General features: G+C 30.1%; 18 protein-coding genes across 36 annotated transcripts; 11 read left to right on the top strand and 7 right to left on the bottom strand.

Annotated features, from left to right (window-relative positions):
* The first annotated feature begins 1394 nt into the window (after positions 1–1394).
* LOC113852208 lies at positions 1395–1967 on the top strand. Its single transcript, XM_027482448.1, has one exon. The coding sequence runs from the start codon at positions 1395–1397 to the stop codon at positions 1965–1967; it is 573 nt and encodes a 190-aa protein (XP_027338249.1).
* Positions 1968–8805: 6838 nt separating this feature from the next.
* Positions 8806–9447, bottom strand: LOC113853284 (pectinesterase inhibitor-like). The gene has a single exon (XM_027483839.1). It carries the CDS (start codon positions 9445–9447, stop codon positions 8806–8808), a length of 642 nt encoding a protein of 213 aa, XP_027339640.1.
* Positions 9448–11758: 2311 nt separating this feature from the next.
* On the bottom strand, positions 11759–13507 carry LOC113853237 (tyrosine/DOPA decarboxylase 2-like). The gene has a single exon (XM_027483753.1). It carries the CDS (start codon positions 13492–13494, stop codon positions 11989–11991), a length of 1506 nt encoding a protein of 501 aa, XP_027339554.1. The 5' UTR covers positions 13495–13507; the 3' UTR covers positions 11759–11988.
* A 3566-nt stretch (positions 13508–17073) lies between these two features.
* On the top strand, positions 17074–18165 carry LOC113864019 (photosystem I reaction center subunit III, chloroplastic). The gene is made up of 2 exons (XM_027497800.1): positions 17074–17893; positions 17983–18165. The coding sequence occupies exon 1, from the start codon at positions 17218–17220 to the stop codon at positions 17884–17886; it is 669 nt and encodes a 222-aa protein (XP_027353601.1). The 5' UTR covers positions 17074–17217; the 3' UTR covers positions 17887–17893; positions 17983–18165.
* A 2396-nt stretch (positions 18166–20561) lies between these two features.
* On the bottom strand, positions 20562–21590 carry LOC113852207 (metalloendoproteinase 1-MMP-like). The gene has a single exon (XM_027482447.1). The coding sequence runs from the start codon at positions 21588–21590 to the stop codon at positions 20562–20564; it is 1029 nt and encodes a 342-aa protein (XP_027338248.1).
* A 2222-nt stretch (positions 21591–23812) lies between these two features.
* LOC113852733 (LOB domain-containing protein 4) lies at positions 23813–27282 on the bottom strand. The gene is made up of 2 exons (XM_027483090.1): positions 27103–27282; positions 23813–24148 (listed from the first exon to the last, which is right to left on the bottom strand). The coding sequence occupies exons 1-2, from the start codon at positions 27280–27282 to the stop codon at positions 23813–23815; spliced, it is 516 nt and encodes a 171-aa protein (XP_027338891.1).
* Positions 27283–41695: 14413 nt separating this feature from the next.
* LOC113871298 (CBBY-like protein) lies at positions 41696–49752 on the top strand. 5 transcript variants are annotated; one of them, XR_003505794.1, is made up of 13 exons: positions 41696–42014; positions 42109–42158; positions 42238–42301; positions 42505–42553; positions 42680–42748; positions 43711–43772; positions 45680–45760; positions 46451–46605; positions 46709–46793; positions 48712–48855; positions 49026–49146; positions 49235–49307; positions 49449–49746. XR_003505794.1 is itself a non-coding variant. In XM_027508330.1 (12 exons), exons 1-11 carry the CDS (start codon positions 41773–41775, stop codon positions 49141–49143), a joined length of 1119 nt encoding a protein of 372 aa, XP_027364131.1. In that variant the 5' UTR covers positions 41726–41772; the 3' UTR covers positions 49144–49146; positions 49235–49693. The 5 variants fall into 5 exon arrangements, 2 of the variants coding, with proteins under 2 accessions (XP_027364146.1, XP_027364131.1); XR_003505790.1 differs by having other exon boundaries at positions 41727–42014; positions 49230–49332; positions 49449–49585; XM_027508330.1 differs by having other exon boundaries at positions 41726–42014; positions 49235–49693.
* Positions 49753–50106: 354 nt separating this feature from the next.
* On the bottom strand, positions 50107–62983 carry LOC113852894 (protein ROOT HAIR DEFECTIVE 3 homolog 2). 2 transcript variants are annotated; one of them, XM_027483292.1, is made up of 23 exons: positions 62609–62759; positions 62107–62173; positions 61872–61974; positions 60764–60834; positions 60130–60193; positions 59978–60043; positions 59846–59893; positions 59701–59763; positions 59552–59608; positions 59163–59321; positions 59017–59085; positions 58845–58936; positions 57797–57875; positions 56323–56488; positions 54832–54956; positions 54472–54734; positions 53465–53561; positions 53185–53358; positions 52999–53103; positions 51350–51444; positions 51135–51231; positions 50641–50742; positions 50223–50607 (listed from the first exon to the last, which is right to left on the bottom strand). In XM_027483292.1, exons 1-23 carry the CDS (start codon positions 62757–62759, stop codon positions 50428–50430), a joined length of 2493 nt encoding a protein of 830 aa, XP_027339093.1. In that variant the 3' UTR covers positions 50223–50427. The 2 variants fall into 2 exon arrangements, with proteins under 2 accessions (XP_027339092.1, XP_027339093.1); XM_027483291.1 differs by having other exon boundaries at positions 50107–50742; positions 62609–62983.
* A 4847-nt stretch (positions 62984–67830) lies between these two features.
* LOC113870560 (tubulin-folding cofactor E) lies at positions 67831–77204 on the top strand. Of its 8 annotated transcripts, none has more exons than XM_027507092.1 (16): positions 67831–67936; positions 68580–68917; positions 69620–69790; positions 70116–70162; positions 70665–70811; positions 70904–70978; positions 71514–71623; positions 72071–72195; positions 72301–72362; positions 73485–73592; positions 73683–73717; positions 75342–75404; positions 75979–76070; positions 76159–76235; positions 76321–76398; positions 76744–77168. In XM_027507092.1, exons 2-16 carry the CDS (start codon positions 68608–68610, stop codon positions 76843–76845), a joined length of 1602 nt encoding a protein of 533 aa, XP_027362893.1. In that variant the 5' UTR covers positions 67831–67936; positions 68580–68607; the 3' UTR covers positions 76846–77168. The 8 variants fall into 8 exon arrangements, 6 of the variants coding, with proteins under 6 accessions (XP_027362893.1, XP_027362892.1, XP_027362894.1 ...); XM_027507091.1 differs by having other exon boundaries at positions 67835–67936; positions 68426–68917; positions 76744–77204; XM_027507093.1 differs by having other exon boundaries at positions 67841–67936; positions 68608–68917; positions 76744–77165.
* A 1540-nt stretch (positions 77205–78744) lies between these two features.
* Positions 78745–80458, top strand: LOC113849971 (xylulose 5-phosphate/phosphate translocator, chloroplastic). Its single transcript, XM_027480259.1, has 2 exons — positions 78745–79047; positions 79093–80458. Exons 1-2 carry the CDS (start codon positions 78937–78939, stop codon positions 80227–80229), a joined length of 1248 nt encoding a protein of 415 aa, XP_027336060.1. The 5' UTR covers positions 78745–78936; the 3' UTR covers positions 80230–80458.
* A 2075-nt stretch (positions 80459–82533) lies between these two features.
* On the bottom strand, positions 82534–87026 carry LOC113846856 (polygalacturonase-like). Its single transcript, XM_027475563.1, has 4 exons — positions 86481–87026; positions 84356–84645; positions 83595–83823; positions 82534–82859 (listed from the first exon to the last, which is right to left on the bottom strand). The coding sequence occupies exons 1-4, from the start codon at positions 86916–86918 to the stop codon at positions 82629–82631; spliced, it is 1188 nt and encodes a 395-aa protein (XP_027331364.1). The 5' UTR covers positions 86919–87026; the 3' UTR covers positions 82534–82628.
* A 7767-nt stretch (positions 87027–94793) lies between these two features.
* LOC113865793 (cysteine desulfurase 1, chloroplastic) lies at positions 94794–103287 on the bottom strand. Of its 3 annotated transcripts, none has more exons than XM_027500554.1 (11): positions 103199–103274; positions 102706–102929; positions 101532–101665; positions 101193–101352; positions 100727–100913; positions 98551–98696; positions 98406–98478; positions 98178–98241; positions 97284–97383; positions 95444–95602; positions 94794–95274 (listed from the first exon to the last, which is right to left on the bottom strand). In XM_027500554.1, the coding sequence occupies exons 2-11, from the start codon at positions 102925–102927 to the stop codon at positions 95104–95106; spliced, it is 1416 nt and encodes a 471-aa protein (XP_027356355.1). In that variant the 5' UTR covers positions 102928–102929; positions 103199–103274; the 3' UTR covers positions 94794–95103. The 3 variants fall into 3 exon arrangements, with proteins under 3 accessions (XP_027356355.1, XP_027356346.1, XP_027356364.1); XM_027500563.1 differs by having other exon boundaries at positions 94885–95274; positions 95444–95598; positions 102706–102951; positions 103204–103287; XM_027500545.1 differs by having other exon boundaries at positions 94819–95274; positions 102706–103275.
* Positions 103288–105069: 1782 nt separating this feature from the next.
* On the top strand, positions 105070–109925 carry LOC113873359 (BRISC and BRCA1-A complex member 2). Its single transcript, XM_027511457.1, has 13 exons — positions 105070–105235; positions 105338–105428; positions 105512–105698; positions 105795–105885; positions 106762–106797; positions 106885–106986; positions 107070–107200; positions 107310–107358; positions 107459–107548; positions 107627–107680; positions 108177–108242; positions 109321–109418; positions 109521–109925. Exons 1-13 carry the CDS (start codon positions 105152–105154, stop codon positions 109585–109587), a joined length of 1146 nt encoding a protein of 381 aa, XP_027367258.1. The 5' UTR covers positions 105070–105151; the 3' UTR covers positions 109588–109925.
* A 974-nt stretch (positions 109926–110899) lies between these two features.
* On the top strand, positions 110900–115373 carry LOC113849714 (uncharacterized protein At4g37920). The gene is made up of 6 exons (XM_027479817.1): positions 110900–111157; positions 111238–111512; positions 112201–112369; positions 113300–113544; positions 114248–114435; positions 114515–115373. Exons 1-6 carry the CDS (start codon positions 111001–111003, stop codon positions 114672–114674), a joined length of 1194 nt encoding a protein of 397 aa, XP_027335618.1. The 5' UTR covers positions 110900–111000; the 3' UTR covers positions 114675–115373.
* Positions 115374–116380: 1007 nt separating this feature from the next.
* On the top strand, positions 116381–117006 carry LOC113853151. Of its 2 annotated transcripts, none has more exons than XM_027483629.1 (3): positions 116381–116544; positions 116670–116739; positions 116841–117006. In XM_027483629.1, exons 1-3 carry the CDS (start codon positions 116422–116424, stop codon positions 116891–116893), a joined length of 246 nt encoding a protein of 81 aa, XP_027339430.1. In that variant the 5' UTR covers positions 116381–116421; the 3' UTR covers positions 116894–117006. The 2 variants fall into 2 exon arrangements, with proteins under 2 accessions (XP_027339430.1, XP_027339429.1); XM_027483628.1 differs by having other exon boundaries at positions 116898–116964.
* A 4815-nt stretch (positions 117007–121821) lies between these two features.
* LOC113866187 (regulatory protein NPR3) lies at positions 121822–128768 on the top strand. The gene is made up of 4 exons (XM_027501073.1): positions 121822–124001; positions 124997–125750; positions 126884–127081; positions 128114–128768. The coding sequence occupies exons 1-4, from the start codon at positions 123453–123455 to the stop codon at positions 128374–128376; spliced, it is 1764 nt and encodes a 587-aa protein (XP_027356874.1). The 5' UTR covers positions 121822–123452; the 3' UTR covers positions 128377–128768.
* A 5028-nt stretch (positions 128769–133796) lies between these two features.
* On the top strand, positions 133797–134838 carry LOC113853189 (DNA-directed RNA polymerases II and IV subunit 5A-like). The gene is made up of 3 exons (XM_027483686.1): positions 133797–134177; positions 134449–134562; positions 134713–134838. Exons 1-3 carry the CDS (start codon positions 133797–133799, stop codon positions 134836–134838), a joined length of 621 nt encoding a protein of 206 aa, XP_027339487.1.
* Positions 134839–136945: 2107 nt separating this feature from the next.
* LOC113864941 (putative E3 ubiquitin-protein ligase LIN) lies at positions 136946–141335 on the top strand. Of its 4 annotated transcripts, none has more exons than XM_027499211.1 (7): positions 136946–138170; positions 138265–138403; positions 138501–139450; positions 139550–139697; positions 139878–140132; positions 140280–140586; positions 140820–141335. In XM_027499211.1, exons 1-7 carry the CDS (start codon positions 137116–137118, stop codon positions 140948–140950), a joined length of 2985 nt encoding a protein of 994 aa, XP_027355012.1. In that variant the 5' UTR covers positions 136946–137115; the 3' UTR covers positions 140951–141335. The 4 variants fall into 4 exon arrangements, 3 of the variants coding, with proteins under 3 accessions (XP_027355012.1, XP_027355021.1, XP_027355003.1); XR_003504937.1 differs by having other exon boundaries at positions 137057–138170; positions 140371–140586; positions 140820–141250; XM_027499220.1 differs by having other exon boundaries at positions 137057–138170; positions 140289–140586; positions 140817–141250.
* The last annotated feature ends 364 nt before the right edge of the window (positions 141336–141699 follow it).

Genomic DNA, 141699 nt, shown 5'->3' with positions numbered 1-141699 from the left:
TTCATGTAATTGTGGGACAGAAAGCTCTAAGTAGTCTATTTAGTTCAGTAGCCACAGAATTTGGATAAATTCTAAAATCGTTATGTAAAAGTAATTTGAAGGTCACGTAGAACAATTTAGAACCTGTTTGTATAAGATACTTCCCGAGGCATGTTTTACGAACAAAAGTCCGTTGTTGCTTTCGGCAAATGCACAATTAATAGCAATGGAAAGGATTTAACACAAACAAAGCATTAGTCATGTTACGTTTTTCATTACATTGTTCGAATTTACTGTTTGAACTAAAATTAAAAGTTAAATGAAAAATTATATAACTTTCTTTACAGCATCTAACTTTTTTAGTTCATGTACTTAAAATAAAATATTTTCTATCTCATGAAATAATCTAAACAAACCCACTCAACAAAAGAAAAAGAGAAAACACAATAGTTTCAGGTCATGGTAAACATTGCACGGTGATATAGTAATAAGAAAGTTACGTGACCAAACAGTTAAGATATAGATAGATAAGAGCATATACATGCAGACATATCGATACACATTATCCAAGCACGCCGTAAAATAATTTTAGAAAAAACGATTCTATATTAAACAAAATTTTAGTCACTAAAATAATTAATTAGAATTTAAATTATCATTACATTAATATTTGTAAACTTTTGTCAATAAATTTTTTTAGAACAATTTAGTTTTTCATTAATTTAAATATTTTAAATATCATTATATTAAGGATTAAAGAGATAAATGCTTTCTAAATTTCTAACTAATCAATAAATTAAATCTTAAAAAAAATTAAAACATATGTTATTGGCTTTGTAAAATATTAAAGTAATAACAAATTTTTTTGACGAAATTAATGACAGAGTCTTTGAAAAAAAATAAAAAATAACGATAAAAAAAACTTAAAAAATCAAATTAAGTAATAACATAATTAATAATTTTCTCAATATTTAACGAGTAACAATAAGCTGAAATAAAATGTATATCTAGTCACACGCTAAAAGGGTAATTTCATGGGATGAAAATAAAATAACTAAAAAAGGGTTCTTTAATTAGATAACAACTTGTCATTTCCATCTTGGTACTTGAAGTTAATTAAGACAGTTTGGTAAATTTCAATTCTTGTAACTATTCTTAGTTATTGGTGCTATTTTTGTCTTATGGGTTAAACAATACCTAAATTAATGAAAAAAAAATTAACGGGTGTAAAAGTCAAATTAAGATCCTTATATAACTAGAAACGGTTCTAAAATTACTGAACCCGATTTGCATGCAAAACCTTTGGAATCACTTCAAATATCCTCAAACACTCTTGTTGCAATAAGGCACTCTCTCTTCCTTCTCCTAATTCTCTCTCCACCCTCTCCATTAGGAGAAGGAACCAAACAAAAACAATGGCTTTCAACAAAACCCTAATCCTCTTCGTGTCCATCTCATGCCTCCTCCTCCACACCCACGCGGCCGGCATGCGCTCCCCCCAAGCCCGCGTTTGGACCATATGCAAACCCACGAGCGTTCCTCTCCTTTGCTACAAAACCATTTTGCCCAAAGTCCAATCCCTTCTCCGCTTCAACATGTACAAAGCCCTCGAAGCCGAGGTCCTCTTGACGCAGCAACAGGCTCAGAAAGCCCTTTCTCTCATAAACACATTGCTCGCCAAACCTGGCAACCCCAAAGGCCTCACCGATTCCCTCCAAATATGCCAAGACCAGTACGGCAACATACTCGACGCTGTTGCCGAAACCATCAAGCTCGTGGAAAAGCGCGATGTGTCGGAATCGCGTTTCAAGTTCAGCGCTGTGATCTCTTATTACTCTTCTTGTAACGACGATTTCAATAATATTCCTGCGGAGTTTGTCGCCGAGTCGAAGACGGTGTTCGATCTTGGAAGTAACTGTTTGGACATTATGAAAGCCATTGATGATAGAGAGATGGCCCGTAGAGCCCGCACAAGCCCACAAGCTTAGGTTGATCCAGTCACGGGCTGCATTCCCTCTATTGGAATTTTTTAGGCCCAATTCTTCAGGCCTTACTGTGGGAGTGGGGTGAAATGTGTGGGCTTTACTATATTGTGTGTCATACTAAGAAACAAGAAAAAAGAAACCAATGTTTTCTTACTTTTTAATGTGACTTTTCTTGTTCTTCTGTTCCATCGTTTTTTAATTACACACAATAAAATATATTCTTTTATTTTATTTCATTATACAATTGAAGTATACATTTATGTTGAGAGCCACAGCCACTTCATAACTTAAGAATAATTCAGAATTAATAAATTATAATTTTGGGCCCTCTTAATTTCTCCCCACAATGTGAATTGGATTTTTCGTTAAGTAATGAACTGTTTAAATGAACTTTATGTTATCATTTCACATTAGACTGTAGTTTATTAAATTGTGTGTTTGGATATCTAGTTTAATTAAAAATTTATTTGATAATTTTTTTTTATTTTTTTAAAAATTTAAATAATTTCAAAATTCTAGAACTGAATCAAAACTTTACATAGTTTGATTTTAAATTTGCAACCATTTAAGAATATCAATAAGGTGGCTCACTTGTACAGCAAACACTATAAAGTTAAAAAAAATAGCTCTCACTTGTACAACAAACACTGCACTTCAAAAGAAGTTTAAAAAAAGAAAATTCTAAGGTCCTCTCAATCGTTGCAAAAGAAATAGAATTGTAAAAATAAAGCTATTGCATAAGTAAATTTCAAACATTTCAAACAATTAAGACCATTGATTAGAATGTGTATTAAATTGATGGTTAAAATTGAAACAAAAAAAAAGTAAAAAACTATATTAATAACCTGAATTTGTTGTTAGTCATGAAGGGTAAAAAAGTAAATACGAAGCTTATATACATCTAGATCGTTGATTGGCATTATCCAAACTGATCTAAAATTACGACTTATGATTGTCATGAAGGTATTTACATCTGCCGCTTCATCAGACCGATGTAAATGTATGAAAAATCTTAAAATAAAACTATTCACATATGGCATCATTCGAACCGATCTAAAACCACGACTTATCATAGTCATGGAGATATTTACATATGGCGCATCATCTGGCCGATATAATTGAATTGTTATCATGAAATAAAACCATTCATATATCTAAATTGATATAAAACTATGATTTATTATCAAATGGAAGTATTTACATCTCCGAACTAATTTAAAAGCAGAAAGTTATCATGCAATGATGGAAGGTAACATCCATTACCCATGGGACGTGGACTTCCTACGCTCTTTCCCATTACATATTTACTATTAGTCAATTAATTTTTTTAAATATATAGTATAGTGACAGGGTACATCCATTTCTACTTGTGAAATTCAAATATATTAAATTTAGTGGTTATCGCTATTATGCAAAACTGTGATCATGGTAGACATATATATTCACGTCAAAAATGTGTAATTGTGTAATTATATAATTTTCATACAAGTTCACACCTATGTCTGCATGGATAATAGTCTAAAATATTGAAATTAGACGTTATGTTATATCTGACTAAATGCATATTACAATAACATCCATTAAATTCACGAGGAATTTGTATTTACCAGCACATCAACAACCTTTAAGTACACGGGTAACATTACCTACCAAAAATATTAACAATATTGCAACAAAGATGTCATAATTACATAATTTAATTTGACCAAAATGCAAAATGACTAGAAAGTGGATGGTTGTGGGCAATTTCTTTTTTGAAGTGCATGTTAGCTTATATACCATGCATATTTTAAACATAAAACAAATAAATTCACTATAGCAATTTTGTATGATTGATTTGTAAAATCCAATCTTCCATATATAATTGTTTAATAATAATCATAGTAATGCATAGGCGGCCTAAGAAACAAGTTGGTGTACACTACGAAACGGTCCTTTTACATTTGGTTATGAACATTAACATGGGACCTGTCCTCAAGCTGATGTTAATACACAGAAGATGTTAAAATTAGAAGGAGACTTCATCTACATCGGGTGGTTAGATGTCGACCGATGTCCCAATTAACGCCATGAGTAACGTAATAATAGATTGAAATAAATCACATTGGCTCTTTTGGTGCACTGATGTGGACATCAAATTCATGCGTATATCTTTATGAAATGAATCGTCAAACACATGCCCTGTTCTGTTGACCACTCATGGCTGGGAGCTCATAGAGGAAAGGTCGGCCTTCGACCAAACTTTCACATATTATAGTTCGAAGTAACGCTGAAGAAAGGATTCTAATACAATTTGACGTTTCAACAGGCAATCCATTGGGACTGAATGCAGCGCAATTCAAGAGTTATGTTACACTTCTTGCTCGTACTAAAGTCAATATACTTACTAAGGACTAGGAAGGAGTAGACATGCGTTTCAAGGATCAAATTTGGCAAACTATTCTAGTACATAAAACTTTGATTTTGCTCTAATATCATGTTGTTACTGTGCTTGTAATTATGTGGTTAACCATTGAATGCATAAACTGATGTGTTGTAGCTCACTTATGACCGCTGGAGTGTACAGTACAAACTCAACAAATAGATATAAAATATAAAACAACAAAATGTAGAACTCAAAATAGTACAAATACAAATGTCTACATTAAATTACCAATTTCTTTTTTTATAGTGTAACTTGTATGATCGGTTATCTCTCTTTTATTTTGGACCATTGGATTTTTATCAACGATTAACAATGTTTTAATGCTTTTCAAAAGTCATATTACCCTTATTTTTTGCAATGAATAGGAAGACTTTAGAATCACCCTAAATCTTGAGTAGTTTTCTCTCTTCTTTGAGTTTTGGGTTCTTGAACTCATTTAATAATATAAAAAAGCATATATATGATATATGTGATTTTTGTTATATAAGCATTTTTATTATTATTGGTTGTTAATTTAAAAATCAAATAAATGTCAGTTAACATATTGGCTTGATCAGTGAACGATACTATAGATTAAGCTAGGTGAAAAGAAAATTTCGTTTTAAATTTTTTGGTAAAAAAAAGTTCATAATTATGCTCAAATGTTTATTAGTTAGATCCATTTTAATGTTTATACTCGAGATTATGTGTTTGAGCTGGCTTAGACAATTATAATTTTGCTCAGAAATTATGGAACCCAAATTTAATTTATTTAATAATACTATGCTTTTTGTTCAATATACTGTGTCATTACTGCTGCATTTATGGATTTTTGTTTTGTTTTTGATACTGTTTGCCTTTCATAAGAGTAAAAATAAAAACTAAATAAAAAATTTTGTTTGAGTAAACAAGAGATTATGACATATAAGTAAATACCAGGTTTTCTCCCTTTCACTTTCTCAGTGAATTTAACTAAGAAAGAATGGGATGAGCTTCCAATGGGAATGAAAATGGACATGCAAACTTTATCTTGACCCAACAACAGGAAAAATAACTAAATGATTCACTAAATTTGTGAAAAATTCTCATAACTTTATTAAAAGAAAAATAAAAACAAAGGAAGAATAATAAAGGAAGGATAGCATAAAAGCTCCAAATGTAACCTTGCTACAAATTATAATAAGGTATACAAAAAAATATAAGTAACAAAAAATTGTTAACTAACATTTTTTTTTTCTAATATAATTCATTAGTTATTTTTGTCACATATTATTTATTTATTATTTTTATGTATTATAATTTTAGAAGTACTAATAACGTGTTTTTCTTGCTTTAATTTTATAAATTTTAATAAAAATTAAAAAATCAGGGAAAATTATAAATAAAATTAAGAAATTAAAGTACTAATTTTGTTATTTTGATAAAAGAATGTTAAATTAAATTATTATAGCTAATTTCAAATAATTGAAAATAATAAAATTTTATTAAAAAATTTATTACATTTTTATATTTTAATATAATAAATATATTTTTAAATTAAAATTTATTATTTTTGAATGATTAAACTCAATCTTAAAAGTATAGACTAATAAATTTTTTTAAATATATATCAATATAAAGTATATTATGTGTGCACATGCTTCTTGACCTTCTCTATTACAATATAGAATTTGAAAGTCATGTCCTTCCATCACTTGGTATTTTACCTAAACCAACACACTTATCCATGTTTCTAATTATACAGTAGCTTGTAAAGTTGTCAAAAAAAAAAAGAAAGATAAAAGAGTAAAAAATATAATATCATGTTTCTAATTATACAGTAGCTTGTAAGTAAAGTTGTAAAAAAAAAAAAGATAAAAGAGTAAAAAATATAATATCAAGTATTATCCTAGCACTCAGATCTCTGAAAATCATGTCTTTATATCATTTGGTATTATCAAAAGGCATTGTACCTACACACTGCTACTTGGATCCAATTTAGTTCTTATAAAGCCGTCACAAAACAAAGATAAAATAGTAAAAAAACACAATAGCGTGTAAAGTTGTAAAAAAAGATAAAATAGTAAAAAATAAAATATCAAGTGTTATCCTAACACTATAGAGTTAGATCTGACTATATTGTCAATTATCAACACCAAGCACACTTTTAAAAAATTATTATATTTTTTTAAAATCTTCAAATGTAGCCTAAAATTACAATTAGATCACCCATTCACATGATTTATATATAAACAAATACCACTAATATAAAAAATATTAAAAAATAGAAAAAAATACTTATAATACAAAATTGAGTACCTCGCCACTCTCCTTTCTATTTGTACCTCTAAATCCATAGTAACTGTGCATGGCTCAATTCTGTACATTTAGCTATCAAGATGTCTTTGGTCGACAACTTAGTATTCATTTACTTACTCATCTTGCAATAGACATAACAAGCGGCAAAAGAATGAAGAAGACACTCCTTCTTCATCCTTTCTTCTCTCTTGCCTATCCCAAAACCTTCCTCTCTCTTTCCAAAGTGATAGATCCGTAATTTCAAAAACAAAGCTTTCCCTATCTCTGCTGAAAGTTTTGTAAAAAAAAAATGATTTATCAACGTATTAAAGTAATCGTGATGTAGAAATCAGTACAAAGATGACAAAATGACTCTTAGATCAGTCCCATCCAGTTCTGAGAGGAGGGCCTTTTTGGTTAACTTTCATGCTTTTTGTTTAACGCCGACGGGCAGGCCGAACAAAGACCCGACTAGAAAACAAATTTGAGCAAGGAGCCATTTTTTTTTTCTTGACTTGTATTTTATAATTATCATATAAGATAAGAAGTGAATCCTCTTATTGTCTGAATTCTTTCTGAAAAAGAAATTGGTTGGGGGTTGATTTTTTACCCAATCCTAATAGAATATATATATATATATATGAAAATTGAAATTAGATTTTGAATCCAAAATGCATTCATTCGCTGCAAATTCAGGAGGTTAATCATGAATATGAATGTAGTTTTGCGATCAAAACAGATACTGATATATCGTGTAACGGAATATCAAAGAATATGTTATTTGTTCTGGTCCTTCGTCCTGCTTTTAATTTCATTCGTGTTGTTTTTGGTTGGAATAACCAGTTATCTTGGTAGAGATTTTATAGTGTCAAAAAAAATATCGTTACATTCAAAAAACAATAGTGCCAAAACAAACTGCACTCAATTAATAACTCATTAAAACTGTAAAATCAACACACAACTATATATCCAATTAATAATGAATAAATATTTTTAGTAAAATTTTATTATTATTCATTATTTATCTTGAATTTTAATAAAAAAATATAAAAAATAGACACTAATTTTATTAAAATTATAATATATATTTTATAATAAAAATTTACTATTTTTATTTATTTATCTATCATCTTGAAGGTTAAAGTTAAAAAATAAAAAAAATAAAAAAAATAAAATTCATTTTAGTTGTTAATAATATGCTCTTATTTAATAATAGATAATATATTATCACAAAAATTATTTATTTTTAATAATTAGTTTGAAATTTATATTTAATTAATTGATAATATAAAAATATATTAGTAATATATTTAAATTCATTTATACTGTAAAAGAATGTTAAATTCCATTAAAGTGTTGATTTTGTTATTTTAATAAAAAGAATGTTAAATTTAATTATTAAAACTAATTTCAAAGAATTGAAAATAGTAAAATTTTATTAAAAAATTACTACCTTTTTATATTTTAATATAATAAATATATTTTAAAATTTATTATTTTTGAATAATTAAACTCAATCTTGAAAATAGAGACCAATAATTTTTTTTAAAATAAATGTCAATATAAAGTATATTATGCGTGCATGCACTCTTTTGAGCTCTGCTACTACAATATAGAATTTGAAAGTCATATCCTTTCATCATTTGGTATTATTAAGATATTGTATTTGAACCAACACATTCATTTATAGTTCCAATTTAGTTATTGTAAAGCTGTCACAAGAAAAAGATAGAATAATAAAAAAAAACACAATATCTTGTAAAGTTATTATAACAAAAAAAAGGATAGAATAGTAAAAAAATAAAATAATAAATATTACCCTAACACTCACAACATCATAAAGTTATACTATGATAACAGGATCAATAGAATTGATCAAATATGCTATCAATTATTAACACCAACCACACTTTTAAGAAATTATAATATTTTCTTAAAATCTCTTTAGAAGCTTTAAATGTAACCTAAAGTTACTATTAAATCATCAAACTCAAACATTCACATGGTTTATATACAGATAAATACTACTATGCAATTGCACAAATTACACAATTGCATGCACGTACCAATTCCAGTATGCATGGTCGGCTGCAGAGCATTGAAAACCCAACAAATCAATAAACAGACCCTTTCATCAGTTTCTTCAAATCTTTTAATCTTTTATGACACGGTTCCAATGATGTTGTTGGTTGGGGTATTTTGTGGTGGTGGCAAATTCTTAGGTTCCTGACCCTTTTTCAAATCAGCAATGATGTCTAAGCAGTTTCCTCCCAATTCGAAGACGGCTTCAGAATCATCATTTAGTGGGAACGCATCACCTTCGAATTGGTCTTTGCATGTTTGTTGGTATGAAATCACGGCACTGAACTTGAAACTTGCGTCGATCATATCGAATCTAGCCATACAGTCTTTTGTTTCTTTGATAGCGTCCAATATCATATGGTATTGGTCCTTGCATGCGTCAAGGGAATCCTTCAATGATTTAGTGGTGTCGGGTTTGGCAAGTAGGGTTTGGATGAGATTTAGGGTTTTAGTGGTTTGGCTGTGGGTGGCTTCTACTTCCACTTCGAGGGCCTTGAAGGGATCAAGGTCACCATGGAGGAAGTGTGGTTCAATGGTTTGGGCGCAAAGGTTTGGGTTTGAGGTTTTTTGGCAAAACTCCTTGATGTGATTGAGGTTAAGGGATCGACTCACAGCGTGAATGTTGTTGCGTGATGAGGAAGCGCCATTGGCGAGGAGGATGAGGGAAGAGATTGATAGGATGAGGAGAGAGGATTTGATCGTGAAATCATGATGATCCATTGTCTCTTCTCTACAAAAAGTATTTAAAACTTGGAGATGAGACGAATGGAAATGAAAGTGATCATCATTAGATTGTGTGGAATGAGAGGAAGATTGAGGGGATTTTAAAAGGCTTGTTATTGTCCATGTAATTAGGATTTCCATTCAAAATATTGGACCAACTTAGAAACTGTCTTGTTATTGGCTTTTTGATGTTTGATGATAGGCTATTTGTGTATTCCTTTTTGAACCGTTGGTGTTCCTCAAGTTGGAGTTTGCTACACATGCCATGGTATAAGGACAAGCATTTCTTAATTAAGAAATAAAGGAAATAGCTTGACAATGAATGAAATGTTAATAACTAAGAATAACTGAGATAATGATGTGGTTGATTATTACTCGAGACCTGGTATATAGGGTGTGTGTGTGTGTTTCTAGAACATTGAACAAATTGATAAAAATAAATTTGTGAGGATAATAGAATGAGGGAGAAGTTAAGATATTGAAAGTTCTCTGAAGAATTGGAAACCACGTCATGACAAGTGAGGCGAATTAAATGTTGTCTTAAAACCAATATTAATAATCAATTTGGTTTATGATATTATGAAAAAGTAAATTTAGTCGACAGCCTTGTAGTAAATTCATATGGTCTCCAAAATTAAAATTTCGATCAATTTAATTTCTAATATTAAAAAAATAATCTCTAATTTTTTATTTTGTTAATCATTTGGTCTGTGATACGCATGCACTAATATTAATAATTAAATTAATCGATGCACATTAATATTATGAACTATTATGGCTCAACCGAAAAAATAAATTAATGTGATTATTATAGCTCAACTAAAAACAGCAATAAAAAAATAAAAGTAAAATAAAGATAATATAACAATATGTAACAAAATAACAAAAATATAAAAAATAGAGGAAAATTAAGCTCGACTCAGCTTGCTTAGTAACAAGTTATTAATATTTTTTAAACAAAATTTTTAATTCAAACCTCACTCTCACACACGTTCACCTCACCATTCCCACAGCATGCACACACTGCATATTCAGTGCTTGATGTCAATTAACAGAATAAAAGTGAGAGCATAATACATAAATAAAAGATAGAGAAAAACAAAGGAGAGGAAAAGGAGCACTGTTAGAGCTAGAGCCGGCAAAAACATGCTAACGTATTTGGATGAGCCATGGCTCAAAACGAGTAATTTTAGTGGGTTGGACTGAAAAAAATTTAATGTAATTTAAGCTAATAGTGTTTAAAACAAGTAAAATTTACTATTTTATGAGTGTTTGTGAATTTAATCTACATCAAACTTAATCAAATTAACTTAAAAAAAAATAGATTCATTCTTCCTTTAATTATTTTGGGTTCATTTTGTTGACTAAATTAATATTCTTGTAAGGGAAGGCTTGAACTTGAAAAGGTTAAATTTTAATTGTATTATAATTTTGTAGAATTATATCTTAAATTTATTATTCTAATTTTAAAATGACTTTCATGATTAAAATATAATTCCAAACTTTAATTTGTGTATCAAATAAACACTTTAACAAGGTCCTAAAAGAAGGGGGAAAGTTTATTGATGGTATTCTACAATTTTGGAATGAAATTCAAATCGTGCGGGCAGAGAGTGGAAATGAATATATACCATTTAATGGTTACCAACCCACGAGAAACGTAAGAATGTTTTTATTTTTCTAAAATTATTATTAAATATAGTTTATATCTTTAAAATAATAAATAATTTTTTATTAATATTTACTTTATAAAGTATAATGTAAGAGAATTTTTTGGAAGATAAGTAAAATGAAATAGCAAATCTCTCTTTATTAGTCTATTTTATAAAAGTCAGATTACATGTCTTATAAATTAACCACTTTTTAAAAAACTTTTTATTTTAAAAATTAACTAATTATAAAAAAAATCTATAAATTAAAAAATATATTAAAAATTGCATTTAAAAAGTAGTATATCATTACATTCCTCTTACCAAGCAATGACAAATTGCCAAAGCTGCGAGGGTCACTGGCACTCTTCATGAGAGTTATCTGGAAGCAATAATATCGTAAGTGATTGGTTGGTAGTTGAGAAAATGAGAAGGGGTGCTCACTTCCTTCAAAACTTTTTATGTCACTCAAATTTTGTTTACTTAAAGATACTGTACCAATGTATAGAATCATTATCCATGAAAATATTTGGAATAATCTCATTTCAAATGATCAGATAACAGTGATGGGAATGGGATACATCGATTGAAGCAACGTTCAGCTTGTGTCCAATAGCAGATCGATAAATATAATAAATGTGCTTTGACTTTGTAAAAAAGATAAAAATATATATATTTATAATGAATTTGACATGTAGTTAGAAACTTGGACATGAAGGATAACAATAAACAAGTTCAATTTGCAAGATAAAACCAAAATACAGAATACTTATGCTCAACTAATGAGGAATATACTTCAAAGACGAATTCTATTTTGCAACCACTTTAACTAATGGAGTTTCTGAACAATTGAACTTCACTTTAAAAAAAAACTCTTTTTTTTTGCTATCTAATTTAATTTGATTCCGTAGTTTAGAATGGCATTTGCATGTTCCTGCACCACCTTCCAAGCCATGAAGACGTGTGTTTTCTCTGTTAAAGTTGCTCCTATAGCACACCTTATCACAAAAGCACCTCCAACAACGGCATGAGTCATGTATACAGTGCCTGAACCATTGATTGAATCCAACAATCTACGATTGATTTCATTTGCAACATCCTCAATTTTGAGGTCTCCATTTTGGACGTTGCCATTGCCAATATTTGCAACTTTTGATGGTGAAAGCCTAAAACAAACTACAGCAAGCATTCTAGGCACAAAAATCTCAAACCTTTTGTCTTGCTTCACTAAACCTTCAAAAGTTTTGGCCATTTCAACATGGTTTCTAAGGAAATTTCTAAGATTTGCCACACCATAGCTTCGAAGAACAAGCCACACTTTGAGTGCACGAAATCTTCTGCTTAAAGTTACCTGCCAGTCTTTGTAATCCACCACTTGCTTTGAATCAGAAGCGCTATTCTCCAAGTACACTGAATGTGTTGATAGAGACTTTATCAAAGAAGCTGGATCCTTCACCCAAAGACAGCAACAATCTATATTAGTTAAAAACCATTTGTGAGCATTAAGGCTAAAAGAGTTTGCATCCTCAACTCCATCAATCAAGTGTCTAAACTCTGGACAAATGCACGCACTACCAGCATAAGCAGCATCAACATGGACCCACATGCCATATTCTTTTGACACCTTGCATAGGGGTCCTAATGGATCAATTGCAGTGGTTGAAGTTGTCCCCACAGTGACACAAAGATAACAAGGAACCAATCCATCTCTCACATCTGTTTGAATGGTTGATAACAGTGATTGTGGCAACAAAGTGAATGAAGTTGACCTCATAGACTTAATAACCCTGAAATTTTTGGGGTGAATTCCTATTATATGAGCAGCTTTCTGAACTGCACAATGTGTTTGATCAGACCCATAAACAACTAGTTTCCCTATATTCTCTCTACCAATTTGTTGAAGCATTTTGTCTCTAGCAGCAACAAGTGTGACCAAAATGGCCTCACAAGTTGTCCCTAACAACACACCTCCACCACTACCTGAAAAGAGAAAAGCCTTGGGAAGCTTCAGCACTTGTCCAAGCCAATCCATTACAGTGCTTTCAAGTTCAGTGGCAGCTGGTGATGACACCCAATTGAAACCAACCACGTTGAGTCCAGTGCTTAGCATCTCTCCTACAAACCCTGCAGTGCTACCACTGCAGGGAAAGTAAGCAAAGTATTTAGGACTTTGCCAGTGAGTTATGCCAGGAATTATGTGTTGGTGCATGTCTTGAAGGATGGTTTCAATAGGTTCAGGATTGAGAGGGGCAAAAGTTGGCAAGAGTTTTGTAAGATAACCAGGTTCTACTTGACTTAGAACTGGATAGTTGCCAACATTCTCGTAATAATCAGCAAGGAAGTCAATCATCATGTGCCCTTGCCTTCTAAATTCTTTTGGATCTAAGGGGTTCATGATGAGTGTATGATTGGTTAACTTGAAGAAACTATATACATAAATATATATAGAACATAGACACAACCAGAGTGCTCTGTCTTTTCAACCTTTTAAATTTTGGTTTCAGATTGAAGTACTTCTGTTTATACATCCTTCGTTTATAAAGAAATATCTTATATGGACCGGATTAGTCTCTAAATGTTTGAGATATTATATAAAAAATTTATTAATCTAGTTCGTGACTTTTATAAATTTTGTTTAATTTTTTGAATAAATTTAGTAATATAAGTATTAAAGAAATTTGTTATTTTAAAAATTTATGTTAAAACAAAATTTTTGTATTTTTTTAGAAATATTTTAGCTTCATTTTCAATTAATTAAAATTAGAATTTTATTTTAATAATGTATGACGACTTTAAATACTAATTTTTTTTATATAAGCTTTAACTGAAAATTAAATAGTACTAACATTATTTAGAAACTACACTTAAATTTTATATGCCTGAAGCATCATATTTGTGCTCCTCTGGTCATATTGATATCAATATGCAATTTGTTTTAGGTGCTAATCTAATTATGCAAACGAGGAATGTTAAATGTCATACTCTCTTTCAGACTTTTTATTATAAAAAAAAAAAAAGAGATAAAGTGTATTGAAAAAATGTGTTAATTTAATAGAAAATATAATACAAATTCATTGATTGTGAGGTCACAGTCATAGACCTGCTCAAGTTAGCTCTCATAACGCGTGGAGGAAAATATGCTAATCTTCTAGTAGAGTCCATGTCATTGATTTTGCCAACCAATTCGATCACTTTCGAGCCCCCATTAAAATCACTTTGTTAGGTTTATGAATTAAATGATGCCATTGCCATTGCATAGGTCAGGTCACAACTTGTAATGTTATAGAAATAAGAAAAAGAAGAAAATACCTTCCTTTAATTGAATGTTATGGCAAAAAGAAGGGCGAAATTTTATATCCTAGGTTCACTATGAAAAAAAAAGCTTTAATTTTCTCTCTGTTTTACTCGTTTAAATACAAAAGGTATCATTTTCTTCCTTCTTAATTTAACAAATTTAAATATTAAATATTTTTTACTCTATTTTTCATATTCTTGCTTTTTTTCCCATTTGATTTCATTTCCAAATGAAGGAGAAAAAGTATCCTGTAATATCAACAGAAAATTTACGCGTGTTTTATTGTAATACACACATATCTTATCGTATCAATTTTACGTCGAATCTCATTCCTTTCCACTGCACGAAAAAATCACCGTTACTATATTATTTTTATATAATAGACAAGTTTGAATCCGTTGACCTGAATGGTCAAATTTATAATTTTATATTGAATTATTTTATTTTGACCGATAATATGTTATATATAATATATAACTAAGACTCTGTTAATCTGTTGTAGAGAGTATTATTCTTTTGAAGGAAAAGAAATTTGTAAATGGTCTCATCTCATCCCCTCTTCAACGTTAAACCTTAGGAAGAACGATCAGTAAAAGGTTTTAAATGTCGTGATAGTTGGTTTTTGTTGTCCACAAATTAATGCAAACTTTGATGCATTAATCAAATTGCAGCATGATATGGTTGCAGTGATTCCAAAGGAAACCTAAGAACTATTAGACTGAAAACAAATTAAAGTTTTATATTTAGACAATTTTAATTGGTATTTATTAGCTACTCATAGCAGTACTACCTGCCTCAAATAGAATTACTCTAATCAAAGATATATGTAATTTAAAACAAAGCTAGTATTCATTAACTGAATGTTTTCTTTTAATTCTCCACAAATTATTTTTGTTTTAACTATTAGTATTGCTTTTAAAAAATGTTAATTAGTGTTAAATTATATTTTTAAAATTCAACAGATTCGAAATATAATAATAAGAAATAAAATCCATATTGTTTGACCTTTTAAACTTGAAAAAATGGAATTCTTTCAAACATAACAAAAAAAATAAAATCCATACAAAGTTTGACGATGATAATTGAACAGTGAATATTGTTTTTTAGTATCATTTTCATTCTCGTGATTTATTGAGTAATATATATATTGCTTAAGCATATGCAATAGCAAATTTGATTTCTTTGTGTTGAAAAAATAGTACAATTTAGCATACAAAATCAATTTATTTTATTAATTATTTCACAAATTTAATCAAATTAAAAATATATATTTATGCAGCTAATAATATTAACTTAACAGGAATGTCATTCAATGTCTTTTATTTATCAGGGATTAAGGAACATCTTATATTTTTTAAGTTTAGATGTAATATTATTAAATTGATGGTTGATTAAATTCATTACATCTATTAAAGGAAGAAGGGAGGTAAAAAAAAATTAGCTTCTTCAATAAATAATATATATATATATATATAATTTTTTATATGAATATTTATTTATATTTTCAAAATATAGTATTTATTAAAATAAAGTAATATAAGGAAGTATTTAATATTTTTATTTTTATTTAAAATTTTATAATATTAATTTGATCAATACAAATCTTTAAATAATTAGATTAATCAAATTTGTATTCTATAAAAAAAATTATTAAATTATAAGTATATAAATTTGACATTTAGTATGAACGATTAATTTATATATATTAATCATACTAACAATTTTGTTAATTTTAATCTTGTGAAAAAAATTAATTTTTTATTTCAAAATAAAATTATTTCAAAATATTTGTACAAAAATAAATTTTAGCATCTACAAATATTATAAAAAAAACATGATTTTGAGTTCTTATCACATAAGAAAATGTAATTTATCAACGTTTAAGTCAAAATTAAAAAATTAAACAAACATATAAAGTAAATGAATGGAAATAAAAGATATACAACGATATACTAAAGACGTCATCACTCTCTTTCTTCCTCTCTATCTCGTGGTCTTCTAGCATTCACATCTGACTGTCTACATGCTCTCTCATTATTGTTTCTTTTGTCTCTCTTTAGATCTCAAATACCATTTTTTTTTACCTTTGATTATGATTCCCTGAATCTACCATATGACATTACAAACATTGTGTTCTATCTACTATTTTGGTTGCAATGAAAATTAGTTCAAACTACAAAACAACTACTCATATCAATTCATCTCAATGATCATCTGGACCGATTATCTAACTGATTTTCCATTTATTAGTCAAACACTCAAACCTCTCCCCCAAAGAAAGAGAAACCATATTTCATTCACACGAAAATACACATCGCTGATAATTATTATTCTTTCCAAAAAATAAAAGAAATAACACTATTAATTAACAAATATTTTTGTCTATTTATAATTATCGTATTTATTTGATTATAAGCTGACTTCAATAAGTTGATCCTTTTTTCTTTTTATAACAATAATAAATTTGAATTAATAAGAAATAGTGTCAGATAAGCTGAAAAGGGGGGGACACGTACCGTGTCAAATATCAGGGGTGAGGAGGCACGAGGCATGCACGTGAGGCCCTTATCCAACCCGAAGGGGGATAACAAAGGAGAAGGTGTGAGAAAGGCAGAACCAATACGAAGGATCCATGTCAGCGTCCTTCCATATCTCACCTTATCCACAATCACCATAGTTACCCACCACCAATCTCTCCCTCTCACTCACAGAATCTAAAAACCTTTTTTTCTCTTCTCTCCAATCCCACACACCTTCAATCCTCTTTTCATTCCTCTCCCTCCACACTCCCTCACACTCACACTCACACTCACAGACACAACCATGTCTCTCACCATTCCCACTAACCTCTCCAAACCCACGCCCCTCAGGCCCAAACTCAGCCCAAAACACAGGCCCTCACCAACCACCATCCTCTGCTCCACCTCCAACCCTGACAAGACCAACGCGTCCTCCGATCTAAAGGCCTTCTCCGCCGCACTCGCCCTCTCCTCCATCCTCCTCTCCGCGCCGCTCCCCGCCGTCGCCGACATCTCCGGCCTTACTCCCTGCAAGGAATCGAAGCAATTCGCGAAGCGCGAGAAGCAGTCGATAAAGAAGCTGGAATCGTCGCTTAAGCTGTACGCGCCGGACAGCGCCCCCGCGCTGGCTATAAAGGCGTCGGTGGAGAAGACGAAGAGAAGGTTCGATAACTACGCGAAACAGGGGCTGCTATGTGGCGCGGACGGGTTGCCGCATCTGATCGTGAACGGTGACCAGAGACACTGGGGCGAGTTCATTACTCCTGGTTTTCTGTTCCTGTACATCGCGGGTTGGATCGGGTGGGTGGGTCGGAGCTACTTGATTGCTATTCGTGACGAGAAGAAACCGACCATGAAAGAGATCATCATCGATGTTCCTCTCGCTTCTAGCTTGATCTTTAGGGGATTCAGTTGGCCCGTTGCTGCTTACAGAGAATTGGTGAATGGTGATCTCATTGCCAAGGACGTCTAATTTTAAGGTGTTTTTTTTCTTCTTTTATTTTATAATCTTATTATTATTCTTTAATGTTAATGATTTTCATTATCTTTTTTGATTTATTATTGTCAGATTAGAGACGATGGTTATGTGAATGTAACGATGGATGGAGGAAGCCAGGGGAAAGAAGAGGAGATTTTAATTGTGGGGGGGATATTTATGTGCTCATTTTGTAAATTTTTTTAATATGGTACATGATGTAATCTGCATGTGAACCACAATCAACCAGATCTTAGCTTTTGGGTTCTTTTCTCACTCTAGTCTCAGTTATCGATATATTTAAATACCGATGTTATACCAAAACAAAGTAAATTAAAAAAAGAAAAATCCCAAATTCCATTGACGGATTAACATATTGTTTTTAAGTATCACATTATTAAGAGATTGATAACATAGAAACGCTAATCCTGTGATTCTAGTTTTGATGTGAATTTCAAGATGTAGATAATACAATTCCATTTATTCCAAAGGACTCCGAGGGCGTGTGGACGACACGCCTCTTACAATATATGGTGCAGACACGAGCAAGAAAAAAAATAATTTAAATAATATTAATATACAAATATATATTAAATAACGTATAAACTCTACCGGATCCCGATTCTGTGTTGCCGCGGAAACTAGTTTAAGCAAAAATAACTTATTTAAATATTTTAAAAGTAAAATTAATTTAAATATTTTTTTATTTATACAAAATTTGAGTCTACTCAACTTTTTACTCTTCTTTCTCTTCTCCTCAGAGCTTTAACACTTATTTTCTAACTTTCATATTTAATATTTTTTCTCCTCTTAAATTCAATTTTTCTCTTTCTTTTAAATTCTTTTTATTTTTTATTTTTTTTCTCATATCTAACTATTCTCTTTCTTCAAATTCTTTTTTTCTTTACCTTTAGTTCATATCTAACTTTTTTTTTTCTTTCCATTGTCACTTTACTATATACTCACTTTTTCTTCTTTTTTCTATATCTAACTTTTTTACTCTTTTTTTTTTCTTTCACTCCACTCCTACCAATTTTTTTCATTTTTAGTCTTTTTTTCCTTTCACACTCAACTTTTCTCTTATCCTTATAATGAGAAGTATGCAAAATTAGTTTAAATAAAAAATATTTATTTAAGTAAATTTTGTTTAAAAGTAATTTTTAATTTTTTTTAGTGAGTATTTTTGCTTAAACCAAAATAAAATTAGACGTTCAATTCATGGTATAGCAGGAAAAAAATTGAATATATTTCTATTGTTAGTTATATACATCAACTTAAAAATTCTTTCCTTTCGGTGGTTTTGAGTTTATTATTATATAGATTTTATAATTTAATTAATAATTTTTTAAAAAAATTTATAAATTCTATTACCAAACACGTAAATTAATCGGTAATTTGAATCTACAGGTTTATAAAATTAAATTTTATAACTTAAACAATAAGAATTTTTTTATCGATTTTTTATTTTTAAAATAAAAATTCGATAAAAATGTCATGCATGAATGATTAGGTTACGGGATCAAATATATTCCTTAAAATAATGAGCAGTTAATTATTCTCATTTTTTAAAAACAAGATAATTCAAATATTATGTAGGAGTATGTTTGTATAACTTTTTAGTTTTGTTTAAAATTTATGTATTTTACTTTATGGCTATTTATAAAATACTAATGAGCTTTCAATGCACTGTACAGATATTTTTAAATTAAAAGTACATTGCAGAATTATTTTTCAATTTGATAAATTATTTAAATTTAAAAATAATAAATATTCTACTTATTAATAATTAAAAATTTATTGTATTAAATAAAAATAAATTGAAGAGAAAATATTTTAATTTTAAAAAATAAATTGATATTAAATTGAAAAAAACATCTTTGCCAACATAGTGTGTCAAAAATTAAAATTAATTAATATTATAACATATCTACGTTTATATATAAATTCTGAGTCTCATTTTCAATCATAAGTATTTTTATGTGTTGGTTCTCTTTCTCTTATTCCACATGATTTTTTTATGCATTGAGCATTTAATTTTTTTTAATCTTAAAATTTTAAAATTATATATCTTTGATTTAATACCATTTAATTTAATCTTATTTAGTAATTTTGTATTAGGCTTCTAATTTTTAAGACGTTGATTTTTATTTGTTTTTTTAAATGTAATCTTACCTTTAGTCATATACTTTGACCTTTAATTCTCTTTACATGTGCAATGGCACAGGTCAGACTAATATAGAAAATTATCTTTTGAAAAATCTAAAAAGTCACCATGATTGAGATAAAAACGCTATCATTCAAAGAATATACATCAAACAATTAACATTTTTTAATTTATTTTTACTTCAATAACATAACTAGCTAGCTTTGTCACTTTTTTTTTTTACACAGTCCTTTAGATTAGTTGAAATTTCTTAATAACATAATGTTAAAACTTTTAAATTGATCCAGCGATTAAAATGATTTGAAGTTCTAACCGTTGTTAAAAATAAATAATATTATGAAGTACTTCTTATTTGTCAACATAATCAAAGCTTAAATATTATTTTTCATCCCATAAATCTAATAAAAGAGCATAAGTATTAATTTTATCAGCAGTGTTCAAAGAATGAAAAGAAATGCTTAGATATAAAATGGATAAAAAAAGAAATACAAATAATTGTAAAAAAGAACTAAAAATATTTACAAAACAAGAAGACAAGAAGCGAGTAATACCAGAAGGTAAACATGGCACTAAACAATAATCGCACCGCAGGACACTGAGAGTAATTGCCAAAACCCGACGAAGAGTACAAGCGATTTATTTTGGCAATATCATCATCACTAAGCTTCCTCCTATTTTCACCAATATTCACATAAGCATACATAACAGCATTGTCATGGGAACTATGATCAAGCCCAAGAAGGTGTCCTATTTCATGCATAGCTACCCACACCAAATCATAGTACCCACTTTCAATTGGGTCGCTAGTGCTCCATGGTTTATCCGCATTAACATGCAACCTTCCATCCATTGGTGCAAAAGCATGAGCCAAACTAGGTCCATATTTGTCAAATGGAAAACCATCACCATGGTCTCCGCTATAGAAACCAACTATGAGGTCCGAATCCGTTCCATTATTTGAAACTTCTTCGAATGTGAATGTAGACACACGTGACCATTGTTTGAATGCTAGGTTAAAGATACTCCTTAAAACATCTATTGGTGCAATCTTAACACCCAATGGATCAAAAGTGTAGGTAAGGTGTGTCTTAAGCCATTTGGGTTTCCAATCAGATAATGCAAATTTTGAAGGAACTATAGTGCCAACGTCAGCAACTCCGCATCGTGGATTTGACATTAGCTTCATGGTTTCTGAATCGAGTTTTCCAGACACTTTTAGATTATAGAATTCTTGAAACTTTTTTATTGGTGCTTCCAAGTTTTCATAGAACATTTCATCGAACATTTCATCGTTGGTTTTCATATCACGCGTGTCGTTGAAATCAACCTTATCTGATTCTAGGTACCCAAATGCTTTTAGATATTTCCTAGCCTTGGCAACTGAAACAAGTTCTGATGTCTCATCACCCTTTTGAATATTGCTCTCGTGATTTTGATGAATGAAGTGTGCGTTAGTGGATCTCAGTATTCTGGGGTGAACAACCAAAGGTTGTGCCACCAGAAAGAGAAGGAAAATACTCAACAATGGTTTCAACATGCTTTCCAAGAAAAGCAACGCAAGGTGAAATTTTAGATGGAGTGAATAATGCTATTCACATAACAAGCCTTTTATAGTTATTTTTCACACGCTTATTCTTATCTCTATCTATTACTCTCTATCTATTACAATACCAAAAACAATACCGGAATTTTGAATTGAGTGAAATTATTCGAATAACAAATCTCTATGATAATGTTTCCACAATTTGATTTTTTTAAGCTGAAAGATCATTTAGTCAAATCGTACAAATAAAATAGTTATTTATTTTTATTTTAAAAAAATTTAAATCTGAATAGATCCACTCTATTTTTTTAAAGTTTAGATTGGGTAAATAATTTTACTTTTTACAGCGTACATATTTTTTTCATCAACATAAAATTTTACTAAACAGGAAGAGTATAGTTTTATTTAAAAGACAATCCATATCAAATAATTTTTTTAATGCATAATACATATTTTAAAAAACTTTTTCAAAGTATTAAATCCCTTTATAAATTAAAAGCTAGAATAATCTCAATTTTTAAAAAAAAATATAAATACATGTTCATAATTAGATATCACTCGCGTGTGTGTTACAATAAAATTAAATTAAAATAATAAATTATGCTAAAATTGTATTTAAATTTAATATAAAATATAAGATATAAATATATTTAAAATGAAAAATAATACATTTACAAGTAAACAAAAATTATTAAGATGGAATATAACAATATAACACTTCCCATTCATGAATTTTTAATGCAATTACACAAACCATATCATATTTCTAATATTTGTTGAAGCTAACATAATAAGTACGTGGGGATTTGGTTTAAAAATATATAAGATAAGATAACAATATGTATTTAAATTATTATTTTTTTATTTATCAAATGTAAACTGATATATGGATAAAAAGAAATATAAAATAAGATAAGACTTTATTATGCTTTATTTAACTCTTTTTTTTTTTATCATATCATGTCTACTAAATAGGCCTTAAATATATATAGATGATGGAATTTTTTTATTGAATATATATATATGTATATAATGTGCGTATATGCTTTTTAAATTAATAAGGTCATTATCTATCAAATTAATCATCTTAAAAATAATTTTTAACTTGTCTATATATTTAAGTATATATTTTGAGAGAAAATAAAATTATATTTACATACATATTATTTTTTTATGTATTTTCTTTCAAAGTCAAGAAAATTTAGATGAAGTTTATGATGAAAAAAATAGATAATTAGATAATGTACATACTATGAATTGAGAAGTCATTGATATCCTCAAATTAACCTTTTCTTTGGTTTTTCATCTCATAAACATTAAATGAATTTATATAAAAACATTAACATTAGTAACCCGACGGAATAGAATTTTTAGATGGGCTTAATAAACGAACATCAAAAGAAGTTTAAAGGTCAACAAGCCTTTAACAGCACAGATGATTTTATTTTTTTCATATTAAGACATAAACCTTTTGATAAATTGTTTATTCTTCCCTTTCCTTTGTTTTGTTTAACATTAAGGTTTTACACAAAAAAATTTAAAAATGATAATTTATTCCATTCACTTTCTGTTCAATATTACTCTAATACATATATAATATTTCATTCGCACACAAATTATAAATCAAACCGCAGACAAAAAAATGGTCATAATTAAAAACCAGCTAAAAAGGAGAGACATAAAAGAGAGAACATAGCCATAATAGTAATTAAAAAGGTAATGAAAAAGGTAATGTTCTGCAATACTGAATACTCTAACATTAGAAGAAGCAGCCATGTCTATCAAAATCCATGTATATGCCACATGGTGCATCCGTCATGTTGCAGAAGGCCAAGTCACAACACCCCTAAAATCATATACATCCTTCATGTATATGATTTTTCTCTCGTGTAATCATATTAATAATAATGATATTTTAGACAAAACTCGCTGAAATAAAAGTGATAACAAAATATGCAAGTAACAATAAACACTCCTACAAATAACCATATTTACACCTTATAATGTCAATGAAAAATCATTTTTTAAAATAAAGATTAAAATAAGCGGGCGAACGGCCTCCACCACAGCTCCTCCACCACGGTGGTAGCCCGACCACAGCCGGCACCACTACTCCAACACTCACCAAGTGAAAGCCATTTTGTGTTTGCTTTTGTTTCTCCCCATGGTCCACTAAATAGACACTAATTAGAATATAATCATTGTAATAAAATAAGTTATGACCACATTGAACCACCATATTCGGCTTGATCCACCACCATGTCCATGTCAAAAATAGGCTTAGCATGTGAGTCCATGATCTTGGATGAAGGGGACCCACTATTGGTTGGGCTAGTGGGCCCGGGCCCAGGATTGGAAAAGCACCTATTTTGTCTGACCCGAAGGTGTACCACTTCAGCTTGGGCCAGGGCCAATTGGGTCTGTAACACATCAATCTGTTGTTGAAGCGAAGAGATGGCTCCAACGCACCCATAAACAGGATCTCGGACTCTGGCGTTGGCTTCATACACCATGCTACTCACTGCATCCCCTCTCTGATGCATTGGTAGGTCCTGAAAAATTGACGGTTGTCATGCTTTTAATTATAATATTATTCACATATTAATGTTTAATTAAAAACAAATCTTTCAAGAGACAGGTTCACGTGGTGCAGAACCAAAACTTTTTAAAATATAATTTTATTGACTGTGGAAAGTGAAGGTCTTGTTGTGTAACGGCTACGCAATTGTCCTATTCTCAAATGTGTTTCACAAATGAACGTTGCTTGTTATGTATGTTGTGTTGACTGTGCTTGACCGTGACTTTGGGCGCCAAAATCACGTTTATAAGCTCCTATTGGCTCCCCCCATGTAGCCGAATGTACGATTATGAAAGCTCCCTTTGTTTAATTTTTTTAAATAATTAAACATGTTTTCCTTCTTTAACTAATTTTATTCTGTGTTTAATTTGGCATCAACTTTACTTCAAGTAAATTTATGTTAATATTATAAGTTTTCATTTTCATGTTAAAATGCAATTTACTGTAATTTTAACAATTTTTATATATACATTTAGCTTTTAAAAAGAACAAAAGAAAGAAAAATTAGAAGAAAGCAAGTGTACTCTAGCAAATAAATTCAACTAATAATAAAAATAATAACAACAACAGTGCTAATAATTATAATTCATTTATTAAATTTGTTTTCAAACATTAACTTGGACCAAATATTAATATATAAATATACTTTACATTATTGTTGTTATTTTTGAAAATTTTGCAACACATACATTATGTGCCCTATGTGAATATGTTAGATTTATTTATACTTAAATTTTAATGAACCTTGAGCAGCGCATCATTATCTCATTTAAAATACGAAAATATACTAAAGCAAAATCAAAGAGATGATGATGAAAGATGAAGAAATTGAATAAAATCTTCTCAGTCTTTGTTAAATTTTCAAGGGTGACTAAAGAAAAGGAAAAGAAGTGAAAAAAAGTTACTAAAGAAAAGCCACATTGGTTGTGATTATTATTATTATTATTATTTATTTTTCATTATTTTTTAGATAAATTACACTTGATTTATTTGATTATTAATTATTTAAATTATATATTTTTATTTATTTTAGAAAATTATACTTTTTTTAGAAAAATAAACATACCGCTTTAATTATTTTAACTTAAACAAATCTCTTAATAATTATTATAAAGAGATCTTTTAATAAATTTTTTTGCCATTCTTCAAAATTAACTGTGAATAATACTTAGGGTCACACACACACAAAAAATCTAATATTAAGACATATATAACACATATTAATCTTTTAAAAGAATTTTTTAAAAACAATAAATAAAAATGATATAATTTAAAAAATGTTAAGATTAAAGTTTAAATTGCCTTTTTTTTAATCATATAAACCATATGATTCAAAATTAATTGCACTCATTTTCATTTTTAATTGATGAGAAAATACATATCTTTCTTAAACATTTATTTTAGAAAAGAAATCTAAGTCGAAAACTAGTTAAAAAAAGTAAATCAATTATTTTTGGATGGTGTTTAAATTTGAATAATTTGAAGATTTCCTTTATCATGCCCCCCAAGATTTGAGTAGATGCCAGGGTCACCTTTCAATAATGCTTTAGAAAAAAAGGAATGACCATACTTACGCCAAATAGATAAATTAAATAGAGTCAAGATGCTTGACACTCTAACCGAAAGATATATTAGAAACTTTTAATACTATAGAACAAATATTTTTAGAAAACAATTGAAAATTTATTTTTCTTACATTTTGCAATGTAAAATAGTTATTAAATTTGTATAATGAAGTTTTAAAATTAAATCCTTTTGAATTAATAGAATAATGATTCAATCTTTTTCAGACATTTTTTTGCTATAAATTTTTAGACATATTCAAATGTAAATGAGATTTTGTTAATTTCATTTTTAATTTCTTTCAATTGAAGTCAAAACAACAAGGATAATTAATAATATACTTTGAAAAATAATTTATCATTTTTATAAAATTTAACATTTCAAGTGGGTTTTTTAAATTTCTACGTGTACGTTATCTTTTAAAATTAAAATTTATAATTTTCTATGCACTTATATGTGTAGCTCCCATAAAATAGAGCCTTAGGCATAGGTCTTAGTGGTCAATGCCTTGATTTAGCCCGACAAAAGGGGCAGAAGATTGAAAAACTAATTATAAATGATTTAATATATTAAAGTAGATTAATTGTAATATGAGAGACAGAAAATTAAAAAAAAAATAAAAAGTTTAATTCGGAAACATCTTTTTAACTGTAGGAAGGAACAGGTATAAGCCCAAACATTTTTTTTTTACTTTTTGTTTACGTATATACCAAACATACATATCAGAAATTAATTAAGAAAATTCTATAACTATCTTGATGTTTGTACGCACATCTAGAAAACACTATTAGTAAGTGTGAAAAATCTAATAACTTACAAAATAAGATAAATTATGGTTGTAGAAAAGGTTTATATCGATATAATTTTAACAAAGATTAAGACTAAAAAAATTAGTTACCTACCTTGAAAATTTTTAATTATTTTTTAACATCCAAATAAAAAAGCAAACAAGGTCTAGTTGCATTGTTATAAAAATTTCAACAAAATTTTAAGCAATAGAAAATATTATATAAAATATTTATTCTCTTAAAATTTTTTCATATAATGTTGTGTCTAACATATATATATATATATATATATATATATATATATATATATATATATATATATATATATATATATATATATTACTGAGATATGTGTATTCCTTTTTCAAGACATCTGAGGATAACACTAGGATATAGATAAGGAAATGTGTATGTATTCCCAGGGAATGAAAAGCAAAGTCCCATGTAGAAAAACATTTTACAAACATTAACAATCAAAAGTTGCCTAAGTAAGACATGTGGGGTAGTGATCAATATAGACTCTAGAGTGACATTTGGGAAGAATAAAAGAAGGAATTTGGGATAAAAAAAAGTGAACCTGAAGCATCTTGTTGACATTGCTGGCACCAAACACCTTGTGAACGTTTGCAAACTTCTGGGGTTCATCGGCTGGGAAATATGGAGCAAAAACACAATCTTGTGCACACCTTCTTCTAAGAAGCTTGCATGCAGCACAAGGTGATGCTGTACCTTGCTTCCTACCACCCCCTTCCTTCATCAATTTTGCTTGGAATCTAGCTGTGTGTTACTCTAATTTCTTTTTCTTTTCCCTTTTCCCCCCTTAAAACCAAAGGGAGGGAAAAAGAATGTTAGTGTAGAAGAATGACTAATAAGACATAACAAAAGTGCCCAGCAAGTGAGGCAACGATCTATGCTGAATGGAAGAAGAAAAATACTTGGAAAGTGAACAAAAGTGGGAGATTAAAAAACGAGTGGGGCATGTGGGGGAGAGAAGGAGTGGCCAGCATTATATAATAATTATTATTATTATAAGGTAAGGCCAAAATTCCAAAGGGCAAAAGTGATGGGTACCACTACGTCACGAATTAAAGAGTAATGATTTTTAATCAATAAAAATATTATATTGTTTTTAAACAGTTTTTTTTAATCATAACACACATTTCACGGTTAGCAATATCAATTGCTATATGTATCATTTAAAAGATGTATGTGAGTTGTCTCACTTCAAAATGCCATAAGATAACATGAAAATATAAGTAGTGAATTCCTCAATTTACACATCTTTTCCTACCCTTACGTGGGTCATAAATTCCGAGTTGTTACAATATGAAACGTTAATCACATGAATATTTGTCAGATTATTTAATTTAAAAATAAAAATAATTAAAATTTAAAAGAAAAGAAAAAATTAACATAAGAACAAGTAATAATTTTAAATATAAAAATATTTTTTAAAATTAACATATCAATTTAAAATAATAAATTTAAACGTTTTGAGAAAAAAAATTAAACGTTTTAAAAATGGTCACCAATCATTTTATCCATAATAATGGCTGGTACAGTTAAAACCCTTATAAAAAATATAGTTTGCGATTTAGAAATTTTCAGGTTCATATTGATTAAGGGAAAAAAAAAGTTACTATATAATACCTTAAACTATTCATTCCAACGTTACCTATTAATTTATTATTATATTAAAATTATATATATTTTTAGACTATATATATATATATATATATATATGCACCATTATAGGAGATCATGATCTAATTAGATTTTTTATAAAGGGAAAATGTATTCTTTTATTTTCTTTTTAAATGTCTTGTTATCAAGAATGATAAATTATTATGACAAAAATATGAAATTAAATCATTGAGCATTTGGGTTAATTAATAAAAATTAATACAACTTAACTTGTGATTTTGAGTTTGAGTATTATTAAATACAATTATATGGTCTCTAATAAAAGATACCAAGTATTAAAAAAGATCATATTGCTCTTTAAAAAAATTAACAAAATTGCAAGTAAAGAAAAAAAAAGTAAGGTAGAAAAAGAAAAAACTAATTAAAATTCAAAAGTTGTTCATATAATATTCAATGCCAAAGACAAGTATAATGAAATCTACTTTACATTAGTAATGTTTCTTTGGTAAAGTCTACATTTGTAATTGAATAAAATACAAAATAAAACACCATGTGATAGTTTCATAATAGGAACGGTTTACGTAGATAGTTTTATAGGGAAAGGCATGCACATTCCAAGAATAGAGATTAACGTTGTTGTTTTTTTTTTATGAAGTTGAAGATATAAGGATAATAATCACGAATACATGAGAGTGCAAAATAAGAGTGCAGAAAGCAAGTGTTTTCAGACACTTCTCTTTCACACAGCTTTAATGCCATGCCTCTAAAATAGCTTTTTTTTCTCCTTTAGTTCTTTCTTTCCCTCCTCCGTGTTTCCGCTTCCACCAATAAAAGAAAAGTAAGATTAATGTTGCTTCTCAAAAATATTTATATCTTTCTTCTCTCTTATAGGTTAATTTATAGGCAAAGCTGATTGATATTAATTGTCCCCCCGTTTTTAGATTTTTATTATTAGTTTCGTGCACTTAAATTATAAATTGTACTTGATTTATAACTTATTTTTAGTAGGTAAGAAATTTAGGTTAAGATTTTCTTTTATTTGTGTTATTATTTTATTAAGATTTCTTTTTATTATATTAATAAACTAATTACTCATAAAAATTTAGGTATAATCATAATGGAATAAAAAAATGAAAAATGTGAACAAAAAATATTTATTAAAGTATAGATGGTTATTCTACCCTGTTATAAATAATGTCTTATAATATTGCTTTATACAATCTATCAAACTAATACATTAGTTTGAAAAAGGAATTATAAAAATCCCATCTCATTTAGCAAGAAACAAAGATGTGACCACATCTTGATTAAATCCATCATATATATATATATATATATATATATATATATATATATATATATATATATATATATCATAAGGACCAAGTTCCCCTTGATTGAAATGAATTTGGTTTTGGTGAATCCACCAAATAGACCCTATGACAACAATGTCAATCAAGCCAAGGCGCAATATGTAGTGTACATATAGCTTGAAGGAAGCACTAAATGGAATTGAATCCAAGAGTAAAAAGAAGACCTTCTACTAGGAAGGAATTTTTGCAAGAGTAAAAGAGAAGAATGGTTAATTTATGTTGATCTTTACTTGTACAAGACTTGCGCACATGAGCTGAGCTTGACCAACAATGCCATTCCTCTTACATCAACTTCATTATAGTATGAATCCTATAAAGAACAACGTGCCACGAGGGAAACCTAAAGGTCTTTGAAGGAGCTAGACTTTTGCAAAAGTTATTAAAAAATGCTGAATAGTGTTGAAGAAGCCTAAATGGTGCAATTAAAACACATTTCAACCTTAATGCAAAAATAAAATCTACGTCGAGGTCAAGATAAAAAGCAGTATGAAAGCCTACAAGAAGAAAACCACATTGACAGTTAATGTTCGATCGCACTATTTTGGGGCGAAAAGGTTGATTATGTTGCCAATATTTTAGAGAAAATAAATACCTCAAGTATTGCCAAGGGAATGAAAAAAAAAAAAAGATAACAATTTAGAATATATTGCAACAAATGTATTCATGTGAAAAACGACAAAACAAGAACAAAGAATCGTGTTTAGCTTTTTTGAGTTAAGCATACGTATAAGATAATGCAATAAAAATAAAAGTTTTTTTATATGTATATACACGTGTTTAGCTATTTTTTAGCTAAGCACACATATTTGTGTGTGCATAGCCCATGTAAGTAGCTCACAAAACTTACAAAAAATGTTTAAATATTGTTAAAGAAGGGCTGAAATTTGAAGAAATTAAACCAATTAGAAATTAACATAGATAGGATATATAGTTTTAGATTGCATTGCTTTGATCCGATGTTTGAGATTCTTTGCATCAAGGTTAGAGTACTACACATTATTTCTTATAATAACATGCTATTTTGCTAATTAACCAGAGAAAAATAAAAATGGAATGCATATTATTGTTGCTCATTTATTCTGTTGAAATTTATTACAGTGGAAAGTCTTGGGTTTGTTCAAAACCAGTTTTGTTTACATGAATTAATGATATTTTTCAATTGACAAAGCTATTTTTTATAAAGCGTAAAAAATATCAAAATAATTTTTTTTCTTATTTAACAAAGTCATTTTTTAAAACACAGAACCAAAAATTAATACTGAACATGCATAAAGATCATCCGAGAGTCAATACAATTAGATAAAGCACAAATAATCATTCACAAAAAATAACTCCACGTTAAACTTTCTCTTCCAACACAATAGATACTCCATCATTAATAAATAAACGAGAAATGTTACGAATATAATCTTTTAAATATACTTCTTGTAAATTTATTGCTAACAATAAACTGGACCATTTCAGAGAACTTATTGATCCAGTGTACAAATAAGATTAAGTATGCTTGGTTTAAAATATTTGTTAAAAAAATAACATTTTTTATTGAAACTTTATTATAAAATATTTCAAATGTAAAATAAAGTAATTAAAATGCACACTAATTGTTGACAAAAATTATATGTCACTTGTCTCGTGTTTAATCACAATATTATATAGAAAATGCATATTTTCTTAATTGAAGGAATATAGTTAATTATACCTTAGACCTGTAGTGATGGAAGAATCGCCACCCTCTTGCTTGAAACAGTTAAAAAGATCGTATTACCCTTATTATTTTATTATCTAAAAATAACATGCATACACAGATATGATCTCAACATCACACTTTCAATAAAACATACATCATACTAATTAGATGACTTAAATATAGTCTTGTAAGGTTTTTATTTTAGTTCCTCAAATTTTATTTTTAATTTTAGATCTTTATTTTTATAATTTAATATTTTTTATTTTTAATGATGATATTACTAATTAAAAAATTATCTTATATTAAATTTTTGTTATACCATATCAATTCGAAACCATTATAAATATTATAGTTTACTACAGTGAAATTGAAAATCTATGTTGGATTGTTTAAGGGGACTAAAAATACCCAAAAAAAAAAAATCTTCACGGTTAAGAATAGATAAAACACAAATGAATTATGACACTGCATCAGTGCATCTAACCAAAACCTCGGGGCATTGGGAGAGTTGCCACTTATATACACGTTACTTCAACACAATCTTGAACAATTATTAGTAATTTTAATTTTTTATTAATTTATTTGACTCATGTTCTTCTATATCTTGTTCTATCTTGTGGTTAGGTGAGTGTCGGGGGAAAGGGAAAGAGGTAAATAGATTGGAAGGAAGATGATAAAGCAAAGCAATATTTATAAACTGAATGAAGATTTTTTAAACTCTTTGTTCACCCACCCGCATAAACTGCGAAGCACATGAAATGAGATTTGACAAATCTCATAATGAGATGCTCATTGTTAAGATCTTTGCGTTTATGGACCCAATAATTATTTGAAGTCAACTCTGGGGTCTACTAGTAGTTAGTCAATGACTATGCTTTAGGAACAAGGACTCTATCCTTCCACTGTTTTAAAGGGACATGCATGCTCTCACATATGCTAAAAGGAGACAACAATTTAAAATTATACTATAGATTTAGGCAAAAAGAATTACTCCTACAAATTTAATACGTTTTTAAAATATGTTAATTTGCATTGACTTATATAGTATGTTTGTTTCAGATTTCTATTGCACACGACAAAAGTGACAAAAAACATCCCTCGTAAAAATGGTGTCACGGGGGAAAATTGGGGAGTGATAAATTTTGTACAAAAGCCCTCAAGGTAAATTTAGAAATAAGGACAAATATCATACTCCCTAAATAACGTTAATTATATATGTTCACATTTAAGTTATTCTCTTTTAAATAATATAATTAAATACCGATTTTTTTGTAATATAAATTTAGGGTTCCACGAGGAGAAACAAAAAATGAGGACAAAAAAAAAATAAAAAAAAAATCCTCGAACAATGATTGGGAATGAAAATAAGAGAGAAATTAGAATACTGAGAAGAAGAAGAGTGAGAGACTACTTCTCGACCTGTCCTGTAGAGGGGCTATCTCCAAACATTTTACTATATAATGACATTTGAAAAAAAAATGAATTAAAAAATTTAAGAGGGAGAAAATTTATCTCATTTTAATGTTAGGGACATGTCTTACCAATATAAGAGCACAAGTAAGATGAAATCAGCTCCGATTTATAGGCAATTTGGATATAAGATTGTGTATTCATGAACACTTACAAGAGAGGTTGTTAATATAATTGCATTTTTTTAAAGAGGAATATATTAATAAATTACAATTTTGAATTTGTTAATATACTTCTAAATGTGACTTGTTACTATTTAAAAATAAGAGTATAATAACAACTGAAAACTATCAATATCCTCTCACCTTAAAAAAATTCAATGTAAAAAAAAAGATATAAAATAAGAAAATAAAGATACATCACCCTTAATTTAAAGTAAGTTATTAAGTTTATAATACATTCTTACATTTTTTTTTTCACTTTACACACTTTTTCATTTTAATAATTTTAGTTTTGAATTTTATGTGCACATTTACACATTAAATGCATTTAGTCGAACAGAAAAATATGTTTGTAATTCGATGACGGGCACCACAACTTCAGAAGCCATTCCATCCAGTAACTGATTGTTCTTATAGCATTTTAGCTGGAAATTCACTGTGGCTTCTAATAGAAATTAGCTATGTTAGTACTGAATATTGGTGTGAAGATTACAATTGAAGTTAATAGTGTGAATACCGGATAATGAAGGGAGAGAAGGAAAAGGAAATTATTAATTAATTTCTCCTTAGGGGACATGAATAAAATTCTAAGAAATATTTTATTGTAAAATAATAAGAAAATAATGCAATGCCTTTGTTCAAAGCAGGGGTGTTGGGCTACTTTATGAAGCAACCTACCATCAAAATTGAAGAGTGGCAATGAGCGAATGAAATGATTGCAGTCCTTTGAGCTTTAGAGGGACCAAAGGGAATTCATAGGCAGGTGAGTTAGGTAAAGCAATAATTTCCCATTTTCACTTTTCTCAAAGATCAAACTCTTGATAAACCCAATGGTGTATAGAACAACGTGATTAAGAGTAATTTTATAGTCAAGGACAATGAGAACAACAGAAGATGCATATGGTGCATCTCTTCATGATCTTCTATGCTTAGAAACTAGAAAATGTGTCCATTTGATGGTCAAAATGAATAGGACAGTGCTTCGACCGTTGGAGAAAAAAACAGCCTTCTCTTTCGGTTGTTTTGACTTGAGACTAGAGAAAAGCTAAAGTTTGAAAACAAAGAAGGCACATATATTAAATTCAAAGAGAGGGGGCCCCATTTTGGACGATTCATGATCCTTTTGATTACCTTCCACTATACCAAATGCTTAATTTGGTTTCTTCTACTTTTGGTCTATTTTTGTGAAAATGAGGGATACATTAATTGTGTTAGCATATAAGTAAGAGAGCAATTGCATAAATGTTATGTCATGTATTGTTCTTTTCACCTTCCATGATTTCTTTGAAGTATTGTCTCATATGTGATATTGATAACTAAATTAATCGTGTTGGCGCCAATCCACTTTCTTTTCCTTCTTTTCCCCTCTTCTTGCCATTATGATTGCTTTTGAAGGCCATTAAAGCTTTATTTTGAAGCTCAAGCGCTCGGTGATATTCAATCTTGAAATTAAGCACTCCTAAAAGAGATTTAGTGACACTTGATCTAAAAGTCTTTGACCACCCAAATGAATTTTTACAAAAACAATTCAAAGTCTTAAACCCACGTACATATATATGATAATGAGGTATATTAATGAAAGCTGAGACTTTCACTGGCTTGGTTTCTGCCTGGATGAGACATATCATGTTTCAGTGAGCTATAAGGTGCATATAAATATAATCAAAATTTAACAATAATGAATGTTAGTGTCTTGTTTCTCAAGGAAATCTTTATGGGTCCAGTTTCCATGATTCTGTAAGTAAAATCCACTAGGGTTTTTTTTAATAATCTACTTTTCAAACCATCATCAACTAATATAATCTTCAGCGTTTTTATATAGAATCTATATATATATATATCTCCATATTCTGAACTTCAACTATGCATGCTTAGTGACTTAATTTGGAGTGTTTTTAGTCGTCATGACTCATGACACTCCCTAATCATTATTTTTTCAACCACACTTTACTATCATGCTCTTTTTTCTTAGGGATATGTTGATAATGGGAACACGAATTTGACTTTCGGAAATCTCTATGGCTGAGTGGTCCCTTTAAAAAGCATAAAATCTAGCTACACCTTGGCCCACTTGCTTTCTTCTAGCATCTTTTTGAAGCAAAGTGCATGAGATCATTTTGGAATATTAGTATTCCTTATTGTAGAAATTTAATTTGGCGGAGAAATGATAAATACGAATTCTTAAGTGCCCTAGGCATCAGATCCTTGCACATAAAAGGTTCAAATTTGTGGCAATAATACAAAATGATATTTTCATTGTCTTTTTTGCAGATCTGATTTTCTAAAATAAACAAATTATTTTAAAGAAAAGGCATATTTAGAGTCATTAATAAAAAATAATAATGTCTAATATTTTGATTAAAAGCAATATTTGTATTAAAATTTTTAAAAATAATTAAAATCATAAATATTAATTAAAAAAGAGTTAAGATGAGTTAATAACATATGTCAAATTTAAACATTTATATCTTTTAATCTTTTACATAATTATAATATTAAATTATTTAACTGTTAAATTGTCTTATATTATTTTTATAAAAATAGATATTAAATTTTATATAATTTATACATTTATAAATATGTTGTCTAAAATTTAATATTTATTTATATTTTAAAAATATATGTTAAATATTTTTGTATCAAGTTTTATAAAAATATTTACTTAATAAAAATTTTCAAACCAACAATTAATTAACCAATCTCACATTTTATAAAATATATATTATATGTCATAAAGTATAATTTTCCTTATTTTAAAAGAATAAAAAAAATTTCCGCATAACGTGGCGGTGTAGTTGGGACTATGCCCCTTGGAAAAAAAAGAAAAAAGAACAAGAGTGATGTCTGAGTAGAACATGAGGGTCCCTTATTTTTTATTTTTCCCATGCCCTTGAAAAGCAAACGAACAAAGCATGGCTAACAAGGAAATCATGTTTTTTGTCACAGGGGAGAAAAGGTGCAGATATGATTTAACAGATCTTCCAACAATGACAAATCATGCAATCGGTTTTATCCACCTTGTCCCCAAGGGATCCCATAATATCCAAGGCGCAAAATGGATGGATTTTGCAGGACAATATAATGGAGCACATTTTGATGACATAACATTCATAAGTGCTTCTTTCTCCAGCAAAGTTTCCCTTTTCCTCTCATTCAAGCTTTCATTGATGAGTGTGCAAATAGTTAGTTATATGTACTGTAACTAAAGAACTTTGTGCCAAGAATTGTGAATCAAAAATCAAGTGGCAATGAAAAGGATAAGTTGGACTGCTCATCAAAATAATAACATGAGAAAACACAATATCCCACGATGGTGGGATATAAGGAAGGCTTGGACCTATCATTTATTAAACGAACATAATTATTATTGAACAGTAAGACACAGCCTTATATCAAACCATGGCACTTCCTATGCTCACCTATGTTGAAGATCAGGCAGACATTTACGTTATACCCCAAATGACTTGAACAAGTTTTCAAATACCACATTTGGCTTATGAACTGCCATAATTATTATTTTTTCAATAAATTTTGTATTTGCATTCCAAGGAGCATGAGTTACTGTTGTAAGCTCACTGATACAAGCCTAATCTAAGAAAAATATTTAAATGAATATTAGAAGCCAATCATTTTTACCCATCAGCCAATTGAAGAGGAACCCATAAAAAACAACTGTTCTGATAACGTTTAGTCCATGTTGAACCTAATACAGCTCTCTTGAGAATTTCTGATACCCCTCGAGAAAAGTTTGAGCCATTTAGTTTCGTTAGATTCCGTCAAAGAAGGCCCGAAGCAGATTAATTTCTTCTCGAACTCAACTACCAACCTTGAATTTTGAGCTATTTACTGTATTATTAGGATCAGAAAGACTGACTTTGGTTCACTGCTGATACCTTTCTTTGTTGAAAATCCTTAATTTCTCATCAACCAGAAGAAAACAAAACAAGAAACACATGAACAATGTACCCTTTAGTTATTCTGTAGAAAGATTTTTCCCTACATTGGAAAACAAGGTATAAGATAATGATTTCTTTCGTTTATATAATCCAGTATTCAATCATTATACTGGTGTCGACTATTCCTGACTCGAGGCTTAGGCACGGTTAAAGCTCTTCATTCCTTTCCACGAGTGTGTTAATTAGTGAAGATTGAACCTTAACTCTTCCCACAACAATTTGAGCTCACGTTGTGTGCAAAGACAAAGACTCTTGCCTTTGCACCAAGTTTCAACGGAGCTTTATCAATGTGAATTTTTTTGCACTACCATTCAACTCTCTTCATTTTATCTCATACTTTGCGCTGCTTTTTTTGAACATTCAACTGAAAATATGCAATTTTTGAATTAAATGTTTTGTCATATTCTTATTTTAACACATATGAACTTAAACTATACTATTTTTAACCAAAATTGACCTAACTTAGAATAAGCACGTTTTCATGTGAAAGTTGTTCATACAGAAATTTTTTCAGTTTTTTAAAGTAAGACACTTTATATCATAGTCATTTTTTATTTAATTTTTCTAAAATAAGAGCAAACTAAATATGTTAAATAAACAATGTAACCAAAAAAAATAAGAACTACAAGAATAAAAAAAAGTTATTTGGGAATAAGAGTTGGTCAGCAATGTTGTCACCTGTCAAGGAACATTTATCAAGACAAGAAAAATGCTAACACTCTTTTAAACATAATTTTCAACACTCATTTACCCCAAAACTTAATTCACACTAGCTTATGCACAAAACTTCCTCAGCCTGTTTGGCAGATTTGAAAATATGTCGTCTCGTTATATATTGAATTTGTCTGGATGCAAATGAATTATCCACTATTTTACAGAATCTTCCTGTGTGATTTCCAAATTGTCAATTTCATTTTTTTGAATTCTTATATATGTTACATCCTTATTTATTTAAATGAACTAAACTATAAGATCAATAATAATAATAATAATAAAAGAAATAAAAGTTTATGGAAAACATCGAATATAGAAACGCAAGGAGGGTAAATATTTTGCTGGAAGAATGTTTTTTATTCAACTTTTTTCGTTCAAAAAAAAAATCCATGTCATGTGTAAATACGATCTTGAATAAAATTCAATCCCTTTCAAACTTAAAGTTATATGGATATGATTTTTTAATAAATTCTTCTAAAGTGGAATAATTTTTTTAATAAACATTTATAGAAATAAAAAATAAATTAAATTAAATTATTTTTATAAATTAAAATCAACTTATATTTTTATTAAAATTTTTATTTAATTTCTCTATATTTAAAAAAATCTAAATTTTTTAACTTATAAAAAAATATCATATTTTTACATAAGAACTTATCTGCCAACTTACTCAAACTTAAACATCAAAGTTTTATAATCACATCTCACTTTTCTATTAATATATATTATCAGCTCAGAAAATTTTAAATATTCACATCTTCAAAGTCTAAGTGTTTAATGTATTTATCTTAAATTCAAATAAAACCGGTTCTAAAAGAATTAGTATTAATAACAAGATTTATAAAATATATTTTAGTATTTTTATTTTTCCTAAACTTTAACAATTTCTTAAAATAATTATCACCATCAACTAATAATAAAGTGACATACGTTAAACCATATTACATTACAAATTCTCTTGAAATGATCATTAATATGTGAGTTGATGTCACATCACAACTAAGCAGTGAGAGAGAGAGATTGATTTTTAATAAATAAAATAAAATTTTATATGAATCAAAATTAAATAAAAATCATATTTATAAGAATTAAAAAATGTTTAAGCTAAACTCAATTTATATTTTTTTATATATGCAGTTTTTTTTCAAAAACATTTATGCACTTAGGCCCACTAACCCTTAATTGTGATATTGCCCAACCCAATTAGGGTCGATTTTAAATTCAAATACCATAATTTGATCAAAACTGACACAATAGTAATTTTGGTCCGATTTCGTTCAACAATGAATTTGAATTTAATGAATGAAAAGTAAGCAAATTCTTCGAATTAGCGACCGAGTTGATCAATCAAGTTAAATAACAGGTTTGGAGAATTCTTTTTTCAACAAAAAGACAAGTTATACATTGAGAGAGAAGATTTGAGAGAGTGAGATTAGGGCTTGATATTGAACTCCAAAAATCACCATCAACCACCCTGTGCATCCATTCATCCTAGATACTGCTATTAAACTCTTTTTCCTTGTTGTGTCATTGATTTGCTTTTCTACTGGCATATTTCCATTGTTAACGAACATAACCAAACTAATCATGAATCATCACCACGTACCATGCAACCATTAAGGCTACTGTCTCTCCCACAATCATGCCACCATTTGACCCTCACTTACTATTCCCTATTACCACGCTCCCACTTTCTTGCTGCTAGACCACCAAGCCTTATAAATATTAAGTGGGAAATGAAAGAGTCATATATTAGAGAAAGAGTAGGTTATGGTGTATAGTTTTAGAGAAGGAACACGAAATAGTTAAAAATTCATGTATAAATGAAGTGATTGAAAATAACAAATATTGAAATTCAAATCTAAACTTTCTTGCTACATTATAAATTAACAATTAACCACTTATATAATTCAGTCATTATTAATTATTGGTAGCTGAGTTTTGAAATTATGTGATCAACCATGTATAACTGTTATGTTCAATTTTAAAAATTGATATCCGTTTCACTTCCCTTTTTCTTTTTTTCTTCTTTTTTGGATAATTTGGGTTTGGTGCCCACCCCTAAACCCAATCACGTTTAGTATATGATTCAGCAACTGCTAAAGTTTCAAAAGGACAAAAAAAGAAGCTGGAGACATAATTTGTAAAGAACTAGGTTCAAATCTTGTTATAGGAAAACAAAATCACATTCTTACCCTATTCCCCTCCCCCATTCTGCACCTTTCCCCTGGACCAAACAGAAAAAAGAAAGCAAGAAATAAAAGACTACTTGCATCATAAACGGGGAAAGACTCCTACCTGAGCAGCAAGGGGCATATAACACAAAACACAAACATGGTCTGGAGCTCCTCGCAACACCCTATGAACATCTTTAATTACATACTTTTATCAGTTACTTAAGTTATGTCATTAATTTTTATGTAAAATTTATAATAATATATCATTTTTATTTATTATTATTTAAGTAACTATCGCTTCTAACAATGTAATTCTTAAAAATTCACAAAACAGGTTATACAAGTTATCTCACTTTTTCATATGTAATTAATATTCCGAAATGCTATAATGTGTTAAGCAATAGGTGTTTAGTCAAGTAATTAGCTCTCACATTGATACAAAAGTTACTTTAAAAAAAAAACCAAAACGAATAAACGGTTCTTATGTACCAAACGCGGTTCCACACATATTATAAAAATAAATACAAGTTCCTAAACAAGCATATGTTTCCTCTGGAATGTTCATCCAAACTTAAGCTACATCTATTCACTTCTTTCTTGCAATTCCTCTCACACTTACATTAACTTAGGCATCGGAATATTTTTTTTAAAAATACTTTCCCCTTATAGGTAACTAGATTCATGAATGTTTGAAAAGCAAACTTAAGATAGAATATAAAATGTTTATTATGATTAAATAAGATGGAGTATTCTTAAAATAAAAAAAATTACAATAATGTTTCAAGTTTTAGATCTAAAATTCAATATAAACAATAAGTGAATAATGTCGTAAAAAGGTATAATGAATTTATTAAATGAAGATTGTCCAGTTCTTTAATTTTTATGAATAAATAAATAAATATGATTAGATGAGCATGAAATTAAAATTAATTTTTTTTTAAATTTTAGAAATATCATATAAATTCTTAATTTTTATTTTATTCTCTGCATCTAAATATGGTTAATAAACACTAATAAAATGTTAACACGCTAAATAATATATATGATTAATTATACAGTAATATTTTTTATATAAAACATTTTTGTTAGTTAATTAAAAAAATATTACTAATAATTAAATAAAAATTAAAATAAGCAGTAATAATAAACATTTTAGAGTAATAATAAATATTTTTTAAAAGATGTTTCAGAATTTTCGTTCTTTGTGGTGATTGTTGGAATATAACTTGCCATGTTTTCAGGTTCAAATGCCGAAGAGAGGAAGAGGACTAGAAAAAGTGTGACAACAAAAACTTTATTATCGTGCTCTGTCTCAAAACTAAATAATTTTTTAAATAATTATAATTAATACGTTGATTTTCTTGCAAACTTTTATGACCATAACAACATTTTTTAATAAAGATTTGAATCAACTTCTACTCAAATGAAAGTGTCTGTGTACATTTATTTATTTATTTCTACTTACTTTTTTTACTTATTTAAATAAAATAAAATAATTTTTTATTTTTATTCATTCAAATAATATAAATTTTCACTATATTAGTTTTCTGTTTTTATTTTTTTTATCATATGATTTTTTTTATATTATCATCTTATTTCTTTTATTATGCAAAGAAAATATTCAAGAAATAACTCATGAAATATTATTCCTTTAAAATGAATACTTCCAATTTTAGCTGATATGGATACAAAATCCCTAGTTAAAATGACAGTAGCATATCTAATTACGATTATTTAAGAATTTAGCAGGTGTCAAGAATATTCAAAATTTTCTATTTTAGCCAAAGAAAGTAAAAGGAACATGCATTTCATATATTTAAGTCGATATTATTTTTGTAACTTAAACCAAGCACAATATTAAACAAGTGAATAAATAATTACACCGATACTTTACAATTTAAATATAAGATAATAATAACGATATTTTTGTATATAATAAATAATAAAAACAAATTATATATAAATTCTTATCGTTCACAGGTTATAATAATAACAATAAGAGTCTCTGAAAAATATCAGACCGAGCGGAGTCAAATAGAGCAAACATAGCAACTACCGAATTGTAATGGCAACGGCAAGAACAGTGGCATCTTCGATTCTCCATTCCCACACACTCCAACTCCCACTCACAGGCACCCGCACACCATGCCATGCCTTTCGCTTACACCTTCACCTTCCACTCTCTCTCAACAACACCACATCCATTTTTCCCGCTAAATCTCCTTCGCGCCTCACCATCGCCGCTTTATCCACAAACCACCGCCACAACTCATCTCAAAACTTCGCCGTCATTCTCGAAGTCGACGGGTCATTCTCCAACTCAATTCAACTCTTCTCCCATACGCTGCTTCTCACTCTTTTCTTTCGCCTTTTTTATCTCTTCTTTTTGTTCTTCTGTTAGGGTTCTCATGGATGCGCACCGCCTCGGGAATCGCCTCGCCTTCAATAAAGGTATCATCCATTCTGCATCCTTCAGCTTTGCGTTTCTGATTCCGTGTTGCGCGATGTAATTTTCCTCATGCGACCGCAGCGTTTGAGAAGCTTGGCCTTGATTGTGCAAACTGGACTGAACCTGTCTATTCAGATCTTTCGAGGTGTGTTTGTTTTTTGTTTAATTGTTGGAGTGGATTAGATGCGTGTGTTTGTGATTGAAATATTGCGTTGACTTTGGCACGCATGGCTTCGTGTGAATCAATGCATTGAATTGAATTTCATTGTTGGAATGTCTTCAATGTTGAGTACTGCGAATTAATATCGTGAATGCCTGTTAGTAAACCATTTTCTAATAACTTCATAGGAAAAGTGCTGGAGATGAGGAAAAAATGGTATTTCTGTATTTCAACCGTGTAAGTTATTCATCTTTTGTCTGTAGTAGGAGACCAAAATGTGACCTTATTGGTAACTTTCAATTGTTTTCTTCATTGATAGCATTGGTTAAGCCGTATTCTATTGTGGTTGTCTTTAATATGCAGATTGGATGGCCGACTTCATTACCCACTAATGAGAAGGGACTTTTTGCGAAAAGTGTTTTGCAGGAAAAGGTTTTGTCCTTACACTTGATCTTGATGAATGGTATGCTGCTAATAAATAGCGTGATTTTACTTCGGTGTATGGGGAGTGTAAAGTATGTTCAATGCAGTTAGTTAACTAGGACTGGGCTGTTGATGAGAACATAGAATCTTCAGAATTCAGCTGAAACTGTCCCAATTCAGATTTTTCTATTCTTGTGGGTCATATGCTTGTATTCGAATTTATGTAGTATTGAATTAGTTACTAATTTCAAGTAAAATCGGAAACTTTAAGAGTTCTAGGAAATGGTTTATTCTTATTTATTATTCTTGCTAATATCTTATTGTCATTAATTCTTTGATGTTTGTATAACCCCAAGTATGCTTTGTTTAATTCACCCGTGAAATTTGACAAATGTAACTAATCTTATAATTCTCTTGATCTCTTCTGGAACATGTAAATTTTCTTTTTGGCTCCTTTCACAGTCTCTTATCTAATAAATGTTTGCTTTCCATATTTAGAAAGGTGAAGCTCCTATCTGCTAACCTATTTGGATAGCTTATTTTGGGGCCAAAAAAAATTTTGATCAAAAGATTTATGAGGCTTTTGAAAACAACAAACTTTCTGAAAGAAAAAATAATTTTGTTGTCTGGATAAGATTGCTTTACCTAGTGCATATGTGATTTTGTGTCAATGGATGCTTTAAATGAGAATTATCAGATTTCCAAATGATTATATGCTCCCTTTTCATTGCTTTTTAGATTTACAGCGACTAAATTATCCTCATCTCTTCTCCAAAAATAAAAGTAAAAAGAAAATATACATGGGAAGAGAATTCCAATTGGAGGAAGGGATTTGAAGTCCTAAAGAATTAGATTCTATGGCCTACTAAGCTAAAAATCCTTCCCTAAATGATTTTTCATTTTTCATGTATTGAGAAGATTATGAGAATTTGTAGAGAATCCTATTTAACTATTTAATCATATATTGGCAGGAAAAGGCATTAGAAGAGTTTGTGATGTCAAAAAGTCAACCTTTACGACCTGGTCTTGAAAAGTGAGTTATCTCGTCATATTCATTGAACATAGTTGTATGTCTCATCTGTGTTTTTCTTTTTTATTTTTTGCATATGAGGAGCTATTTTTCATGGGAATCTATTTTTTTTGGTGCCGGTAGGAGTATTAGTGTATGCACTGCAAGTCTTTACATTATGAACATATCCATTTGTATCACAAGTTATTTTAATAAATGAGGTATTTTAAATTAAACTCTTTCTATAATAACAAAATGATGTTCTAAAATAATAAATATAATTTTGTATGATATCAAGTAATTTTTAAAATATCTTTAGTCAAGTATTATTATTAGGATAATATAATGCGTTGAGACTACCGTGTGAGTGGATAGATGATCAAGTTTTACAAATCATGGAAATAAGATATAAAATTCTAAACAGATACACATTAGGAGTATTGATACATTAGATTGACCAACATAATGGGTTTTATGTTTTAATCTCATCAACATCACTTGTGACAAGGTAATCATAAAGTTGAATGTTAGATATAGAATAAATCATGTGAAAAAATGTGAGTGGTCATTATAAAATTTGTAAATTTTATAATGAAAGTAATATTTATAAGGTCTGTTGATAGAATCAAACTACAAAATAATTGTTATACTCGGTAAAATAAATTTGAGATATTCATTTGAAAAAGTTTGTTCAGGTGCCAAGAAAATAAAATTAAATCTTACAAGTCGCATATTTCATGCCTTATGATCAATTAGATATGAGAACAAAAGAACTGATCATATAATTTATATACTATTACATAAATAGATTATGTTGATTTAATGACGTTTGGATATTTAAAATTAGTGATGTATTGTTAAATACCGTTTGTTATTTATGATATTAAATATAAATATTTATATTTAAATATCATAAACTAAATAATAAAAGAATCTAGAGTCGCAAAAAAGAACAAAATCGCTAATTGGGCTAAATTCATGATTAATAAGACCAAGTATTAAACTAACTCATTAGGGTTTTTCCTTTTATAAGTGAGCATTTGATTTGTAACTTAAGTGTGTGTGGTCATACTCATTCGTGGCATTCAACATAGTGATGGTGAAAGACTTTGGCAGATTGTTCATGTGGATACCTAGAGAAACGTGGCTGTGACTGCTAAATATGTGTCTATATGCATTCTTTGAGATGTAGTAATTATATGGACATTTGAGAATCTTTGTGTTACGTTTTTATTAACATGCATACGATTCTTAACAAGAAAAGAAAGATTTTCATCAATTAAGTAGATGAATCTCTTTAAACTTAAATGTCCATTAAATTATCATACCATGACATTCTTTCACATTGTGGGTTTGAGTCACTTAGTCATTCTAGTGGATATGTTAACTATATATGTGATTATGATTTGTGATACTGTTTTTTCATTGTTATCTTCTTGTCAATGACAAATTTTGTCACATTTTAAATAGGAACAGGGAGTATTTGTTAGTTGAAAGATTTGTTCTGGACCCAAGAATAAGAATAGTTTTGGTCTAGGGGCATTTCCCCTTAGAATTTAATTTGGTGTCTACTGATTAGAACTAAATTTGGTTTGCAGCAAAATTGATAGGCTTGCCACAATGAATTAAAGCTACTTGCGCAAGTCCCTATACGTGTGTACATTTCATGTTTACTTTCCCTTTTTTTCTTGATGAGATTTAAAGTTAGTAGTTAGTCTTCTATTCCTTTTTTAAAGGAGTTCAGTTTAAAGAAGTTGCATTTTACTATGTTTCTCATTGTTTTCATTGTCTATCTGTGCTCCAGTTGCTTATATTAACTCTCTTAAAGATTTAAATGTTTCCAGGATAGTTCATAAATTCAGGAACTTGAATGATTGTGGAACTTTAATTTTTTATATTCCTTAACATTTGAGTAATGTCTCCATTGACAGGTTTATTGATGACGCATATAATGAAGGAATTCCAGTGGTAATATTAACAGCCTACAATAAAAGTGGTGATAATATTGCCAGGTGCTTCTATTTAGCTCCAAAGCTTTTCGATGGTGCTAAGTTAATAAGTAGAATAATTTTATGATTGTTAGTGGAATATGATTTCTTGCGACATTATCTAGAGATGTTCTTGATCATTCAAAAGCCCAGCTTGCTGATTTGCTTACAAAAGCTTTCTTTGGGTGTAGTGGGTGGTGATGGGGTGTGTGGGTTTTGTCTATTTGGCACTAAATTGGATTATGTCATATGTACACTCAAGCTTTAACTTTAATAGCACTGTTAGGTCTTCAAGTGGTCCCATTTGTGAAATATTTAGTGGTGTGATAATCTTTGTAAATATATATTGGTTATGGGCTCCGGCCTAAAGCTTGTAATTAGCACACCTTTCCATTCAATCATTGTATTCTCTCTCTCTTTCAACATTTCAGTTTTTCCTTATAGAATTATAGATAACAATCTTTATTTGAGGACTGAACTAAGTTCAGTGAAATTGCATGGTACATGACTGCATGTACAAATGTGAATAATAGCATTCTGTTTTGATATAGTGAACATTCTTTTAGGTATATAAAAATTTCAATATTTGAGGAGCCCTGAGGTTCACACTTTACTAGCCTGATCCTTGCTCTTTGCTGCTTCCACTTTTTATTTCCTGGAGGAATAGCACACTAATATTTCCTTCCTTTTCCTTTGTGTTCATTAAACTTTTAGGACCATAATGGAAAAGCTTGGTGATGATCGAAGCATAAAGGTCATTGTTGTAGGGAATAATGAGGTTGAGCAAAGTTTATATGGACAACTTGTCTCGGGAAAGGTAATTGCGTCTGGTTTGGATGAAGAACTTGCCAAGGAAGCCCAAAGAGCTGGTATATACTTGAGATATTGGTTATGTATGTGCCCCTCATGCATGCACTTTCAGTGCACAATGTTGTTTCCTAAGGGGCTTTTCGTTTCTGTCATTTTTGCCAGCTTCTGCAGAAAGACAAAGGTTAGCAAAGGAGGTAGCATCTGCACTAAAGTTGAGCGTTGAGATTGACACCAGCTCATCTGAAAGGTTAGTTCATTTGGCTCTATTATTTTTTACAAAAAATAAAATAAAATCTCAGTACTTTTTGAATTACATTAGGGATCCATGCTCATAGGAGAGGTTTATTATTCTAGTGAGGTTTATAAGGCCTTAGGCTTTTCAACTACAATAACTAGCTTTTACACTGTGATTCTCCGAAGATTCTTATTCCATTAGCAATATAAAAGCATGAACATGTATGGCATAATCAAGCAAAGAAATTATAAGAAATAATTTTCTGACTCAATTATTTTTTTGTTTATTAAAACTAATATATACCTAATCTATCTATTTACTAATTTTGGTTCCTCTTATCAAAAGCTTTGTTTAATTTACATTCCTGAATTAGTTTACTAATGCAGTTGGGATTTGTCTTTTTGTTTGATGTTTGATTTGTCAGAGACTTATGGGATATAAAATTCAAAGACAAAATATGGTATTTTTATTTTATATATATATATATATATATATATATATATATATAAAGGAAGGATCTTCTCATACTAGTATAAATCTGATAATTAGTAAAATAATAAATTATAACTCGTTAAATATAAATTAAATGAAAGGCTCAGAGATCGTGAAAGGCTCAGAGATCGAGTATAAGTGTTTATAGACTTATACCGGTGTAAAAAAATTCTAATATATATAATAAAAAGAAAAAATTAAATTCAAAATTACTTTTGGCACCAAAACAAATTAAAGCTAAAAAGAAAAACAGTCATTCCTTTAAGTAAACTTAATTGTGTCTCACAGGGTTGCACAAAGTGATAATGCCCAAGACTTACTGGTGATAACTGATAGCTGACAAATAACATTAGACGAGCCAAGCCACATAACTAAGACAGTGTTTGGCCCAACCTTTTTAGGTTTTTCTTATCCTTAAAAGTAGAAGGTCCTCCTCTTAACTTCTATAAAAACTCCAATTTTTTTAGCTTCTATTCATTAAAAATAAAAACGACCTTTTTTTAAGAGCTTTTCTAAAATTGTATTTGGCCCAAGTTCTCCTTTTAAGAGGAGGAGCCCAAAAGCTGGGGAAATGCTACCTAAGGACATTGCAACTGAAAATCTGAAGGAAAGATTTAGAGGCAATGGATAGAAAGTGTTCTTCAGATTTATGTAAACATTGTGCTCTGCCAGCTTTTATAGTTTTTTGGTGTTTGATTTCCCCCTCCATAATTGATTTGTTTATTCAATCAGAAGTTTTGAATGTTGGTTATAGAAGTGTAGTTCCTTAAACTCTAAGGGATTGTTTGGGAAAAAGGGGTGTTAAATGGAAGTGGAGGGTAGGGCAAAATTTTTATTTTAAATAAATATATTTAAAATTAATATTTTTTTTAAAATAAAATATATAAATTGATATATTAATATATATATTTAATGTATTAATCATGATTTTATTTTTATAAATGGTATATAATTTTCTTAATTTAAAATTAGAAATTTTTATTTCTTTCCTTCTCCAAAAATTATTTTTCAAACATACTCCACGAATTTTTTGAAAAGGAATTATTGGAGGGAAAGGGAAAAAATGACAAATTTTTATTTTTAAATTAATAGAATTATATACCATTTATGATAATAAATAAATGATTAATACATTATGTTTATGTTAATCTATTATTTTATATCTCTATTTTTTTTTAAAAAAATCAAATTAAAATATATTTTTAAAAGTAGAAAATTTGTCACCTCCATCCCTTCCCCTCCCCCCTTCCCAAACAATCTCTAGGGGATTTGTGTGTATATTGAATTACCCTTTTTTGTGGCAATTCATTGCTTTATTGAAACAATATATTTTTATCATCCCTGGAAAACATGAACTTAGGAGCATACTGCTTAATCTTATCAATTGGATTTGGATTGCATAGCCAATTTTCATTTAACTTGTTCATCATCTGTCCAGTCTGGATAAGATTGTGGCTGCACTTCGTGCGGGAGCTGAATATGCAGGGTTACCTGTCTGCAACTGTGTACTTGTTGCAGGAAGCCAATCTGGGGTTGCTGGAGCTAATCGGGTGGGCATGCCATGTGTTGTGTTACGAAGCAGGTGACTGCTTTGTTCTTGGAAGTTCAATGAACATGTAATGGTTGAGTTTACACAATTGCACTGCTACTTAATTTCATCGGAGGGTGCTTAATATCAATTATCCAGATATTCTATTTTATTTTTAAACTCTGTATTTTAAAATTGTTTCATATATTTAAATGTTCGTGCAGTTTGACATCTAGAGCTGAGTTCCCATTGGCAAACGCTACAATGGATGGATTTGGAGGTGCAGATCTTACAATTTCAAAATTAAGCAATCTATTCCAGAATAAACAACCAAAGGACTGAATGGTAATTTTCTCAGCTTTTCCATGTTTTGCAAGAGAAAATGTACTTGTGATGATGCTAAAAGGTTTGCAATACTAATTTTCCTGTGCAGAGTGCTGTATATCACTCTACCTTTCCCAAGAAGTTTACTGGGAATGGGCCTTTAGAAAGGGAGTTTAAGATAGGTATTTTCAGATAAAATGTTTGCTGGTATACGATTACATCATTTCATGTTATAAATCTGGAAATGTAGGATTAGACGGATTATACTAATACATGTGGTTTTTAATTTTTTAAATTGCATGATCTGTCATCTCTCCCAACAGCATAGGGAAAGACCAATCTTGTTTTTATTGTGGCTGTGGAGAAGCTCTCACTGCAGTTGCTAGGTAAATATAATTGTAATACGTCTGATGTAATGCTTTTTATCTGAATGGAACTTCAGAGTGTAGAGAGACAAGATGATAATGTATTTCTTTTCTTAACGCTAAAAGGGGCACCTTGACGAGTGAGAAATGTCCCGTGGGACTGTTAGTGGTTTGTCGTTTATTATAATTAACATTTGTAGAGCTAATTTGAATTTTGTATGTTACCCATAGTGAAGCCGCCCTAATTATTGCATTATTGGTCTTCGCCCCATTTTTATGGTCTTGTAATTGACAATTTAACAATATTAAAGTTCTCCTTTTGTTCGTAAAATATTTATTAGAATCTTCTCAAATGATGGAGGTAGGTGAAGATTCAAATTCAATTTCAAGATAAAATATAAATAAAACAGTTGTCAATGGTAGACCACAGTAGTTCTAGGACTATCCTGTACAAATCCCGCAAATATGCAGTTCTTTTAAATAAAAAAAAAACTTAAAATTGCCTTAATCACAGTTTTGGTACTCTAGTTTTGTAATTGTACTATCTTGATCCCCCTAATTTCTTATATACAACCCTTAACGTTACGAGAAAATAAAGTGATCCCTTGCTACGTAAATGAATTCTCATAAGAGTCAATTTCATGTGTCAATAAAACGACGACAGCGTGACAAGAAATAAAAAGACGACAATAAGCAACCAAAACATTTTATAGTTGCTAATTTTTAAGGGAAATTAGTTCGTAACATTGTTACTCCATCACTATTTGACAGGTAATATTTTGTAGTAGTAGAACCCAAATAGGGGTCCTTCATATAATCAGACAGTAAATAAGAGCAGCAAAATATAGATGTAGAACAATAATACAAAACTGATCTGGGAAAACACCCTAACTGGTGCATATTCTATTCTGATGCCAACCGCCTTCAAATTAAATTGTCATGAAAATTCAGCTTCTGGAACGTTTGTTCTTCGCCTCTGAGACAAGTTTGTGGTTGAGCACTCATTATCACCACCAGATGAACCAACACTTGATACAGCCGAATTGGAGACTGAGCTTGATACTAGATCAGGATTTTGCAGTTGATTTCTGAATATCTGAGGAGCTGAACTTTGTGGCTCTGTTCGTTCAGGTGTTGGATTTCCCTGAGCTTGTTCAGGTGTTGGATTTCCCTGAGCTTCTTCAGCAAGATGTTTAATGAGGTTCATAACTGTCGGAAGAAACTTCGATGAAATGGATAGTAGTCCGGGCAGCTGCAAACAACATAGGCACAAAGTATACACAAATTAGACAGCGCTAGTCACCTTTGTAGCTGACATCATTCAATCATCTCTTATATTTATCATTGCTTCTTTTACAATTAACTTCTAAAAAAACAAAGCCAACCAAGGCAAATAAGATTTTTTGAACAAGTAAATCCAACCCATTAAATTTATATAATATATAGTGAATAGCAGAAATTTTTCCTTGTAGAATGTAGTGTAATTTTTTAATTAGCAGAAATTTATATATGGCTCTAAATAGCGCGTGTGCGTGCACAAGCATGATCACAAGAGTCATTCACTTGGATAGAAACGACCACAGAATTTTGACCATCCAACTGCAGGGAAAGATGAGTAAAAGAAAAAAGTCAACTAATACTCACAGTGCCATGTCGAAGCTCTCCGGCTATGTCCATTTGTACCCAAATGGCCTTTCCAATTAGATAAGCAACAAATATAATCATCAGATAGAGAGGATTTCTGTTCCACAAATAAGTCAGCAAATGTAATTAGCAAGCTGAAGGAAAAAGGATCCGATGAAACAGAACAAAAAGAATAAATAAATTCAAAGCTAAAGATTTTAGAAAGTGATATTTACTTTAGAAGCATCATAAATTCATTAAAACCAAGTACGATCATTGCCATTATTGCCCATGGAGGAGGTAACCAATTGTTACTCCGCTTGTAGGCCTCCTGAATCCACACCAAAAAAGGAAAAGGAAATAGCACCTTTGTTAGTATGCCTGGAGTTAACTAAGTGTCAAGGCAAAGAGAAAGGACAAGAATGACATTTTCATAGAATCTGCAGGTAGATAAAAAAAAGGGGAAAATAGGTAGTAAAAAAAAAAAAAAAAACTCTCTGAGCTTACACCATTCCCATAAATCCTAGCAAGAAATACTATCAGCAAACTGGTTTTATCATGGAAATGGACTAACTGAAGTTTGATAAAACCAGGCAACAGCAACAAATAATCTAAACGGTGCGTTTTATAAAAAAATAGAATAGGGTTTCTTTCTATTCCCTAAATCACGCGAACGTCTCCTTGTTTTGGCTGTGAACGCCTGCACCTGCCGTGACATGCCAAACCCCCCACGATGTGGCAACCAATGGCCGCACCCGCCGCGATACCGCTGCTATAGTGCGCTATTAACAACTATGATCTTAGTATGGTTTTCAAACATTGCTCAAGACAGACAATACAATTAACATCACTAACAGTTATTTATCCATAGAAAATTTTATTTAGAAAGTATATAAAAGTATTTATATAACTATTACTAGTTCTTCAACATAAGTTGTTGATGGAAATTTTCAATCAATCCAGCATGCAAGGCTGTCTGCAAGAATCCCCCAGCCTTGAGAGTCATGGTTTGAATGGTTATTTCCTTATTGGATTCGCATGTCTCACATCCGTATTGAATGTTACATTTATTGTATTTCAGTGTCAAAATTTTCATATATAATGTACAAACACATATTTGTCTTAGCCTTGAAAAATTACAAGGTTTCCTGGATTCTGAAGGCATTAAGTATAGCCTTAGAATAGAAAAAAAACAATTGAACATCAATTATGAATTTAACACCTATAACTAACGTATCTGTTTATCTTTATAGAGATTTATCCTCTCCACCTAAAAATCATGTTATACAAGGTTGTGAATTGCATATTCATTGACATCCATCCCCCTTCCAATCAGTTCCTCTTTCTCAATTCATACACACACAACATATAATTATATAGGTTTCAACGTCAACCAAAAACATGAGCAATTAGGTGGCAATACTTGATAACCTACCAACTTTATAGAACTAACTGAGAATTTCATTTTTGTATTATGTCAAGAACCAACACCGTGAAATATTTAGGTTAAAGCACATGAATGGTTCTAGATCTATACCACACCCCCTCAGGCAAGAGCCTTTTGGACTTGAAGCATGGAAATGCATATGCCCACTCTACTTTGCATTGAAATTTAGCTATATTTTTTAAAAAATGGGAATGGTATGTCACTATGTCTGTATCGAACTCCTAAGTCCTAACCACATGATCGTAGAGGCTCTAATACCATGTCAAAGACCAATTATCCAAAAAGCCTAAGAGCCTAAGTTGTCAGGATAAGGCACATGAATGGCTTATAGTTATATCTCTAACATATACAGAAGAGAAGCTGGCTAAAACTGCAGAAAAACTTAATTAATAACAAGCAAGAGAATAAGTAGACAAAAATATAATCTAATCATTTTACCTGAGCAGAAATAGCTTGTGTAATTGTATACTCAGTTTCTCCCCGGAATTGTCTCCACAAAGCCTTGCACTGCACTGGAGAGATAATAACAGTTTCTGGGGCAACCTACAATTCATAGAGATTCTCAAATATAATAATTTTGACTACAATATTAACATGAGAACCACAAATATCACTATATACTACCTCCTCCCATGTGCTTGAAGCCAGTGCATCAACAGAAGCTTCTCTACTGCTTATATAGTGGGATGATGTTGCAGTACCAGTTTTATCTATGAGAGATGAATAAAGTACACTTTCAATATGATCTGGCTTCTCATCCAAGCGTATAGCAGCCATATCTGATAGAAGCTTCAGTGCCTGATACATGAGAAAAGAAGTTATTTTACATGGTGCTACAAAACGGAATAATTTCCAATAAAATTTTAAGCTAAAAGTTCATTGAATTTGCTATCGTATCAATTACCGCAGAGTGAGCATCCCTTGTAATAGCTCTAATATCCTCCTTCCCTGTCCAAACCCTAGGGAGTGAATCATTATCATGGTTGAACACTGTAGAGAACCTGAAAATTATTACAGAAACCATTAAGCCACCAAATTAATCCAAAAATAACATCGATCAGGAATAGTTTATTTTCTTTTATCATAACAGAACAAAACTGTACGAAATTCAGTAAAGGGCTTCCTCCAAAACAAAATCAACGGAAACAAGTAAACAACCGACAACAACCAAGCCTTTTGCAACTAACTTGGGTCAGCTACACAGATTCAACAGTGCTACAATGTTCTATTTTAAATCATGTTTATAAATAAACTACAGTCCTTTAAATCTTTCTTAATGGTTTTACCTATAGTAAAATTTTGCTTTAAGCTTGAGTGGTACCTTTTTGCCACAGATAACACCCAAAGCACTCCTCCATTTCATCTACCCCACATGAACCCTATGGAAATAGCTAACAACAACAGTAACCAAGCCTTATCACATTTGGATATTTGATGGGATCGACCACATGAATTAAATGTTGGGCTCTATCAAAAACCAAAATTTCAGTAAAGCCCTTGAAAGCAAGGTCTCTCTTATGTTTTTCTCTACTGCTTTTAATCAGATGAATGAAAATTTCTGTCTCTCTGCATGTCTAATAAAGGAAAACTAGGAAAGTATACATTAGACAGTAACATAAACTTCTGCTTGAAAACTCATGAATCTGGAGTAGGCCTAACTCAATTCCAAAAACTAACTCATGAGGTAATATGAGATCTCAACAAAAACTATAATTTGGCCATATCCATAGTCAATATGAGATCTCAACAAAAACTCTGGCATTCTACCCTAACAAAAGAATCAATGACTACAAATCCTAACAACAACTGAGTTCCAAAACTTCAATAATCAATCAGTTTTTATACATGTTATACAATACAAACCAAATTTCACAAAAATAAAGGACTAGAGATATCTTTAAATGAAATTACCTATCTTTCATGCGTATCATAATCTTTCCAGCTTCTTCTCTTGCTTTATTTTCCACCACTTTTCTTGCATAGTCTCTTAAGCTTTGCTGCATTCTTTCAACTGTTTCTTCATCCAACTCAAAACCCGTAATGGAAGCTGAAAATTCTGATACAGCAGCTGCAGTTTCACGTTTAAGTAGTTCTCTTATTGAAAGCCAGGTGTCCTTTCCACCTGCTTCAAAGAGAGACTCCACAGGATCATTCAATGCCTTGGCCAATTTTTTCTGCAAAATATGCTTCTACATTAGTGGCTGATAGAAATAAAACAGGAATTAATAAAACATAACCCAGATCGACCAATAAATCACCATTATATATTACCTCAAAATTAGTTGTTATCCCAGATAATTTTGCATTGCACACTGATGAAGCATGTGAATCAATATCACGAAGAAGTTTGTCTCGCACTTTTGAAGCACCCCAATTAGCATGTCTTATAGCAGCATCTGTAAAGCGCAAATATTATTGATGTCAAGAATTAGGACAATTAATTAGGATATTCAAGGGGTTAGTGAGTTAAATAAATAAGAGAATGTAAGAAGAAAGGATTTATTTTATCTTGTATAATTTTGAAGATTGAGCTTTGCTCTTTGTGAAAGGAGAAATCCTTTGTGATGGGGCTTGGAGGAGAGATCTCTGTCCTATTTTGTGTTCAGTCAATTATATTAAAAAAAAACTTCTCTTTTCCCCAATTCTGTTCTTGGTTTGTATCAATTAAACAACCACCAAGTAGGAGTGAGAATATTGTAAAAACATTTTACATGATGACAAACAAGAAATTCTGATACTGTTTTAAGTAAATCCATACAAGAGAGAAAATGTGCCTCTAAAGCAAGCAAATAGAAACTGTTGAATTAGAGGGAGAGAGAGAATGAATATTGCTCAACTGAAATTGATTGATTGTATTGTACCTGGGTTCTGCCGAGCATCAATATATATACTTAGATTCTTAATAGCTTAAGTGATTATTTCCTGCGCAAAGAGTGAATGGATGCTACTCCTAAATACTATTCCTAAGAAAACATGCCATCTAACATGTGATGCACAAATTCATTAACAAGTGATACATGAACTGCACATTATTCTAAGAGAAACATATTCCGAAGGATGGGCTTACAAGATGGATCCTGAAATGTAGACAGGCCACAAGCCAACTGTAAACAAAGTTCTTTCTTTCCTTTTATTTATAAGAACAAATATAACACCTATAACAGAAAATAACAGGAGCAAGTCTCATAGTGCTATGCATCCTCTGAGGCACTAATTTCCTACAACTCTCTACCCTTTGAAATATAAGTCGTATTTAAAATACTCTCTCGACAAATATTGGTTAGATAAGCAAAACCAAAATCCTTCAATTAATATAATAAACACACAGTATCATAGTAATATGCATTCTCAGAAGCAATATTTTATTTTCCCCTTGATATTCACCACATAATCGCCCTTGATTAAATTACGGACTGAAAGAAAGATTGATTATTATATTCAATAGATTTTGCATATTTCTTTTCAACACACAATGACTTGGGAGTTGAGATCATGTTAACTTTGCAGAATTGGATGCTACAAAATGGTAGTGATTCTCACCAATTTTCTTCAATTTAAATATCCATATAAATCTGAACTGGGAAATTAAAACAATAAAGGCAGGAATGACTGGATGACACCTAATGTAAACTCAATAGGCAAATGGAGACTCAAGCTAGCATTGGCATTGGAACCCCAATTATCAAGTAATTCTTAAACATGCATATAAAGTTACAGGTGACAATGGACATGCTATGAAGAAGAATCCTATCAGAGTATTACCAGCAGTTGCTTTGTCAAACTCGAGCATAATAGACTGAGTCAACATGCGAACAGATGAAGCAAACCCTTCTCCATTGTTTAGCGATTGTTCCAGCTTAGTCTTAAAATCTTCTAGAGCTTTAGAGCGTAGATGCCCTAGCAATGTTGTATATGCAGGATACACAAACTGAAAAGTTAACAAAAGAAAAAAAAAGAATTACAAGAATTTTATGCACAGTCCTTATCAATAATTCTTCAGTACAGTCTTTGGTAGTTTTTTGCTACTTTATAGTTTCTGATCAATAAGCAAGTGCACTAGAACAGAATATTGCTGCATTATGGTTGATGTACAGTTGGAACATTTGGATACAGAATCAGAGCAGAGCTGAATTAAAATATAAGGATTGGGATAATATTTTAGCTTTACAATTGATGAACTGTTATATTAAACAATATTGAACACTTGTAGAGAATACTTTGATACAAATGCTGTAGAATAATGTTTAAGAATCCAATTTCCATGGCTTGGCTGCTATATAAATACTAGAAATCAATGAAAGTATAGTCTTAAAACATCAGATCCTCAACACTTAAATATATTTGTGTGCGCGTGCACATATACACACATGTACATATATAAAGATGGTGAGGGAGAAAGAGCATAAAAAAAAAAAGGATCTTTAAAATTTTGAAGAATGAATCAAACCAACTAAAGGTCGTAAAATTCATTATAGAAAGTGTAGATTCTGATTTAAAAAACTACTATGAATGAAGCCCGCAATAGAGTAATTATTTGATTCCTTTCAATTTCCTCAAATAGATTTCTTATATTTCTCCTAGAATGTTTTCTACCAGGTTCTTTATAAAACTTCAGCAGGTTTCTTCTTCACAAGCACATTTGGAAAACTAAAACTCCCAATCTCAAATCTTTTGTTTGGACAGTGGTACTCAGTCACGTTAATACAAATGAAATGATGCATATTCATAGGCTACTAGGCCCCACACAACTCTTTTCCTGTTGTGTGTGTTAAGTGAAAATCTAGTTCAGCAAACAGTGACCCATTTATTCTTATACTGTTGAGTAACCTTGGACCAATCTGTTTGCAGTTTTTGGTCAAATTTGGATACATTCTAGAATGGAGAATTTCTCATGATTTGCTAGGTTTTCCAAAGAATTCCAAAATTGTGACAGTGGAGATTATTCAGTCGAAGTAGAAGACCCAGGCTTTCAAGGGCATCATCATCCATTTGCCTAACATTGACCACTGGGCAGGATTTGGTTTAGAGCCTCTTTGGCGCTCAGATCAAGGCTTGTTTTCAAGGAGTCTTATTTATGATATGCATTGCATTTTGAAGCCTCTTTGGCTGTCTTCAATATTGTATTTCCAAAAGATACCTAATTCTCCCATTATGTCTCAGCACATGGCTGATTTATCAAAGTTCCATACTTCAAATTTTATTAATAAAATCATAAAAAGGCAGTCAGCAGCCTTACATCTAAAGCCCTCGATTCCAATTGCTTTCGTTTTGCATTTCTCACAGCTTCATCAAAGAAGATTGCCTCCTCATCATATCTATTGAAAGCAGATACTATTAGCATTTGAAAAAAAAATTCAAATTTCAGAAGACAATTAAATAATCTAAAGCTGATATGGAAAACTAACTACAAGTATTCCCTTTGCATTGCACAGATGGGTAGAAAAAAAAAGTGAGTAAAAAAATGCATAGCTATTTTAAGTTTTTACTTAACAAATACAATTTTGATAAATTGATTTAAAAAAAATCAAATAAAATTGATTAATCAAAAGATCATGAAGATTGAAAAAAAGAACATCTGATAAGCTTTATATACATGTGTGTAGAAATGCAATTTCTAAAGCTTTATGTAAGTTAATTGAAACCTAAATTAAAATCAATAAGGGTAAATTTTAATAATAGGATTAATTCAATGATATTAAATAAAGGTAAAATTTTCATGATATAATATTTTAAAAAAATAAAGAAAATAAACTAACTTTACCTAATTTTATTGATTTATGTAATTTAGTTTAAAATGCTTCATAAAAAAGACTAGAGGAGTCATACAATAAGTGTGCATGCGCATATGTGATACCCTTGTTAACAAAATCTTTAGGTTTGAACAATAAGTTGTATTCTTGTCACTTTCCAAGGACAAACGCACATAGATGGCTGTCAACCAAGCTGTTCTTTCCTTTTTTAATTAGGAGTGCTACTATTCAAACATTTATCTTTAAAGCAATTATCAACTGACAAAATCACTCTTAATACTATTCTCTTTCAACAATCTTATGTCATGAGAAAAAACAAAGCAGTGAAGACCTCCTGTGTAAACCAAAAAAGAAAATGCATCCTAATTTAATTCAAAAAATTATTACACCTCTTCAATGACTCAGGCATACACAGGAGCTATAGGAGTAAGAAAATTTTGATTGATTCAAAAAATTAAACAGCAAATCGAGTAGTTAATGAACATAAATTTATCTTGAAACTTAAATAAAAGTCCACCAGCATTTGGAACTTACTGAGAAAGGTAGGCATCAATAATTGAACTCAGCTTTTCCCCAAAACCTCGCACTGGACCTATTTGGACAGCTTCCTCCAATTCCAACCAATTCTAAGCCAAATTCATTCATGTCATGACCAATTTTAAAAATAAGTGATGGAACTCACACTACAGGAGAAATGGATGAGCACCTCATTGGAGCGTAGATGGCTAAGCTTTTCATTAGCAATCTCTTCACAGCGCACAGTTGCAACCATTACCTATTAAATCATTTGAGATGGAAAATTGGTAAGAAAACCAAACCATTGTCACATTCCAAAAAAAGCTAATAAGAAACCTTGTGAGCTGGAAGATCAAGATCCTTGTTTTCTCGAATGACTTTCCATATTTGCTGTGCACTAATAGAAAAGGCAGAAGCAGGCACAACGCCACGCCGATCACCAGCAAGACCTCCAGGTGCTATAGAATGGAAAAAACGCTGCCGTAATTCAGCAACCTGTATCAGAAAATGTAACACTATGATCTACACCATAGCCGAGATAAGGAAGGAACCCAAAATGGAAGAGGTTCCATACAAAAGTTTCCCAAATTTTGCTATTTAAATAAATATTTATACACAAAAAACTCTCAATGAGAAGAACCAGGTCTGAAAGCAATAGAAATTTGAAATCAATACTATCCCAACAAAAACTCCTAGAAGTGATGCCCTATTTCATGAAATGGTACCTCCTCTTTGAATTTATCCTCCTTGCCCTCGTAGCTTGACAAAGCAGTAACCTCTACCTTCATTTGAAAATTCATTAATCATATGCCATAATATACACATAAACAGTTAAAAAGGCAGGTGAAAAGGGGAGATAGATAGATCTTCTTACATTAAAAAATTCACTAAGAGGAGTATGTTGATGAGCTTCGGGTTTTCGAACATTATCCCAAATCTAAGGAATTTATATCATGTTAATAACTGACGATGAAGAAAAACAAGAAACCACAGTAAAAGAAATTGAGTGGAAATCACACCTTCTGAATATCTTCCCTTAGAATAGGCTCCAAATGTTCAAGTGGGGTCTGCACAGCAGAAATATGATTAAGTGTTGAATAGTAATATAGAACAAAAAGGTGCACTCTAAGAAAGGAACAAGTGTTCTAGACCTTTGTTTTATCACGTATAACAAAAAGCAATGTTGTTTTACGTGGACTGAATAAACGCATCATGACCTACAAATACAAGAAATATCAAAGTGTGAAACCTCAAATATTGAAACCGAACCAAATTACCAAAGGCATTCATGGATGCAAACTACCTGAAAAACTGTTTTTAAGAGAGGTTTATTGGCTGCTTGTTCTCGGCCAATATCATGACACCACCTGTGAATAAAATAAAGTTTTCAATAATTGTCCAAAATGGATAAAGTTTGTTGGCATAAGTCTACTGTTAGCTCCCACAAACCACAAAACAAAGTTCATTTTACATTCTGGTTAAATCCAATTATTAGTTTTACTCCAAAGTAAGGAGGGAAAAGATTTCAGAGGACACAGCTACAGAAAAAAAACAAGTACATAAATTATCATCTTTTGCACCTATTATTACAAAGTATACTACGTTATCTTCCCTACTACACTCATTGACAAGCAATGTATGTTAACGATCCTAATTCCCAAGTGTCAGGTAGATGATGATAAGCTAGATTAATAGATTATCTTAAAACATAAGTTACTAAACAGGCATTACATCAAGTTAGACCGAAAGATTTGCAATTCCAACAGGACTTTTGTTAAGCAATGTAGTTTCTAAGGAGTGCACAAAAATGTTGGGTGTAAAGTTGCCAAAAAAAACTTTTAAATAGTCAAGCATAATGCCTTACCTCAAGGATCACCCCCTCAGAATCTGATTCATTCAATCAATTATAAAACAATAATCTAGACCTAGAAACTTACATGTTTATCAGAACAATATCTGATACAGCCAAAGCAAAAAGGGCACTCTGTTTCTCAAAAGTAGTATCATCCTGGGAGTTATATTAAAAAAAAAGGAAATGAAAATAAGACAACAGTGAGTTCTGATGTACATACAAAGAAAGAGAACAGCCCAATAACATACAATAGGTAAACTATGCACATCAATACAAACAAATGGACATGCAAACAGATTTATCAGTAAAAATGAAGCCATAGCCTGATTTTAAGGGGCAATGATAGCATACAATTCAAAATTTCAACTAGTCTGTGTATTGATGTGGCTAATAGTGGAGTAAAATTTTCATTTATAAACAGAACAGTAAAAGGAAGCATCTTACATGATAGGAAAAATTAAAAATTAGCTATGAATTTCCAAATAAATTAGTCAAAAATAACCTTTAGCAGTTGGAGGAAAAAGAAACTACAAAAAGGAATTTGCAAGAAAACATCCCAAATAATCTGAAGTACAAATCCCCCTACGAAAATTGGAAGAGAAGTGGGGAGGATTGAATAAGATCAAGAAGGACTGCAATTCACCAAAGTCTCCAACACTGAAATTTTTACCAAATATAAATCCCATTTGAAGTAAGGACCTTAAGAAGTTTTCTATAAAGGAGTATGTAAGATAGAGGTGAAAAGCCTCTAGCAATTAGTCAACCAGAGGTGGTGGTTGGAGAGTGGTGGCACAAGTAATGGCACACTACTAGGTGAGGGAGATGGGAGTTGATGTTCATAAGACATGCCAAGGGTACAAGAAAGAAAAAGGATAGAATAGTAAAAACACAATATCAAGTGTTATTGTAGCACTCATAAGATGATAGAGTTATCCTATTATAATAGGATCAATAGAGTTGATCAGATTTGACTCTACTATGTCAACACCAAACACAAATTAAGAAATTACATTATTTTCTTACACTATCGGATAAATCTTATCAGATGCTTCAAATGCAGTCTAAAATTACTATTAGATCACCAAACTGCAACTGAACATTCACAACAGGATTTATACATAGACAAATACCACTAGTGTAAAAAAATATTAGAAAATGGAAAGAAAAACAAACTTCGATACAAAATTGAGTACCTCGCCCCTTTCCCTTCCATCAGTACCCTCTAAATCCATAGCAATTGTGCATGGCTCAATCCCCATACATTTGGCTATCCAAATGCCCCTGGTCGTTTGAGATCTGCGACAACATAATACTCAATTACTTATTCATGATGATAGGAAAAAAATGAAGAAAACACTTGTGTTTCATCTTTTCTTCTCTTTTTCCTTTCTCTCCCAAAACGATAGCTCAGTGATTTCAAAAACAAACCTTCCCCTGAAGGCATCCATCTCCCTGAAAGTTGTGTGGAAAAGATGATTCATCAACGTACTCTTCCCTGTCGTCCACAAGAAAGGCGTAACATTAGAATCACATGTGTTCATATAGAAAAAAAAAAAAAAAAAAAGAGTGCCAAAACAATCTGCACATATCTCATTAAAACTGTAATATTAGAAACGGACAACCAATCAAGAGTGAATAAAACAATAAGAGTTATTTAATTTCTAAGCTGTTAGCAGTTTCTCTTTCTCTTTGTACGAGACCTCGTTTCTAATCCGAGTCTACTATCTCAACTAATTAATCAACCAAATCTAAACCTAACTGATTTTTTCTACTGTTCACTGAAATGATTACCACTAAATCCTACTTCAGAGGAGACAGAAGCTAAGAAAATACAATTGAACTCATCTATCCAAACTCAAGCAACAAAATATTATCCCTAACCCAACTTGGATGTAATCAAATTGAATGATTGAAGGAGAAAGACATTTACCGCTACTTTGAGGTCCCATGATAGCAACTACGGCATAGGAAAGGCCACGAGAAGCGAGATTAACGGTCTTGATGAAGTTGTCGAGACCCGCCACGTTGAAATCGCCGTTGCCGTCAATGAGTTGAGTGGCGCAGCAATCATCGTTGGCCATGCCCGCGGCGAAGTTGAATTGAAGTGAGTCGGTGCAAAGGTTAAATCTGATTTGATTTGTTTTGCTTTGGGTGTAGATTCTTTGATTGTGGTCTATGCCACTGACTCAGGTGTTGTTGAGAGAGAAAAAAAAAAAGAGAAAGGAGGAAGTAATACAGTCTTGGTTGATTCTGTTTTGACGTGCTTCCAGCTACACGTGCTGCTCGAGTCCCCCTAGCTAATCTTAGAGGTCAGGTTAAATAAATAAATATATATACATTAAAATTATAAAAATATAATAATTTTTTATTTATTATTAATCATTTATCTTTAATTTTAGTAAAAAATACACATTAATTCTATTAAAATTATAGTATATATTTTATAATAAAGAAATTTACTATTTTTAGTTATTTATCTCTCATATTAAAGTTTAAAGTTAAAAATAAATAAATAAATAACTCAATTTTAATTGTTAATCATATACTGTTATTTAATAACAGATAATGTATTACTGCAAAAATTATTGATTTTTAATCATTAATTTAAAATTTATATTTAATTAATTGATAATATAAAAATATATCAGTAATATATTTAAATTCATTTATACTGTAAATTTAATAATATTCTTAAATAAATAAGTTAAAACTAACATTTTTAATAATTTTAACTTAAAAATTTTATTAAAATAAATTATAAAATTATAAAATTTGTATTTTTTTTATAAATTATCTATAACTTTTTTTAAATAATTTTTTTAACTTAATTCAACTTAATTTCATGAGTGCATATTCATTAAAAAATACTATTTTCCAAAATATATAATATTTTAAAAATATGAAAAGATAAAATGAAAAATTAATAAAGTTATATTATAAGAATATTCAAAAAAAAAATTAAGAACATTGTGTCTTCTTATTAATCTTTAACCATTTTATAAACAAACTATAAAATTAAAAAAAATATTTAATATTTAAAAATATAAAAAAATGTAATGTTTCTTCATTCTTTACTAAATAAAAAAAATAGAAAAATATTACAAAAGTGTTAAAAATTTAAAAAAATATATTATTAACTTCTTAAATTATGCTCCATTAATTTTGTACTTGGTGTCTAACTAATAAATACTTTAAAAATATTAGTTAAAAAAAATTAACACATATTATTAAATCTTTGTCACAATCAATCGTAACAATACAGAAAAATGTGTTTAAGAAAAATATTTTTTATACGTACAAATTTTTTTAAAATAATTAGAAAAATTGTTACCAAATTTATTTTAAGAAAATGTTAAAACTCTTTTAAGTCTTTAATGAATCTTCAACAATATATCTTAAGTAGTCTATCAATCTTTTTGTATTCTTTTTTTCGGTGGACAATAGAAGAAAGTTTATCTACTAGAATATGACCCGAGCATTGATGAATAGCTTATTCAACAATCTTAAGAAACATTTGTGTCATTTATGATTTCATATTCTTTTGTGCATGTCTTACTAGTATAACTAGTCTTTTACTTTTTTTTCTCGCTTTTACTTCGTCAGAAAGAAGTTTCTTCTTATTAGAAAGTTAGAGAAAACAAGAAATACAAAAAAAACAGAAATAATATAATGATTCATTGATATTACTAATGAGAAAAAACAAGCATATATATATGAGTTCAAAAATAGTCTAACTAACTAATTTAGTTAGTTCTAATCTAACTAACTAATTAAAATAATAATAATTAACAGTTAGAAAAAATAAATAATACAATTAAAAGAAAACCTTAAAAAAATTTTAAATTAATATATTTTTTAAAATAAAAAATGAGTTTAGTAGTTATTTATATACAAAGAAGATATTAACATTATGTAGTATCCGTCTAAAGAACAATTACATCAAATCATCTGTGTAAATTTATTTTAATTTTAAAAATATTTATTTAACTCAAATAATAATCATTATTATTTTTATTTTAAAAGAAGACAAATTATTTATTAAAATATTAAAAAATTTATTTTAAAAATTATTTTGATTTAACAGAGTCAGTTCTTTCTCTTATATATCTTCCAAAATAATGAAGAACTCAATATTATGTAGTCATGTTATAAAAATTATGAAATTAGTTTATTATAATTAATTTTAATAAACTTATTTTTTATTTTATAATGTGTTTAATTTGACGTCAACTTTACTTAAATATAAATTTATGTTAATATTATAAGTTTTTATTTTCACGTTAAAATTCAATTTTCTGTAATTTTAACAATTTTTATATACATGTTTAGTTTTTAAAAAGAACAAAAAAAAAAAAAAATAGAAGAAAGCAAGTGTACTCTAACAAATAAATTCACCTAATAATAATAATAATAATAACAATGGTAATAATTATAATTCATATATTAAATTTGTTTTCAAATATTAACTTAGATAAAAAATTAATATATAAATATATTTTACATTATTGTTGTTATTCTTGAAAATTTTGCAACACATACATTATGTGCACTATGTAAATATGTTAGATTTTTTTATACTTTTTAAATTTTAATAAACATACTTATAACAAAATCTTACAATTAAATGATACAATATTTTTAAAACTACATACTTATAAGCTTTTTTTTTTCTTTATACATTTCATTTAAAAATTGCTAACCTACTTTTTTTTAAAAATTTGAGAATAAATTGTATCTTAATTTCTTATTCTTTCCAATAGAGCAAAACCAAATAACCTCTACACCGATCATATACAGAGCTATAGATACATATGTGTGGAGTAAAGAGCAGCCTTCATTTAGCAAAAATTAAAGTGCATTTGTATGCAGTGGGTTTCGTTGGAGAAGTGTAGTTTTTTTTTTTTTTTTAATTATTATTTAAACTCTTAACTTCAAAACACTTGTGATGCTTTTATTTTATTTTATATAAATTTAAAATTAAAAGTTATGCATAACTTTAAAAATTTAAACAGATCTAATGCATATTAACCTTGAGCGGTGAAAGACGAAGAAAATGCATAAAATCTTTTTAGTCTTTACTAAATTTTCAAAGGTGGCTAAGTAAAAAAAAAAGTTGCTAAGAAAAAGCTACGTGGTTGTGACTATGTTTCACTTAAAAAATATTTGTTTATTTCTTATAAAAAATATTGATAATGTTATTATTATTTTTATTTATACTTCATTATTTTTCAGATAAATTACACTTAATTTGTTTGATAATTATATTTGAATTATATATTTTTATTTATTTTAGAAAATTCTACTTTTTTTAGAAAAATAAACATAGCACTTTAATTATTTTAACTTGAAAAAATCTCTTAATAATTATTATAAAGAGATCTTTTAATGACAACTTTTACCATCTTAGGGTCACACACAAAATATTTAATATTAAGACATATAGAATACATATTAATCTTCTAAAATAATTTTTTAAAAACAATAAATAAAAAGATGGTGTAATTTTTTAAAAAATTAAGATTAAAGTTTGAATTGCTTTTTTTTTTAAATCATATAAACCATGTGATTCAAAATTAATTGCACTCGTTTTCATTTTTTAATTGATAAGAAAATACATATCTTTCTTAAACATTTATTTTAGAAAAGAAACATAAGTCGAAAACTAGTTGAAAAAATAAATCAGTTAATTTTTTATGGTGTTTAAATTTGAATAATTTGAAGATTTCATTTATCATGTCCCCAAGATTTGAGTAGATGCCAGCGTCACCTTTGAATAAATCTTTAGAAACAAAAAAAAAGGAATTACTATACTTACGCCAAATAGATAAATTAAATAGAGTCAACTCTAACCGAAATATATAATAGAAACTTTAATAACATAGAACAAATATTTTTAGAAAACAATTAAAAATTTATCTTTCTTACTTTTTGCAATGTAAAATAGTTATTAAATTTGTATAATGAAGTTTTAAAATTAAATCATTTTGAATTAATAGAATAATGATTCAATGTTTTTCAGACAAATTTGTTTTGCTATAAATTTTTAGGCATATTTAAATGTAAATAAGATTTTTGTTAATTTAATTTTTAATTTCTTTCAATTGAAGTAAAAACAACAAGGATAATTAATAATATACTTTGAACAAGAATTTATCATTTTTATAAAATTTAACATTTCAAGTGGGTTTTTTAAATTTCTACGTGTAAGTTATCTTTTAAAATTAAAATTTATAATTTTCTCTGCACTTATGTGTGTAGCTCCCATAAAATAGAGCCTTAGGCATAGGTCTTAGTGGTCAATGCCTTGAGTTAGCCCGAGAAAAGGGGCAAAAGATTGAAAAACTAATTATAAATGATTTAATAGATTAAACTAGATTAATTGTGATATGACAGAGAAAGTAAAAAAAGATTTAAAAAGCTTAATTCGGGAACATCTTTTTAACTGTAGGAAGGAACAGGTATAAGCCTAAACATTTTTTTTACTTATTGTTTATGTATATACCAAACATACATATCAGAAATTAATTAAGAAAATTCTATAACTATCTTGATGTTTGTACACACATCCAGAAAACACTATTAGTAAGTGTGAAAAATCTAATAACTTACAAAATAAAATAAATTATGGTTGTAGAAAAGGTTTATATTGATATAATTTTAACCAAGTTTATGACTAAAAAAATTAGTTACCTACCTTGAAATTTTTTAAATATTTATTTAAAATTCAAATAGAAAAGCTAACAAGTTCTTATTATAATTCAGCACCATTACTCATATTTATTTATTTATTATAAATTAAATAAATCCATACTAATTTAAAACTTGTAATTTTTTATTTGATTATTTATTTTTAAATATACTTTGTAAAATATTTTATCTCCATTTAATATATTTTGTGTGGTTTGTTATCTACTTTTCACTTGACTCACGTGATACAATACATAGTTAATGTACATAATAATATAATATTATATTTTTGAATATTTTTAAATATCAATTTTTAAATATAATTTTATTTAAAAACAATAAAGAAAAACAAGAATTTATCATCAAAAGAATTAGACAAAAATAAAATAAATAAATAAAAGTTACGAATTTTTTATAAGATGAGAATATTAATTTTATTTATTGTAAAAAATGGACTATACTCTTACTCAGGCTTCTCCATAGTTCAGACTGCAGCACCTACGCTGCACGGATCTTGTGTCATAGCTCTCTCCTTTGGAGGGAACAAAACGCACACGCATTTGAGTTTGAGGTTTGCCTTTATATTTCTCTTCTTTCTACTTGGTCACTCAGTTATTCTTTTATGGTAATTTTGATTTTAATTATTTTCTCTTGGTTTTCCGACTAGAACAATGAATTTAATTCCGGGTTGAAATTATCAAATATTGGTATTGATCTTCTTATATGTCTTAACTGGAAGGACGTTGTTTCCATGTTGGGAAGTGTCTCTAGTTAATGGATATGCATCAAATTATGAAGATCTTATAAGACAATTGGAAGCTGCTATTTTTTTTTCCGAGTTCTTTATTGAGCTAACAGCAAATTGATTTTATATTCTCTGGTCCAATTTGGGCATGCAAATAAATACAATCCGTAGATTATACATGATGATTTCATTAGAAGATATACAGTAGGTATTTTGCTTGAATGCTGGCTTGAATATCCCAACACATAACATTGATACTTTGTCTGTGGTTTTGTGTTCTAGTGAAGTTGTGATGAAACTTTGATCTTTTTGTAGATTTTATGTCATGAAGGAAAGTGGTGTCATCTTCTTGCTAGGTCTACTTGAAGGCATATTGAATGAGCTTGTGCGCTAATTTGTTGTGTGGATGATGTATCATGTGATTTGTTGAACTGCGTTTGAAATTAATACCTTATACGGTTTTCGCAAGAGGAACACTCAGCCAGTTATAACAAAAGATGCAGGAATCCACAAAGCCAAGACATGAATTTTGCGTGGGCCAACGAGTACATGGATCTGGTGATTCCAAGAGAATTGGTACAGTCAAGTATGTGGGGCCTGTAGAAGGCTATCTTGACTCATGGGTTGGAGTTGACTGGGATAATGGAGAAGGAAAACATGATGGTTCCATCAATGGTGTCCGGTACTTTCATGCAAAGTCTGAAAGATCAGGGTCATTTGTTCGTCCCCAGAATCTGAACCAAGGGATTTCATTGCTGGAAGCTCTTGAAAGCAGATATAAAAGTGAGTCTACTAAAGATGAAGAAGGTATATCTCTGGCTTAAATTCACTTGTAGTTAAAAGATTTGCATTTTGGGTCCATGGAGTAATATGGCATAAACAATACTATGAGAGTGAAAATGATTTCATATTAATTTTTGGGATGAAAGAAAAGAAGTCATCTTCACTGTAGTTGATTTATTATTGCTAACCCTTTTAGTTTTACTTATCTATTATTACAGTTGTTTTTCATTCTTTGTTGGGTTTTGGGTGGAGAAGGTTGTTTTAGTAACGTGTCTTGAATATGTGCAAAATCCAACCGCTTCTGTATGAATTGGCAAAGAAATGATGAAATTTGAGTAAAATCGAAAGGGATCCATATTTAAATGAGGACCCCCAAATAAAATAAAATTACGGGGGAATTATGCAAAGTAGAGAGACAATATTGGTAGAGAAAATCCAATAAGAAATGCACAATTCGAAATTTTTCATTTTGAATTTTGAACTGCATACTCCTCCTGCCGATTATTTTTCTATTTCCAGACCGTTTGAAATTGATTTGATATGAAAGCCTTGAGACCAATGTTCTGTCACTGTCAGTAATGTTTTCAGTTTTTTGGAATTATGAAGGTATTCAGTGTTCTATTCAACTTTTTTACATTCTAATCTCTGTGCGTTGGTTTTTATATGCATTACACTGACAAAACCTGGAAAATATAGCATGTGATTTTTACTCTTTTGTTTGTGCAGATGAAATGTATGTCCTTTCAACAAGTGACCATCGAGTATCTGTTCAACTTTTGGGTAAAGATAAAATTCATGCTAAGTTAAGTCGGTTTGAGGAGTTAACCAATCCATCATTGTCATATATGGGCATTAGTTCCCCTGGAATTCCATCTCACATTAGTACTACAGTGCCAAGTAAGCTTGATTCCAGAACGATCCCACTTCTTTGCTAATATCAAGATGAATGAAATATCAACCTAGTAATATCAGTGATTTCTTTTTCTTTTGCAATGGAATTGTGGTATCAGTGAATTAGTTGCTTTCACCTGAAGTTTTTTTTTTTTTTTGGTTAAGTTGCTTCTACCTGAAATAATTGGAAAGTTTGTCTCTTTGATATCCGCTTCAATTTTGTAAACAAATTGAATATAGGTAACTGTTTCCTTTGTAATTGTGTTGATTTTGTTATCTTCATCGTCTATGCACTGAAACCATACTGTCTTTTTTTTTTTTTTGCTAATAGATATAAAAGAACTTGATCTGACTGGGAACTTGCTTTCAGAGTGGAAGGTATGTTTTGCAACCAAGTTACATCTAGTGTTCAATCCTGGCTGCTGCTACAGCACTGTGTCTGCTTATGTTCAACATGCCATGCAAGTGCTACATGGAATTTTAACAATTTGCATGTTAGGGAAACCCTATAAGAGAGGCCATGGACTTTGCATCAAATAGATACCAGCCACATAATCTTATCCCTAGTCAAGTGATGTACCAAACAAACCTCCTTAAAGATATGAGAGTTCTGCTCTATCCAAATATTAACATAGATTGCACATTGCCACTAAAATTTAGCCTCTCTGCTTCTACAAAAGTCATGAAAGCTAATACTAGGCTTTCTTACAATACCACACTTTATTAATCAATACATGCTTTATTAAAGGGAAGTAAACACAGACACACTATTTTCATGCACAAAACCTCCTTATACTTATTTTTTATGGTCCACTATTTAAGAAGTGATTGATTGAGGGTAATTGCTATTTACTCAGCTTTTCGATTAATCTCTTTGCAGGATGTTGGCACAATTTGTGAACAGTTACCTGCTCTGAGGACTCTAAACTTATCTAACAACTTAATGTCACCATATAAATCTGAGCTTCCATTACTGAAAAGCATCCATGTTCTGGTTCTGAATAATACTGGTGTAGATTGGGACCAGGTTATCTTCTCTATCTTTTCTCAATTCATCTTGGTTAAATTTTCCCTAATCTTAAATAGGAATTGCTAAATATTTCCTTTTTAAATGGGCAGGTTGAACTTCTTAAACAATCCTTAACAGCAATTGAAGAGCTACATGTAATGGGAAACAATATAAGCAGAATACTGGTATGTTATCCCACAAAGTAGCTTGTTTGGCTAACTTAGTGAGCAGTTTAATAACATTGGAAACTGGTGCAAATCTGTTAAGTTCCCTAGAGCCTGAATTTATGATGGTCAATTTGGGGGATCTGAACGACTAGCCTTCCCCCTTGCCCCCCTTTAATTCACCACACCACTACATTTCCTCAAGTGATGGTATTAGAATGGAAGCTTAACATTTTCAGAGAATAGCATTGTGGATATAGTCTTCACTCTTCAGTATTTCTCACTTCTCAGCCTTTATGACAGCTGTTGCACTAACTTGTGTTTTCTCTTATCTGGCTGATTGGCCACTTGGATCTGCATGCTATTTCTGTTTTGATATTAAAATATATAATGGGATAGCTAAGTGTGCTAATTTTATTTTTTTAGGATGGAGAGAATTCCATCTTTACTTAGGTTCTCATTCATGTTTAATTTTATGTTCCTTTGCAACTTCTGATCAACTTTATAAAATAAATTACTATCATTTTTAAGTCATCTTATTTTGTTTTTTGTTCAGCCCGGGTCATCTTCCATGGTTCAGGGATTTGATTTTTTGCAGCTGTTGAATTTGGAAGATAATTGTATAGCTGATTGGAATGAAATCATGAAGCTTTCTCAGCTAAAATGGTTGGTAAAGAGAATATTTTGTCTAGTTCTATAATATTGTCCTGACTCCAGTGCTGACTGATTCAATCTTAACTTTAAACTGCGTCTCACTTTAATAATAAAATCTGCTTCCATGTTGACCACACCTAAAATTACAACTTATGACTTGATCCAACCACTCAATACTTTAGTTAACCATGAATCATTTCAGTTATCTACTTATTATGAATGGTTAGCATATAGTAAAATTGTATAATTAAAAAAATTGCCATGTGGTTAAAGTCATAGGTGATATCTGTATCACTGGAAGCACGGAGTGTGTCTTAGAACTAGCCACAAGTATCAAGGTCCTATCTCATTTCTGTTTTTCTTCCCAAGAACAGTACCTCTGCTTTTGGGCAGTTTATGTTTTTTACGTCTGACAGTCTGCTGATTCAATTTATTTGCACTTGGTATATTTTGTTTCAGTTTGGAGCAGCTTTATTTAAATAAGAATTGTTTGAATTCTCTCTTTTATCCTGAAAATGCTGGGCAGCATGAATCAGAAGTTATGTGCTATAAACCCTTTCAAAATTTGCGCTGCCTTCTATTGGGTAATGTAATACTTGTCCACTTCATAAGGATGATTTTTGTCATTTTGCAATGAATTATGGATTGTGGATTCCAGCTGATGTTAAGTCTTTCAACTCATTGTTCAGGTAATAACAACATTGGTGATCTTGCCTCTGTTGACTCATTAAACTTCTTTCCTAACTTGGTGGTAAGATTTATACTGTGGAGTGTTGATTGATTATGTTTACATATTTTATTTAAATTCTTGATTTTGCATGGCATGGATGCTTTGCTGTATCTGGAATAATTAGTCTAGGCAGTGGCCTGTTATATGAAATAATCCATTTGAAAATGGTACGATGGGAATGCGGTGCTAATGTATTCCATATTCACCTTTCATTTGATTGAGCCATTACCTTTCCTGCTTCATGCAAAATTTTTAGGTGTTTATTCTACAGTAACTACTCTCACCGGAATTCATAATTTATCATTTTTACCCAACATATCTTGCTGTTTCGAGATTGAACTTAGAGCCGAGTCTTTAAAGGTGGTCATGTGCCATGCCAATAAGGAAAAAAAGACTGTTACGGATGGTTGTGTTAGGAATCCAGAAACAGAATATGACATTAGATATGTACTATAAAACCATTCACCTGTATTCACCTAACAATTTAAGTTCCGGACAGTTCATGATATGGTATCAGAGCCTCTGCACAAGCTAGGTTTAGAGTTAGTTCATGTAATATAACTAAGTGGTTAAGAGTTTCGATCTTTGTCACCCCCATTCTTCTAATAAAAAGTTGCATATCAGTACAATGTAGGTGGGCCTATGCATTGTCCAGGCTTCAAGTCCAAAGAGCTCTTGTGTGAGGGGTGTGTCAGAGATGTGATATAAAACATTTCACATGTCTTCACCTAACAACTTAAGCTTTATAGTTGGTTCATGACATGATATTTCAATAAGACGAGTGAGAAAACAGAGAAGAAATTAAGTAAAGAAGGATTTTGTTATAAGTGATTGTATTACAAAGAACAAAGGAAAGAATTATTCTTCCAAGGGTTTCCCCCTCCTATGACAGAGCTAATACTTTGTTCCTAAATAATTCTTCACCTCTTAACACTTTAACTGCCCAAACACAAGTATTCTTACTAGCTAACAGTTCTCAGGTCCTAATATCACTAAACCTCTTCTTTCCTTATCACCATCTACTCTTCCTTTTGCTTCTCATTTTTTCCCCTTTGTATTTCTTTTTCACTGGTTTATTTTGGTAGAGCAGATTTTTACAGATTGTAGCTTCTATTCTAATATTTATCTTCGATAACAATGAAGGATATCAGGCTTTCTGCAAACCCAATAACTGATTCTAGAGGAGGTGGAGTTCCAAGATTTGTTTTGATTGCTCGTTTGGCAAAAATTCTGACATTAAATGGAAGTGAGGTATGATGGAAGATATCTCTGCATCTTATTTACTTGTTATATATACTTTTTTACCAAATATAATGTATTCATATCTACTTTACCTGTCAGGTTACTCCTCGTGAAAGGAAGGATTCTGAGATTAGGTGTGTTTTTCTCGAAATTCTGTGCTCTGTATACTCTTTTGGCGCAACTGAAAGTCTGAAGCATCCTTTACAACCATCGATTGTTGTGTATTGTTTGTCATGCATTTTATTAGTCTTTTTATTAGTGTTATCCTTGATTTAATCTTATGAATGTTCAATTTCTCCAGGTACTATATGTTTGCAGAGATTATTTGAACTTCTGTATTGCTCCTATGTTCTCTGATCATTCAGTTTTGATATTTGGTTTATGCTTACTTGAACTAAATAATTCATTCGAGACCTGGCTTGTTTGTCACCCTGCAATTCAATAAAAGTCCATATTTCTATCCCTTTCCTTGTCATTCCATTAGGTCTTTGGGATGAATGACCTTTTTAGCAGTGGATGCAAAAGTTTCTATATGCTAATTGGATAGCAGGTCATTATTGGGATACCTCTCCTTGTCAATGCTGGTCATATGCCATGTACTGTTAGATAATTCTCTTCCATGGAATCTAATTGCTAATGTTCATTAACTTTTGATCAATTATCCTTATAGAGAGGAATGGTTTTTAGAGACCATCATCAACCCCATTTTTTAGGGTGTCTCCTTCCCAAAACATATCTCAATTCGCATGCTTTCTTTCCTGGCCATGTCTCAAATGAGCAGCCATGCTAGTATAGAACCTATTAGGATTCAATTGTAAGGTATGAGACTTGAGTCACGTGTTGGAAGTATGAGATTTTAGTGTGGGGTTTATAATGCCTTGGGCTCTCCAACTACAGTGGCTAGCTTTGCTGTAGTTCTTTCAAGGTTTTTATCAATTGATATTAGGGTTTTTCACCATGGCTATTAGCTACAAACAAGTGGCATGGGGGATTGCATGGCCAGCCTGTGTGAGTGCCAGGGTTGCAGAGTGTGGTGGGGAATTAGGATTCAATTGCAAAGTAAGAGATTTGAGTTCCACATTTGAAGTATGGGATTCTTGTGTGAGGTTTATAGTGCTTGGAGCTCTCCAACTACAGGAACTAGTTTTTATGGTATGGTTCTGCCAAGTTTCTTATTAAAACCCTAGCAATTTGAGCCTCCTAGGGACGAAAAATGTGCACCAGACAATACAAATTCAAAATACCAAATCAAAACCATGAGTATATGATGGAATGAGATAGAAAATTGATCAAACCTACTCCTGCAAGTTGTGTCAGACTTGTTAAAGATAAATTGCAGCTTCCCGAACCTTGCTATGATCAAGTCGCGGTTTCCTATATCAATCAGGATGCTGCCTAGGCTGAAAACAGCTACCTAGAAAGTCTTTGAAGCCAAGTTCTCCCTTGGTCTGCCACAAACAGATGTTTGATTCATCTGGCCATACAAAAAAATCTTAAATCAGGGATTGTTGTGTGAAAAATAATATATGCTGTTTCTAGCATTCACTATTATGAAGTAATACTTTTGTGGTTAGATTCCTCTTTAAGGACTGATCATTATTCTATCAATCTCTATATGTGAGATGTATGAGTTTTTAAACCATGCTTACCTTTGGGTTGAGAGTTCAGTTAAAGATTTAGATCTAATTAGTTTTTTCCTTCTAGTATGAAGCTATGCCATCTTTTTATTCATATATTTAATATACAATTCTTATGCAGATATGTTCGGCTTGTGATCTCAAGGTTGCATGCTAGTCCTGAAGAAATCAAACAGCATCCGAGGTAAATTCGTGCTTGTGAATAGTTTCTGGAACCTTTGCTCTAGCATTAGTCTTTGGTATGGGTTTGATGGCCATATAAAGCTGGATGAAAACTCTAAGAAATCACTAACGCTCGGTTCTGATAGGATTAAGGGAGCAATTACATAATAATGGTTCAGGCTGTTTGGATTTTGGAATTGGGTTAAAGATGTTGAGTCTAGTGAAAAAGTTTGACTGGGAATTCGGTCAGTAGGAGTTTTGAACAGAGGAAGAAGGAAACCTAGGTTTTTTTCACTGAATTTACTTCAGCTTTTATTTGGCAAAAATCAAATATTATCCATATGATATTGAATAGTGTCATTATATAGACTTTTACTAGGCAAAAATCAAATACTATCCATATCTCTCATTTCTTTTCTCGATTCTCTTTATCATTCCTGCTTTACAATGCTAAATTAAATGGTTCACTTTTATTTTTTTGAGCTAAATTTTTGCAGAGAAAACGTTAAAAGAGTTCTGTTACTAAAGACTTGGGTTCAAATTAATGTTATTAATTTCTATCTCACATAGAAAAAGTTTTGTGAATTTAATTACAGGTTTTACGAGCTTAAGAATATTTATGGAATTGAGGATGAAAGACCTTCAATTGGAGCTACTGGCCCACAAACAATCAGCTCAGGATTATTGTGTATGGACGATGGATGTTAAATTTGTGCATCAACTGCTTTTTCTAAACTTGTAATAGCTTTATTAACTTGATATATAGAATATTGCAGCTATTACTCTGAATTGTGTTGGAGCATCCATGGGTGAGAAGCCACCTTTAACAAAGAAGCTGCCAGCAACAACTACAGTTGAACATCAATACTACTCTATAATACAATGTTCTGTCTGTCAAGACTTAAAAACAGCCCCTCTGATTACCTTGTTTTTCTCAGGTGGGCAAGCTGAAATTTCTCTGTGAAAGCTTTTTTAAGCTGAAGTCCATGAAGCTACAATTATTTCTTCAAGAAGAGGTTTGTTTCTCTTCAGAATAAAATACACTATTTATTATCATGATTGCCTTGATTCTAATTTTCCTAAATGGAAAGTAGCAACCTCAAGAAAATCTTAAAAATTCATTTTAATCTACCCTGATTGATGGAAAATTTTTCAAATTGATATCCTGGAAAAACAGAAGTTGTGAAAATAAGGGAGAGAGGACGGAGAACTGTAACATGGCAAATTAGTCATAGTTGTTTATTTCCTTCTTAAGAAATTTTGTAAGATAAAGGAGCTATGCTGGAGTAAATAAATATCATTTTTGCTAAATTTCCCAAGAATATTGTTTCTTGATTTAGTTCAAGTCTTTGAGTTTACAGGGTTCTCCATTGCCCCTGCTGCTTGACAATGACACCTCATCTCTTATGGACCTTGGAATTGGCAATGATTCAATTATCCTGGTAGACGAAGAAAGTTCATAAAAATGTCAGAAATTTTGTATAGAGCTTCTCTCGTGCTGAAGACTTCATCCTGTTCTGACTAGCTGCAATTACACTTGGGAAATGACTTTAAAATGAATATACTTGTATGTGTTACACCTGTTGAGTTGGTCACAAGGTCTTGTTCGGCTTCAGTGGAAGTTCATTTTAGGGGTTTTGATGCATTGCTTAATTGGATGGTCTGATCTCTTGTTCTTTTTATGCAATTGCAAACACATTTGGCTCTTGTGCTCGAGTCGTATTATTTGGAAAATGACCATAAAATTGGTGACATATATCCGATCAATAGAACATTCCTATTTAACCAAAGGGGTTACATTTTATCCACGTCTATATAGAGTCCTAAAAAAATCTCATTATATTCGCCTTATCTTTGCAATATGTGTGTTAACATTTTTTATATATATTTTTTAAAATTCTAAAGCTATTCATTATTTTGAATTTTACAATTTTTTTTTCAGTTCTTACCTTTCTTAAACAAATTGCTTTCTTATTTGGTAGACACTCCTTACAAAAATAAAAATAAAACCAGAAAATAATAGAAATGATGAATGATGTAATGTAGTAAAACAAAATGAAAATTTTATAAAGCATCTTAAACAATAATTTTTTTCAAATTACTTAAATTTAATTTTATTAATTTTTATGGGAGTCAACTTTAACCCGCCACTTCGTTATAGGCAAGTTCTTGCCATCGGTGATAAGGGTTTGCCTGTGCTCGTCTTCTTAGGGTTACATCCTATTTCTTCATCAAGTCCATGACTTTAGCAATTTCTTCTTCTCCTTCGCCCCTTTTCAACTCATAATTTCTGCTTTACTCTTCAGTCTCTAACGGTTGTAAACCACAAGGAGCAATGACGTAATCACGGTGGAATGGGTACTGTTGCAGTACTAGCTTTTTGGGTTTAGGGTGTCTCTCTCCTTGTGGTGCTTTGTGGAATGCCTTGGATTTTTCTTGCAGGAGATATAACTTTTCAACCTTTGTTGCAAAATAGATTGAAGAACGTGCTGAATGTTGTTAGAATTTCCTCGACTCCAGCACCTATAAAGCTGTATGAAACTATTCAACCTTTGTTATAAATCATTCCAATGATTTTTTTTAATATATATATAAACTTTCATGCCTTTAGACAGACAAAAAATGAGATATACCTTTTCTCTTTTGATAGAAAAAAGATGTAATTTCCAAATTTGATGTTATAATTTTTCCTTTTTGAAAACTTTAAATAACATTTTCTAGAATAAATTAGACATTAAAAGTTATTACTTCAATATAAAAAGAAACTATAAAGGACATTCCATAAAAAATAATGCATCAATTGAAGAATATAATCTACATTTAAAAATGAAAAAAGAAGGCAGTGTCAATAATTGAAAAGTTTCAAAGTACAGAACCATAAAATATAAAAAATATTAAATAATATTCTAAGAATATTATAAAATATTTTTTATAAAAAATGTAACATTTATTAATACACATATACTGAAATTTGTAATAATTTTTTATTTATTAATTTCATAATTTGTATCTTTAAAAGACACTAATTAACAAAGATTTCACATATTTACAACTAAAATCTTATGTTAAATAGATTGAATATAAGTGTGTTTGATTTGATTTTTAATTAAATCAGCTGTCTTTTTCTTATTAGTTCCTTTTTTATCCTTTCTAAGTAACTATAATAAAAATTTAGAATAATTTTTTTACCTTAAAAATAATCAATTAATGACACATAAACCATAAAAGTTACCTTTTTTCAATTCTTTTTTCTTTCGTCCCTTTTTCCTTCTATCTTTTTTCATAAAACCAAAGTAAGTTTAAATGTTAAATAACTTTCAATGAACATAGTTTAGGGACAAAATTGTACCTTCGGCTGTCTGTACTAGGTTTTATTGACGGGCTTGTTTGTAGGTCATCTCCATTGTGTGTGCCCTCTCAAAAAGGACGTCAATCCCTTTGAAGTTTTGAAGTCTTAAAACCTGTCTTGTTCTTCTTCTTTTCAGAATCCAGTTCTCTCTTTTCGCTTCCCATTGTCTCAGTTGTTTCTGCCTGAAGCAGGACCAGCCACAAAAATGCTATCTTTGAATGTTGTTCCATCATCATCCTCTGTCACTTTCAGCAAACCAAGTCACCAATGTTTCATAAATGCACCTCCCATTCTCAAACCAAATCTTCTCAGCAGGGTTCAGTCTCAGAAGAACCTACACTGTTGCAGAACCATTTCTCAGCCACATGAATCAGGTCTCAAAAGTTCCAATCTTTCTCTCATGCACACATCTCGGATCCAACATTCTATAACAAATTTAAGCTGTTCTAACAGATTCCTTTCACACCCTTTTGAGTTCTTAGCAAAACCCAGAAATCAAATTGTTAAGGCAGCATCTAATGTTAATCCTGAGGGAGAAGGTGCTGTCCCCAGTAATCCCAAATCTAAGAATCTCAAACTTGCTCTAGTATTTGGGCTATGGTACTTCCAAAACATTGTCTTCAATATTTACAACAAGAAAGTGTTGAACATATTCCCATTCCCATGGCTTCTTGCTTCTTTCCAACTCTTTGTTGGGTCCATTTGGATGTTGGCCCTCTGGACCTTAAAGCTTCAACCTTGTCCAAAAATCACAAAACCTTTCATCATTGCTCTCCTTGGACCTGCTTTGTTCCACACAATAGGACACATATCAGCTTGTGTTTCATTCTCTAAGGTTGCTGTGTCCTTCACCCATGTCATCAAATCAGCAGAACCTGTTTTCTCTGTCATGTTTTCTTCTGTCCTTGGTGATAGATACCCCATTCAGGTTTGGCTCTCAATTTTACCTATTGTGCTTGGTTGTTCCTTAGCAGCTGTCACTGAGGTGTCTTTCAATGTACAAGGATTGTGGGGTGCACTCATTAGTAATGTTGGTTTTGTATTGAGGAACATCTATTCTAAAAGGAGTTTACAGAATTTCAAGGAAGTTGATGGTTTGAACTTGTATGGTTGGATTACCATAGTTTCATTGCTCTACCTGTTTCCAGTGGCTATTTTTGTAGAAGGATCACAGTGGATTCCTGGGTATTACAAGGCAATAGAAGCTATAAGCAAACCATCCACATTTTATATATGGGTTTTGGTGTCTGGTGTGTTCTACCATCTATATAATCAATCATCTTACCAAGCCTTGGATGAAATTAGCCCACTAACTTTTTCAGTGGGAAACACAATGAAGAGAGTGGTGGTGATTGTTTCTTCAGTTTTGGTGTTCAGGAATCCTGTTAGACCACTTAATGCCCTTGGATCTGCCATTGCTATTCTTGGAACATTCCTGTATTCACAGGCGAATTCCGCAAAGAAAGCAAAGAAAATTGAAGGTGAAAAGAATAGTTAGGGAAAAAAAGAAACATTACTGAGAGAAAACCCTTGATTATTTGAGTATTTCTATTAGGCGTGTTAGATTTAGACATGAATAATGATCTTCCATTCTGGTTTCTTTTGAACAATTGCTATGGTTTCTCTATTGATGTTTGAAAGCAATTTTACTTGATTCGGTTTATTTTCATGAATATAATTCATCTAACTTGATTTATATTGAATACATCAGGCATATATAAGAAATTGACTACAATTTGTTGATCAATCTCAAAGTTTTCTTATGTCTATCTAATCACAATTTACTTGCTTAATATTTGAGGTGTCATTTAATTTGTCACTACTACAAATCCTGAAGCCCTAGTTCTCAGTTGGTGACTGCATTCCATAATTGAGCATGAGAATGTTTTCCGAATTATAGCACTCACACTGCCCTTTATTTCCTTTGTTTTCTAGCAATCTGGTATGCTTTTGATTATATTATTTATATCATCAAAAGTGAAATGAAGTCTTATGTGAATTTCACAATACAACTTTCTAAACATCTAGCTACTTTTTGTTGAAGTAAATAGTTCCTTTTGTAGCACAGGTCCCATTTTATTAAGTTGTGCTCATCTATTTTGTTGTAGAATATGTAACTAAGTTTTAGGTTTTAACTAGTTGAAGTGTTGAACATTTGTACTGCATCACTGTTCTGGCTGAGATTTACAATCTACTTGAGTGCTATTTTTTGTTCTTTGATTTTTGGCTTTCTTAAATCTAAAGTTTAGTGCAACTACATATCATGGATTTGGCGTGCTAATCAATCACTGTAGGCATTGATAGTTTTATTTGATTAGGCAGAGCAAGTTGCCACTATAAATCAGAACTAATTGATGATATGTAGTTGCACTAAACTTTAGAGAGGGAGTATGAGAAACGGTCAAACCATCAACATTTTGTAAGGAATCAGTGAGAGCAGAGTATGAATTATGTGGAGAAAACAGTGCCAATCTAAAATATAGCGTTGTAAAAAATATTATATGAATGATGCAATTCTTCATTCAAATTGACTAAAGATACATGCCACGGAAATCGTAGGCAAATTCTTCGTGTAGAGTAAAGGATGCCACAATTTATTACGAATGCAGAACCATATAAAGGCATTCTAAACTGTATATTAATTTAACAAGAGACAGATTTAAGCCAGACAAAAGTAACTTTTTTCTTAATGTGTCTGAAGACATACAACAAGAAATTAATATATAGTAATTTTTTTATTGAAAGTTATAACATTTAATGTTGGTGATGAATTAGTTTTTATATTTTTAATAAAAAAATGTTATTTATAATTTTTTTATATCTTTAAACACATTTAAAAATTATAAAAAATAATTAAACATAAAAGTTTTTTTTTTTGGTTAAAGATTACATTAGTAGTACATAAAAATTTGCAAAAAAATACAATATTATACCTTTCAATAAATTTTATTTTAATTTTTTTTAACCAATACTTAACATGTTCCTCGAAACATATAATCGAAATACATATGCACTGATTGTGGTGTTAATATAATCCTGCCATAAAAATTGATTTTCAAAGTGGCTCGATGGACTACAAACATCATAGGCTTATGCTAGCAACCTTTTCTCTTTTTGTTTTTGTCGAAGACACTTCATTAAATTAAGAAACGAAGCCCAAAACCAGCCCAAGACAAACTATGAAGAAACTGCACGGTGTAGACTGTATTTATCTTGTCCTATGAGTATGACTTTGGAGAACATTCACATTTGACACAGCATTCTCTTTGGTCTTGCAAAATCAGCTTCAGTGTTATTTATACAAAAATGATATCAATGTTTTTTTAATTACAAAAAACAAAGCCTTATTTTTATATGTATATAATTTAAATTATTTAACTTAAATATATTTTTAATCCTTATATTTTAACATTTTTTTCTATTTTAGTCCTTTCAATTTCTTTTGTTTTAATTATTATTTTTTCATATTTTTTTATTTTTAGTCCCTATTGTTGATTTGATTTACTAAGATGGTGTCAAAGCTAAAAAAACTCAAAATGATAATTTGCTAAAATATAGGAATCAAAACTAAAAAAATAATAATTTAAATAGACCAAAACTAAAAATTCAGTAAAATGCAAGGACTAAACATATATTTAAATTAAATTATTTTTATACTTTATTTATTATAAAATTTGTGTTAATGTGACAATCATTCATTACTGATATAAATAAATATATTTATTTATTCATTTAACATAAAATATTAATTTAATCATTTAATACTATAATTTTTTTATAATAAAATATAAAATTATAACATATAACTATTATTTATTAATTTTAATAAAATAAATATTTGTTTCGATCAGAAGGAAATAATACAGTTAAAAAATACATCTGAATTTTAGCACATGATTAATTATTGTTTCCAAAGCAACTCCTGGGTTGAACTGTACCCGTTGTGGTTCCACCCGCGTGCTTACACAAAGCTTGAGGAGTTTGGTTCTTGTAAGTGAGCTTCACATCCTCCAACGTTATCCTTTCGCATGGCTTCTCTGAACTGCAGTCAAATTTCACAGCAACAGGTGATGCAGATGTTCCATGAACGTCTTTGTATGAAACATCACTTATCTTCACTCCTGAGGCCTGTAAGTAAATTCATAGAAATATCTCATCACTTACAAGTTGTCATATGATTTGTTCTTTTAGTAATCTTGTGTTTAATTAAATATTTGATCCCTTGTAAAATTTATGATTTTTTTTTATTTTCTCTCTTTTTACAAAAATTTAAACGAGTCTCCCATAAAACTTAGTTAAGTTCTACTCTTAGTTAAGTTCTACTGTTTTTTCTCTGTATAAAAACTGTAAAATCTTTATTTATAACTTAAATAATTGAGGATTTAGTACTTGAAATAAGAAATAATTTTAATGGTTTGAAATCTAAAAATTTGGTAACTATAGAAACTTAACGAAATTTGGAAAAATTTGCAGGGTATGGGGAGATTTGAAGATTTTCTTATTGTGGGTGAAATTAATGGTTGGATTGATGAAGTTCAACCAAAAGAGAATTCAAAATAGTTTAATCAGGTGATTTATGGACAACTTGAATAAAAGTCAGGATTTGAAAGTTTTAAGGAGAGAAACTGATCAAAATATTTACTGTAGCAATTAAAAAATTATGTAATTAAATTCAAAACAAAAACGATTACTAAACTAAAATTATATACTAGGTATGTTTATTACTGTTTTTATAAATAAAATATAATACAAATTTGAATTGAATTTTATTTTTAAAAAAAGAAAACTGTTTTTAAAGCGGAAAATAAACACTTTCTAATATTTTTATCTTGGGACCAAAAGTTACCCAAAGAGAAAACTCACCTGAGTAGGGCAGCCACTATAGGAAGGGCAGTAACTTTGATCAATTACAATGGGGTTTAGGACATCATTCATGCTAGCATGTTCAAAATGGACATCATTCACAAATCCATCACTTGGCCTCCCCCAAGTCTTTATTCTAAAACCATTTAGAGTCTTAGAGAATGTTGTCTTTAGGACTGTCACATTCTTTACACCAGGTTCGTCCAAGCTCCATCCTAAGCTTCCAATGCTGCCGCAAAATTTGAGTAAACAATAACAATATATAAATTTTAAAAATATTAATATCAATTCATTAATTTAATTTGATCATCTAAATAAAACTATTGTTTTTTTAAAAATGAAAGTAGTCATTATACATTTATATTTTTTATATGATAAAATTTCTTTAAAAAAATTATCTCTTAACTTAATCAATTTGAAAATTTCATATAATTGATAAATTAAATGGAATTGTAATATATACCAAAAGTTATATATTGCTAAACCTAAATTTTATAATACAAGCTTTGTTATATCCTCTACATATTTTTTAATAAATTTCTCATTGTTTTATAAAATAAATATTAAATGATATACATACGGATTATCATAAAAATATAAAATATATTTAATAATTATGAGCTTTTATAGACATAAAGATAGGAGGTTTTATGATTATTCTTTTAATATAAAAGTATATTATTATATTAAAATATGATTCAGTTTGGATAAATTTTTAAAGAAGTTTTATAAGAAAAAGCTACCAATAAGAAGAAAAATACCTTATCCCATGGCCAGGTCCGCAGGCAACATCTTCGATCCACAAGTTCTTAGAGCCAGGGCCAATAGAGATGCAATCGTCCCCAGTTCGAATTCTAGGTTTAAGGATGGTGACATCAGTGGAGAACTGGACATGGATTCCATCAGTGTTAGGGCTGTTTCCATCAGCCATGAGCTTCACTCCATGCAATTTTACGTTGTGGCATTCATCCACCAGTATGTGGAACAGTTGACTATTCAGAGAGGTCAATCCAGTCACAACAACGTGGTCCGAGCTTCTAAATCTAAGTGACTGCTCTTTCACACAAAAATTAATAATTAAAAACACACTCTAAACCCTTTATGTAAAGTAGCAAAGAGCGTGTGCATGGTTAATGGTTATGTCAGCAGAATTGTTTGATTGAAGTAAGGAGTGAGCTATATCAGTGTTTGATTGAAGTAAGTCTTTATCTTTTTCTACCTTAATTGTTCATATATATTTTTAAAGAAGAGATGAAAATAAAGGAAGAGAGTGAACAAGAGTTAGGTACAGTTTTCAGTACAATGAAAATGACATATATATATATATATAAACATATTTCATCTTTCTTGCCGTTTTCTTTTGTCTTATTTTCTCTTTACTTCCTTTTTTTTGTCATTATTTTCCCACAAACAATCCAAGTTACGTCGAAACAAAGAAACTTGAGAGTGAACACGCTCAGAAGGATCACATAAACAAACTTGTCATCCTTTAAGCTTTTCTATTTAAAAAATGACGCATTAACAATGCTTTTGATAAAAAAAAATAAATTAATGCTATATATTCACAACCACTTCCTCTAATATCTAGTATCCATTTTTTTTTATCATACTACGTATCACATTTTTTATTTCATATTTCTCTTTTCGCTCTCCAATTCACGTCAATTTAGAGCCTCTATGTATACTAAACAAGCCCTTACGTGGGTGTGTCAGCGATTATTACAGGAAAAAGAAAAAGTGATATTTGGTTCCTCGTGATCTATTATTGAGTGGACCCACAAATTCTCGTCACCCGGTTGGGTCCTACAAATGCAATTTCCGAGAAAACCGAACCCTCAGTTTGGACACAGCAAAATCTCACCAGGGAGAGAATTTGTCTAAAAGTACATTTTAAATATATTTTATTAAATATTTTAAATTATTATAAGAATATACATTAAATATTTTAATAATTTTAAAATAAAAGATTTTGTTTTTAGTTTCTTAAAATAACATTAAAAAAACCTATTTGTAAAATTTTGATTCACAGACGTGATGACGATGCACACTGTTTATTTTACATTTGTCTGTTTATTTTTTTTATCAAATAATTTCTCATTATTTATTTATTATCCAATAATAATATTTATGTACCTGTAATAATATTCAAATTATTTTTTATAATCTCAATGTATTTATAATATTTTTTACATTTCATACCTTCAATCTTTTCCTTCTTTCTGCTCCTGCACTTAAAAAAAATGTACAACAAAAATATTCTTTCTTATCTTATCACATGTAATTATTTATTATTTTTCACACATCTTCTCATTTTTAAGCATGTTTATCAAACATTTTTCAATATCATAAATTATTGCATCGGACCTTCAGATTTGAATTTAGAGAAGTGAAAGAAGGTTACTATTGGTGTAGTGAGATGCAAAGTAATAATATTTATATATACATATTTAAATATGCATATTATCTTTAATACATAAAATCCGAATTCTGGACTTCCTCATTTGTCATTTTCTTCAACTTCACACCAACCACAGACCCAGTGAGCGGTTGCAAACAGTCTCATGATCCCCACTGTTACCTTAACACCCATTAAAGTCACGTAACAGCATGACATCCAGTGTTTTCAAATAATTATGTTGTTTACATTATTCAGATTAATGTTTCATGCAATAGAATATAATTATTACTATTATTATTATTTCTCATTTATATACACGTATGTTCTATGTATATTTAAATATAGCTAAAAATATCCTCAATCAACTGCATAATTTTTTTTTATCATTTTTAAACAATCCAGTTATGAGGAACAGTGTAAGTGAGAATAAGTTGGAAGCAGTTGTTTGAACGATTGGCATTGATATTGAGGGAAAAAAATAGACGTACCGGGGCTCCAACAGGGCATTTAGAATTGGTAGAGGTTTTGCAATTCCAAAGGGAAGAGGCTCGGGCATCAAGAGTACCACCGTGAATGGAAACGCCGCTAACTTGGTCAAAAGTCAACCAATGGTCAGCGTCTTCAACGAAGCGATAATCAGAAGGAGCGAGCAAAGTGCCACGAAGGGTTATGGAGATAGCGTTGTTCGCACATTGTCCACTGAACGCAACGGCTCTTCCTAATAAGAACTCTCCTTTTGGAACGTGAATCCCTGCGGGTTTCGGTGACCCACATGCTTTGCTCCATGCGCTCAAGAACGCCTCCGTCGAGTCCGTTACGCCATCTGGTGTGGCTCCAAAGTCCACCACATTGAAGGTTGTTGATTTGGCTGAGGTTGGATTCAACATGTACAATGTCAACAGAACAATCAGAGTTTTTGCTGCCATTTTCGTTTGAGAGAGAGAGAGAGAGAGAGAGAGAGAGAGAGAGAGAGAGATAGAGAGAGAGAGAGTGAGAGGATTGAGAGGTAGTGGTGAAGGTGGAGGAGGAGTCGTGGTGGTGATTTGGAACGGTTTGTGTGAGAGGGGGTATTTATAAGCTAAAGGATTTTGTATGCATATTCTCAGATTTTTCATGCCTATTAATTCAGTATATTAGTGAATAAATAATAATCAAATAAATGTCCAAAACTTTTGATGTGATTAGGGAGAAAACAAATATAAATAAGTGTAATAAAATATAAATATATAATGTAGATATTTTTAAAATGGTTTAAGTAATATAATTTTAAAAATCTCAAACAAATAAATAAAAATGATAATAAGCATGATTATGATATTAATTAAAGAATTAAATATTTTTATAAAATATTATTAATATATTTTTATAGTAAATTTTAATAAAAATATATTGTTTATTAATTTATTAATTAATGTTCTATAATCATTTGCAAATTTATATAAATAAAAGAACAACAATTAATAAATATTACTTGCAAACCTAAATTTTTATTTTTAAAATAAAATCTTAATAACTCGTGTTAGTGAGCGACATGTTAAAGGAAAACAAGCGAGTTGTGATTTGGGGAGAAGATTTTTGATAACTCAGGAAAGTTCAAATAGTTTGAAACTAAAGTTTGAGTCAGAGAGGCTGAAGTTTAAGTAGAAAGGGTAGAAGAAATTCAAGGATGTGCCTTCAACTTCCTTTGAAAATTACTAACGTTGTCAAAGAAACTTCTACATGATTAGTAATGAGTGCAAATATCATTGTAGAAATGTACGATAGTACTATAGTTATGTTGCAGCCTATTTAAGAATTTGTAATTTATTGACTTAATTAATAAATTTATAGAGTCATTTGATAAATATAAAATAAAAAAAAATTAACTTTTTAAAAAATTATCTAAAGAAAAGTATAGCTTTTAAAAAATAATTGACAATATTTGTATTACATTTTTATTTATTGTTATTTTTTTACAATCAAAACTTGAATACATTAATTATTTTGTTCTTTCATTTCTTTATTTTATTTTTCATTAATAATTAACAATATAGTTTATCAAAAAATTAAATAGATAAATAATACCTTTAAAATTAAGAAATAAATTATATAAATTAGTTAATGTAATTTTTATTGATTTAACATATTAAATCAATAATTTTAAAAATAAATTTAAGTTATTATTTGAATTAATAATATTATTTTTATCAATAAAGTATGTTAAAATAAATTATATCTCATTTAAGTTTTATATTCTTTTAATTCATTTAACATAAATTAGTCAATTATATAACTAGTTTACCAAACAATTTAATTTTACAAGTTAGTTATACAATCATAAATTTTTAATTATCTACAACTCATTTTATCAAATATAGTCTATATATAATGATGCAGTCCAATTGAAAGAAAAAATTGAAGAAATTTAGTTATGGTTATATCAAGTAATGATAATCAAATTTATGCAGGTGACAGGAAAATGTTAGTCTGTACGGTCTATTTTGTGAGTGTATGAGATAGAAAGAAGTGCAAAATAGAAAAGAGAAAAAAGGGAAAAAAAATGCAATTTTCGTATATAAACCTATAATTTGATGCTAATGGTACTTTATGTGTAGGTCAAACAAAAAGAATTAAAAGCATTTAATGATTAGCTTTATATAATCATAGGAATGAAAAGAAACGAGTTATGAGCTTTGTTTTATATAGATTTATGGTTTTGGTGTGGAGGTGAAAATAGTGCAAGTTGGCTACAGACAAGACAATGAAAGAAAGCGAAACGGAATTAATATGCAAGCCAGTACAAAAAGCCGTAGGGCACGTATTATAAAAAGAGAGTAACAGTGTTATATTTTTTATAATAAATATTTTATTTATATATTTAAATATAATCTTAAAGACTGATATTAACAAAACAAATATGAAATGTATTTATATGAATTTTTTTAAAGAGAATTTAAAGAAAAAATCATAAATTGTTTTTAATTATTTTATAAAATTTAGCCTTTAAAATTGCATTTATCTAAAAACTATTTACTTTTATATATCTTCTGTAAAGATCTAACTAAAAATTATGTTTTCTTTTGTTTTTTAAGGAAATCCATAAACTTAGATAAAGAAAAGAAAATAAAAAAAAAACTTAAAAGGATTTATTCTTACTTTATAAAACCATAGAAATTACAAGAAACGAGCTATTGCTTTTGTCTTATAAGATTTATGGTTTTGTTCTCGAGGAGAAAATGGTTCAAGTTGGCTAGAGTGAAGACAATGAAAGAATGGGAAATGGAACATATCAAGCTATATGTGATGTGCATGTAATTAATATGACAAGCCTGTAGAAAAAAGCGTAGAACAGAAATATTGCATAAAAAATAAAAATAAAAATATTTTTTTATTATTATCCGTATAAGTTTTTTTTTTTCAAATTATACAATGACTGAGTTAATTAAACATTTAAATGTAATAAAATTTTAGTAAAAATAAAATATTTATTGTATTAAAATAAAGTATAATAAATACACTACTTTTTCAATAAAACTTACGTTTGAAAAGAGTGATTAATAAAAACATGGCATTCAAGTTCACGAATCAAACAAAGTAATTTTAAAGTTCTAGACGTTGAAAAATTCATGACACGATCAATCAGTTTAGATAAACTTTTAAAAATATATATATAAAATAAATAAAAATTTTGTTATAAATTTAAAACAATTTATATGAATTATAACTATGTTTAATACTAGGGTACTGTTGTTAGCAAAGATTATCTATTATATAAAGAAGGATCAAGGATGCGTTGAAAAAGGGGTGGATCCTTTTGTGTATTGGATAGTTTATGACATAAGAGAGAAAAATATATATATGGATTTTATGATATTTATAAGATCCAGTGTCTTTCTGTTTTAATGGATAAGTGAAGATAATTTTTCTGTTAAAAATAAGAATAGCTACAAACGACAATATCAAATTAATGAGGCTGATGTGTCTATCAAAAGAATTATAACATTTTTATTTTCACTGAGATAGATTGTATAACATCTCCACCAAAGGTGGCATGCATGGAAAGTTTTATTATGGTTTTTTCTTTGGCTAATAAAAAAAATATGAAAAGCATACTATGAAAGTAAATGTAGTTATTTGTCTGAATATATATGAACTTTCATTTTCTCCAATAATAATAATAATAATAATAATAAAGCCTCATTTTGAAACACCTATAGAATAATTTTAACATGCAAACAGAAAAACAAACAATATTATATATATATATATATACACACACAATTGAAAGCAAAACAGGATATAACATTTCTCCACCCAGCATCGCCTTCACAATGTCATTATACAAATGACAGACTTAAAAAAGAGGTCGTTATTTTTATCGTACATAAAAAAAAAAGTTATAAAAATTTATTTTTTGTTGTATTTTAATTTATTGAATAAAATGTATGAAAATTATAAACATGCTAGTAGTATTATTAAATTAAAAATAAAATTTACCTAACTTTATGATTTTTATTATATTTTAATTAATACTAAAAAATATATTTTAAAAAATATGTTACTAATATTTTTATAGGCTTAATTATGTTTTTTTTTTATAAAAGTAATATTTTTTTGGAATAAGTCCTTAAAAAAATTGTTAAATTTTAATCTTTAATAATTTTAAGATGTGAAGATTTAATTTCTACCGTCATATGTACTCTGCTAAGTAATGAGTTAAATAATGAAAATTCAGCTCATTATTATTATATCATAAATAAGGAAAATTTAAATTTATATTTTTCTGAATTTCATGTTCCTCATCTTCTTTCCGTGACAACACCCTCACACTTTCGCTTGTCAGTTTCACACTCTTGAGAAGAAAAAAGTCTACGTCTATGGAGGATGAAGTTGTGAAATTGAGAGCTCTTAATTGACACTTGATGAAGAAGTTGCAAGGTCATGCTGTTTTGAATGCAAAAATTGTGATGTTCAAGTGCTTGTTGGTTGACATAAGGGGAAAGACCAATCCCCACAAGAACTAACATAAAATTATTACGTGTCCATATTACAACAAACTAGAATTTGTCTAAGCTTATGTACCTCACTACCCTGAGCTAAGCTATGGTTATTATCATATATTGATTCATTATACATCTATTACTAATATTTTAGTTAAATAAAGCAGATGCATCGAATGGTACGTTATGAAATCTTTTTTCAAATTTATATGCAATAAGATTCCATTTGCTTTCACATGAAAAAAAAAGAAAAAAAAAGCTTGTTAGTTTTTTCCATAATTTGATGGGAAATAACATGGCATAAAATGAAAATAAATAAATAAAGTTATAGTTCTTAGTGGTTGACAAAAGGGAAAGACTAATCCTAAGAAAAACCAATCACAAAAGACAATATTCCAGCATCATTACCACAATAATGAATGAGTAGTGGTGTATCTTCAACATTTGACCCATTTGCTAAAATTACGTGTCAATCCACACAATCAAACATGAATTCTAAATCAAGTGTCATTCATTTCATTAACTACAGTAAAATCTTTTAAAACGTGAAAATATTTCTTATTTAAAACACTTTTTCATATTTCCAAATAAGTTTTATCATCAACTTGAAATTAGTCATTGTTTCAACCTTTTCTACCATTTTTTTCATTACTTCTACAATAAAAGAAATATGAAAACATAGAAGTAGGTATACACAGTTTTGACAAAGTTAAAAAAATTGAGATAAATAGCATTTCTTACTTTTAATATACCACATTACTATTTCTCTCCTTTGATTAAGATTTTTTTTGGATTATGAGAAATTTCATTCTAAACCCATTGTATGGTTGAATGAAGAATACACATGCTAAACATTAAAAAATGCTGGCTAAGTCTTCTCTCTACCTCCGTGAACTTTTACATATATTGCTACCCTGCAATTTGACCTATTGAATCCGATACAAGAGAGTATAAAAAGTTTTAACATGTTTAGATTCATGTTAAAAAGTTTTTGAATTCACGTTTATTTAAATACTATATTAATTATAAATTTTGTACTGGAAACACGTTTATATTATTTTTAACGTATTTTTAAATATACACACTTCATAAAAAAAATCAATTCCAGAAATAGACAATTAATCCAAACACAATTTGACAGCCACATAACCTATTTTATGATGAAATCCAAATATAATTAATCTGTATATTTGGTGTTCTATGATGATATGTATATGACATCTCAGTGTGATTTAACTATGTTAGAAGACATATTGTATACACTAGTCTTTCGATAGATCAATAGCATATGTTAGTCATTGATACATTTGATTGCTTTTGTTTTCGACAGCGATATATATATGATCTGTTTGTTTAATCTTTTAAATTAAAGTAGAAAAACACTGTGATTTTAAAAATGTATTAAAATTAAATTAGTTACACTTATAAAAAAAGTACCCAAAATTATTTTTAAAAATATATTCTGGTTTTTTTAAAGAAAGACTCAAACAAATACATTAAAGTTTTTTAAAAACATTGTTTCAAATAAAAGTAAAACAAATGGACTCGTATTGATAGTTGAGAGTTAGAATGTATTGTCATTCTCAATTACACGCACGAGTGTCACAGTATTAATACTGAATGTCAAAATTACATATTTATATCATTTAATAATTTTTTTATAAAATATAAATTTAATTAATTAAAATTTTAGTTTAAATATTTTTATTGGATAAATAAATTTTATATGAAAAATAAATTAATAAATACTTTAGATTATTTGATTTTAGCCAATAATTTATCTTTTAGAATTTAAATAAATATCAAAATTTAAAATAAACCTACCATGGCCTTATCCCTAATCATATCCTCATAGAATTTTCCTACACACTAACATCTACTTCATTGATAATTCTCACGTGCCCACGACGTACAAGTGCAAGGAGTACGATGCCCACAGTACCAATTCATGCAAGGCACGTGTAAGAATAAAGCAAGTTAAACATCCTACTCAGCTTTGTCCCCACCAATATTCGCAGAATACTCATAAAAAGGTGATATGTATTTTTTAAAAATATTAATTATTTTGTATCTTTTTTAAAATATGTGTCAATTTTATGGAATAAAATTATCCGTAGGCTGAAATTGTAAGAGGATAAAACATTTATCGCAAGAAATATATTCTATAACATATTTTTATTTATTAATTAGAATTTATAAAAAAAACATTTTAAAAAAGTGTTGCTATCATGAATTTTTCGTATTAGTGTGGTCCGTATATCTCACGGGTCTAATTGGGTTCACATAGTGAATTATAATAAATGAAGATTCCTGTTTTTAACAGATAGGTGGGTGATGTGCCACAACATAGAGTGGATGACCCGTCTTCTCTGTTGTTATATGAACTAACCACACAAAGGAAACTTAAAGACAACACTATGCCATAATTGTATTTTGTCAAGAGTTTCATTATCAAATATTCCACCAATTTTTGTTCGTGCCTGTTATTAGCACCAATCTTTTTATGACTTCAAAAACCAACGTTTCGTTCCCACGTGTTCTTATTGTTTGCTGGGCGGGGTTGTGTTGCATATGTTTTTGTTCGCTGGCCTGCTTGCGAAATGGGTAAGGCAAATTCTATTTGTCTTCTCCGTTAATACGACGTGTAGAAATCACATTTTGTTGACCCCAAAAAAAATATACATTTTAAATTGATTAAATATGGTATTTAATATTAGTTCCAAAATTGATAATACAACTGATGTAGTAATTAGAGATATTTAAAGTATTTAAATTTTATTTTTTACATAGGTTTTCTAAAGTGCTTTAATTAACAATGTAAATACTAATTAAATAAAAAGGAAAGTTAAGACTGTATTCTATAATATATTTATTAGTATATTTCAATTATTGATTAACTTTTTTTAAAATTATGAAAAAATTATGTTTGTCTCATTTTTTCTCTATTAAATTATTATTAAAGAGTATGTTATTAGCATTACTTTCACTTAAAAATATAATTAAATTTGATTTGCCTTTCCCAAGACCCATTTCTTTCTCCGTTATTAATGTTAGAACAAGAATTAAGAGCAAAAAGTAAAACCAACATAATGATAGTAATACCTTTAGTCTAAAATAATAGAATATTATTTTCATTTTTTCAAAACTAAGTTAAAGACATTATTTTATTTGTAAAGTAAAAAGGGAACATTAGTAAGACTATGGGTTGAGTTAGATTTAAGAGAAATTTTTTTCCAATTTAAGTAATTAAATTCAAATTAGATTAGTTTTCTTAACCTAACCCAATTAAGCTCTAGTTTTGATTCAATTAGGTTGGATCGAATCAGCAGTTGCAAAAAATATAAATTTTAGTAAATATATTTTTATGAAAAATTAAATTTTTTTAATAGTTTGCAAGAATAAGAAATGATAAAAATAATGAGGTCAACTTGATTCTTTTTTTTTTTTGGTCAACAGGTCAACCTGAATCAAATTTAACCAGTTGAAAGATATGCAAACTTGGGCCCTGGGTTTGTTACTACTCTACCCAACATGACTCAGAATCGGTTGCATTCGTCTGATTAGATGAATCCTCATAAAGTAATAAGGTGTTCTGTTGTATGACAGGCCTTTATTATTAGTGCTTCTTTTAATTACACCGTGGACCTTCTAAGGCACAATGCTCATCACATGGGAATTTCTTATTCATATCCCCAAAGAAGATAGTTTACCTGTCATGTTGGACAATAAATTAACTACTTGTTGAAAGAATTTTAATTGAACGAATTGACTTGGTGTTACACGGCTTTGATATAATAGATATTGATTATTAGCATATAACTGAACTATAAAGGAGCAAAGCCCTGTTAGCAAATTGTATACCGCTTGATTCCCATCTAAAGTAATAGTGGATACAATATACACCTTCAAAGACGAAGAGAGGAAAATATTTTAATGTGTGTGGCATCTTCTGTATACATTAAAGTTCAGGAGGTAAACAGGTTGGCGTTCTGAAATTATTGGATGCCTACCAATTATATCAACAGGAGAAATCGAATTTAAGAACACTTCGTTGACACAACTTGTCCTACCAACCGAGCCAATCCTCATTGGTGTATAGACAAAATTTAATATACATAAAAATACATTCTGATTACTTGAATGAATTGAAGAAGCTGACAGTGTCATTGAGGGCATGGATAAAACTGTCTACGTCCTCCTTAGTGTTATAGAAGTAGAGACTGGCACGTGCACTTGAGCTGACTCCTAAATGGCGATGAAGGGGTTGGGCACAATGGTGGCCTGATCTGATAGCCACTCCATGCTGAAATGATACACTCCAATTAATTACAGTTCAAGGAAGGAAACTTTCCAAACATGTTCATTAGCTATCTCAATTTCTTCCACAAAATTCAGGCTTTTTGACAATTGGTTATATAGACTAAACTATCTTAAGAGCAAGAAAAAACACACATAGTAATTTATCCTCTTACCTGTTGGTCCAGAAATGTTGCAAGATCAGTAGGGTGCAAATTCTCAACATTGAAAGAACAAAGAGAAGCTCGTTGGACTTTTTCTGAAGGCGCTGGCCCATAGATGCGAATATTTGGGACTGAAAGAAGCCTTTCATACAGATATCTACCCAACTCGACCTATTAATTTTGACATTTAGGAACTTACTGTTCACAAAATTTTACATGATTTATCTCACTGTAATGAAAGACATGAAAACATTATATTAAGGAGCAAAAAACAATGTTGAACTATATAGGCAGGTTAGCTCCGTCATTAATAGTTTTTTATTACTACTTGCAATCACAAAATAAACAGAATAAAATTTTCTGCTCAAAAGATAATAAGCTAGCTTAGCTCCTTATGTAATAGATGATCACAATCATATTATAATGAATTCGATGAATACACCAGGTTTAAGATCAGTAATTTGGTTTGTGATTTTAGTTATTTTGGTGATACTGAAGGATAATGGGACAAGGATAGCATTGGTTTGAGTATAATGCTAATGAGATTGAGGCATCTAACAATGATTATGACAATGAAGAAAAGAGGGGAGTGAAGAAGTAAAACAACGAGGATGACAAAAAAAGAAACTCTTGATCAAGATGAACATGATTAGTACATTGAACTCTCCAATCTGTAACAGGTATCAAGTTTGTCTACAGGTTATTGGTATTTAAACAATACATACTATTAAGATACACACAGCTATAAAAGTATTTATGATTGAATAGTGTGTGTGTATTTTTTGTGGTATGAGTAGCATACCTGCACTTCACAGCTCCATACTGATTACAACTGAAATCTCACATATTGACTCAATTTAGATAAACTTTTGACTAAGTACTTGTAGGAGAAGGAAAAAGAAGATAAAATGAATCGAACTTCCCCTAGAAGTTAAAATCAAGTTATACACACTTCTACTTTCGGCAAAGTTAAATGAAAGAACTTCTAAAATGAGGGAAGTGTATAAAGTGATTTTAACTTATAAAAGAAGTTGATTGATTTTACCTCTTCGTTTTTCTCTCTTGTAAGTATTTATTAATAAATTTATCCAAACTGAACCATTTGACAAGTTTGCTATCAGTAGTTAAACTTGAATACAAGAATAGACCAACGGTTGGCTCTAGATCATATATTTTGGAAGCAATTGAACAGCTTAAATGTGCAAATCAGGACATTAAGCGCATGGCTTTATTGCCACTCCATGGTTAAGCAAATTGGGATCCCAAATATTCAAAGATGACACATGTAAAGAAAAAGCTACATCAATTATTAGAGGTATGCCACTTGTGCAGAACAGGGCTTCTGTGTTTTGAAGTTTGAACAAATACAAGAAGAAAATGGCACCTGGAAAAGTGGGAATTCAGATAAAAATATAAAAGTGAATGGTTATCATGATATTGTATAAAAATGAGTGTGCATGTATAATTAATCATCAACTAATGGGAGCTAAAAATAACAGAATGGGACACAGGCCAACAGAGAGAGGGGAGGAGAGTGAAAAGGTCGTGCTGAGGAAAGGAGTGGAGGAGAAAATCCTTGAATTTCTCATTATTTCATTCTTTTGCTGTTAACTTTTTAGGGTGCATCTTTTTTCTTTCCCTACTGATTTTGTCCTCCATATCAGTGTTGATATTAATAAAACAGAGCTATACTTCTGCTACCTTATCACAAACTCATTAGATCAGGTGTCAACATAAGATTGGATGATAGTGTAAAAGAGTTGTACATTGACATTGCAACAAAACTAAGGTTCAAAAGTTATGTATCACTGGATAATAATAGTGTTCATTATAAGGTTGAAGCTCAACTCACCTCATAATCATGTATAGTTTGCATGCCAATCCCAGATAAGTAATCAATCGCTGCTCCCAAACCAATTGCTTCCCCAATAGCTGGTGTTCCAGCCTCAAATCTAGGACAGTTCAAATACCTCAAATAATAAGACACAAGTAACTGATGGTATGCAACAACGGTAGAGAGAAACTACTACTACAATGGAGAAAAGTGGCTTGGCATGAGGCCAGACATTATTAATGATTATATCTTAAGTGAGGAAGAAAATAAACCATCAGGGGTCACTCCCAAGATAAGTACAGAAACTGTTTTTATCACTTGCCTACTATTTATAACAACACTTAAATGGTTGACAATCAATTTTCTGGTCAAAGAATTTTATGGGTTTTAAAACATCATTGACACCAAAACCAGATCGTAATGGTCTTGCATCAAGTTGCCGGGCAAATTAAAATGAGGAAGTGAAAAAAATTTTCAACAAGGGAAAGCAAATGAGATGAAAACTTCTAGAAAGCTTAAGTGAGAAAATAACTAAATAAATCTTAAAAAAGTTTCCTAACCTATAATTTCTTCAAAGTATTTTCCATCTATTAATTTTCAAATTTTAATGTTGCGTGTATCACTTGTTACCTTATTGACTAATGGTAATTTCAAGCTAACTTGTTGAAAAAAAAGAAAAAAAAAAGAAGCTAACTTGCTAGACAATTGAAAAGCCAAAGTAAAAAATTTAAAGCCATGTAAGAAAAAGCAACTATTTTGCATGCACCAAAGCAAAGTAGTACAGCACTAACTAATGCTCGTCTACTTTCTGTGGTACATTGGGAATCAAACTTAAGATCTCTACCCAAGCCAGTGTAGATTATCCATTAAGATAAGCTGAGCTTAAGTCAAAGTAAAAACAAGTTAGCAAACCTGGATGGAGGTTCAGCATAAGTTGAATGATCAAGATATACATCAGAAATCATTTCACCACCACCTAAAATAAGTAAGACACAGATTGCCAGCAATAAATTAGGTTCAAAAGAAAATCACATTAACATGATGCCGAAACAAACAGGAACTTTAATTTTATTTTAATGCATTTTAGTAAGTTGTTCCTATTTAATGGGGAGATGTAAGTAATCAGATTTTATAACTTACCTAAAAATGGAGGCATGGAAGACAACAGATCTATTTTACCATATAAGAATCCAATGCCTGTGGGCCCACACATCTGAAACACATGCTTGATAACTTATTACTGGTCCTGAAGAGTTCCAATTCAAAACTATGTAAATGATCCTACCTTGTGAGAAGAAGCAACAAGAAAATCAACATTAAGGCTCTGGACATCAACCCTCATGTGTGGAACACTCTGACACGCATCTACAAGAACTTTTGCTCCAGCATCATGTGCCCATTGTGCAATATCTCTAATAGGAAGGACAGAAGCTACATAAAAGTAGAGTACAGAATATATGAAATCTCACTCATTTCTACAAATTCTAGTAAAGCTACATAAAAGTAGAGTACAGAATATATGAAATCTCACTCATTTCTACAAATTCTAGTAGTAAACTAACAAGTGCTATTTTTGCAACTAAGAAGAGATTACAGATTGAAAAGGCATGGACAGAGCTTAATTGGGGGGATGTTGAGATAATTCATATATGCACTAAGTTTTAATGTTTTTACAGTCATAGCGGGTGTAATTTGAATAGGCATTGCTTGTGGTCTAATATTAGCAAGAAGTCTTTAACCCTTTAGAATTATAAATCCCTTAAAGATGAGTTTTGGAAAGTCTATATGGATGCAGTGTTCTCTATCATATAATTACCAGTTTACAAATTTATTCAGAAAGTTTCTCTATTTGTACAGGTGTGACCAATGCTGATACAAGCAAGAATCCCTCATCAACTGGGTAAGACTCATAACTCCCATTTAACATAGAGGCTGTCCCCTCTTGACAGTTTGGCTTTAGCACGATATCGTCTATGTCAAGTGATATCAGGGTCTGGTCCACCCTGTGAGGATGGGATGGACTGTCCTTCCCCATACAACGGGATTGATGAAAGAGTACAAGTTCCACATTAAAAAATTCTCACTTTCTGGAATAGGCTCTCCTCTACATCAAATTCCAAAGGAAAAGTAGGCCTGAACATTGAGATTTTTTTCCAATATCTAGTATGTTTTCTTCAAATATAACTTTCAAATCATGCCACTGGAGACCTGCTTTCTAGGTCATCATTAAAACTGCTTACATGTACTGTTACATCTCATTCAATCTGTCAACCATGAATTCATTTCAAAGGCACTGCTAACAGAACCCAAATATCCACCACTCCAACTCTTAAGCAGCATCTTATTGCTTGGAAAGTTGCATTATTTAAGGATTCATATGGTATGCAGCATCACTCCCAAGTATCTTGAATGTTCAAATATAAAATGCAGAAGTATGAGATACTTTGAATTCTGAAATTTAAGATCTATTTAATTCGAATAACAACACCAACCAAAGCATTTTCTCACTCGGCGAGTCAGTTATATGGATTAGATGAAGTTATTATGTTCTGTCAAAAACCAAATCTTCATAGTGGCCACTAAATCTTAATCTAAGAACAACACAAAAAAATTTAAAGACTCCTACACAAGCATAACAATTGCATCTGATTCCCAAATGCTACATTTCTATAGGGTTTATGTATCAGGATTTTTAATTTCAGGTAGCTTAGATTTATGTTTCAGTCATAAAAACAATACCCAAAAATACAAAACTTTAATATCTAAAGGAGTATTTCACAAACTTGAATCAAATTAATATTGGAATAGGAAAATGCATTTTATATAGAAATCCTTGATATCTAGGAATATTGCAACAATACCCATGACACTAATCAAATCAAAAACCAAAAATACCTTCAATAGTCTCTTATCATTAATCTATCATATAAACCCCAATTCTATTCTTTGAAACCTTTACTATTAGTTATCATTGCCCTACTCAATTTTCTATCAAACCCATCCTCCATATGTGATAGGATGAAATTCCTATCAAAGAGAATTGTGAGCTTATTGAACTGAAATTCAAATGCGAAGACAGATTGGACCTTCTTTGGATCAATGGCAACTTCCTTTGAAGAAATAACATGGCCACTCAATAACAGATTGGACCTTCTTTGGATCCATAGCAACTCTCTTTGAAGAAATAACATGGCCTAAGTACTTCACAGATAGTTGGCCAAGGAGACACTTCTTTTCAGTAGCAAATAACTGATGCTGTAGCAACAGGTTTAAAAAACTTCCCAAATGGCACACGTGAAATAAATAAGGGTTTTATAGAGCTACTAATAAACCAGAAGATCATCAGTGTTAAAAAACTATAAAATTAACTCGTGAGGCATGTAATCTTCAACAGCATAAACTAAAGGTATCATCCAGTAAATTGGAACTATCAAGGATAATAATCATTATGAGAAACATACCAAGCACATTTGAAACATGATGGACAACAACCATTTTTGTCTTCTTTGAGAGCATTTCTTTTAATTTGTCTACATCTGGAATTTCATCTTGGTTTAAATCCACAAATTTCAATGCAGCCCCAATTTTTTGAGCTACAAGTTGCCAAGGAACAATTGCACTGTGATGCTCAGCAACTGTGAGTATGATCTGTGTAATAATATATGAAATTGAAGATTTTACAAGAGAATGGAAGTATAAACAAAAATATCATGCTAAATGTAGAAAGATGGAATTAAGAGATTCAAAAACAAATTGCCAATGTATCATCCTGATATTAAAGTTTATACTTCAAAATTACTTATAATATATTCAATTAAACCTTAATACTCTCTCCAAATTTTAAAAGGCTGCACAAAATAATCTCAGATTTAGTTGAACAATTAAGTGAGTTGAGGTTCATCAAAGTATTAATCTGGTAAGAAATACCTCATCTCCTGGTTTTAAATTTGACAAGCCCCATGAATATGCAACTAGATTGATAGCTTCAGTAGCATTTCTTGTGAATATAATCTCTCTAGAATCAGAAGCATTTATAAAAGAAGCAACCTTCCTTCTAGCCAATTCATACTCATCCGTGGCCTTTGCGCTACATCCATCAAAATGATGTACAATAAAGCACTTGGTTATTTAAGCAATAATACAGAGAAATGTCTGTGTGTGTGTGTGAGAGAGAGAGTCTATTTGCCTCCCAATAAATGAAGGAAGGGAGGAAATTAAAATAAAGTGTCCAAATTGCATATGTGATTTAAAAAATTACATAAGTACCTCAAGAAATGTATGCCCCGATGCACATTTGAATTGTGAGCTTCATAGTAGTTTTGCAATGCCTTCAAAACCGTGGTAGGCTTTTGAGAAGTTGCTGCATTGTCTAAGTAAACGAGTTTTGAGCCATTCACTTCCTGTGGAGTGAGTTGAAGCATCATAACTTTACAATATGTGCCAGAACAATATATAAAGGACAAAATTTAAATACAGTTCCTTAAGTGCTGTTGGTGCTGTCCACCAATCAAAACAATATACGATAACATTAAATGCAAAATTTTTATTAAAGTAAAACTCTAATTTTAATTGGTAAACAACACATAAGTTTTGTCCTATACCAAATATCTTTTATACAAGAAAAAAAAACACCAGAACCCCATTTTGTGCATTATATGCATAAAGAAAATTACCAAATGAAAAACCATATCTTTATTAATGAACTTCTCAGCAACAGCATTACAGGCAGATTAGTTAATAATGAAGCAATGGAACCAAGGCTTGCTTATACATTGCACTATATGTGTATTGTTTTGATTATTGAGTCTTGACACGTCAAAATGATCCAGTCATATGCATAAGCAAAGGAGTATGGGAGATAACCTATAAGCTATTGAAAATATACATTTGAAAGTTCTCCACGAAGTATATCTCCTCAAGCTAGTATTATGCTTAGTCAGATACACAAGTTGTAAACTCCAGATCTTACTTGCATAGAGAAATCAAGGAAAACAATTTACTCTGAGTCTCATAGTATGATATTGTGATGAGGATTGGATATTTCATCTTAGACTTTGGTTTGGCGAATTTTGTAGTTTTTTTTCCATTAAGCCAACATATTGCTCGCAGAAAACAAGGACGCACAGACATAATAGTTAGACATGCATTCTATAACACTTACTGAGACACTGAGCAAAGAAGGGGAGATGAATTAGAAATCTATAATTTCTTGACCTTCTATAACTAAGCATCCAAGAGTCAAAAGTATAATACTTTCCATCCTTACCACCCTTTCTTCTTATAATGTTCAAGAGGGTTATGCTTTGTCCATCCATCAAGTAGCATTAAATTTGTATGCAACACAGTAATCAAATTGAAAAATTCAAACCCAAACACTTCCAAAGATTCACAAGCTGTATTTAGGAAAACAAAATAGAGAATAAGATGAGAAAATAGACACCTGGTGAAGTATAGGGAAATGGGGTCGAGTGGAGTGACCCAAAGAAGGGGAACCAAGGGAAGGTTCAGCTACTGCTTCATTAACCGTTGATGCACAAACAGAGAGAGAAGATAAGCGTCGAAACCCGAATCTGACGCACGATGAGCTCCTACTAGTGATTGAACAGCAATGGCTAGGGCTTGGAAATTTGAAAGAAGGAAGTTTTGGCAGCAAAACTTCCATTTCTAACCACACAAAAAGAAAAATTGCAATACCGTAACTATGTATGAGAAAATGTTGAATATTTTGCAGCAAAAAAATAAGGGTTAGAGTCACATATGTTATAGAGTCACAATTCATATACAAGTAATCGTGCAACAAACACTGCACTTTGGAAATTCAATTCAACCAAAGTCCGTGTAAATCGTTAAAATCGAAAGTTTCAAGGGTCGAAATTCTAAGAAAGTTGATTAATTACAAAAAAACTCGAAAGTTTGAACGAAAAGAAACGTACTATCTATCTCTTTGAATGAAGGCGTATGAGCCTTACAGTCACCGTGGTAAGGGTGGCTGCGATTTCAGTTAGTACACGAAAATGAAGAGGAGTCTTAAATTATTAAATATTATCTATCTATGCATGTACGTTGACAATGCGTTGACCAAAATTAATATTATGTACACGTTAAAAATGAATTATGCTTAGTATATTTAAAGAATTATATTTCATTTTTTGACATTCATGATTCTTTTGATTGAATGCTTTTCTACGTAATATAACCCAACTCCTAAAGTGAAATAGCACATTTTAGAAACATTATGAAAAGAATAAAACACATATATAATAAATTTGAGGTGAGGTAAAGTCTTGATTATTAAATTTGAAATAAACTATTATTAATATATTTTTATTTGTTAAAGTACTTTTTATTCACTTTAAAGGTGTTAATGAACTGTTTTAAAAATTTATGAAGAATTTAATTAAAAAATCATAAATTTTTAATTTATTCAACAAAAATTTAATTGATATTAAATTATTTGTTTATTTGTTTACATAATATCTAAATTGGGTCATATAATTTAATTGAGATGTAATATAAACAAATTATGTCAATCAGTAATATTATATTTTTCATAATCTTTTAATAAATTTATAAAATTAAAACTTGTAAGATTGATATTTAAAAACATATAATAAATAAAAGTATAGATATCTTATAACCTTTATCTCATATTATATGAATTAAATCGGATATTACATAGATACATAATAGAAAAGTAGCAAATTATTATTAAAAATTATTTTTAAAATAGTTATTTAAAAAAATAAAAACAAAAGGATCAAATAAATATCACAAATTTTTTACCATAAAATATTACATGCTCTAAATTGATATATTATCTGAGTACAAAATGTTATTTATATAAAACTATTTTCCTTTTAATTAGTTGTTTTACTTATAATTTTAAAATTACAAATAATCAATTGCAAAAATAAACTCTCTTTAGTTTTAATTTACATTAATAATTTTCTTCAATAGTTTTCTTCGAAAAGATAGAAAAAATTAATAGTGCTAATAAAATTACATAACTAAATAAATAGTTTTATTATAATTTTAAAAAATATTTTAAACAAGTTATTCTTTATATTTTAATTATTTTTTAATACTTAATTTGTCATTAATATATATATATATATATAATATTTTTAAAATATATAATACTATTTATGCTATTCAAGTTGAAGAATAACAAATTTTAAAATTTTATAGAATTTAAAAAATAAAATATGATAAAATATTTTTTATTTTTTATAAAATAATTTTGTTATGTTCTTATATATACATATTTATTCCTTTTACTTTATTATTATATATATTATTTCATTATTGACATATTTTATATATAATTTATAAATTTTATATTATATCAATATATGTAATTTTAATTGATATACCAAAATAATTTTATATATTAAATAAAATTATTTTTAATTTGTATTTAAGTCTTAATTAAATATTTTTAATTATTTTTTCTTTTTTTATTATTTTAAAATTTTAAAATATTTTAATAAAAATAATATATTATAATTATGTGTAATTTATTAATGTAAATAATATTTTATTTATATTTTATATCATAATAAGAATTGATATATTATAACTGTTTATAGCTGTTAATTAACTATCTCTAACAAATTGCTTTAATTAAATTAAGAAAAAAAACGAAAAGAAATTACATTTATTATTTATTATATAACTAAAATATACAACAATCAATATATGACACAGAAAATAAAAAAATAATATAAAAAAGTATTATATAATTTAGCATATAATTTTATTACATGAATATATCATAAAAAATAGGAAAAATAGGAGCGTGAAATGAAAAACAAATTAAGAAGAACGCATTGGTTTTGTTGATCGATTCATGCGATTGTTGTGAATGTTGAAGCAGTGAAGTGAGAATGGCGGCAGGTGCAGAAAACGTGCCTCCTTTCATCACTGCTCAGCTCAATCACCTTCTCTCTCAATTCCGTCTCACCCTAAAGGCATTCAACAGTGCTTTCTTGCGTTCTCTCCATTTCTCATTCTCACAGTTACAGTAACACTAATAGGGCTTTTTTTTTTGTTGCTCTTATGCATTTTCGCAGGTTGAACAAGTGTGGTCCAGTGACAAGTACAATTCTGGTTCCTTCGATCGCTTCACCCTCCTCATTCCCTATTGTTTGGATTTCATCAAGTGTATTTATCTATTCCACATATTCACGTTCCTTTCTTTCTATTTCAAAGCAAACATTGATTCGTTAGGGTTTTGTTTCTTTCAGGGGACGTTATATACAACGCTGAGTCTCCAACGGTTGCGCCCGATGTTATTTTCGGCCCCGAAGATGATGGTTTTCATCCCTTTCATATGTCTCCTTCTGTTGAAGAAAGTTCCCAATTCAGTAACTGTTTGTCGGATTGGAACTACAAAGACCCCGCGCGTCTCTTGCACCTTATTCAATTTTTGAGGTAATGAAACGAATCGTTGCCGTTAACTTCGACTATTTTCGTTTGGTTTATTCGTTGTTGTTGTTGTTTTTTTTTTTTTTTTTTTTTTTTATACAGGGATCAGTATGTGTTGTACCAGAGGAAGCGTGTTGGAGAAGTCGATGATGATCGGTTGAAGTTCGAAATCAGCACTATTTTGAACAGGGAGGTAATTTTTCACGTTGCTGTTTTCTTGCGAGTATTCAGAAATTTGAGGTTGAATTTTGTGAATTTGTAGCTTAGTTAAGCGTTGCACGGTGATTTGGGTTGAAATGGTAAATAATGTTAACGTCGCTGCCTTCTTGCGAAATGTATGTAGACATTTGAGTTTGAATAGTGAATACTTAAGAGGAGGCAAATGTTGGGAGATGTGAAATAAATATGTGGCTTGTAGAGGCAGAGGTTTGCGTCAAGAGATTTTCGATGTTGCTTCATGTGTTGTGTCAATAGACGTGGTTTTTATTTTTCAATGTGTTCTATTTATATTCTGAGTAAGTGGTGGCATTGAAGTTTACACTGGCAGACTTGACAGTGGTGAAGTAAAAATCACAGAAGAAACAAAGAACTGAGGTCTTGTGTAAATTTTATCCAAGAGATGCTGGTAAACACCACTCAGCTATTATATATGGAGAAAAACTTCTATGCCATTGTTATTGCAATGATCTGAACTGGACTTAACTATTTATCCATTTGAATTCCATCATCCTTTTTCGTTCTTCTTCAGTGAATGCTATGGTATGAAGATATAAATCATTTTAGTATTAACTTATTGGTCTTTGGTTTTACTGAAAATTTGATTTTTCATAGAGCCATATGACGTTGAGTGATCCTACCTAGATGGTCCTACGTAAATGGAGCTTGGTTGTTGTTGTCTTTGTATATGTCTTTGATTGTGTTAATTGTGGAATTTATTAGCATGAGCAGTGTGTGCCCTTACAGCTCTGTGGCTTGAAAGGCACATCAGAATTTTGGTTTATACTTTGTTCAGTTGGTGGAATTGAGTTTTTACTTAATCAAACACGTTATCTGAAATGCTCTGCTGCAGGGAATAGAAATGCACATGATTTCTGGTGCTGAGAAGGTATTTCTTCACAAAAATGTGTTAATATTTGTATGATTAAAGTAGCCTTTGGACAATATTCTTGACTTCTGTAACTTTACATTTTAGTGTAGTCAGGAGGTGAAATTTGCTGTGCCCCTGCTGGACATGAACATAAACAAGATGGTGTCTGGTTGTCCCTGGAGACATTCGCAGAAGATATATTTACAGGTTAATTTCTTTCCTCTCTTTAAACATTCATTTTAATTTTTCCTTGCTTTCGGGTAAACAGCTTATGGTATGGTCAAACCCAGGTTGTGTATCCTGTTGGGAAAAAGTATGTGTCTGCTCCTGCAGCTCCTCGCCTGAAGTTAGTATCTTCTTCTGAGTTGAAAGCCCTAGTTTCCATTGATGATGTCAAGCTGCCACCCTGGTTGGATGGGATGTAAGCTTTTCAACTTTAATTATTCTATTTGTCCCTTAATGATTGATATTCAAGATTGAGATAGTTTATGATGGCGTGTTTGCTTTTATTTTTATTCTATTTTGCAAAGGTGCTTGGCAGAATATCTTCCAAATCTGGAAGAATATCTTGAGAAACAGGTTTGTTGAAAATGTGTCTATTAGTTTATATCCACTTTCTTGAGTTTACTGGATATCTTTTTTTTTTGTTAAAATTAATATAAATATATCTTGAACATAGGTCCTTGAGGCTGTTTCATTAATTGATTTTAGAAGGCACTTCATCGAAGCATTGGCCAGTCAGTTTGGAAGACCTGTTGAAGCTGATCCTGTACTGTCATTGACACTTATTCTCAAATTGCTTGGTTTTTATATTAATTGCTAATTTTTTTAATTTCTTTGTTTCTAGGTCTTTTGTAGGAAGGCAACTTTTCTTGCTGCTTCTGGTGTTTTCACATTCTTGGTAACATATGGCCCTCGTTACTTAATGTCCGTAAATTTATTGTGACAAAGGACTGTTGTTAGGAATTGATTAAGGGCATGTTTGAAAGAACTTATAAACAACTTGTGGAGATAGCTTATGATTCTCATAAGCTGTTTTTTAATTTATTTTAATAAGCTTATTGGTATAACTTATTAAAAATAAGTTATTTTTAACTTATCTCTCTAATTTTTTGGCATAAGTCATCATTTTAAAAAAAATATTAGATAAGTGTTTAATAAGCTCTATATCCAAAAACACTCTAAGATGTTATCTCCAAGGAATTTATTGCTTTGTACGCTTGCTATAGCTTATGTGATAGCTTCTGTTGGATAAAGAGATAGGTACTATATGACTAGTTTAAGGAAGAACTCTACCATTAGTTCTATTCCCTTAGTTTGATAGAAGTGGCAGGACCAGTCAAAAGAGAAAAGGTGGAGTAAATTTGCTCAAAGTTCTGACAGTTTTGTTTATTTAGGTACACTTCCTAATTCCAACTCAGTTTCCAAAGCAACAGCCAGCTCTTACGCTTCAAAGTTCACAGGTTATATTTGTTTCAATATTTTTTATTTAAAAATTCACCCTCTGTTGGTTTTAGTGGAAAGAAAATGAGGGGAGGGAAACATTGAATTGAAGAGAAAATGAGAGGAGCGAAAATTATTTTCTCTCCTTTTTATCTTCATTTTCTCTTCCACCAAGTAAAAGAAAATGCTTCATTATCAATGTTTTTTTATCATCTCTTTTCTATCCTCTCATTTGAACAAAGGATCAAGGTTGAACTTTATTTTCTGCAAAGAAATGTAGGCAACCGATAAAGAAGCTGCCTACAGTGCAATTTACTTTTATTGCTTCAAAGCAACATATGTCTAACTCTGAATTCTTTCAATTATGTAGTTAATGTTCAGAAGTTTGGTGACATGATTGAATGGTTTAGTCTTTATTTACTTTTCTGTAGTCTTCTGTTTGAGGGGGCGAGGGAAGGGTCTATATCTATTAGATTCCTGCAATCTGTTGATGAATTGATGTGTGTTTTAATTCCAAAACCAATTCCTCCAATGGTGAACATGTTCCAATGTAGAATTTGTGACTGAGATTAATTTGGGCATATCTCCTAATTAATTTAATGGGTTCATTATATCAAAATCAATTTTATTCAACTTTAAAATAAATAGTCCCTAGTTGGTTTGTAATCCATGTTTAGATTTTCACTAGAGGTTGAGTGTAGCCACAAGATGAAGAACTAAAAATTATTTTACTCTGTTGTTTTGAAGAACGTTATACTTTAGGTTCAAATCGTTGATATGGAATTGCTTTTTTTACTGACAAGGCAAGTGATAATTCTTCACTTCACACAATTTTGTTAGGATGACCTTTGAAGTAGAATAGTGGAAACAAATGTATATATTTCTGGGCTTATCGTTGAGTACACTAGATCTTGGTATTTTCTTAGTGAGCTGTAGCTCCCCCTTGCACCCATGCCAACACTTTACCTGTCCCTCTCTCATATTAGGGTAGTTCTACTTTTTTGGGCGGTAGATTTATATTTTAAGCTGTTGTCTTCTCTAGTTGAAGTTATTTCCTAGTGAGCTTACCATTAAGGTTCTTTTCATGTTATTTTGTAGCATTTTAATTCCCAAATGGCACCGATGAAGTCACGTCTTATGGCTGATTACCCATGGAGTCCGAGATGGGAACCATCGCAGATGGCTGAGCGCATATAGTGAGTGTGTTTTATATTATGTGTTGGCTCATTTTTATCATTATGCTTCACTCTTCTCTCCTTTTCCCACCATTGTTGAGCTAATTTGAATCATTTCTATAGCGAATTTCTAACAGATGAGGCCTTGAACTTCAAGAGGCAATGTAGCGAGGGTCAGGTTCAACAGTAAATTGGCAGAGCATCTTCTGCTCAATCTTAATGTTGTGTCAATCTCGGAAGTTGTTAATTGAGAGTTCTGTTACGTAGGTCTGCTCGGTCAATGCTTTTGTTTTTTAAAGTTCGAGCTTAAATGAATTGCCGTTTTAACTTTTTCTTGTATTCCGGTCAATATCATCGTGTTGCTAGTTCTGCATGTCGAGGTTTATCATTTTCTCAAATCTTCTAGTATCGTGTCATGTATATACTTTTTCCTCCTTTTTATATCACATGTATTCTCTGCTGGAAACAGTTCTGTTTGAAACATTTACAACTTAGTGAGGCTTGTTCTCCTAAGGGAATTTTTTTTCCATACATATTAAAAATTTGAGATCTTGTTTAAGGTGACTCAATCAAGTATTAAAGCCAGTCACATATATTGATAGTCATGTAGAAATTTGGGTGTCATGTAATTGAAAGTTATTAACTCTGAATAATTACTTCAAAATTCATACCTAAACTGATTTCTAATTAATTATTAATGTAAGATTTGTTACTCTAACAGTTTTTCACACACGAACATATTGAATAAGTGTTTGTAAAATTTTTCGTCTGTTTGTAAAAATTTTTCAACATGTTCAAATGAACTTATTTATACCACTTTTGAAGTTGACAAAGTTGTTTTTTGGTCGCTCTTTTTTTCATTTCAAAACTTGTCATAAGTTATTTTGAAGGTTTTGAAACAACTTATGCAAAACTTACACTATAATATATTTTTAATAAATTATCAATCTCTAGCAAATGTATAATATCTTCATTTAAGTGTCTATTCAAAACTCTCTTTATTTTATTTTATGCAAAACTTGTGACATATAAAAGAACTTAGTCGAGCTATTGTCTCAAATATTGAATAAACTTTTGTTTTAGTTTTGAAAAATTTACATATCGATTATTTTGATATTTGATCAACTAAAATTTATATTTTAGTCTTTAATTTTATAAAAAAATATTTGTATTATATTTTATATAAAAATAACTAAAATATTATTTTATAAAGTTAAGAATTAAAAAATAATTTTATTAAGTTAAAAATTAAAGTAACTAAAATTTATAATATGAAAAACTAAAATAAGCATTTACTCCTCGAATATTTGTCTGGTGCACCATATTTCTTTTGCCACTACGTGTCTCATTTTGGCTTTGAAGCAAAAAAAATAAAAATAAAAATCGTACCACCAAAAAGTAAAACAGAAAACTTTAAAAAGTTTGAGATGAATAAAACAAAAAAAAAAATGGAGATAAAAAAAGAACAAAATAATAATTTATTGAAAATTCCAGAAGAGAAAGTTTCAAAAATTGTATAGCATAAACCCTGGTTCTACCCTCACCATATCTCCTAGAGTAGAGTAAGTAGTCCACAACGTTCTGAATTTCAGAACTGAAACAGATGGAGTTGCGCACTGCGATTCTTCCCTCACGCTGTTCTCTTCCACCAACGTTCTCTATTCCCACACCTCAAGCAAGTTTCACTCGTCCCCATTCGTTAACACTCAAAACCCTTCCATTTCCACGCTTTAACTTTCGCACCGAAGACAAATCCGAGAGTAAGTATCTAACTCTCTCACAATTCAATTTTGGTCTCGTGAAATTGTAGGGCATAAGTTGTTACATTATTATGAACCAGGAGCAAGGGGATTGCAACCATGTGTGAGTATTAGTGAAGACAGTTCCTCTGAAGTGTCGAATGAGAACCGAATGACTCGAGTGTGCGACAAGCTTATTGGAGTTTTCATGGTTGATAAGCCCACACCAACCGATTGGAGAAGGTTGTTGGCTTTCAGCAGAGAGTGGAACAACATCAGACCCCATTTTTTTGCTCGCTGTAATGATAGAGCTGATGCTGAAGATGACCCTGTCATGAAGGAGAACCTGCTTCGTCTTGCAAGGAAGCTCAAACAGGTCTCACTTTTGTTTTTCCCGTAGGTTCTTATTGCGTGCCCACGATTTTCTAATGTGTGCTAATGGCACATGTTAAAGAGAAATAGCAAATTTTTATTGAAAATTGTAACATAAATGTTATTAATAATTGAATTTTATGATATCTTATTATTTTCAATAAAAAATTACTACACGGAGGTTCTTATTTGTGCCTTTGTACATGCCTCAGAAAAACTTACATTTTTATGATGACTTTTTTACATTAGTTGAATAACCCAAAAGTCAAAGAGACACTCACTAATAAAGGGTATATTAGGCTGTTCACCAAATATTTTTATCAAAATGTTTTGATTTTTCGGTCTGTGTAATTTGTTCTCTGTGTTAAGAGATATATAGGAACAGAGGTAATAGTGGGATTTTATTCTGTGTATGATGACTGCTTATTTTTAAAATTTCAATTCTCTCTTTTAAGATTTGATTTTAGGTTAAAGTTAAACTAATTTTATAGTTCTAATATAAATGTGTGGTGTCTTATGGTTTTTATAATTTTCTGTACTTTGTGTTGTAATGTTTTCTTGTCCTGTGCTGTATCCATATTTTTTAGATTCTTCTTGTTTTTTGCGGTACAATTTTACTATGTTCTACATTGATTGGAGAATGAGAAACAAGAATAGGGTTTGTGCTGATTTGTTTACAACTTCTTGAGCAGATTGATGAGGATGTGCAGAGGCACAATGAACTTATTGAGGTGATAAGGCAGGATCCGTCAGGAATCAATGAGATTGTCTCCAAGCGTCGTAAAGATTTTACAAAGGAATTTTTTGTTCACCTTCACACTGTGGCTGAATCCTACTATGACAAAAAAGAAGAGCAAAATGGTAGGACTTTATTTTGCAAGCTTTTAGTAGTCTAAGTATATGTTTGAAAATTACTATTTTTGAAATATATAATATCTTTTTTTAAAACAAGCTGTCTCACTAAACTGATAAAAACAAACGGTTATTCCTTCAAAATAAGCTGAATTAAGCACACATTATGTTGATGCTTCATATAATTTTTTGGATTTAGTATCCTATATCATACTGAATTGTATCAGTTGATTTTCTTGTCTAGTAAATCATTAAGCCATAATGCAATATCATGTTAGTTCAGTTCAGAACTTTGTTAATTTTCTTTCCATGAGCATAAGTGTATAACCATATATTGGTGCTTTTCTATGGTCACTCATTAGATTTATGACTCATATTGAACTTAAAATATTTAAGTAGTAGAAGCAAAAGTTCTTTCAAAATTGAAGCTTAACCTAAATAAGGCCTTTATTAGGAAAAAGTTAGGATATTATGTAGGTTAGTCTGTGGGGAATTTTGATTTAACTTAGAAGTTAGAATACATGTTCAACCAAGATCATGTAGTAGATGCCACAGTTAAGAAATACTCCTTCTGTCCTTTTTATATAAGAACCCTTTGAAAACTTTTGATGGTCCTTAATATATGATCGCTTTCAAAATTTTTGAAACATTTATTACTTTACGTATTTGCCTTTTATAATTTGATTTTTTCTATCGCCTCAACAATTAATGCGATAGTAAGTTTTGACTTCAGATAGGGATAAACTTGGAATATTGTAATTAATCTTTCAAAACAATACATTAATTACATTTGAAAACTTTTCTTAATCTGTGTGATTTAGTTAATAGAATCTTATACATTGAACTGAAAGGAGTAATTTAACAGGATAGTTTGAAACGTGCATTTTTTAATTAATTTGGCATTTTATGACCTGTGATGTGGGCTTTTTGTGTGACAAGAATTGGCACAGCTTGGGAACACCTGCATAGCTGCTGTACAAGCCTACGATGCTGCAACTGAAAGCATTGAACAGCTAAATGCTGCAGAGTTGAAATTCCAAGATATTATCAATTCTCCCTCACTTGATGCTGCCTGCAGGAAGATAGACAACTTGGCTGAAAAAAATGAACTTGATTCAACTTTGGTATTGATGATCACCAAAGCTTGGTCAGCTGCCAAGGAGACAAACATGGTGAAAGATGAGGTAAATTGGCTTTGTGACCTCATCACTTTCCTTTTTGTGAGCTGTTTCTATTTAATTTCACAAACATGTAGGATAAGAATTTTTGAATGGTTATTGCAACTTTAAAAATAGTTTCTTCGGGCTGTAATGTGCATGCAGAGTGTGGGGAAGAACCAAGTGGATAAGCTACGTAGCTTTTTGTTTCTACTTTTATTTTCCGATTAAAAAAAAAGGCACGATGTTTGGAACACTATGGTCATCTCCTTCACTGGTACTTGATTATGATAGATAGAGTAAGCAGTATGCAGGATAATTAAATTCCTTTAATTTTTTTCTGGAAAGGAGAGTTGGCGTATTTTGGTGAATAAGAAGAAAATAAGTCATACATGTTTATATCAAATTTTAGGGGAAATGAGGAATGGTATGAATCCACTATTCACGAGCTACCTTTAGCTGTTAAAATTCTTTCGTATGAAATTTGATATTTTGAAATAGTTTATGCCATGTGTGACACATATCATTACAAAACATGAGCATCTTGTTGATTGAATATAACTATGAGAGGTCCAATTCTATTTTGTGCTCATAACAAATCTACTTTTAAATATTAATATTTTAATTTACTAGAAATGATATGATAATTTTTCTCTCACTATATAAATTATACTTTGATATTGCCTACTATCTTATTTAGCTTGTATAAAGAAGAAACATTTATATGCAGGTAAAAGATATCCTCTATCATTTATACATAACTGCAGTTGGAAATCTTCAGAGACTTGTGCCAAAAGAGATTCGAATAATCAAGTATGTTATTCGAATTGAGGATCCTGAGGAGCAACTCTCTGCCCTCAAAGATGCATTTACACCTGGAGAAGAACTTGAAGGAAAGGATGTGGATAGCTTGTACACGTATGTATTAGATGTCAGAACATAAAATAACTTTGAAATAGAGTCAGTAATAATAACTTTTTTCTCAATATCATTTCAGGACTCCAGAGAAGCTTCACACATGGATAAAGTCTGTGGTGGATGCTTATCATTTGAGCAGCGAAGGTACCCTCATTAGGGAGGCAAGGGATCTGTTGAATCCAGAGGTCATCCAAAAGTTGGAGGAGCTCAAGAAGGTTGTGGAAAGGAATTTCATGTGATTAGGAGCTTAAGAAACATAGTAAGGCGGTTTCCCTGATTATACAATTGCTGTAAGGAAGTGTCTAATTTAGGCTAGTGTTAAAGGATGTAGATTTCATTTTTTTTTTCTTCTAGAAAAAAAATAGAATAAGCCAAATTAGGAAAAGAAGCTAGACCACTATCATAATTACAGCATCAAAGTTAGGTTACCTTTGCTTTTTGTTACGGTAGGAGGTGAAAAATTGAGAGCAAAGGAATTTGTTCTTTGCATGTAGGAGAAATATTATATGGTAGACCCCAAATACAAAACCTACAGCACTTGAGCCCGGCAGGAGGTGATCTTTCAAGCAAAAGCCTAGGCAAGCCTTGGTTAGGTCACTTATGTTGTTTGGTCGTAGATAGTGTATATTATCCCGTATTTGTTTTATTATTTTGTTACTCAAAGGTCAATTTCTTCCAGAGCAAATGATTACTCGATGGAAAATTTATAGGGGTTGTGTTTGGTTTCTGTATCTGGAAACAATATTTTTTTATTCTGATTGTTATTGTTTGAAATTTTTTAATATATACATATAACATACAGCACATGCTAGTGAAATCGGCCTATAAAATGCCCTATGAAAATGTATAGGATATTTATAAAAATTGTAATGGTTTTATTGTGGCCCCTATGAAAATGTATTGGATATTTATAAAAATTCTAATGGTTTTATTATAGCCTAATTGATGTGAACCTAGAGGAATTATGTCCCAATTTACAAGCAAATTAGTTGAAATCGTGAAAGATCCTGAAACATACTTGAGAAACTTATATCCCTTAATCAAGAACTTAAATGCCAACTTAAACTGTATAAGAATAGCTTTTTGATAATTTCAGAAATAGATGTCTGAAAGTTGATAGAACATTTTAAGGGTGATTTTGGAGAAATATAACTAAATTTAGCGTTTGTTTAATAATTTTTTGTTATAAATTTAATCGTAACTTTTTAGAAAAAACTAAATATATTTTAATAATTTATATAAAAAATGTTAAAATAAATTAAGAGAGGTGATAAAAATTTATATTTTTATAAACTTTTCATAAACTCTTAAATGCTCTCTTAAATGGTTTTGTATTCTAATACAGGATTTAACCAACGTGCTTGTCTTAGTCTTAAAGTTGCTATTTATAATCTTATACCATGAACTCCAAATGACTAAATATAAGGCTTCGTTTTAAAAACATTAAGGTCCTTTTTAAAATTAACTTAAAAAGACTAAAACTAGTATATGGATCACATTATCTTGTCTGTAATTTTATGCTGTTCTTGCGGTAGTCGATTGGTCGTTTGATCTTTCCAATATTCTTAGCTCGATTGACAGTGTCAATGTGGTAAGAATTTGAATTGTATCACTCATTGTTTTATTCAAGGATGTACAATCGTGCTATTGATCACTCTGAAGAAACTAGAGAAAAAAAAGAGGTGGAATCAAGTAATAAATATTTTTTAAAATTGTCAAATGAAAAAATAAATTTAAAATAAAAAATACTAGGGTGATGAATGATGATATTATATATTATTTTTGGGTAAAAAAACAAATTAATTGTGTTTTTGGTCAACAAACAAAGTAAGTTGAACCGACTAGTAGTTTAAATGGGCTAATGGGCCCACGTTAAACAGACCCAACTGGATGCTTAAAAAATAGCCTTCTGGACCAAAAGAAAAGAAATAATCAAACCCTTTGTTATTCTTTGAATTGAAGTGGAGATCGAGGTATTTGTGGAAGATGGCCTCTGTTTCTGGGAGCAGTACGAATACGAATACTAGGCCAAGTTCTGCTGATCTAACGAAGCAATTGAAGAGGCACGAAGTGGCCATCGCCGAGCTCAACAATATTCCTTCTTCCAGAGTAATTAATCTTCACCCTCTCCGAACCAATTTCAACTTCACCACCTAGAGTTAGGGTTCTCTATTATAATTGCGAATTGCGATTGCTACTACTTCAATCCCTTCTAATTATTCCTCCAACTGTAGGCTGTCTACCAGAGAAACGCAAACTTGTTTTTTCGCACAACCGTACAAACAGCAACCACGATGGAGCAGAGTAAGCATCCTTCTCCTTTCACACTTCTTTCTTTCAAATTAATTTTAAATGTGTGCTACATAATTCTGATTTTATTTTATTTCAAAAAATGTTTTGGATAGAACAACTTGAATCAACCAAAGCGAAGCTAAAAAATCTGAATTCTTCTTCATAGTTGTTTATATGTTACAAGTCTTACGGTTTGGGAATTGGGAGTGAGCGCTTTAGGCAATGAGGAATGAGCACATGTTTCCACTTGGAGACTTTATCTTACTAAGAGCTGTTTTGTATGATGGCGTCTGGTAATACATTGAGATACTGTACCAATCAATCTTTTTCAATTTTCTCCTTCATTGTCACCCTTTCTCACTAGATTCAACTCAATGGTTAATTTTTTTTAAAAAAATAATAATTTTCTGTGCTTTTCTTCGTATATGCATTTACAATCTCGCAATCTATAATTGTTCAAACTTGATTAATGGGTGTGTCTTGTTACATTTACGTGTTTGTTGTGAGTTTTATTTAATAATTTAATTTTTGTTTAAAATACTTTAGATAAAAATGTTTTGTATAAGAGTGACGATGGACACATCAGAACGATAATGGACTCTTTGGAAGAACTTAATTGAGAGCAAAGTTGAGTTTATAAAAATAGTTTATGATGTGATAAGCTTTATTTTAGTATCTTTTTAGTATAATTTATTAAAATAAGTACTTCTGAACTTATATTAATAAATTTTATGATTAAATTTATTACATGCAGTATGAGGTTATGAAATGAGTGTATACTGTTTACCTTTTTTTTTTTTTTTTGGGTCAATAATTAGATCGTTTACCTAGACAGACACTAAGTCAATTATAAGTAAGCAAGGTTAGTTGCTAGTAGTTGCCTATTTAGAAATCATTAAGAATAATTCTTCAATTAAGCTAATGGGATTAGAATTAATAAAAATTAATCACCAAAACCTTGCTTATAGCCTATTTTATAAAACTAATCGCTAAAACTTGTCTTCTTAAATCTATTTTAGCATCTCGTGTGGTTATAATTCCTCAAGTTTAGTTAAACTAATTAAAAGTATATATGAAAATTAATTGATTCGCCTTTATTTCAAGGGTCTACTGTTTGCATACAGGAAAAATTTGATTCCGCTTAGAGCAAGAATTTATTGCTGTTCCGTGTTTATAAAATTGTGAATGTCTACTTTTAAATAGAAATTGATTGTGGACAGCTAGATGCCAAACCAAGTAAGCAACAAGTGTATTTAGAATCTCGCCCAGCAATTATTCACTGACATGAACTATTGCTGGAAGCATCTCTCAGACGTAATTGCATTACGTGAATCAATTCCAAAACTAAGTTTGTAGTTCTGATAAAGACTTAAGAAAATTTAAGCCTGTAAGGACTTAATCTTAGAAAATGAAATGCTGTGATTCTAGTCGAAACTAAAGTTCACAATTCCCATAAAGACATTAGAAAATTTAAGGACTTAAATTCAAGAACATGAAATACTCTAACTCTAGTCTCCTAAAGAGGCAGGTGGTTAATTTTTGTAACGTTTAGTCACGAATTTGACTGAACATTACAATCATCGTGACTCTTTTCTATTGGAAAATGGACATATTGGAGTGGGGAAAAGTTGACTCCGAATAGAAATCTTACCATCTCACATTTCGTGCAATTTAGTGTAAACTTGTTCATATTATTGATCAATGTCGTCTATTGGAAAATAGGCCTCCTTGAATTTGATTTGTAATTCTAATCCCAATTCAAGGGAATTGAAAAACTAACTCAATTCGTAGCTTCAACCTTCTAGACCTCACATTGTAAGTTATTTAATTTTTAAAAAATATTATAAAATACGCAATTGTGAGAGTTTTTATTTTTTAAAAATTAATTGGTTATCGTGTTATTAAAATTCATTATTGTACTAATTATTGTTGTAACATTTTATAAATATTTGTAGATTTCCTTGGAAAATTAAAGCTATTAAATTTTGTAATATCCATGTATTTGATAGACCAATTTTCCACTTTGTTTTTAGAATGATTAAGATGAATTTTTTGAGGTATGATAGAAATAGGTTAGACTATGCTTTGCATAAATAGGTATTTAATAATCTTAAAGTTTAAGCTTAATTTATTATTTATTAAGCCTAACTTGATTTTTTTTTTTAAAAGCTTACTTTGTCCTAATAGCTTTTTTAATGACCTATCTCTATTGAGACCTTGGTTATTATTATTTTTTATAAATAGACTATTAAATTATTTAAATAGATATATTTTTTATAAAGATCATAAAATTTGTATCTAAATAAATTATATAAAAATAGTTCAACACTTTGAATATATATAATAAAATTAAATATTTCTATTTCATCACTGTACGTAATCCAGATATTATAAATGCAAGGATCAAATAATAATAAAAAAAAAAAACTCTAGCAAATAGAATTGATTTTCTCTCAAAAGGTATGCAGTGGTATACTCTTTAACTCTCGAGAATTAAAATTTATAATTTAAGATTTTATTTATTTTAAAATTTTATTTATTTAGTATATTATTATATTATAATTTTAATATAAAATTATTTAATATATTATTATAAATTTTAAATAAATTACTTTAATAATTTTAATAAACTTTTTTAAAACTTATATCTTATCTATTTAATTAAATTTTTAAAAAAATATAAATTAAATCTATTACTTAAATAGTTACTAAGTTTATTAGTTCGTAGGCTATTTGAGACAGCGTGACCTAATTCCAAACACAATTTCAGCAAGATGAGAAACTAGTATATTTTAACGGCTGCCGACAGGCAGAGGGTAGAGCATGCATGGTCCAAAGGGGCGTTGAAAATGTTCCTGTAATTAAGCATGAACAAAATGATGCAGATATATATTGAGCTGAAGAAGCAAGGTTGGGAGTACTTAGTAGGACCCTCAGCTCCCTGTAATACCTACTTTTTCTTGGGCTATTTTAATATTAGAATTACATTTTTAAATAAACTTATCAATAAGTGGACCAAAAAATTTTTTATCAACAAGGAGTGAAAAATAATAAAATGAATCAAAATTTTTTATAAGTTAAAATTGACATGTGTTTTTTTAACATTTTTTAGAATTTTTTAATTAACCTTTTTAAAATTAAAAAAGTATATATTATTTTTATCCTACAGAAGAAATTAGTTAACTTTTATTGATTGACTTTTCTTATAAAGACTTATGTGTAATTTTTATCCTACAGAAGATGTGGTATTTACATTTTTGAATGGTTTTTTTTTTCTTTTTTCCAATTAATCTTTTAAAAAATGTTATTTAACAAAAAAAAAAAAAAAAAACCGCTGTCAATGCATCCCATCTTGTTTACAATACATTTTCAATGAAATTTCTAATCAGTAGTTATTTATTATTTCTTAATTATTATATTTTAGACACTCTGATTGCTATATATCGACCCTTATCTATTTTTATTTTATATTTATTTCTCTTATTGGTTACTATATTTGTTTCTTTTTACCTCGTTATTTTTAAAATAAAAAATTGTTTATCTTCCTCTGTCTTTCTAAAAGTTTTAAAAAATAACCATTATTATCTTATCAATATTTTTATTATCTTTACCTATATCTTAAAAAATCGAAACACTTATCATAAGTAAAAATAATAATAAACAAACATATTAATTATATTTATTAAATTATGTATATAGACACACACTATGGAGTTAAAATCTATCGATCTAGTAATCAGAACCATGCAAGTGGACTTTTGTTCTTCACAACAGACAGATAAAAGAACAGAAGGAATATGACAAACGATGTTTGGAATAAGCTTTCCGCTGAAACCCATTTATACCTTCAGACTAGGTTAAGTTAGACAAGACCAAAGCTAGTGGCGTAAGATTTCAGCGCAACAAAGCTTCGAACACGCAAAATCAGAGATGCAAATAAACAATAAGAGGTTTGCTATATTTTTCTGCATATTCCTCTAATTATTTATTTATTAAATAAATATTAAGTAAAAAGTATGTACATGCTTTTAAAATATGAAGAGTCATTTAATATTTTTAAAAAAATTGTAGGCACAAAAAAAGTTTAAAAAATATAAATTCTTTCAAATAAGAACGTTAAAAAAAAAGGTAAATAATTGAATACGAGTTGCAAAGACTTTTTGATATTCCAAAAATACTAGTATTTTTTTAATCTATCAATGAAGTAATCAGAACCAAGCAAGTGGATTGAATATTTAATTGGAACCATGCTATGAGCCATGCACCAATAATAGAGATAGCGTGTCAGCACATATTGATTTGTAAGTCGCATCCTAATATTTTATGTTCCATTCCCATATTTAATAAAAAAATTACGATAGACTTTACACAGTACACACTTAACAAATATGGGCAACAAAGGTGTACCATAATATATATTATCTATTTATAGGAATTAGTCCACTAACTACTTTTTTTAAGGTATTGATGTTTAAGGTGAATTGTGAATCACTTATAATTTTTGTTATTTTATATTTAATTAATTGAGATTCATAATAAAATTAAACAAAATAAATTTTTATAACTTTGCCTTAGCAATTGGTACGATATCCTTCCATAAATATTATAGCTACTCCCTATTTATACGTGCATAATAAAGTACTTTTTTTTTTTTACTGAAAATAGAGTTGAATAGTTCTTCAAGTCCTCCCAAATAACAAAGAGTTTGATTTTAGTTAATTATCAATATAAAAAATTCACGTCACACCTTTCAATCATTCATTAACATATTATAAAAAGAGTTCGGCAAGAACATCAATTGCATGCAAAGTTAAGTTGCTATATTATTGGTCTTATATTTTAAAGACACTTTTAATGATTAATAAATAAAAATTTCATTAAAAATCATCAGCATATAAATATATTAACAATAATTTGAATTTTAATTATTTACTCAATTATATGGTTCTCATTTTTTTTCTTCAACTTTTATGGTGAAAAAGAATCAAACGTGAACTGACTAGAAAAAGAAAAAAAGTGGTGGCAGCAGAGTCAGCAAAGACGGAAGGTATTATTATCATGTTCATACTTCTTATCAGAGAATCAGAGATAAGGTTCTTCAATGAAATGGCAAGTTGTTGTGACATGAAAGGGAAGTTTGGGCTGTTTCCATTTTCACATGGTATGGTATTATGATCACCGTTAATTATTATTTGCCCATACGCACGAAAGTGATGTTACGGATACTTAGGCAAATAATATACCAAAAATGAGAAACGCATGCTACACTATTTTTTAATATATTTTTAATTAATCAGTTTCTTAAATAATTAAATTTTTTTAAAACAATAAGTTTATTATAAAAGTATTTTGACCACTGTCAAATTATTAAAAGAGATAAATATTTTTATTATCACTAAATATAGTTTAAATTAATATTTGAATGAATATAAATCTATATTTACTTTAACATGATTAATTGTTACTTTTATATGTATAAATTTTTTAACTTTAAAGCACTTGCGGAGAAAGAGTGGATACAGAATGACGTAAAGCAAAGGAAATAGTATGAGAGAAGATTTATGACGAAAATAGCCCTTAGCCAAAAGTTGTGTGTGAAGAGTGATGACGCCACTCAGGACGCAAGCAAGGCCCAGCTTGTGATGCTGACGCCATCTCTGACGTCGGCAAAACCACTTCACCTCCCCATCGACACGCCCTCTTCGGAGCTACGCATACACACACACAGACACTGTTCTCTCTCAAACTTTCTCCCTCATCTCTTTGACAACGAAAAACGAAACTTCGGGGATGGTGTGTCCTTGACCTGCACGGCCCAGTGACGTTATCATTCCTCTTGCCTTTCTCTCTCCCATTTCTTTCTTTTTCCCAAATTTCCTCGATTTTCATGTTTTGACTTCCAACTCTCTCTCTATATGTTTTACCCGTCTTGCACGCTGATTCTCTTTCTTCTCTCTCTGGCCTTCTGCCCATCAAAGTTCTAACTTTTTCTGATCTGGATGGATCTGATTGGGAAAGTTGGGAGCTTGGTTTTGGGGGGTGGCGGTTTTTCTTCTCTCCCACTTTTTTTGGGCTTTGTAGCATGCTTGTCTAATTGAAAAGTGATATATTTTTTAAAAAAAAAAACTAATATAAAATTTTCTGTTTTTCGGTTTTCAGTTTGGGATCAGTTTTGGGTTTTGTTTGATTATGCTGTTTTGGTGGCTCTGGAAGTTTAAACAAGGGACTTTTTGATGTTTTTGCACTTTTTCTGTGCTAAGGTTTTGCAGACATATCAAATATTTGTGCTTTTTTCTTATGTCTCTGTTTAAGCTTGGCTCTTGAAAGTTGAAATAGAGAATGACTCTTTAGCTTTTGTCTTTTGATGTTAAGGAACTTTGTTGGAGGGTGTTTCCAATCCATAGTTGATCCATTGTGAAGGGTTGGATCAGATGTCATGTGTTTTTATGACATAAGATTTTGTTACCAAGTGCTAACACACGTGTATACAGATCAGTGTACTGTTTATCGTATAACCAGCATCTATAGTTTCTTTTTATAGGTTGACTTTGTTCTTATGTCTTTGCTGGAAAATTCAGGGTCTTGATTAGTAAAGTATCATATTCCTTCCATCTGTTAGTGGTTTTAGAAGTTTTTGGGACTCTTGTTAGGAACTTCGAAGTGTGAAGTTCTTTGACGAATAAGAAATGTTCTATGTTCACTGAGGTTATCAATCAAGTTGATAAATGGCTCATTCAGCTGAACCCTCATCATCTTTGAGCTTTACATCATCTTCCCATTTATCAAATGGTTCAGTTAGTCACAATATGTGCTCTTCAAATGGCTCTGATCCTGGACCTAACCTTGAGGTTATCAGTTTGAGTAGGCTTAGCTCCAACTTGGAGCAGCTTTTGATTGATTCTGATTGTGATTATAGTGATGCCGACATCATTGTGGAAGGAAATGAGGTCGGTGTTCATCGATGTATTCTGGCCTCTAGGAGTAAGTTTTTCCATGAATTGTTCAAGAGGAAGGAAGGATCATCAGAAAAAGAAGGAAAATTGAAGTATTGCATGAGTGATTTGTTGCCTTATGGCAATGTTGGATATGAGGCCTTCCTCATATTCCTGGGCTATATATATACTGGTAAACTCAAGCCCTCTCCAATGGAGGTGTCAACATGTGTTGACAATGTGTGTGCCCATGATGCTTGTAGACCTGCAATTAACTTCGCTGTGGAGTTGATGTATGCCTCTTCCATTTTTCAAGTACCAGAGTTGGTATCCCTTTTTCAGGTAAATGTTCTCTCTGTGATGACATAAAAGATCGCCACGTAACACATTTCATTTAACCTAATGATCAGTAATAAACTTTTACTAAAACTTGATTTCATAAAACTTCTTCTTTTACCAGATTGCTTTTAAGTTTTAACCATTACTGACCTCTACTTTCTTTAATCTCTAACATTTTTCCGTACATCCATTATGTTTTATCTATTTTAGGAAATAGAAGTTTATAATAAAAAAAAAAATATTGTGTATTGGCACATTCTACGCCAAGATGTTTATATGGTGATTCAGTAGGAGAAAGAGAAATTATGAATGCTGGAGCCTTTATTTTAATTAATCGGTGGAGTCATGCTATAATGGGTAATCCTTTCACTTACATGATGAACAAGGCTATAACAGTAGTTTAGGATTGGAATTGATATTCTTTGGATTCTTCTGAATATATGTTTCATGTGGCTCATAGCCCTAGTCTGACTACAAGGGCTATGAGCCAGAAAAATGTAAATGCTTGGGATCAACTGAAATGTAAATGCTTTCCCAGAACAACCTTGGGGTCGTAGTAGGCTGCCTAACGGAACATATATTCAGAAGAGAGAGAAGTTTATAATTAAAATGGAACATATATCTCTAACAATCAGGCACCTCAGAAACATGCAACTTTACTCTGTTATTTTTCCCAGAACATACAAGCCTCCATATACATTAGCAAGTAATGCTACTGCTCCAATGTGGATGCTTTCCTTTTCTCAAATAAAATCATTACTGTATGTTGGTTTGTTGGACCTAAATCTTACATTTCTTGTTTCTGAAGGAGTGTGAAATTGAATTCTTTAATTAATTTTCGATGTATCTTACTTTGTTTTGGCAAACGCCTTGTGCCTAGAATGTTGTGCCATGGTATTAAGCACTACGCATATTAGTTTCACATCTAAATTACAAGCTATATTGTGTCTGATCAAGCTTAAGGATCAAGGAACTAATTAATGCTCTAATTTTTGCAGCGACGTCTTCTTAACTTTGTAGGGAAAGCTCTTGTGGAAGATGTCATCCCAATCATCACAGTTGCATTCCATTGTCAATTGAGTCAACTTGTTGCTCAATGTACTGACAGGGTGGCCAGATCAGACCTTGACCAGATTTCAATTGAGAAAGAGCTTCCCCATGAGCTCTCAGAAAAAGTTAAATTGCTCCGCCCCAATCCTCTGCAAGAAGTTGAAAATGATGCTTCTGTAGAGGATGCTTTGTCTCAAAAACGAATCACTAGAATACACAAGGCATTGGACTCCGATGATGTTGAGCTTGTTAAACTTCTTTTGAATGAGTCAAATGTTACTTTAGATGAAGCCAATGCTCTCCATTATGCAGCAGCATACTGTGACCCCAAGGTTGTTTCTGAGGTACTTGGCTTGGGTTTGGCTAATGTCAATCTTCGAAATTCTCGTGGGTACACAGTGCTTCACATTGCTGCCATGCGTAAGGAGCCTTCCATTATAGTATCCCTTCTTACCAAAGGCGCTTGTGCATCAGATGTGACTTTTGATGGTCGGAGTCCTGTTAGTATTTGTAGGAGGTTAACAAGGCCAAAGGATTATCATGCAAAAACAGAACAGGGGAAAGAAACTAACAAAGATAGGATATGCATTGATGTTCTTGAAAGAGAATTGCGTAGGAATCCAATGGCTGGGGATGCCTGTATGTCTTCCCAAACCATGGCTGAGGATCTCCACATGAAGCTACTATACCTTGAGAACAGAGGTATGATGTCATGGATGACGTTCTTTTGCTTGTTGCTTGTGTTCTATACATTGTTGTCTTGGATCTTGCATATAGGTTTTAAATGCTTTATTTTGTGCTTTGGAATGAAATTTTCCCAAACTTGTGTCACTTTTATAGTGGATTAGTGACTATATAGGTCTCATAATTACTTTCTTCTTTTCTTTTATTTCTATATATCATTCTTTTTTTCTTTTGACTTGCTGATATTTGGTAATTAGGAACCTTGGTTCCCTTTTTCGAGGAATAGTGACTATATAGTTCTCATAGTTTCATATTATGAATTTTTGGGGTTTGGATTGTATGTAGACTCTTTGTCTGATCGTTGTCTAACTGTTTGTTACCAATTCTTTGTAATGTAATGCAGGACTGATGGAATTTAGACTATTCATTGAAATGTCAGTTTGACTTTATGTAATATAATTTGAGTTGGAATTCGGAAATGGAAAGATTTTTAGGTTACCTACAGTCTTCACATTGAGGGTTTAGGGTTATAAAGTTTCTGTTGTTTTAGATTTTGAAATAAGGAATTCTTTTAGTTCTTTGGCAAATGAATTAAGGCTAGAACGGAGGGCCAATTATCTGTTAAAGGAATTATTGTATGCTTTAGATTCTAAATTTTTTTGTTTTATTAGCCCAAAACAGAAAGTAGGATGCACCATGTCTTGAGATTGGACAGTTACCAACAGAAAGTGTTTAAATCAGAATGTGAGATGTGTAGAAGAAATGCAAGTACTCGATGAATATTATGGCCACAAATAGGCTGTATGGATTGGTTTACTGAAAAATTTTGCAATTGGCAAACCGCAATTTGTATCTCATCTGATACCAATTAATTGTGCATTACTTGGCGGGATTGAGTCTGGCTAGGTGACGTAGTTTCTTAAACTATTTGTTCTGTATCTGTAGCTAAATGCCTTTGAGGAATGGTAATGTTGTTTGTCAAAATAATCATTCTGTTTGAGGCCTGTCTTTTTTTATGTGAATTATTGAAAAATTCTCTTAAGACATCTGATTTATGGCTTCACTTTGAATGTTGTTTAGCTGATTTAACAATGTTCATGGGATATTTTATGCTCAAACCATCTAATAGAAAGTATTGCTGTCTACTGCAGTGGCATTTGCAAGACTATTCTTCCCTTCAGAAGCCAAACTAGCCATGGACATTGCACATGCTGAGACCACATCAGAGTTTGCTGGTCTTTCTGCATTAAAAGGTTCAAATGGCAACTTAAGGGAGGTTGATCTTAATGAGACTCCCTTAGTGCAAAATAAAAGACTTCTTTCTAGGATGGAAGCCCTTATGAAAACGGGTAATTGCACTCTTTATTAAAATAAAATTTCAATTACCTATAACCATTTGTTATAATTATGGGATTATTATGCTCTAGTCTGGTGGTCATTCAAATAGGTAGCCAGTTGGGTAGTGAGATCAATTTTATTTTATGCATGCTCTATTTCTGGTTTGGTTGCTGGGTCTGGAAGCATTCGTTCAAATAAATTTTTTTCACTATTTAATAATATATTTTTAATGTGAGATAAGGCTAGGTTGTTGTTGTTGGTATCATTGTTTAATAATATACTTTTAAGATTAACAAAAATTTTAATGACTAATATTTGAGTATTTTAACCAAGTGCAGAGTTTTAATTATAACTTTAGAGGATTAAAGTTGTAATTTACCTTTTTTAAATAAGTTAACTAAATTCTATTTTATTTTCAATTTTGATTATACTAATCCCAGAATACCTGGTATCATCGTGCTCTCTCTCTCTCTCTCTCTCTCTACATTCTAAGTGCACACATGTCAAGCACAAAAATGCTTGCATGTAACCTTTCTGTGCAATTGAGCTTTTGAATTGAATGAGAGAGAGGGGAAAGAAAACTAAACAGAAATGGAGAATAGAGAAGGAAGTGGAGGAGAAATAGAGAAGGAAATGGGGGAGAAATAGGACAGGACAGCTTTTGAAGATGCAAAATCTTTATAATGATTTTAAGATTTAATATGTTTTTTATTCTTACATTTTCACGAAATTTTGATTTAATCCTTAATTTTTTTTAGTAGCTGATTTTTATAGATTAATCATTTTATATCTCTTTCACTTACGTGACCTAACAAAAAATTTCAATTTTTTAGTTAATCACGTCGTTAATTGGAACCAAAAGTGTTGAATTAAAAAACGAAAGAGACTAAAACAAAAATAAATTATCTTGGGGCTAAATTTAACCGAAAACATATTTAAGACATGCTTTATTTTCCTATCGTAACTCTCTAGCTACTTGTGGTGTATGATTCTGATTAGAAGTTCTGACACCTTAATATGTTCTATGTGGATATGGTGGGCAGTGGACATGGGGCGGCGGTACTTTCCTCATTGCTCAGAAGTGCTGGATAAGTTCATGGAGGATGATCTGCCTGATTTGTTCTACCTTGAGAAGGGGACACAAGAAGAGCAGAGAATCAAAAGGATGCGTTTCATGGAGCTTAAAGATGATGTCCACAAAGCTTTCAGTAAGGACAAGGCTGAGTTTAGCCGCACTGTCATCTCTTCTTCTTCATCCTCATCATCCCTCAGAGATTCTGTACATTACAAGTCTAGAAAACTGTAATCAAACACACCCTACTCTTTTTGTTTGTCTTACATATATAGCGCAAATTTTAAAGGTGTTAGATACTTGCCTACTCATCTGTAAAGTTCTCTTAGCAGCAAAGTTGATCTCTTTCTACTTCCTATGTAATCAACATCCACAAGTGTTTTGAAAATATTTTCATATACATTTTGGTGGAGAAAGCCAGAGTAACTTTTTAGAGAGAAATAAAATATGCAAGGTCTACTTTTAATTCCATGCACTACTAATTGTATTACTATTATTTGTTGACTTTGATTGCTGGATATGTATGTTAAACTATTTAATAACAACATTGAATCCACAGTTCAGAAGATATAAATTACAGAATATTTTTATATTACTTTGTCAAAGAATAAAGTTAGATGTATCATTAAGATTCTTCATTGTTCTTTTTGAGACAGAAAAATTAACTTGAAGAGAATACATAACTGCTCTTTGTTTAATGAGCAAAAGAAAATGAAGTGCACTTGTTTAATTGAAGAGTTATTAATCTTACTAGACTCAAGCGGTAACATAGACTCCATCTCTCAATCGCAATAGAAAGTTACTACTGCATGATAAATTTGCATGCATATCACTCTTCCTCCCAAAAATTCAAAAATGCATTTAATTTCTTTTCTTTTGAGCATGGTTGCGGACTTGTTTAACTGTGTTTTAAGATTTTTTATTTTATCTTCAAAAACACTTTCTAAGAACTGATTTAAAAAGATTGAGAAAGTTTTTCTTTTGATCCACTGATGAAGTGTATGAAGGGAGCATTTTTTAAAATAGAGAATATATATGACATAATCTTTAAAAGCATTTTTTTTAAAATAATCTCATTTAGAAATTATGATTCATATTTTAGATACTAGTTTATGTATAATATATGATATGGTGATGATAATTATTTTTTTTTTATCAAAATGTAGATTAAAAAATTATAATTAAAGAAAATAATTATAAAGAAACAAAATATACCTGAGAAATTAAATAATTAAATTAACATATATAATGAACGATGTTTATCTATTGTAAAAATAAAATTTTAATTCATAAAATATATGAAAATGCAGCATGAAGTGGATTGGCAACATAAAATATGTTATGCTAAGCTTCAAAAAGCCATGTTCTTTGTAATATTAAAGAATCATTTGTCTAATCCTTAATTTTTACTTTAGGAAGAGCATTGACGTAATAAAAAGTATTTTTTTATCCTAACAAAAGTCGTGCCATAAAAACTCAAATACATTAGACATGAAAGTGATTTTACAATTATACTTGCACTTTCAAGTCAAATTTTTACAAATTTGGTGATAAATAAAAGTGATTATACAGAAAGTGTCATTGACTTTACAATAACGAGAAAAGCGTCTTGATTTTACAATAAATTAAATGTAAAAGATATAACATAACATAACATAAAACTGTGTTTGTAATTGAAGTCTATTAATTGTCATTGAAAATAAAATTATTTAAAAATACAGTTGTTACAGGTCAACAGATTAAATATTTACATAAAAATAAATATTTTTATTATTATATATAAATAACAAACATAAACTTTGACTTTACAATTTTAATGAAACAACGTATAATTAACTATTTATATCTATATTTATTAGTAAAATTCATTACACTTCTTAATTAGCATTTTATTAAATATATTTATTAAATACCACACACAAATAAATAATTAAAATTTTCATTTATTTAATTAAATTTATTAGATATACTATATTCATAATAGTTATTATTTATTACAAAGTACTAACTAATTACTATTTAAAATTTCATTTATTTATACTGAAATTGATAGTTATACTTAATGCAAAATCAATAAAAAAAATATAGTATTATTAAAATCTTAATAAAAATAGTGAGAATTATTATATTTAAGTTATAATAAATAATAAAAATTATAAAATATATTTTAAAATTATTTTAGAAGTTAAAATTAAATTTTTCTATCTTTTTGCCTCTTTGCCATATTTTTCTTTAAAGAAATAATTTAAAAATCAAATAACAAATGTAAAAATGAGCAATAACTTTCAGCATATTGTCACAATCCAATTTAATATTTTCTTCATTTATGTTTGATTGACTCATAACTTTATATAAATCGTGTTTCAATTAAAAAATAAAATAGTAAGCATAACTCTAAATTTTAACTAAACAAACATTTTTTATTCTGAAAAAAAAATCTTTATTTTTGAACATTGGTGATTTATAAATAATTTTCAAGATTTACTTTTTAAAATATACTATATATTTTTTATTATAGTCAAACTGCACACAGTGTATATGCAAAAAGCTCATATTTTTTTAGCTATCGCTTATCACATTAGATAATAGTATACTTTTTATTTGTCCCATCGTAATAATATAACGTTGTTTATAATATTAATTAATACTAATTAATGTAGTTTGGTACTGATATAGCATATAGTGCAACAACAACAAAAATTCTTTTAGGAACAAAAAATTTTGATGGTTAAAATAGAAAATTTGATTGCAAATTTATTTAGCTACCAAAATAATAACTGAATAAAAGTGGTTGCTAAAATATTAGTTGCAACCAAATTTAGCAACGAAATATAAAATTCGTCACATAAATTTGAAATTATTAGTAACCAAACATTCCATCACATAAATTTAGCAACCAAACATAAAATTCGTCACATAAATATTAGTTGCTAAAATATTTTGGTGGCTAATTTTTTCACAAATTTTCATCTTAGAAGGATAAAGAGTGCTAAAATAGCCATTGAAAATTAGTTATTCAGTTGCTATTTTAGTAGCTAATTAGAACACTATTTCTCTATTTCTTTAATTGGATATTTAATTGTAACTACTATTTCATTGGCAAATAATTTGGTTGCAAAATTAGTAACTATTTTATTCGGTTGTAACTTTTAGCGACTAAACTGCAACAATCATTTGGCAGCAAATTCGATCGTTAATTCTTTCGATGGGCTAAATTCAATGGTTAATTATTATAAATAATTTGATTATTTTTTAAACAAAATCTGCTTATTTAACAAATTATGGGTATAAAAATGCACATTTAACAAACATGTTACTACTCCAAAATCACATACATGGTTAGAAATACATTAAAAAAGTAAAATTATTATACAATTATGTGCATATAGCTCCATTTTTTTAAATGAAAAAAAATGAACAAAAAAATTCCTATGAATTAGTAAAGGTCAAAGCTTAGAGTTTGCTTTACTTCTATAGCTATTCTTCACCAAGATTTGAATTAACAACTGCATACAAAGGCCATAAGAAGCTAGATTAACGGTTTTGATAAAGTTATTGAGGCCAGTAACATTGAAATTACTGTTGTCGTTGACGAGTTGAGTGGTGTAACACACTTGTTTTTTATTATTTAAAGAATTATGTTTTGTTTGATATTAAATAGCATTAGGATGTGTTAGGAATAAATTGAGAAGAGTTTTAGAAGAGGTTGATGCTTGCTCAAGCGCCCAAAAATATCCTGTTTCAGAGCAATCTTGCTCAAGCTAGATGATTCTCGCTCAAGCGAGATAGAATAAAATTATCTCAACCGTCACTTTGACTAAGCGAGAGTGATTTTGCTCAGTCAAGATGAAAATCTCGTCCAGCGAGCTGTGTCGTTCAGGCAAGAACTCACAGGAGAAATATTGCTCTCTTTGGTCGCCAGCTCGCTCAGACAAGATGGAACTCGCATATCAGAAAAACATTAAAAAATCATTATCTGCATATCTCGCTCAGACGAGAGATCCGTCGCTCAAGCATGAAAATTCATTTTATTTCTACAACTCACGTCCCTCTCTCGTTTTTTCTGAACTCTCTCTTCCCATATCACAGATAAAAACCTTAGAAACTCCAAAACTTCATCGAATTCGAGCTCAGACTTCAACTCTACAGAATCGTCGATGAATATCTTAGAGCTCGAACCTCTCATTTTTACTTCTATCTTCTCTATTTCCTCCTTTCTCAAAAAATCTCTTTTCTTTAAGGTGTAGAACTATTTTGGTCCTTCAACTCTACAGAATCGTCGATGAATATCTTAGAGCTTGAGTCTCTCATTTTTACTTCTATCTTCTCTATTTCCTCCTTTCTCAAATAATCTCTTTTCTTTAAGGTGTAGAACTACTTTGGTCACCAATCTTTTCTCGCTTTCTCATCACTAAAACTAATTTTCTTAAGTAAGGAGAGCTCTATCTTATTACTAAGAACTTGTGTTGTATTTATGAAAATGCTTAATTTGATATTATAAAAATAAATACTTATAAGATTAATTTTTTTCAAATTTATTAAATATAAAATTAATTATATAATTTATTTTTATTTAAATCTCTAAAATTTTATTTATAGGTTAGTACGTTATGAAAATAATCATAATTTTATAAAAATGTGATCCAGTCATCATTTAATTAATAATTTTTTGTTTAAAAAAAATATAAATTTTATATCATTTTTCATATTTGCAAGCTAATTCAGTAGTTAAATAATACATATCATAATTTAGCAATTGATCTGGTGGCTAATTTAGTAGCTAATTGCTAGGATTATATTAAGTAGCAAACTTAGTTGCTATTTGTTACGAAATTTGTTTAGTTTCTAATTTTAGTAGTCACTTGCTGCGGCTACGATTGTTGAATTCATTGAATGAGAAAAATTCAATTTTATTGAATGATAATAATATATTTATAATAATTTAAAAAAATATAAACTAATTATGTAACAAATATATTGATAATAAATTTGAATAAAAATTAATTTTTAAAATATAAAAATCACTATTGAATATAATATTATTTAATAAACTGAAACTAAAAAATTATTATCGAAAGTTTATCAACAAAGTCTTATGTTCAAGTTTTTATGTAGGTAAAAAATATTCAATAATAAATTTATCTACCACATCTTTTGAAATAAATAATTAAAATTTTTATTTATTTATTTAAATTTATTAGATATATTATATTCACAATAATTATTATTTATTACAAAGTGCTAACTAATTATTATTTTAAAAAGTACGCTAAATATGATAAAATAATAAAAGAAAACTATAAAAGCAATATTTTTATCTTGGCCAAAGATGCATATGCACAACCTGGCAATGAAACCCAGCAGCATTTGCAAGTGATAGTGGTCATTTGGCACTTAGCTAATGCTTTATTCTCTTTTTTGTCTCATCAAATGCTAATAAGATACTAGGTAGTTTAGTTGTTGCTATGCCACACAAGTAGAAGCACATTCTGTTGTCACTTTTTTCTGTTATCATTTCTGTTATCACTTTTCCTGTTATCAAGTGTTCTGTTATCTTCTATTATTTTGTAACATTTTCTGTTACAAGCATATAATCCCACTGTTTATTTGCCTGCAACTCTGTAGTGCTACGGTGAATAGAGAGTAGAGAGAAAATGGCGCTTTCGGAGGAGGAAATAGGAAGGCTTCACAGAATCAGAAAGACGGTGATGCAGATGCTGAGGGACAGAGGTTACCTCGTCGGAGACTTTGAGATAAACATGTCGAGACACGATTTCAAGAATAAGTACGGTGAAAACATGAAGAGGGAAGACCTTGTTATCAACAAATCTAAGAAACATAATTCCGCTGACCAGATTTATGTTTTCTTCCCTGACGAAGCTAAGATCGGCGTCAAGACCATGAAGACTTACACCAACCGCATGAATTCAGAAAACGTTTTCAATGCTATCTTAGTTGCTCAACAGAATTTGACACCCTTTGCCAAGACCTGTGTTAGTGCAATTTCTTCAAGATTTCATTTGGAGGTTTTTCAGGTGAGGTGGTGCTTCATTTATCATTATCTAGAGAGGGAAAAACAAACAATTATTTCCCTTTTGTCGTTGGTCCTTCAATCGCATTAAGTGATCAAAAAGTATCTTAATAGTTTGATGCATCTTGCTACATATAGAGCATGTATTTTATGGGATTTTTGAACTACGCACATAACAACAATTAATGAAACGCATGATACAACACTGAGTGAAACTATTGCAGCGTGAGATCTTTCGTAAACTCAGAGATTAGTGTTGTTTATTATTGACACAGGAAGCAGAGCTGCTGGTCAACATAAAAGAGCATGTTCTTGTTCCTGAACATCAAGTTTTGACTGACCAAGAAAAGAAAACTTTGCTTGAGAGATATACCGTAAAAGAAATTCAGGTCAGTATGTTTGATCTTGAAAAATTTTGTATTCAAATTTTGATTCACATTTAAAGATTTTTCAACATATTTTCAAACAGTGCAAATTTTGGATTGTACCACAAAAATTTGTGTAGACACTGACAGATGGTTTTATGGGGTGGTTCTCAGCTACCTAGAATACAGATTAGTGATCCTGTTGCAAGATCCTATGGACTTGAACGTGGACGGGTTGTCAAAATTATTAGGCCAAGTGAGACTGCGGGCAGATATGTTACCTATCGATATGTTGTATAAGAATGGGTCAAGTGTGTATTCTTGGAACTTTGGAATCCAAATTGTGTGTTTTTCACGTATGACAAAATATATGTGCATGCGCTGTCAGTGTTATTTATCAATTAAATTTAGAATTTTATTTTAATAAAATGTTTGTGTTTAATATTATTATGTATTATTAAAATAATATTTTAATTTTAATCAATATACATAAATTGTATCCAAATTTTGTCTTTTTAACTTACTGTTGATACTTAGTGTTCAAAACTGTCTTAAGTGAAGCAATTCATTCATCATTATCTTAGGACTTGCCTTTTTCCAAGTCCTCCTAACAACGCTTTGAAATTAACAAATTTAGATTTAACTAGTTTCTGTAAGGTTACGATGTAGGTGTTTATAAAGTAAGCAATATGTTATATTATTAATTATTTTAATATATTAATAATAATATTAAAAATTGACATATTTTAATGTAAAGTTTTTTATAATGTCAATTGATTAAAATATATTATTAATATAATTTTAAAATTAATAAATTTTTTTAATATAACAATTTATGATTATATTATTGTCTAATTTTTTACACTGTTAGTGCATTCTTATTAAATATATTTTATTTATCTTAAACTATATTTTAATAAATAAATTATTATAAATTACTTTAAAAATACAAAGGTATTGATTCAGTGTTTTGAAAAAAAATTATTTGATACTAATTTGGATGTTAAAATTACATGATATCCTTCAAATGTTACTAAATAACTCATTTTATTAAATTATAAATTTTAAAAAATTATTTGCATAGCTTTTAATTTTCGAAATACTTAATATTATAATATGTTAAAGACCAAATAGTGTCAAGAATAATTATTTGAATGACTATAAAATGTTAAATTATTTATTTTGTAAATTTATTTGTGCATATTATATTTTTCATCATTTTTTTGAAAATTTTTAAAATAATGATAAAAATATAATAAAATAAAAATATAAAAAATATAAAAATGAAATGGATAAATAAAATAATAAAATTTTAACATAAAAATATAAAAAATGTCATGTGTCGTTATAATAGAAAAATATAAATGAAACAAGATTAAGAGATGTGTATTAAACAACTATATAAGAAGGCCAATACAGTTGCAGATATGATGCCAAATTTGGCTTGGGAACAGCCACCTAAACTAGTGTTTTATGACCCTCCCCCTGTTGATTGATTATATTATCATTTTTTATTTTGGCCCATGCTCCCTTTCATTACCGAAAACTAAAATAATTCTTAGACATAAATAAAACTTACTAATGAATTTTTCTTCACTTTTACCTTCATACCAAATTAACTAAAAGGGTCATATTGTATTCTTAGACATGGAGAAAGATTTCTTGAATAAGAATTAATATATTACAATTATAAAGGGAATCTCTCATTCGGAAATAATTATATTTCTCTCACAATACCACTATTATTTAATTAAATATATAAATATTTAAAATAAAGTTATAAAAAATTATTTGTAATTATAAATACTTTCAAATCCCATATCTTGTCATATACTGCAATTACATAAAAATTATAATTTCATTAATTCACTTAAAATATAATTATTTGTTTTATGAAATAATTTAGAGAAACCCATTTTTGGTTATTACTTTTCTTAACTAAAAACAAAAAAGTAAATAGAGTGAGTGAAGCGTAATGCTTGTTAAACGTTACTTATATGATAATACAAAATGCAAATTCAAACAAAAAAGAAGCCAAACATCACAGTATCAGATATCAGAATTCAGAACCAAACAAAGCCACTATATGGCCGGACAAACCAGCAGAACAGCGCAAGAAAAGTTTAATAAAAGATACTGTGTTGTCCATGAAAAAAAATATATTTAAAACTACAAAATATTTTATTTTTGGTAGTAATAAAGTGCATAATTTTTTTTAATGCAATTGTTAATTGACACAAAAAGTACTTTTCTGTTTGCTCCAACTAAATTATGCAATTAGCAAGTGACTGTTTAGAAATGTGGCGGCAATTTGACTGAAGTGAGTAGGTTGGTCCAAAAAGGTTCTTGACCCTTTACAGAACAGAACCTTGTAATTTAAAATTTTAGCTTAAAAGATTCACCATCCACTGTCCACCAAATCCAACCCTTCTTTGTCTTCATTGCTGTGCCTCTATTTTCCTATAGCTAAGCTAGCTGTCGCTGTGTTATCTTATATTTGTTTTGAGTTCCAAGAATGTCATTGAAGCTTTTCTTGCTTCAAACTTCTCTTTCAACACAAATCACATTCACCAACATATGGCTTCCTTTGGAGAACTTCCCTCACAAGAAGGACTCTTCCACCATACACTCCCTTTCCAATATGAGAGGCCAAAACACAAACTTTCACAACATGAGAAAAAGCCACTTGCTGCATACATCTGTCATGATGCAAAAAGCCTTGCTTCCTCAAAACACAAGGCAGAGAATGCCACAACAAGGAGTGTTTCTTCTTCATCTGAATTCAAAAGGGTAGGTTCAGCTTCAGAAAGATCAAAGTCTAAGTCACTTGTGTCAGCTGATTCAAGAATGGTAGGACCCTTGATGGATGAAGTTGCCATTGGAGCAGTGATTACTATCCTCAGTGGCTACATAGGAAGATATGTGAAAGATGATGATTTCAGGAAAACAATCAAAGAGAAGTGTGATTCTTTCTTGGAAAGAAGGAGAATAAAGGATTCAGGTGATGAGGTTTTTTTGAACATGGAATTGGGTATGAAGAAAGTTGATAGATTGGTACAGAATCAAGGAAAAAAGGAGCATGTGACAATGATCAAAAGCTTAAGGAATTCCATTGAGCTTTTAACCTTAGTTGCTTCTTTGAATTCTAAAACATCCAGGGATGTTTCAACTTGTGGTGTACCAAATTCACATCTCTCAGCTTGTGCTCAACTATATTTGGCAATAGCTTACAAACTTCAGAAAAATGACAGGGTTTCCTCTAAGCATTTACTTCAAGTGTTTTGTGATTCTCCAACTTTAGCTCGAACATACTTGCTTCCTGACCTTTGGGAACATTTGTTTCTTCCCCATCTTCTCCATCTTAAAATTTGGTACAGCACAGAGCTTGAGTTGCTTTCAAATGAAGATCATGGTGAGAAGGAAAAGAAAATGAAGGTGTTGAGTAAAGTTTACAATGAAAAAATGGATACTGGGACTACTCTCTTTGCTATGTACTACAAGCAATGGCTTAAAGTCGGGGCTAGTGAGCCTCCGCTTCCTAATGTCTCTTTGCCATCTACGTCAAGTTATAGATCATCAAGAAGAAGGTCTTCAGATTTCTCAGTTTCAAATTCCTCAATCAACCCAAACTTGTAAGTGATATGAACATCTTAGACTTAAAATCACCGCAACTCCCATCTTTTTATAAGAAACGTGTGCTTTTATGTTTTTGGTTCTCTATAACAGATACAAGACAGTGTTTGGCACCAAACTAGAGCAGAAACTTACCAGTATTGCTGACCAAAATGGAGCGTTGACAACTACTACGGTCTTAGAGATTGATGAAAAGTTGTATGGAGATGAATACAAACACAGTTCAGCTCAGGTTAGTTTCTGTGCCTTCAATTCATAGATGAAAATCTTCTGATTCAAAATGAAGAATTGCATTTCTCAAACTTTGTCTTCTTTGTCACTGTTGACAGATAGAAGATAGGATATCTGTTGGAAGATCGTCAAGCCAGATTGACAAGAATCATGCTCAATTATGGTCTGCATCGCAGAAAGTGGACTATTTTCAGTGCTTTTCTTGCAGGTTCATACCAAGGGAAAGCTTGGATAACAGCAGCTATAGATCCAAGAATGCTTCAACTGTTCTTTCAAGAGACTTTGTTGGAGCTATTACGACTATATGTTCATCAGATGTTCTAAGTGAATGCGAATTTGCTATTCGCGTGGTCACCCAAGCTTGGTTGAACTCTCCTGGTGATCCTCTCATTGAAGAAGCACTGACACAACCTAGTGTAGTTGAAGCTATCCTAGAGGTGTTATTTGCCTCAACTGAGGATGAGATGCTGGAATTGATTATATCAATTTTAGCAGAATTAATAGGAAGGAACGATGCAATTAGACAAATTATTCTGAACTCTGATCCTCAACTAGAAATATTTGTGAGGCTTCTAAGAAGCACTAGTCTGTTTCTAAAAGCTGCAGTTCTGCTTTATCTGTCAAGGCCACAGGCAAAACAGATGCTATCTTCAGAATGGGTGCCGCTAATACTTCGAGTCTTAGAATTTGGAGACAAATTGCAGACCCTCTTCACAGTACAATGCAGTCCTCAAGTGGCAGCATTTTATGTTTTGGACCAACTTCTTACTGGTTTTGATGAAGACAAGAATTTGGAGAATGCCAGGCAGGTTCTTTCACTTGGGGGGTTGACCCTGCTAATGAAAAGAATTGAAGAAGGAGAGATCCATGAGAGAAATAATGCTGCTATGATAATTTCATGTTGCATTCGAGCCGAAGGAGGCTGTCGAAGTTATATAGCTGAAAATATAAACAAGACTTCATTGCTTGAACTCATTGTTCTTGGGAGTAAACAAAATTCCAGTGGATTTGCCTTGTTTGTACTGGCTGAGTTGCTCTACCTTGATAGGTATGTACTTCTTACTTACCTTTCCAAATATACTTTTCTTTTTCTTGGTCCTTTTTTTCTCTATCATAAAATGCTGACATTCTTTTGGAATCATACCAGAAGAACCAAGATATTAAATTTCTTGAGAGGACTTAAAGATGGATGGGGTGGCTTAAACATAATGCACATTTTCTTCATTTACCTTCAGAAGGCTCCACCTGAACAACGCCCTTTAGTTGCAGTGATATTATTGCTTCTTGATCTTATGGTAATTCTATTTCATTCAACTTAGTAGTGTTTACATGGAATTATTGGTTATGCACAATGATCTAAGTTATGTGACTTCCATTACTTTTAAAATCATAACTTTTGGACCCTCTATTATTCTATACCAAATTGCTTAACATATTTTGAATACTTCACAAATGCAATAGCAGTTGTGTTGCAGGAAGATCCTGTCAAGGGCAGCTTATATAGAACAGAAGCGATTGAGGCCCTTGTGGTAGCTTTAAATTGCCAAATATGTAATGATAGAGTTCAAAAGCAATCAGCCCGAGCTCTACTCTTATTAGGTGGCCACTTTTCTTATAGTGGAGAATCATTAATGGAAAAATCACTTTTACAAAAAGCAGGCTTCCAAGAAATTTGCTTAGAAGATTCATTTACCTGCAAGGATATTGTTGTTTATGATTTTATTCACAAGGTAAACTTTGGTTAAAAACTATAATTATGTAATGTGTAATGTTTAAATTGCTTGTCTTTACTTCACACATGAGAACATGTTTCTAGTACTCGTGTTTTCTATTTTTTGCATTTCAACATTATTGATTGGTTATATGCCACTGATTAGAATGAGAAGGAAGAAGCTGAAAGTTGGCAGAAAAGAGCAGCTTGTGTCTTGTTCAAAAATGGAAATAAGAATTTGCTATCAGCACTTGCAGGTTCCATAGCCAATGGCACCCCATGTTTAGTACGAGCAAGCCTTGTAACTATTTCATGGATGTGCAACTACCTCAAATTAGTTGAAGATAGAAGTTTACCACCAATGGTTTTCTCAATCTTAAGGCCACAATTGCAACAGTCCTTGAATTATGATAAAGATGTTGAGGAAAGAGTGCTAGCTTCATATGCATTACTAAGTCTTAAAAAAAATTCAGGTATGAAAATTTTTTTGCCTTCTTCCAAGCCATGACAAACTTTAATTTTTGTCCTGAAAGGATTAGTTGTTTCCATTTGTTCTCAAACTTTTTAGATTTGGTATCACAGAGTCTCTCACTAAAATTATTGGCTGCAAAAGGATTCTTATTATAAAATTTAATAGCAATTTTATTTCCCTTGTTTAATTTTCTTCATTTTCATTTGTCTATCCTTTTTGACATATTGCTAGCAGGATGTGTCTCCTTCCTACCATCACTGGATAAAGACTCGCTCAAACATCTCAGAAATCTCTCCTTGGTGACGTGGACTGCCAATGAACTCATCTCAATCTTCTCAAAGAGTAGCTTACAATTAAGACAATGATTAGCAAGCTTCATATTTGTTGTATTATTCAATGTTCTTTCTCTTTCATATAAGTGAGATGGTAACCATCCTTGAGTTTTGTATAGTTCATTAGTTTAAAGGGAATATTTCTATCTAAAGAAACGTAATATTTGTTTTATTCATGACAGCTTATGATTTCACTTTCTGAAATGCTTGCTTAGCCAAAGAAAGAAATCACAAAAAGAGGGTAGAGGGGGGTGTCTAAAAGTATATTCAAATTTTCTGTTTCGATCTCAGTATTATCTTTATTCCAAGATTACAAATTTGTAGTTTGTGCTAATGCCATTCTGTCTTGTTTTCGCTCCCTCACATGGGTAACAGAAACCAAAATACAAGACAAAAGAGTTAACTTCAATTTTTATTTTATTTGTTTACACATGGATAACAACTTATCTCTCACGTAGTTCTTCATGTGCTACTGTTTTGCCCAGACTGCGACAGGGTGAGCATCCATCTCTCTTGGATTAAAAAAATCCTCATTTCTTGTCAAGAATAGGAGACAATCTGTACAGAACAATTTGAGACATAATTGGATGATTATGTTAATATGATGTGATCATTCATTGTAAGAAACCAGTTTGACAACAGTTCTTTAAGGTGATGTTTGATGAAATCAAACATTTTCAGTTTTTATTTTTAATCATAAAACTGTTACATTATTTTTATTTTAGATTCTATTTTCTATACAAATTTCTGAAAACTGAAAATAAAATAAAAACAGTGTGACA

The sequence above is a fragment of the Abrus precatorius genome, unplaced genomic scaffold (assembly GCF_003935025.1).
Source record: "Abrus precatorius isolate BTA unplaced genomic scaffold, Abrus_2018 Scaffold10, whole genome shotgun sequence".
Lineage (NCBI taxonomy): Eukaryota > Viridiplantae > Streptophyta > Magnoliopsida > Fabales > Fabaceae > Abrus > Abrus precatorius.
The sequence above is the reverse complement of the archived record's forward strand: the minus strand, read 5'-3'. Positions and strand labels throughout refer to the sequence as shown.

Excerpts from the sequence above, each read along its gene's own strand:
- LOC113852894 (XM_027483291.1), bottom strand. The coding sequence starts at position 62,759 with ATGGCCAACGATGATTGCTGCGCCACTCAACTCATTGACGGCAACGGC. Across the intron at positions 59,764-59,845 it reads TAAGGGAAGATATTCAGAAG|ATTTGGGATAATGTTCGAAA; the intron begins GTGTGATTTCCA and ends TAAATTCCTTAG. Across the intron at positions 53,562-54,471 it reads ATGATACGCATGAAAGATAG|GTTCTCTACAGTGTTCAACC; the intron begins GTAATTTCATTT and ends AATAATTTTCAG.
- LOC113853189 (XM_027483686.1), top strand. The coding sequence starts at position 133,797 with ATGGCGCTTTCGGAGGAGGAAATAGGAAGGCTTCACAGAATCAGAAAG. Across the intron at positions 134,178-134,448 it reads TTCATTTGGAGGTTTTTCAG|GAAGCAGAGCTGCTGGTCAA; the intron begins GTGAGGTGGTGC and ends TTATTGACACAG. Across the intron at positions 134,563-134,712 it reads ATACCGTAAAAGAAATTCAG|CTACCTAGAATACAGATTAG; the intron begins GTCAGTATGTTT and ends GGTGGTTCTCAG.
- LOC113870560 (XM_027507091.1), top strand. The coding sequence starts at position 68,608 with ATGCAGGAATCCACAAAGCCAAGACATGAATTTTGCGTGGGCCAACGA. Across the intron at positions 70,163-70,664 it reads ACTTGCTTTCAGAGTGGAAG|GATGTTGGCACAATTTGTGA; the intron begins GTATGTTTTGCA and ends ATCTCTTTGCAG. Across the intron at positions 70,812-70,903 it reads CTGGTGTAGATTGGGACCAG|GTTGAACTTCTTAAACAATC; the intron begins GTTATCTTCTCT and ends TTAAATGGGCAG.
- LOC113852733 (XM_027483090.1), bottom strand. The coding sequence starts at position 27,282 with ATGAAGGAAGGGGGTGGTAGGAAGCAAGGTACAGCATCACCTTGTGCT. Across the intron at positions 24,149-27,102 it reads ATGTCAACAAGATGCTTCAG|GACCTACCAATGCATCAGAG; the intron begins GTTCACTTTTTT and ends TCAATTTTTCAG.
- LOC113865793 (XM_027500545.1), bottom strand. The coding sequence starts at position 103,044 with ATGAATTGTGACTCTATAACATATGTGACTCTAACCCTTATTTTTTTG. Across the intron at positions 95,603-97,283 it reads AAACTATACATGATTATGAG|GTCGAGTTGGGTAGATATCT; the intron begins GTGAGTTGAGCT and ends CAAAATTAATAG. Across the intron at positions 95,275-95,443 it reads CAACATTTCTGGACCAACAG|CATGGAGTGGCTATCAGATC; the intron begins GTAAGAGGATAA and ends GTATCATTTCAG.
- LOC113852207 (XM_027482447.1), bottom strand. The coding sequence starts at position 21,590 with ATGTTGAAACCATTGTTGAGTATTTTCCTTCTCTTTCTGGTGGCACAA.
- LOC113846856 (XM_027475563.1), bottom strand. The coding sequence starts at position 86,918 with ATGGCAGCAAAAACTCTGATTGTTCTGTTGACATTGTACATGTTGAAT. Across the intron at positions 84,646-86,480 it reads AATGCCCTGTTGGAGCCCCG|TCACTTAGATTTAGAAGCTC; the intron begins GTACGTCTATTT and ends GTGAAAGAGCAG. Across the intron at positions 82,860-83,594 it reads ATAGTGGCTGCCCTACTCAG|GCCTCAGGAGTGAAGATAAG; the intron begins GTGAGTTTTCTC and ends ATTTACTTACAG.
- LOC113853237 (XM_027483753.1), bottom strand. The coding sequence starts at position 13,494 with ATGAACCCCTTAGATCCAAAAGAATTTAGAAGGCAAGGGCACATGATG.
- LOC113871298 (XM_027508330.1), top strand. The coding sequence starts at position 41,773 with ATGGCAACGGCAAGAACAGTGGCATCTTCGATTCTCCATTCCCACACA. Across the intron at positions 42,749-43,710 it reads AAAGTGTTTTGCAGGAAAAG|GAAAAGGCATTAGAAGAGTT; the intron begins GTTTTGTCCTTA and ends ATATATTGGCAG. Across the intron at positions 43,773-45,679 it reads TTACGACCTGGTCTTGAAAA|GTTTATTGATGACGCATATA; the intron begins GTGAGTTATCTC and ends CTCCATTGACAG.
- LOC113873359 (XM_027511457.1), top strand. The coding sequence starts at position 105,152 with ATGGCGGCAGGTGCAGAAAACGTGCCTCCTTTCATCACTGCTCAGCTC. Across the intron at positions 105,429-105,511 it reads TTGTTTGGATTTCATCAAGT|GGGACGTTATATACAACGCT; the intron begins GTATTTATCTAT and ends TGTTTCTTTCAG. Across the intron at positions 109,419-109,520 it reads CAGATGGCTGAGCGCATATA|CGAATTTCTAACAGATGAGG; the intron begins GTGAGTGTGTTT and ends TCATTTCTATAG.
- LOC113849714 (XM_027479817.1), top strand. The coding sequence starts at position 111,001 with ATGGAGTTGCGCACTGCGATTCTTCCCTCACGCTGTTCTCTTCCACCA. Across the intron at positions 111,513-112,200 it reads TTGCAAGGAAGCTCAAACAG|ATTGATGAGGATGTGCAGAG; the intron begins GTCTCACTTTTG and ends CTTCTTGAGCAG. Across the intron at positions 112,370-113,299 it reads CAAAAAAGAAGAGCAAAATG|AATTGGCACAGCTTGGGAAC; the intron begins GTAGGACTTTAT and ends TTGTGTGACAAG.
- LOC113853284 (XM_027483839.1), bottom strand. The coding sequence starts at position 9,447 with ATGGATCATCATGATTTCACGATCAAATCCTCTCTCCTCATCCTATCA.
- LOC113864941 (XM_027499202.1), top strand. The coding sequence starts at position 137,116 with ATGGCTTCCTTTGGAGAACTTCCCTCACAAGAAGGACTCTTCCACCAT. Across the intron at positions 138,171-138,264 it reads TCCTCAATCAACCCAAACTT|ATACAAGACAGTGTTTGGCA; the intron begins GTAAGTGATATG and ends TCTCTATAACAG. Across the intron at positions 139,698-139,877 it reads TATTGCTTCTTGATCTTATG|GAAGATCCTGTCAAGGGCAG; the intron begins GTAATTCTATTT and ends GTTGTGTTGCAG.
- LOC113852208 (XM_027482448.1), top strand. The coding sequence starts at position 1,395 with ATGGCTTTCAACAAAACCCTAATCCTCTTCGTGTCCATCTCATGCCTC.
- LOC113853151 (XM_027483628.1), top strand. The coding sequence starts at position 116,422 with ATGGCCTCTGTTTCTGGGAGCAGTACGAATACGAATACTAGGCCAAGT. Across the intron at positions 116,545-116,669 it reads ACAATATTCCTTCTTCCAGA|GCTGTCTACCAGAGAAACGC; the intron begins GTAATTAATCTT and ends CTCCAACTGTAG. Across the intron at positions 116,740-116,897 it reads AGCAACCACGATGGAGCAGA|TTATATGTTACAAGTCTTAC; the intron begins GTAAGCATCCTT and ends CTTCATAGTTGT.
- LOC113849971 (XM_027480259.1), top strand. The coding sequence starts at position 78,937 with ATGCTATCTTTGAATGTTGTTCCATCATCATCCTCTGTCACTTTCAGC. Across the intron at positions 79,048-79,092 it reads AACCAAATCTTCTCAGCAGG|CCACATGAATCAGGTCTCAA; the intron begins GTTCAGTCTCAG and ends ACCATTTCTCAG.
- LOC113864019 (XM_027497800.1), top strand. The coding sequence starts at position 17,218 with ATGTCTCTCACCATTCCCACTAACCTCTCCAAACCCACGCCCCTCAGG.
- LOC113866187 (XM_027501073.1), top strand. The coding sequence starts at position 123,453 with ATGGCTCATTCAGCTGAACCCTCATCATCTTTGAGCTTTACATCATCT. Across the intron at positions 124,002-124,996 it reads AGTTGGTATCCCTTTTTCAG|CGACGTCTTCTTAACTTTGT; the intron begins GTAAATGTTCTC and ends TAATTTTTGCAG. Across the intron at positions 127,082-128,113 it reads GGAAGCCCTTATGAAAACGG|TGGACATGGGGCGGCGGTAC; the intron begins GTAATTGCACTC and ends TATGGTGGGCAG.